The following is a 144,179-nucleotide window of genomic DNA, read 5'->3' on the forward strand; positions in this document are numbered from 1 at the left end:
CATTTGGCGATGGCTTGAATGTAACTTTAATATAAAAAAGCTACGCAATAAATGGTTAAATAATTATAAAAATCTAAATTAATAAAAACATTATGAAATCCCCAACAGGTTTTATAAAATGCATTAATAATAAAAATATTAAATAGAAAAAAATATATACAAAATTGTATATATATTAGAACTGTATTCACTGGTGGCACCTGCTTCACTGTATTAAACCTTTAACACTGTATGTAAATAAAAGACGTGATTTATTTACACCAAGCGAAAACTCCTAGATATGGCTTCTTATTTATTTTATTTATTTCCTCTTGATTTGACCACAGTATTTGTTCATTAACTTATCTATTTATTTACTCCATTAGAAGTAAGCTTTGGTCTTCAATACGTCCATGGCAGGAGTTGTTTAATTTGAGTTCAAAGTTTATGTGTGCCATTTCCTTGTGACTTTAACACAACTGGTGGTGTCTTGTGTTATCTGTATGCTCATGTATGGAATGAGCATGAGAGGAGACTTTAATTAAGACATTCATGAAATAAACAGAGTGCACAAACGGGTTTGAAAAGAGAATAACTCACATTTCACTTTAATACAAAACTTGGAGGTCATATTTGCACTTTTCCATTAATAAGCTGCTTAAATGTTACAGATTAATGCATTCTGCATCACATACAGCAGAGCGACTACAAGAGCTTACAGCAGAGCATAAGAGGGAACAATGTCTGACACACACACACACACACACACACACACACACACACACACACACACACACACACACACTACCATTAGCGATTTATCTAACTATATTGTCTTAATTGTATCTTGAAGAAGAGAGCAACTTGTCTCTTACATGCAAAGTAGCTGCAATAATGAGAAATCCAATCCTTCCGTCTTTGTTAAGCTGCTTATAATTAGCAAGCGATCACATTTCTGATCAATATCTGCACAGACACACACAGACTGTGAAGTTGGCTGTCATCCCAACGTGCAGCACTAAGCACACATGCACACATAGCAGTTGCCTACTTATTCAGGTCAACACTTCAGCATGTGTTTGTGATTATCATGCAGCAGTCATTTTTATAGGAAGAAATACTTAGTTAATTAAATATCTAACATGTGGACGTTCAACTCTGTAGGCTACCCTGTGTTCATTAGGAGATGGTAGATATCTTCACATTTCTGTTTTGGCATCTTATTTGCCTACAATAACATCTAAAAATCACACCTTTATAAAGCCTAAAAAGCTTTGTTTACAACACAAATTATACGTTAATGACACCTGATATGCTATCAGTCCATATTCACTTCACTAAATAACCTTATTCTGACCAGCAGTTATTGTGTCCTCAAAAATATCCCCTTGTGTGTTGAAACACTCAGTAAAGTGCTATAAACAATACAGCATCTTATCGGTACATTTTCATAAAAACATACAACTATATAGCTAGCTCACATTTCCCTGATTTTATATCGCTTCATTAACAGCAGAAAGGCATGTGCATTTACTTAAATGTAAGTAGGGCTGTCCCGAATATTACTTTTTGGGCTTTGGAGCTTCGGTGGTAAGTATTTGAATACAAGGGGGTAGACGGGTAGATGGAAGAGTGGAAATGGGGGACCATCAATCAGTCTACAGACTTTCGCCGGCGGGTGAGCGAGGATTTAGTTTAGCTAACTGTAGTGGCAATCTGACCACAAAAATGCCACTGGAGGGAATTTAAAACCATTTCCAACGCTTGCTGGTTCAAATAATGAGGTCCGCCATCGTCTTAAGGTTAATCCTTTATTTTATAAATGCATTTAAAAACACCTACAAAAAGGCTGACTGTGAAAGATTGGAGACTAGCAGACGAGATCTAAAAACACCACTCGCACACGGCTGAGGTTGAGAAGCCGTGTGGCTTCCCAGATCCTATTTCCTCCATCCCCCTTCATCTGCGATTCCCTTTCTAACCTCTGATTAGCACACATACACACAGGTGCGCAGGTGACGTAGCAAACAAACCATTCACACAAAATTACCACAAACACACACACACACACACACACACACACACACACACACACACACACACACACACACACACACACACATGCAGCAAAATTGACTACAACACTAACGTTAACTTAAGTTTAGTTAACTGCTGTCTGTCTGTCTGTCTGTCAGCCTAGCCAGCCGCTGTGCACTCTGCTGCTGCTGACAGACAGCAGAAACGTTTGGATAATCACATCAAATAAAGTATACATACACACATATATACATATGATTTAAAAGGCCTGGCAGTCATACTTTATCAAGGCTAAGCTGTTATTGTTACAGTTTTCAGGTATTTGCCAAACTCGCTGTAGATTTGTGATATGCCAGTTTTCTCTGGTATAGCTGGAACTCTACTTTTTGGTTGTCATCATCGCAAATTTTGGTCCAATATTTAGTTTCGGTGCGGGTAGTTAGATGATAGCTTAGGCCAGGCGCCAGGATGAAGTGAGGCAGGCCGCGACGTGATGTTTTTACGTCTGTCTGTCTATCAATTCCAGTACCTGGGACAGTGCCGCACCTCAACCTACTCAAAATAACAAACCGCACTCTGCTGAAAATAACGAATTATAATTCATGTTGATGCACACATGAATTACGTAGGATTAGGGTTCCTTATTTCATGGGCTATTCTGGATTGTTGGGGTAATGCATATATCAAAAATAAATAAAAAAGAACAAACCGAAGCATTCGAAAACTGATTTGGATGTTTATTACCACGCCGACGACTCAAGCTTCGAAGCTTCAAATCATTCGGGTCAGCCCTAAATGTAAGCTTATGCGTGAACAAACAGCTGAACATGCACACATTCACAGCAGACACACACGCAGTAAAGGTTTGCAGTAGCTACCAGCTGAAACATAACTTGTCATTATTCAGGTAGTAATAAAAACATAAATAGCAACTGTTCAAGTAAATGTGACTCATTCAACAAGCTGCACTGTTAGATAATAATGAGCATGTGTGTAATAGCAGGAATTCACAGTACATTCAGTGAGGCACATACTGTATACTGCTCTATGTTCCTCTGTTCATTAAAAAGCATCACTGTGTCTCGAGGGCTCCGAGCGGTGAGTCATCCCAGCTTCCTCACCAAGTTTGTCCTCATGCTGTCACTTCCTGGGAGACATTCAGAGAGAGAGAGACGGCATCATATGTGCAGGGTTATAATTTTTTAATGTAACTGCAAATCCTCTATTGAGAAAAGTGAAAATTCAGTTTTTTTTCCCCACCCAAAATATAGGATAATGTAACATGCGTACATTTATGATGTACCCACAGAAAACTATCACGCATCTCTGCAGTTCCCCTCAGCCCTAAACAGGTTTGAAAGCATTTTTTTAGCTTATCGTTTTGGTTTTCCACATGTAAACCGGTTTCAAGTCGCGGCAACCATCCGTTTTTTTGGCAATAACGCTCTGGTTAACTGACGCTGAACACTGCTTGCACAGCAACAAACGGCAGACACAGTTAGCGACTACCTGGCGAACACAGAGCTGGTGGGGACCAAAAACAGAGCTAAAAGGAGGGTGAATGTTAGACTTACATTCATCAAAACCAGGACTCCAAATGAAAGCTGAAATAAAAAAAATCTGCTTATTCAGCTTTGATAAGAATATACTGTATTTCAATTTCTTTTTTGTGGGGCACTTTTCAAAAACCATATTACAATGTTTCACGTGAGGCAATGAATGAACAATAATGACAGCAAATGGTAAAACCTACGCCGCTTTGCTGCAGATTGGTGGGTTTTCGGCGTTATGAAGGAAAATGAGCAGTGATGAAAGAAGTATTCAGATCCTTTACTTAAGTAAAAGTACTAATACCACACTGTAAAAATGCTCTGTTCCAAGTAAAATTCCTGCATTGAAAATGTTACTTAAGTTAAAGTATGTAAGTATCATCAGGAAAATATACTTAAAAGTATTAAAAGTAAAAGTACTCAATGCAGAAAAAATCCTCACAACTTTAGAAACTAGAAACGATCCAAACAGTTCTGGCAATCAACTAAATGTTTAATGGTCTAATCATTTCAGCTGAACATGTAGGCCGTTATATTGTTGGGTAGTATAATTTTTGTATTCTATAAAACTACTATGTGTTGTGTGTGCAGACATCGTAATTTGTAAAGTAACTAAAGCTGTCAGATGAATGTAGTGGAGTAAAAAGTACAATATTTCTCAAGTAGAAAGTGGCATGAAAAGAAAAGACAGTAGTACTTGTACTTCGTTACATTCCACCACGGCATATGTGTATTTACAAAGGGGACAGCTCTTTGTGTCTTTTTCTTTTCTAAGTTTTACCAGTTTAGTTTTCCTTACTCGTTCCGATGTGGTCCGTATGTGTCCAGCATGAGCGTGCTGGCCTGTTCCAGGTTCATCTGGCAGCGCTGCAGAAGCTCCTCACACTCGGCTCTCGACCGCAGGCCCAGCCGAAACAGCTGCTCCACCTGCAACACAGATAGAGAGGAGAGGCCTTTTTAGTGTGGACTGCTATGTGTTTTTATCATTGTAGGATTCTGTGTTATATGTATTTTTTATTGTCCTGATATAATTCTACTTCAAAATGTTTTTGTTTTTTTTCACAGAGATTCATAGAAACATTTGGTGCTTAATCAGTCTGCATACAAAGATGAACTCCATCGACCTCCCCGGCCTCCATCTGTGTTAGCATCGAGTTGTGAGGGAATTTGGAATGTGTTTCTTGTGTATCTCCGGCTCTGTTACGGCTGTTTGTTTGTTTTTAGCTCAGTGACAGTTTGTGTGTCAAGCTTCAAAGCTGTCAAAGATTTGGTCTAGAGCATCACATGAGCAGCCAAACCTTGACATTATTGTCCTGCCTTAACTGCATAACTTTTGTTTTGACTCCCTTGACTCCTTTTTTGGTTATGCTCTGCCATTGGGGCATGTGTAGTGTGAGTTTGGATACTGGAGAATTGAGATCCCGCTTATAATCAGAAAAGTCTTGCCAAAAATCTACTCCCTTTCTGGGGAAAAAAAATTATACCTGCGAAAAAAATGTTTTTTAAACACCATTTCAACAGGTGAAAGAGTGGTTTATTTCTGGGAGATAAAAATGTTATAACCACTGAAGAAACTGAAGAAAACTTTTTTATTTATTTTTTAACTCTGCAGCAAAATGTTATTTCTTTTTTGGTTTTAGGGTACCTGGTAAGAACATCTAATTAACTGATGGAGCTTTTAAGGCTAACAAAATATAAGAATAAAAACAGATTACTGTATGTGTACCTTCAAATGATTTACGGCCTGAGGGATGCTCCAGTTGTGACTCTGCAGAGCTGCCTGACACTCCTCCAGCGTGACTCCGTGTACGGCTCCTTGGACCTGTGATTAAGGTAAGAGAAACACGACTGGACCCATGGATTGTTTCTATTTTAAACAATGCTGCCATATAAGGCAGGGCTCCAGACTAACTTTTTGCCTTGGTCGCACTGGTGCACCAGCACAAAATTTAGGTGCACCCAAATTTTTCCTTGCGTCGCCATTAACACCACCGGTCACGTTTTTATCACGCTCCATATACATTCATATATATATATATATATATATATATATATATATATATATATATATATATATTAGGGCTGTCAATCGATTAATAAAAATTAACTAATTAATTGCACAATTTGCTGTAATTAATTGCGATTAATCGCTTTTTTTAAATTGAGACTGAAGCTTATAATAATGGATATTTAGATGCTAAATCACTTAACTTTGCAAATATGAAGAAAAAAACAAACAAGGAAAGGTTCTGCTAAGTTCAGAATGTTTAATATCTTTCAGAACAACAGCAGCAACAATTTGGCTTATTTAGTCCTGCTGAAGGCTGCTGAAACGGCTACAAACTGTCTGACTTGAGAGCAGATTTTTGTCACCGTCCCCGGCTGCTGTCGCCTGCTCTCGTCTACTTTACAGGCGAGGCGCAGAGTTCAGTCACCGGCAGGGCAGTTGGGACTCACCCGGAAATGGCGAGCGGAATGAGGTGACTAGAGTCTCTCAAAATCTGATGAAAATCTTCTAAACTGACCTTTGTTGATCTGAAATGAAGACAGATTCAGCAACTGCACGGCCTATTTCTCGCTTAAAATGTTTTCAGAAACATGTTTCAGTGAACTATTTTAGTACAATATGAGATCGTATTCTGAACGGCCGCCATGACAGTCTGGCTCTCAATATCCGGAGAAAACAAACCCATGTGACGCGTTCGTCCAATCAGCTGCCTGTTTTCATTACTTGGGCAACAATACAGAGTAGCGCCGCCTGCTGTTATGGAGGCGTATTACGTTTCTCAGCCGCCACATGAAGTAAACAAACACAGCTGCGTTAATTTCGTTAATTTTTTTTTTACGAGTTAAATATTAAAAAATTAACGCAAAAATGAACGCGTTAATTTTGACAGCCCTAATATATATATATATATATATATATATATATATTATGTCAAGAATAAGGAGTTGGTACATTTTTTTTATTTGAAGCACAATTATACTGTACTCAAAGTCTTATAGCGGGTCCGCCCTTGCTGTCAAAAGCCCCTCAGATGACCAACACCTGTAATTTGGCCTTCTTCCCCTTTGGCCTTGGCTAAACCAGCTTGCCACACTCCCTAGCATCAACATTCTCCAAACTGGGCCCCTCCACACTGATTCTTATCAGGTCTTCCACTAGTCCAGGACTAAAAATCATATCTCTGTATTTTTCGGCTGAATGGCGATGCACAATATATATCTCCATCTATAATATATATTTTTGACAAAGTGGGCTAAATGTCCCATTTTAAGTCAAAGCCACTTTTCACAAGCTCTTTTATTAAAACAGATGCGATTAAAATAAAATGCAAAGACAGGGTTTCCTTCCCAATTTGAAAATATACAGCTGCAACACATGTAAATTATCTGAAATAAATAGCCTAGGATATATTTAAAAAATATATGTGCGTAATTTTTATTCTCTGAGAAAGCTCCTTCACTTGTTTTCAACAACAATAACAGACCCGGATAGCCCAGTAGCTCATATAGGGAGAGAGGGGGAGTGCCATGGACTGAAGCGTATGCTACTCACAGAGTGACGGCTGACTCATTATGAATGGGTCCAGCATGGGTCAAATGCGCTTTGGGTCAGCGGCGTGACACACATCTTGTGTATGAAATGACTGTATCGTCCCTGGCTGCGCTGTATTTTTATGAACTATGATAATGTGGCCATGGGTCACATCTCTCGCCCAGGTCCAGCAGGCTCCGTCTCACACGCTATTATTATTATAACAAACTGAACTTAGTTCCATTCAATAACTTCTAATGTGTTTTTCGCCGTGGCGGCCGCAATAACAGAGATTTACCAGCGGAAACACTGGTACCAATACAGGTTTGCCTCTCATACTTAATAGACAGCTGTGTTAATAAAAATTAAAACTGTAGACAAATGTCAGCAGTTTGGACCGGCGGCGCTACGTCTCTCCATGTTGCAGAGGAGTCGTGTGAGTGAATGGGGGGGCGGGGCTGCGTGGAGGAGAGATCTAAACACAGGCACGGCTTTACCAAAGGAATGGGTCATGTAACGCAACATTAAACATATCGATATAAACAACATCACTTCATAGTGGAGAGGCAGCGGATGCGAGGACGTTAGGTGCACCGGTGCGACCTAGGAAAAATCTTAGTCGCCCCCTTACACATTTTGGTCGCACTCTAGAGCCCTGTAAGGATAAGAAATAGTCCCCTGAATGGTACACAATTACGTACAAAGCCTTACAAAAGTAGACAAACTCCAAGCATAAGTATTTACAAAAATATTTATAATGTAAAATATATAAAACATTTATTCCATGACAAAACACTCACTTAACGAATACATTTTGCAATTCATCAAGTGCAACAGATTTGCGTGCATATGGTGACGCAAAAGTGTGTGAAATCCGATGTAGTAAGCACAGTAGGCGGCTAAGTGGTAGTGTGAAGCACTGCCACACAACACCACCAAGTCTGCGCGCTCGCGTAGAACCTTTCTTCTACTTCTTTCCCTAAGTAACCGCGAAACCAAAACATGAAAGCTGACAATTTTGTCTGGACAGACGAGGAGGTGGCACAACAGGGCGTGGGACTGGGAGTCCTGCCAGTCAAATATATAGACCGAATTTCTACAGCAGCATCCTGTACCTGGAGGGACGTCATATCCACACGAGAAAGACGCTATCTGTAAAAGTCAGATATCATCAAAGCTGAAAGCCATCCGGACCAAGTATAGGCAGGCTGTGGATACCCAACGGTGGAGTGGCCATGAGCGAGTAATCACTATATATTTTGATTTATGTAACGAAATATGGGGTGGGTCGCCAGCCACCACAACAATAGCGGCTGCAGACTTACCCTTTAGACGGGAACGTGACGGTGGAGCGTTTTTAAGATTTCCACTCTGGAGGGTGGTTTCACTTTTTTGCGTTATTAAGCCCCAAAAAACGCCATTGCCGTCTAAACAAAAGGCACATTTGATAAAATATTTTTACGTTTTCTCCCGCGAGCGTTCTCGTGTAAATAGGGCCCAACATTCAAACAATCATCCATCTGGAAGTGTAGGAACAAGAGGTCACTTTGAATATAATGAGAATCTGCTGCTTTGTCAGCACAACGTCAATGATCAATACAGGGATTTGTGATTTCAGTCGAAAAGCTGTAATGTTTTCGGTGACTCTTTTGTCTGCGTTTAGCGTTTAAGAAAAGAAGAAAACAATGTGCCAATATTTAAATGAGGAGGAAAAGAGAGGAAAACATTACATTTTTTCTCTCCCTACCTGTGTGACGCTCTGCTCCTGTTGCATGCTGGGAGCTGCACTTCGCCCGTTGTTGTTGTTGTAGGAAGAGTTTGGTTTGGCTCCGCCGGGATGCTGAATCATGGGTTTGACTGCCGCCATATTGGCTGCTCCGTATCTGATAAACAACATGGTGACAGTATTCATAATGAAGTATGAATGAACAAATGTTTTTAACAGATGAAATTTGTTTATCTTTGAATGAAAACTGCACTTTAATTTATACACTGAATCAAAGCTTCTACAACATTACAAGACACATATTTAACAATTCATAAACACATTTATTACCCAATTTATTTAATTCATATATATCTAATAATCTGTGAAGACTCCACAATATCTACTAAATGGACCTTGAGGTGAGGTCAACGGTTGTTTTGAACTTTGAATCTCAGTTTAAAGGTCCAATGGCATGAAAATTTCACTTTATGAGTTTTTTTAACAATTAATTCCCCAGTTCCCCCAGCCTGCCTATGGTCCCCCAGTGGCTAGAAATGGTGATAGGTGTAAACCGAGCCCTGGGTATCCTGCTCTGCCTTTGAGAAAATGAAAGCTCAGATGGGCCGATCTGGAATCTTCCCTTTATGACGTCATAAGATGAAAGATGAAAAAGCATTTAAAGCTACAGACACATAAATGACACATATTAAGGAAAGCTCATTATGGGACTGGGTCCAGTGGCTGTAATTCTGCACCAAGGCTAAATTTCAGGAAACAGACTTCAGATACAGTATTAGGGGACCACTAAGGTCTATATAAAAGAGACTTCAGATACAGTATTAGGGAACCACTAAGGTCTATATAAAAGAGACTTCAGATACAGTATTAGGGGACCACTAAAGCCTATATAAAAGAGACTTCAGATACAGTATTAGGGAACCACTAAGGTCTATATAAAAGAGACTTCAGATACAGTATTAGGGGACCACTAAGGTCTATATAAAAGAGACTTCAGATACAGTATTAGGGGACCACTAAGGCCTATATAAAAGAGACTTCAGATACAGTATTAGGGGACCACTAAGGTCTATATAAAAGAGACTTCAGATACAGTATTAGGGGACCACTAAGGTCTATATAAAAGACTTCAGATACAGTATTAGGGGACCACTAAGGCCTATATAAAAGAGACTTCAGATACAGTATTAGGGGACCACTAAGGTCTATATAAAAGAGACTTCAGATACAGTATTAGGGGACCACTAAGGTCTATATAAAAGAGACTTCAGATACAGTATTAGGGGACCACTAAGGTCTATATAAAAGAGACTTCAGATACAGTATTAGGGGACCACTAAGGCCTATATAAAAGCATCCAAAAAGCAGCATGTCATGTCACCTTTAAGAGAGTTATAAAAAGGTTTATAAAGATTTAAAATGCTTTTAAAAATGACTGTAAATTATAATTAGGAATCTATAAATTAAAGAGAATCTGAATTAAGTGACCTATAATATCAATATTACATTATCATTTCACAATGTCAAACCATTTCACACAAAGACTTTGAGTCCAGTGTTTTACATTCTGGCTACAGTAATACTTTTAATCAGTATCTGCAGTTTCTTTTTCTCAAATTGTTCCATTTTAAAGCTTTAATTTTGTTTCTCCATTAATGTATTATTCCACTTATTTATTAATCTCTTATGGTGTAAAAAGCTGACCATTGTATTGTGAGGGTCACAGGAGGAATAGAAACTGATGGAATCCAAATAAACTCAATGAATTGCAATATATAGAGAAGACAAATATCTACGCCGAAAATATCTTGAAGAGGTGACGTCATTCGAACTGCATTAAACCTGTGTAAAGACAAATGTTCTTTTTTGGCTCAGTGAACAGCACTTCACAAGGAGACAAATCCAGCTGTCAGTCTAACAGCACTTTCTCACTTATTGAGTGATGGCTGCTCTCTCTGGGTGTTATGTGAGCTTTCGTTTTGAAGCCTTGGTAATACCTCAAGATCCGCAGGAAACTGCTAACAAAACAATGGGGAGAAAGCATAATGTGGCAAATATTTCAAGACTCACTTTAAACACTGTCTTTACCAGAGAGAAGTTAGGCTCAGAAACAAGGAAAACTAAAGTTAGACTTTAAAGGAAAACAACCAGTATTTTTCAAATTAGATCTTACTCACCAAACAACTTATAAAGGAGCAAGCAGCACGAGCCTTTTAAAGCTTTCCAATTAAACTTGAATTTTACATAAATTCCTCATCATCAATGTAATGCAATACATACATTCATGTAATTTTTTTTTTAGGTTCTGTAAAACAATTGAACTAAACTAAACATAAAGAGACGAATACTTGAAAATGAAAGTGAACTTAGAAAGTAGTCCCCTGGATAAGCTACAGTAGCTAATAGGAAACTAGTTCCAGGGCAACTTTCTGGATAACCAAACCGTGTTTGATATCAGCAACACACCTTTCCAGAAAAGCTGGTCGCTCCGGCAGCGGGGCGGGAGCAGAGCTCTGAGGGCTGTCAATCAGTGAGGATAGGCCACGCCCCTCACGAGAGGTGAGGGGATCCAGTAAGGAGCTGGAGGAGTAGGAGGAAGCGTGAGCTGCGAGCCGGGAGGAATGTGATGTGGCTTGGGCCAAAGAGGAGTTGGAGGACAGAAGGGGACCCAGGAGCCCGGACGCCCGGCGTGGGGAGACGGAGAGGGGAGGAGGAGGCAGGGCCACAGGGTAGGAGGACAGCGGCGGCACCAGTGGGAGGGGAGAGGAGGAGCGGGAGCCCGGCTGGGAGAAGGCGTGGTCTCTGGGTGGGATCTGAGGAGGCGTGTCTTCCTCGTCGCCCAGGGAGATGGAGCTGGAGCGCGCCTGCGGGCGGGTGGTGCGGCCGGGGGGGTTGTGCTTGGAGGGGCGCATCGGGGGGACAGGGCTGCGGGGGGGCAACACCGGCCGGTCCTCAAAGCAGCAGGCGAAGGAGGAGCTGGAGGTGGGGGAGGGAGGAGGCAGGCAGATCTGTCGATGAGGGCCCAACGGAGCCAGGGGCATAGGGAGGGGGGAGGAGGGGAGGGAGCGGCCTGTCGCCATGGGAACCTGCAGCTTCACCATCACCTACACCCACAAAGACAAGACAGAAATATTGGCATGAGTCTGTTTGTGTTCATCTTCACAGATAGAGAGAAGAAACCGAAACTCCGTGCTCATTATTACTTTCTCCACCTCTCTCTGCAGTTCTTGGAAGATGTCAGCTGACTGTGACTCGCTCCTGCCCGCCATGGCGGCGCTGGGCGAGGCGGCGGTCTCCTCAGTGAATCCCCTGTTGATAGACCGCACCTCGTGGTCCTCGGATTGGTCCTCGAGCTCCGTAGCGACCTCGTCGTAAGCTGGCTGAGGGAGAGGCCAGTCCAGGATGGACGGAGTGTCCTGGGGATGACAATGATGGACATTGGAAAAGCTGAGAAAAAATGATGAATAGAAAGTAGAGTCTCACAAGCAGGGTTAGGCGTCATATAATATAGTAGCGTCTTCCACAACTGCACAGGACATGGAAAGTAGAAAGTAGTAGTAGTAGTAGCAGAAAGTAGTGGAACGCATACTAGTATAAAGGTGATATTTCTATACATATATAAAAATATATAATCTTATTTTATTGCTGTCCACATTTCTGCTGTTCATGAACAGGCCATCCGATAGTTGTTGACATATTTCCGTTTAGATCAAAGTGGTGGACTAACATTGGCATCCATAACAGCGAAAAAGCCCTACCAAAATAATCCCCCCGCCTCTAATATTATACACAATCCTAATACATAGCCACTAAGATGGAAAGTGCATCTCCATATGCTTCACAGAAGGCAAAGATAGACCTTTTTATGTTGTTAACATGTATGAACAAACTCTAGCTTGGACATAGTCAAAGACTAGAAGACGCAAGAGGAAAAATGACTGTGAACCCAAAGAGAACCACTGAAGCATTGATGCAATGTGCACATGATCAATCAATGAGCACAAATCCATCACACTGCGCCCGCCTTGGGCTCTTCCGAGGATAGAAGACATTTCTTGGGCAAAGGCTGGACCACCTCCTTCCGAGAAGGCAAAAGTGCGGTCAGACAGTGCGAAGTGGTCATTGCTCTTTGACCGGAAATAATGTAATGCTGGAGCACAAGTGCTCGAATCTGTGTGTGTTGCCATGCGACAGGAGAATGCAGGTGAAATCACCAGATCTGGGAAAACTTTAAACTTAAATATCTTAAATATATAAATATAGATTTTTCCTTTTATTATTGCTCTGCATGATTATAAAGGATTTCAACCTCCAACTTTTTATATATATGTATATATATATATATATATATATATATATATATATATATATATAGTCCAAAAATAAATGAACAGGCTTTACTATGTTTAACTGCTTGCATATGCCCTTCCATCATTATTGTCATCATCATCATCATCATCATCATCGTCATCGTCATCACCATCATCACATAAGTAAATTTGTAGAGTTGACCCTTCTTAAGTCTTAAAAACTTAGCAAAGTATTCTCACATCCAACTACTTTCAATCTCTATCAGCACCTTCAGTGTGTCCTCGTCCGGCTGCCACGCCTCATTGAGCGGAGATGGCGTGGTCGAGCTGAAGCTGTCGTCAGTGAAGTCGATAAGCGACACCTCGCTTTTGGCCGAGCGCACGCCGGACCCCTCCCACGGTCGGAGCTTCAGCCCCAGGGACACTCCCAGCCTCTTCAGCCCCGACGACGCGCTTGCGGCGTCGTCTTCGTCGTAGTCGTCCATCACGCTGTCGTAGAACGGCTCTGGACACACGCACGCAAACGCCAGAGTCAGGAAAAAGAAACATGTATTTGAAGGACCGATGGTAGACTACAGACAGCATGGGGGAGGAAGAGAAACACTTACTCTTCAGCAGAACGGCAGGTTGGGGCGGCCGAGGAGGAGGTTGCTCTGATAAAGAGAGTTTTAGGCATTTAGTTTATATTCACTTCAAATACTCTGACAGAAGAATGAATTTTCTACATGATCTCCATTGTAAGCTGGTTAAAGAGAATGACATGGTCAAAGTCTGTAAAACAAAAGCCACATATGTCAAGTATATGCAGTGGTGGAAGAAATATTCAGATCCTTTACTAAGTAAAAGTACTGATACAACACTGTGAAAAGTCCTGCATTCAAAACCTTACTTACAGTGCTCATATTATGCTTTTTGGCTTTTTCCCTTTCCTTTATTGTGTTATAAATCTTTTTTGTGCACGTTATAGGTTTACAAAGTGAACAAGCCCAAAGTCCACCCCAAAGAGACTTACCATCTCCAACAGAAAACACTGTTCACAAACTGCTCCAAACAGCTCTATTGTAGTCCAACCTTTATTTCAGACACGAATGTGTGTCACTTTGTAACACATGTTATAATGCTCGCCTAGCTGCTAGCGTGGCACGCCCTCAAACTCTGCTTCTGACTGGCTAGTAGTCCTTACCTAGCTACTACATGTGCGACTCCCAACAAAGATGGAACAGAAGTGAGATGCCTCTCTCTGTAGCTAAAACAGAGAGCTCAACACACAGGGTGAAAAGAGGAGCGGCAGCAATGTGCAGTACAACACAAATATGGTGTTTTTTGAAAATTAAACCATGTAAACCTATTCTGATATAACCTCTCAATACAATTATGAACCTGAAAATGAGCATAATATGAGCACTTTAACTAATAGTATGAAAGTATTATCAGCAAAATGTACTTTTAGTATCAAAACTAAAAGTATTCATTGTGCAGTAAAATGTTACCTGTCAGTCAGAAAAATTATAATTCAAAATCTGGAGATACATGGTTTTCACTAGACTGGAAGGGTATGACAAATTGTAATCTGCAAAGTAACTAAAGCAAATGTAGTGGAGAAGAAGTTACATAAAATGGAAGTACTTAAATAAAGTACAATTACCTCAAATTTGGACTAAAGTACAGTAATTATTTACAATAAAACCACAGAGTGTATGTGTTTGGTGTTTTGGATGAATTTACTTTTGGAACGGTTGGGGAGTTTGGTCGGCCTCGCGGTGCCCGACTCCATCCCAAGGATATCAGGAGGGTCCATGGGGTTCCCCAAATATAGACTGAAAGGGAGCGCACAAGTAAATCAGATTTAAATTAATTAAATTAAAGTCAAGGCTGTGAATTCATTCAGCATTAGTTGAAGAACATGTTTACATAATGGTTAAGTAACAACTGAACCTACTATTTCTTTACCACCTGTCCTTGCTATTTGCTACAGCCCTTAAATCATATTTGTTATAGAGTTGAACACACTGCTGTAATCCCTGCCAGTAAAAAATGTTGATTTGAGCAGTGAGGCTTTTTCTATTCTTGCAGCAGCTGTGACATGCTCTGGATTTCTAATAAAAGCTCAACAAGTACATCATCTGTTGGGGAACTGATGCACTGCTGCACTCCAGTGGAGAGTTACAGTACAAGCAGTGCTACAAAAAGCATATGGTTCAAGCTTCATAGCATAGCATAGCATAGCATAGCATTTAGTGCTAACTGTCTGCAGTTTATTGTCATCCACAAAGGCAAATCTAGATTTACATAATCTAGATCAGTGGTTTAAGATAAGTCTGAGGGGGGTCAAAAGACGATTACGGGAATAAGAAAGTAACAATGGATTACTTTAACACAACATTGTATTAATTGATTTACTATTAATTGAAATGTGGAAAAGTAACACAGATAATCCGCAAATAGCTGTGATCATACGGGTTCAGTATGCAACACACATGTCCGTTTTTCGGAATCAGATTCAGAAAAAAGATTTATTGCCAGGTAAGTAGCACTCACTAGGGATTTGCGTTGGTTAATGGCGCATACACAAAAACGTATTTAAACAATAATATGAAATAAGCAAACAATAAACACAGAAACAAAATAACACTATTTAAGAAGAAATAAAAGAGGCTGTATGGCTTTAGTGCAGGATGTGGAAAAATGTTGACAGATGTGCAAAAAAGTTCAGGATATATATTTCAGTTGATACAGTGTTTTTAGTCAAACATATAGAGGGAGGGAGGTCTGCATTTTTATTTTGTTATAACGGTTCAATAGCGTCTTTTTTTTCCCCGACTAGTGTTCATGAACTGTTCATCATCATTTCCCTTTCTGTGGAGAAAACTTAAATTCAAGGTGCTGTAGGTAGGACTGGGAAGATCCAGGACTTAGCCAAAAAATCAAAAAACTTCTCAGTCCCTCCCTGGTTCTACTGGAACATAGGGTCAATTTCAGCAATTATGACAGAAACTTAGTTTTATAAGTCTTACCTACTGCACCTTTTAATTATTGGGTGTTATTAACCTGTCTATGCGATCAGCGTGTCCCCAGCTCCTGTCAGGGTCTGTGTCTCCATGTCCAGTGTGGATGAAGGAGTGTTTGAGCGGCCGGCTGATGTCGTGGGCGGACAGACCGGCGACTGACGTCACCACGTGGCGTGGGAACTGGCCGACACGCAGCGTCCCCTTGTTCTGACCTCGCCACCAGTAGTGCTCCGCCCTGGAAACACACACACACACACACACACACACACACACACACACACACACACACACACGAAGATAATAAGGAAACTACCTTCTACTCTGTTTACCCTACAACATGTTGACTGCTCTTCTGATTTGAATTATCTTTATCCTCATTTTCAACATCATTTAACAATAATGGGACTTTTTCCTGCAACAAATGATGCTGCAACAAATTGTCTCTAGGGGCTTTTTATTATGCTAACGTGTCTCCTCGCTTTCCTCACCTGCGTCTTAGCTCCTCCCAGCGAGGATCTGAGAAAGAGAGATGCGAAGGAGCCGAAGCTGCTAAATAAGAAATCTCTGGTTGCATAGCGTCAGTCTTAAGTGATGTAGTCTACAGTATATCAACGACGTTTCCCTTCTGGGACTGTTCAGGTGCCACCGGAAATTCTGCCGTATGTCACTCTTTTTAGGCAGGATGTCGTTTACCTTCCGCTTTCTTTGTTGTTGGCATTCTAAACTCCAGACAGCTAGCTAGACTATCTGACCAATCTGAGTTTTCTGTTGCACGACTAAAACAACCTTTGAACGTACACACGTTCCACCAAAACAAGTTCCTTCCCGAGGCTATTTAGCAGAGGCACCGTTGCTCCGTCGGGCGCTTAGCGCTGCCCAAGATGATTGTGATTGGTTTAAAGAATTGACAATAAACCAGCATGTTACTCTCCCATCCCGGAATGCTGTGTGGACTAGCAAGACCCTCCTCCGCAGCTATGTGGAGGAAGGTCTGGCAATGCGAGACTACTTATGAAGTGCTGCTTCAAACTGTGTGCCACATGTGAAGGTGCGGCATTTGTCATCAGGCCACTTCATAAAAAAACTTTTGCATAGGATACACTGGTGTTTCCTCGCTCTAAGCTCCTTCAGAAGTCACCTCGCTCCTAGTTCCTTCTTTAAGGGATTGGAAGATCCTCCATGACGACGGAGGGGGAGCGATTTTCGTGTCACGCGAGTAGAGAGGACGCGAGGAAGCATAAGTTAGCATAATGAAAAGCACCGTGTGTCACATGAATACACAGAAGCCACAATATTGCTATAATGAGCTAGTAACAGGGCAGGAATTACAGTACTTTTCCACAATGCAAGGAATCCAGTGACAACAAAAGATGATTTGTTGTCTTGTAGGAAGGACCTTCATTCTAAGTTAAGTCGCATACAAGCATGACTTTCAAAAATCCATTTAGGAAAAATGCTGCTTCGTGTACAAGAATGAAATGGCATTCTCCCAGGGTACCTGCATGTGTTGTATAACTAACTGACCTTCCCTCTATGATGGTCATGACATCGTTCATTTTAATCTGGAGTTTGTCTTCTTCCTCATAGTCCTGCAGCGCTTTCATATCCGTCGGCATGGTCTGCAGAGCACACACACACACACACACACAGTTTAAGCAAACAGCTACACGAGTCTGAGGATTTATTACCGACATCAGCAGGATCTAAAGAGAAAAACACTTGTGTCATTTTGTATAATGGTGATCTATTTGTTTCCACTTGCTTTCCCTTTATCGTCCTTTGTCTGCCCGGTGCATTCCTTTGGAGCTACCAGAATACATTTGGTGGTAAATAAATTTCTTTGACGTACACAATTTCAAAATTTCTTTTCATCAGTTGGAAAAAACGAAATCTCTTGCAATCTCGACAAATGTTATTAATTTGTTTACAATATTTCCAGGCTTCAACCAGTGAAAGACAGGGTCAGGGAGAGAACAAGATATATTTGTTAGGCATTAAAGTAGGAGAGGAGGACAGCATCCAACAGCGTGATCCTCCTAAGTTTTTGATACTTATTGTTAAGGCAACCTTCCCCCCCCACCCCCGCCATAAATTGCTTTCTAATCTGTGGGAAACAATGTAAGGGATTTCAATTCTTCCACCACGGCCATAATTTTGAGAATGGAATTTCCGTCTAAGATAGGTTTGCAGAGATAAGACACATTTCTGAATCCACCTGATTAGATCAGCTTAACCTTTAAATGTGCTGTACCCCATTAACACTGACACCACAGTAACATTTCTGCTGTCTCTCTTATGGTTTACATGATCTGTTATTCCTCCTTTGCTACCTCGAGCAGGAAGTCTCGGAGGGCGATGAAGGTGGGTCTGTCCTCAGGTTTGGGGCTCCAGCACTGCAGCATGACGTTGTAAATATCCTGAGGACAATCGTCTGGTTTGCACAGCCTTTCGGCGTCCACGTCCACCTTGTGGAGGATCTGCAAACAGACACATAAATAACAGAATGCTGAAGGATCATTAGAACCTGGGGATTTGTTTTTTAAATATAATAATAAGAAGCTGCAGTTGTTTTGTGGGTTAAGCCTTTTCCAGAAAACATCATATGCAAGAATAGATTTTTTTGTATCTAAAAGATGAATTTCTTCCTCCCTGAACTTGTACAGCAAACTAGGAAAGATGTGCGTATGCATAAGCACGCACCTGGCTCCCATTAAGGCCCAGCCACGGCTCCTGTCCGTGGCTGAACATCTCCCACAGAGTGACCCCAAACATCCAGGTGTCAGACGCGTGAGAGAAAGTACGAGACTTCAGAGACTCTGGAGCACACCTGGAGAGGGACACGGAGGAGGACAGAGATACAGAGAAAAAGACAGACAGAGGGGAAAAAAAGTCAGCGGGACAACTGTGGAGGGCAACACCAGAACTGTTTTCAAAATAACACCTCGTTTAGTGCAACCAGGAGTGCTTTTCTCACCACGGGAAAGGGATTTTGTGGCCCTCCTCCATGATGTATTGGTCGGTGTGTGTTGGCAGAGCTCTCATCAGGCCAAAGTCTCCGATCTTCACCGTTTCGTTGGTGGACAGCAGGACGTTGCGGGCCGCCAGGTCCCTGTGGAGGAAACGTCTCTGCTCCAGGTAGGCCATGCCGCACGCCACCTACACACCCACAGAGTCAGAAAGAGACAGTGCTACTGTAGCAGTAATATTTATCCAGAAACAACACATATAATAGTGAAACAATGGCAGGGAACATTTTACTGCAGAATACTTTAACTTTTCATACTTTAGGTAAATGTTACTGATACTGATTTTACTTGACTTGAATGCAGGACTTTTACTTTTATTGGAGTATTTTCACAGTGCCACAGTTTCGTATTGCCAGACCCTCCTCCAAAGCTCGCTGAAGGAGGGTCTGGCTACTCCACATAGCATTCGGGGATGGGAAGAAAACGTGCTCTGGTTTATTGGCATTTCTTTAAACCAATCACAATCGTCTTGGGTGGTGCTAACCACCGGGAAAAGCAGCGGTGCTGGTGCAAAACAGCCTCGGGAAGGAACTTGTTTTGGTGGAACGTGATCTGAGGCGCAGTTAACTATAGTCCTCATAAATCCACCGGAGTTTAAAAGGCCGACACAAAGTGAAATTCGGCATATTTTCCGTCGGCAACGGAGCAATCCCGGAAGTGGAAAGTCAAGGATATAGACCAGTGTGGTATTAATACCTAGTCTGGCTATCACCAGACCAAGCTCACTCTTTTAAGATTGAACATTAGTCTGGGGAGTCTGCTCTGTACTTTCTACTGCACAAGAGGCGTGATCAACGGGCATAGTTCAAATGACTCTGTACGCAATTGGATAGTCCTTCAACCAATCAGACCAACGATCCGGGTGACGTACTTTCATCAGCGGGTTGCTGTACTTCGGTGGCCTACATGTTGAATTCAAACAAAAAGCTGCTTGCTGTCACTTCTCTATTGTCATCGTGTTAAACCCGCCAATAGCGCGCCAGGTGGATAAGCCAGTTTGTGATTGGTCCCCGCAGATTTGTAACGGAAGCAGTTCCTTCTTGTGTGTTTTATCATTTTGGTATTAACTAGGGTAGACATAAACATATATACATAAATGATAGATTTTTTTGGTGTCAGTTGAAAGAAAATTATCAGTAGAAAACCGCACATTAAAAAAAGAATGTAATTCTTTTTTTAGTGTGCCTTTTATATTCAATTCAATGTTCAATTTGTTCAATAAAAGAATGTTGTGATTATTTTTTTTTTATTCAACAAGTAATGGGTTGTAATTTAGAAGAATACTGAAAGCAGCAAAGCTGCAGAACTGAGTACACTTTTATATTGGTTTATTTATTGTTTTATTTAAGTAATATCGTTATCGCGGTATTCAACAACAATTTCGCATATCGCATATTTTCCTCATATGGTGCAGCCCTAGTGTTAACTGACCTGCACAGCGTAGTTACACAGAGAGGAGATGAGGATGTGACCCTGACGCTTTCTCAGACGATCCAACAGGGAACCCAGAGGGGCCAGCTCAACCACCTACACACAAACACACACACGATAGGGAAATAAAACACTGCTTATTATTTCTGTTAGATATAAAACATGTGACTTGGGTGTCTACTTTTGCATGAACATGTCTGAGAACGAGCGTGTTCTTTACCATCTTCATGGGCTGCGTGAGGACGATGCCGTACAGCCGGATGAGGTTAACGTGGCTCAGTGAGTGCATGGCGTTCACCTCTCTGATGAAATCGTCCAGGCCGTCGGAGTCCAACACACCGGCCTTCAGACACTTCACTGCCACTGACAACTAGAGAGGCACAGAGGGGCAGACACTGTTTTAACAACCAGCAGAATAACATGCTGTACCGTAATTCAAAATATTGCCTTTGAGCCCGTTTTGTGAAAATCAATCAATCAATCAATCAATCAATCAATCAATCAATCAGCATTTATTCCTATAGCGCTCTACACCAACCAGCAGGTATCCAAAGTGCTTTACATGAAGTAACATTAGTAAAACATAACATACAGGAAAATCAGAAAGGAATAAAACATACAGTACAATCCGAAAAGAAATCCCTAAAAGCAGAAAAAACGGAGAATGTCACAACACTGCTAAGTATTAAAAGCAATTCTAAATAAATACGTTTTCAGGTTACCGTAGTTTTAAAACGAGCTACGTCTGTTAATAGTGTGGATGTCAGGAGCTAACCTGTTCCAAAGTCACGGTTTGTACCTCGACCTTGGGACTTCTGAGACTGGTTGATTAGATGACAGCAATTGCTTTCACGAAAGGGTTGAAATCTTTTTTAAAAAGTTGAATTTGAGAGCCAACATCAGCCAATCTGAGCTTACACTTCATACATTCTGCACACTCAACAGCAGGTTATGTGTTTCCTTGTAAGTGTTTTTGGTTTTTACTAGAAGGTATCTACATAAGAGTGACATGACACTGTTATGAACACCAGCACTGTCATGAACGTGCCATAAACATTATAAACAAGTCATAAACGTTTATGACATGACGCTTCTTTTAGTAAGTGTCATTCGGTTTTTGTCATGACATGTTATGATTAGGTTTAGGGTTAGGGTTCATGTGTCATGACTGTGTCACGTAGATACCTTTAAGTAAAGTGAGAACGCGTTGTTATACTCTCTACTGTGTCTCTGCGTCTCACCATTCTGCCGTTGGGTCCGGTCCACTCTCCTCTCCGCACCACCCCGAACGTGCCATCTCCCAGCCGCTCAAACAGCTGCAGCTCCGACTCTCTGATCAGGCAGGTGAGCGAGGCCCCCGACTCGCTATAGGCCGGTCCCGCCTCGGATGACGCCCCCTGAGGGAGGGGCTGCTGGGGGTCGCCGTCGGGTCGTTTAACCGGAAACACCTACGGTACGAGCCCAGAAGCAGAAACTGGTGAGCGCAGGTTTAGTATTCTCGTGCTCAGAAAACTGCAAGAGTTTTGATCCGATCTGATTTATGGATCCAAGGGATAACGTGGAAAAGTGAGAACATTTCCAAAATGGTGGATAATAAGCTGTTAAAAGATACAAAAAAAATGGAACAAAATATGTGACGTAAAACTAAACAATATAATCTTAAAACCAAAACTACATCAATGCCAAAAAATATAAATATCACATCACATAAATATATTATAAGTTGGAATTTATTAAGGAGCCACCACAGGGGAAAGTCTGGTGCGTTGTTTGAGACTGTGGCTGGCAAAGCAGCAGTTTATTTAAAATATTAAAATCCCTGCATTCTTAATATACAGTATGTTAATCTGAATAACTACTAAATTAGTACAAGCTTCTGTAGTGTTTTGCTAAAATAAAATAAATAAATTACAAACGTAGTATACTATAAGATCAATTTTACAGGCTGCAACAAAGATGGCTAAACAGCTTGCAAAGTACTGTGCCATATCTGCTATTATTTATACCCTTAAGAACTGAGTATTGTGCTTATTAAGTGATATTGTGAAGACCTGCTGCATGCCACTGGTCCATAAGTTTGCGTATGTATTATTACTGCATCCTTAATATTTGTGTCCCTGTACCACTTTCTTCATGTGGACATAAACAAATGGTTTGTGTGTATGTGTGTTCTTGTTTAACTATATTCGTGGGGTCCAAAAACCGGGAATACATTATACTTGTGGGGTCCGGACAGCTTTGTGGGGCCAAAATGCTGGACCCCACAACTTTAAATGGCTGTTTGAGGGTTAAGACTTGGTTGGAGGATTAGGGATAGAATTAGGTTATGGTTAGGGTGAGGGTAAGGGTTAAGGTTAGGCATTTAGTTGTAATGGTTAAGGTTAGGGTAAGGGGCTAGGGAATGCATTATGTCAATGACGGGTCCCCACAAAGATAGTGCCACGCACTTTGTGTGTGTGCGTGTGTGTGTGTGTGTGGTGTGTGTGTGTGTGTGTACCTTGCTCATCCAGGACTTGCGTTTATAAATGGCTCTTCTCCTTTTGACTGCCTCCCAAAGCCTCCTCTGACCTGCACCGACACAATCACAAAATCACCATTATTTTTTCACACTGACAACTTGGATAAATAAAGGTATAGTAATATTTTATAAAACTCCAATGTGCACTAGATATTCCTTTGTCGTCTGGAGTAAAAATGCGAACAGGTAATAAGAGGACGTACCCGGGCGCCCCATGCCGATCTTCTCCAGGTCTTCATTCTTGACGTAGTCGAAGTGGGAGAGTCGCGTGACGTTGAGCTCGTCGCGCAGCCGCAGGAAGTACTGCTGCAGCTGCACATCTGTCAGCAACTCCAGCAGCCAGTCTGTCCCCTCCTCACACTGCATCTACACACACACACACACACACATTCCCTTTGCGTTACTACATGTGAGGATGCATTGACAAATCCCCATAGGTGCAGTAGGATTCTGATTCAAACTGGGTTCTTAGTATATATTAAAAACATAAAACTAACAAAAAACTGTTCAGTTAGTGAGTGTGATGTTAATGGACACATTGTAATGTGCAGTGGAAATGGAGAAGCTACTCTCAACTACAACATCAATATAAAAAAAATACACTATTTTTATCCGCTAGATCCCCCATAAAACCACAACTTCTTAGTTTTTAACACTTACGTTTTTACATGGATTAAATATATAACATGTTATTTAGTGAGCTTTAGAGGTGCTGGTAGGCAGATTTTCATTTGGACAGAGCCATGCTAGCTGGTTCCCTCGCGTTTTCAGTCTTTATGCTAAGCTAAGCTAACCAACTGCAAGAGAGCAAATAAGCATTTTCTTCTCCCAAAATGTGATACTTTGATATTGAGAGTATTAAAACTACCGCTTTATGATGATCCCTTGGAGCCCAAACTTTTTGTCAACTATTCTTTTACCACCAATCTGGATCACAACATGATGTTACATCATCTATGTAGAGCCCGTTTTAAGAGAAGAATGGGAAGAAGCCGTAATTGTGTTAGCGTTGTGTTATTACCACTTTTGAGGATTTTGTTTGTCTCTGCAGAGACACAACACATTACATAAACAAACCTTTTCGATTAGCATCTCTTAAGATATGAACATTTTACAATACAAAAAAATAAACGGATGCGTATTGCGATACACTACTAATACTAATTACATGTTTAAAAAATGTACTCAGTAACTTAACCCAAGTATCAACCAATATTAAAGTATGGTAACTTGATTACTTTCGGATTACCTCAATACCTAATATGGGTTTAACTCGATTGTACTGTGATGTTGTTCCCCTTTTCTTACAAAATAATAGCAACATTGAGGTTGGGGGGGGGGTGAGAGCTCCACCTAGGGACGTAGTCTAATATAAATATATATATATATATATATATATATATATATATATATATATATATATATATATATATATATATATATATATAATATATATATATATATATTATATATATATATATATATATTAAATTAAAATGTGGAAGGAATTCAAAAGGAAGTCAAAAACACATTTTCTGCATTCTGATAATTTTTTATGCACCAATTTATGTTGGAAATACCTTTATCTATGTGAAGGAAAATACAAGTGACAAATCAAAATACAAAATTATAATGGAATATAAAGCAGTAAGGGGGCTTTTACTTTAGGGACCTGGGCCTGGATCCTAAAGTTGACCCCAAAGTCCCGCTCGTTTGATAAGTGTAAACACATCCATGCCCAAGTCCAGTTGAAAAAGTTATGGGGGGGGGGGGTTGTGTGAAAAAAAATGTTTTTCTTTGCTTGCCAATTACATTGAATTGGGAAAGCCACTTAGCATGTTTTATAACAGTTAATATCTTTCATCATTATGGAAAGATATCTGGAGGAGGGGTGGAGGTTGGGAGGGGGGGAGAACTGCCAGTTTGGATTATTGAGTTGAAACTCCCCCATCCCCCTCGTAAATTACACCTATGGTAACACTGTTCCATGTATTCCGTTACTCCCCAAGCCTGGCACTAATGCTGCAGGAACACACATAACATGAGATTTATGTCCGTTAATCTGTTGCCCCAGTGCATGCTGGGAGGATTCCCAACGCACCTACTTCATCTAACTGCAATAACTATATTAACACTGATCACGCTTTCAACTCTCTCCTCTTTTAGCCTTCAGCCCTAATTAAAAATATGTGTGCACCATTACTCAAGATAACTTCATCCAGGATTAGCAAATCATACTGCTCTCAAAAAGCAAATTAGATTAGATGGAGATAAACCAGATTATTTTAGCCGGATAACGCCACGTTAGCCTGAAGTAGTTGAGCCACATCTGAAGAACAGGGCCCGGCAGGTTGGGGACCACTGGACTGAACGATTCAATTCAAATAAAATGGAGAGTGTGGTCTGTAGTTGCAGCCCAACCATCACCATCAATACAAACACACACACACACACACACACACACACACACACACACACAGTAATTTCAGAGAGAAAAGAAGAATCACTGCATGTCCAACCACAACTTCATATTTTACCATTTGTCCGCCGACACTCTCTCTGCTCCTTCTGTCTCTCTCCTCTTCGTCCTCATCCTCCCCCTCCTCCACTCCTCTGGTGTATGGGAGTCGCCGATACATATAGCTCTCCCCCATACTGTAGCAGCTCCTCTCGTCCTTCGCCTGGCCTCTCTCTCTCTCTCTCTCTCTCTCCTTTTTTTTTCTAGCTGCTATTCAGAGGAGGCGTTAGCTCTGCCGCCGTGCTCCGAGTCTAGCTTGCTAATCTCCTCTCGGCTCCATGACCTTCTCTGCTCAAATCGATAAGCGCATGCACACACACGTTCACAAACACACCGAGAGGCGTTTGACGCCACTCTCTCCAGTCGTATCACCTAAAGCTATCTATAAACTCTCTCCGTCTTCCCTCCCACCGTGTCTTTCTCTCCCTGCTGACTCACAGCTTTCCTGCAGCGTCGGACACCTCCATACTTCCCTTTCTCTCCATCTTTCCTTCTCTCTAGCTCTCCATCTCCTTCTGGCTCCGCAGCCGAGCCCACTGTCTGATGATAAATAATTCAGCGGCTCTAACAAGAGGATGAGAGGGAGAGGGAGACAATGTAGATACAAATAGGTGCACAGATGGATGGGTAAATGGATGAATGGCAGGGCGAAAGAGAAATAAAAGGAGACAGATCCCAGCATGCAGTTTGAGAGAGGCAGACATGCAGATGGTACAGTAGTCATGCTTTACATCTATCCAAATAAGCACAACATTTAACAGAAAATGGAAATATAGGACTTGGTAAATTTAAAATATCAGCTTTGGAAGCTTCAAACTGATTTCAGGAGGATTTTTAAAGAAGTGGTTTCATTCAGTTTTATATCATTGTAAATTGAGTATTTTGGGGGTTTGACAAAACAAGCAATATTAAGACATAACTTTGATAACTGGAAAATGAGGATGCCATTTCCTGCCCTCTTTTAGAATAACAAATTAATTAATTAATTGAAAGAAATAACAGATGGGTGAATAATAAAAAATAATTATGAATAAATTAGTTTTAAGCCTAGATCCATTCTTTAAGACATCAAGAGAAATAAAGTCAGTTGCTGGGTTAAGCTTCTCAAATGTGAGGATTGATCCTTTTCTCAGTTTATGCTGTAAAATGTAAAGATGTCTTTCTCCCCCCTAGCTAACGGTAGGCTAACGTTACCTGCTGCCAAGTGAAGTGTTAACTAGCATCCCGGGCGGCAATGTTTCAGTTCCCTCTAACGTCCGTTTTCGGAGCATCAGAGAGAAACGCAGGCATTTAAGGGCACTTAAGGCACCGAAATCCACGTTGCTATTCTGTCCGGAAGATAACGGTCGTTAAGGCAATGGTGCCGTATTAGCACCGGCTCTCTGACCCCCCAAAATAAAAACTCTTTGGTTCTACACGATTCACGTGGATGACATTTTCCCATTCAAAACAGCGATTTTTCCCGAAAAGTGACTAGTTTGCAGTATGTTAATCAGAATAATCATTAAAAAAATTAAACCATACTGAAAATAATTATTAGTGGCAGCCCTTTATTTAGCCATGCTAAGAATTGCTAGGTGTGTCAGTTGGTCCGCCACTTTGTTTCGGACTGGGATACTGTATCTCAGCATCTAGAGTATAAGATGGATTGCTATGACGAAGTTATCATTGATGAAACTGAGGTCAGTCTCATTTTTATGGGATTTTAGACATGAAGAGGAGTGTCAGGATTACACACGTAATACACATGTTGGGCTTTTTAATATTCTTTTTCGACTAAATGTCTTCAAAATGTGAGTTTTTAGGAAAATAAAGGTTAGAAACATTTAGACCATAATGTGCAGGGATGATATTTTCAGAAAATATTAAATGAATCAATACAATGTGAAATGTTGTGATTTCGAAAAATATATACTTTCACCTCTTTGGTTGGTGCCTTGGTAAACATTTCTCAGAAAGTTCAGACCCATGACGTCAGCATTTCTGAAATCCAGGCTACGACCCTGAACATAAAGACCATGTTTGGGTGCTGACTACAACATCTGTGTGCTATATAAATAAATAAAAATTAAAATAAATCTGTAGTCGTCCACACAGCTGTAGTTAGGAATATTTGTCTGCAGGCTCTTTCCCACATGTCACATCTAAACTGTCCAAATACTTCAAAATCTCCTTTTCATATTCTCTGTATCAACATCGTCTCTAGATTTAGAATGGATAATAGCTTTTACACCTACTACAAGTAGGGGTGGGAATCACCAGGTGCCCCACGATACGATATCATCACGATACTCATGTCACGATACGATATCATCGCAATACTCATGTTGCGATACGATATCATGCCAATACTCATGTCACGATACGATATCATCGTAATACTCTTGTCGCGATACGATGTCATCCCGTACTCATGTCACGATACAATATCATTTCGATGCTCGTGTCACAATACAATATCATCGCGATACGATATCATCGCGATACGATAATATCGCAATAAGATATCATCGCGAAACTCATGTCACGATACGGTATTTAGTGCGTATTTATTATTAAACATGTTGCGATATTCTGCAATATATTGCAATCATTACCTTTTTTCCAACTTCAAATTATGTCCACAAAGCAAAACTTTGTCAACATAAAAAAAAACAAATGTCTCTGGTTTGTTCATCTCACTTCAATTTTCCATCTAGTGGACTGAAGAAGCAATTGATCTTATTATTCCAGTACCAAAAGGTTAAATTCTCCTGTGCAATTTATATAATAAAAGATTGATCTTTGGCGTTGATACAGTATTGCCATGGAAAATATCGCGATACTATGCTGCATCGACTACATATTTTTTTCCATTGTTTAATTACACAGGTTGTTGCAGATTACCAAAGCACATATTTAACACCAAGATGCCCTTTCACAGACAGATTACAGCATTAATTCAGCTCTTGTCGGTATGTTTGGTAAAAGGTTATCATCTCTTGGCAAATACTAAAATGCACAAAAATCAATTTTGCCTGATCCTGTGAGCTTCATTCAAAATAAAATTTCAGAACAGATATGAATGTGACTCTGATGAAAATTCCAGATATGAGGGTGAGGCGTTTGCTTTTAGCTTCTGCTGAGCATTTAGAAACAAGAGTAAAAGACAAAAAATACCACAAATAATGTAATAGTGTAGATTGAGAACGACAAGTGTGAGATACTGAGCTGTCACCGTTGGCAACATTTGGCGGAAAAGACAGGCTAACACATGCCTGTACATTTCACATGTGGTTATGTATACTGTACTGTGTGCATCTGTGGCCTAAATGAGCACAAATTCAGAGCTTTCATCTCTCTGTGTGCACTCATTTTTTTAATCGAGGGCGATGCTCTAAATATAGGGAAGCTAAATTTGGCTTAGGTTCACTGGCTGTCATCTTGGCATCAGACACGAGAGATTCAGTAAGATACACGGATGTTGCCCTGTATGATGGGGACAATAATTTATAGGGCTGCACAATCAATCATGATTTTCACACTATATTCATTATACTTTTTTTTATTTAAATATTTTTCAATGAAAATGAGAGTAATGATACAAAAATGATCATTCCCTCCAATATCTTGAATCATATCGCAATCGCAATATCAGTCAAAATAATCGCAATTAGATATTTTCCTGCAGCCATAATTGATTTACTGTGTGTCTGTATTCTTGGTTTTCCCTGATTCCCTTTCCACTTGCTCTGACCACTGACTAATTACAGTAACCAGTATTTTAGTTTTCAGAGCAGCGTTTCTTGAATCTGGAACATTTACAGCTGAATTAGAACAGATATCTTCAACTGGGGTCCTCAGAGTTGCTTTTTTTTTTAATTTACACAACATTGATGATAGGCTTACTGGCCTATAGGTAAGGTAGCCATCCACAGATACAGTTACGCTTCAGAATTCACTGTTCCACATTTTAACATTAAAACATGATGTATAAATATATGAATATGTCAAAATTTATTTTAATAGCTTAGTATTGTATGCGCCATAAAAAAAAGGTATGTGTAAAAGCTTTAGGCCGCCCTACAACTTATTGTAGGCCCAGTTTAATATGCAACTCAATTTTATTCTATATAGTAAGGGGTCCGTGCTCTGTCTCTTTTCAGCTGAGGGGTCCTTGGCCCAAAAATGTTGAAGACCCCTGAATTAGAGTATAGAGGCAGAGAATAATGTGGAGAGGGAACATTCACCAGCAGCCAACATTCTGATGAATTAGACAGAGGACATAAAAGGGGTAATTTGTTAAAATAAAGCTAAAATAAGACTTTATTAATCCCAGACTGGGGAAATTCCCAAGGTATTCAATTTACAGTTACAATGTATACGACAAAGGCAAAGAGCAAAGTCACATTTGAGAAGCTGGAAACAAATAAAGTTTGGCATTCTTGCTTAGGAAATTACTGAAAAGATTAATAGATTATCAAGATAATGGTTGATTCATTTCCATCAATTGACTAATTGTTGCGTCTCTAATGTTCACACAAAATAGCAGTCACTAAAAGAACAACACTCTCAAAGAAAATACACAACAAGAAAGAGAAGTATATAGTTGTATGCATTCTTCGGCCAGTAGTGATATATTGGTGTATTTATAACATAGAGAAGGAGAACATTCTTAGCATAACATACAAGTTTGAAATGCCAAAATGTAAAGTTCATCTTCTGTTCCTTTTTTTGTAAAGATATTTAGTTCATAGATTTCTCTTTATAAGAAAATTTCCAAATTGCTGGTAAAACAAAGAAAGAAAATGTGTAAGGAAGATTCGGAGCTCAATTTTGTGGCTGCTAAAATGTTTCTTTCTTGCTCTTAGTGCAGAAGAAGCCAGTACAGACAGGCAGCCTTCTCTGCAATAATCTCAGACATTGTGTGTGTTTAACTGGTCTCACCCTGCAGAAGTCTTTTAATGGATCAGGAGTTTAAAGCTGCAGTCAGGAGTGACTGGGGTCACTGCAGGTCACCTGGAGGAGGCCATGGATGGAGAGACCCCACATCTGCGCACATGCGCGCGCGCACACACACACACACACACACACACACAGAGAGCGGGACAGAATTTACTTCCAGAAACATACAAAATATAGAATCTAGAAGTAGTTAAATGAGATAAACTGACACAGAGGCCTAACAGCCCAAACTTAATTGTTTTCACTTAAATTATGAATTCACCCAACGTAAACTAAAAGATCCATGCTCTCTGTAAACAGCAGAGTAATTCACAGCCATAACAGATTAAAAAACAAGTGGTCAAGTCTCAAGTGCTTGACAAGTTATGCCAAATTGGTGTATTCAACTAAACTGCAGGTCGGCAGTTTAGTTGAATGTAGAGCTTGCACACGATGCCTCTTATTTCATTTTTATTTGATTGTTTCTGCTTATATATCTGAATTCAAATAAAAAGTCTTGAGGAGGGGACGTCTAAACTATGTTAAGTCTCAATCACGGTCTGTAGCTACAACCTAGAGCACTGAAGTCATGTGCTCTGTAACTTTCCTAGAAATTTTAGGTTATAGCAATCACTTTGCAGTCTTTTCAAGGTTTTGAGAATACTCAAAACTAATTTATTTCCTGGTCGTGTGCAAAAGACTAGAAACTAAATCTAAACCTTTCCGATCTTAATGTCAGATCTTAAATAATAAAAAATGTAATTTAATTGATTGAAAAAAATCAAATTAAATCCTTTTACAATTTTTTTTTTTTAATGTGTCTGGTTTAAATCTTCTGGGGGTGGAGATGGGACTCTGACATTTCTTAAATTGTGGCTGTAGTCTGATATCAAAATAATTCTTGTTATGAATCTGATTCCAGGTCAGCTCTGGGTGACCTCTCACTGAGAGAGACAAATACATCATTTTTTTATATATTAAAAAAAAAAGTAAATCTCAGTACATAGCAATAATGGAGAGAAGGTGGTCTATTAATCTCTACTGAATAGAGCAGAATAGATTGTAATTGATCAGGCTGCTGCTTCAGTCTGCCAAAGCTGATAAGCCTTTAGTCACGTTAAGTGTCCACCTGCCTGTCTGTCTGTCAGTAAACATCTCTCCATTAGGCTACGGTTTCACTCCTGAACATGATAACTGTCTCTCATTTAATTAAATTTGTATTGTTTTGGTGCAACATGTCTCATCTTCCACATCGAGAGAGCAACAAGCTATCAAAAGAAAAAAGGCAAAAACAACCCCGGGCATACCAACCTGTGAAGACGGGCTTTGCGGGAGACCAGTCCCCCTTCCTCCGGTCAGTCCTCGCTCAGTCCGCCGCTCTCAGCTGCTGCAGCCCGGCGGTAAGCCGCGCTATTTATCGGGGAATCAGTTAAATTCAGCGTATCCGTTATCGGTTATCTCAGTCTCTCTCCTCCGTTAATTCCGGGGACGCTCCTCAATCCGCCTGTCGTGATTTATGAGCGTCACTGTGCGTAACAACGCACAGATAGATCAAAGAGGCGGCTGGCCCGAAAACGATATTACGAATCCCACTATGGCCAAGCCAAGACCCGCCTTTCAATAGCATTTATTGGCCAGGCGTCCATGAGAACGTAAGGTAACGTAAGCCCATTTGTTCAGGTCCTATCTCCTGACCAATCGGCTATCATAACCTTAACCACTCGAGGTGAAATGCCTAACCCCAACCAATCGAGCTGCTTCGTAGGGCGGGTCTCGGCGTGGCCATAGTGGGATGGTAATTTCCATTTCGCGGCCCGAAATCACAAAAATAATTGCATTTCCTGTTTGGATGTTCAGGCTTCGAAATAAAAGCTCAAGGTTTAAAGTCATAAAAGTGTAATTTTAAATTATTTCCACATGTAATAATTTAATAATTATAATACACATATGTTGCACTTTTATTTTTTTGTATTGAATACAATTTAATTCAATGCAATAAATAACTTAAAAACTAGTGTACTGTCTAATATTTATGTAGTAGCTGCAAACACAGTGGGAACACATACGATTTTTGATATTCTAAATTTAGTGCAGCAGGTGACTGAGCCCAGTATTTGTGGACTAAAGTAAAACCACAATTTCTGGTGGAAAAATTGGAAACAATCACAAATCTCAAATCTGTTGGAATCGCTAGGAACAAATTGTGCTTTTAATCTGAAAAGCATCAATGGAAGCATACAAATATGTTGCTTAAATGAAGAACGGCACTCTCATTAACTGCCACTGTTGAAATATTTGGCTAAAGATGCTGGTTAAAGCACTATTTCATAAGCTTCCCCATTCCCTGAGCATTTAAAAAAAAAAAAAAAGGGGAAGAATGCAAACTCTTTTTTTTTGCCCTTGACATTCGCTGCAACCCAAAATACAAACAATGGAACTTTAGACAAGAATAAATAGGAGTCCTCTGCTGTGAATCTCTGTTATTTACCATGACAGACACAGACATAGATTTACTGGATGCTAAGCCAAAAGGGTTTATTACACTTTTCTGCTAAACATGGAGATCACAAAAACATGAATTCATGAACAGGTTTTGAAACACTGCAGTACACACAGTAGGCGGAAAAGCCATTTCCCAACCACCCAACTTGCCCCCCTCTGGATAAAGTAACCTTAATTTAAACACTTGTTAACAGATATAGGAAAGTCAAAACAGGCCATAACAATAGCAAGCTCAACAGAAGTGACACCAGAAAACAAACAAAAGTCTCCAAACACGTAATAACCTAAATTATGAAACGGTAACGTTCCGTTTGCTCTTGAGGGTATGTTAAAACAAAGTGGATTTTAAATGTAGTTACACTGGTTAAATAGGGCTAACTGACTAATAATGTTCTTTAAACAAGTTTACCTTTCTGTACTTACAATTGTATACAGGTTCAATAAGTTGCAATTACAGTTACCTTTGTTGAATATTTATCTATGGTCTCATATTTTTACTGCTGTTTTATGTTCCTCCTTATGCTAAGGCCTGCCAATATTCTAGGAAAACCACTGATTTTACTTGTATAAGAAGAAAATGATTAAACAAAAATATTGTTTAGTATCTAAACCTAACTTATTTTAAAAGTTCATCATATGGTCCAATTCTGTTGAGCTACACCTTATCAAAAGCCATACAGTACCATGCATTGAAGAGGAAATATGTAATTGACACGCATGCAAAGAGAGTTATAGCTTGTGAATTGAATTTATATGTAGGTGCAACATCTATTGAGTCTTTAAAGTCACTAACACAGAGAAAACAGGATTGAAGGTAACAATGCCTACAGACTCTACAGAGGTTTGTTTCTAACTGAATACAGTACATTTTAATATTCTTCTGTGTGTTTGTGTATGGAGTTGCTTGATTAAATGCAAAAATCGGTAATCGAAAAAAAAAAAACCATTGCTGCAGGAAAATCATAGCCTGGTACAGAAATGTGAGCAAAAATGGAGAAGCACACACACACACATAATAAAAAAAAAAAAAAAGACAAAACTAAATATATATGCAAGTATAAAACTCTGGGAAACACTGTCCCCGATAAGTCGTTCCACCCTTCAGTGAAATATGACAGACACTGCTCCCGATAAATACACATGTAAAAACACACAAACACAATCTCACACACATACACAGGTAGGCAAAAACTACCATCACTGCTTGTCATTATGGAAGACACTGCTTCCGATAATGGGTTTTAGTTATGGAAGACACTGCTCCCGATAACTTTATCATATTATAAACTGCTCCGTAAGTCGAACTGTGCAACATAAATGGCTTTCTTGCAAATTATGGAACCAATCAGCTTAGCTGTCGCGCTAAAAAGGGTGATTTGATCATTTTTGTGCATTATTTATTTATTTTTTAGCATTTTATTCTGTCACCAAGCACGGAATAAATCCAGTCTTAACTCAGTTCTGGGCTCGTTGCTATATAAATAAGAATTTCCCAATATCCAAAGAGTTTCAGTTTTTTTCTCTGCTCCTAGACTTGTTTATGACAGACTGGAACAACTTTTTTCTGCCCTTCATTTCTCCATTTTAATGCATTTTAATTAATAACCATTTTGATGACAGAGTGAAGCACCGCTAATGCACGCCGCTTTCTCATGATTTGATGATGTCCCTTTAGAAAATCGCTTCACACAAAATGGAAGAAATGAAGGCCATAAAATAAAATAAAAATCTAACTTTCTCACGGGCTCCATTTTGTCAGCAACAGTTGAGGAGTCATTTCTGTAGCAGATGCTGCCGGAGGATTAGACAGTATAACCGTCATAATTATGGAAGGCACTGCTTCCGATAACGTTGTATAAAAAGACAAACAATAACTTTATAGTGGGCACTGCCACTGATAAATAAAAAAATAAAAAAAGTATAAATAAGGTTTCTCATTGCTTCAAAGGCGAGAGGACAGAGCACAGGCTTTGACTGGTTCCATGTGGAGCCAGGAGGAGAGGAAGCATATTTCGTCAGTAGTATTAATATTTCTTCAAGTATGTGATGTTGGTTCACAGTTAAGAATATGTTTCTATTTCCATCTCCTCCTGGATCTTTGTGGAAGTACAAGCCTGTTTTGTAAAGGGTGGGGTTTAGACCTGTGATTGACAGCTTGTGCTTAAGTGCCGATATTGGAGCTTCTCCCTCTGCCCTACCTCAAACTTCATTTTAAACACACACGACACCCAGGCTTACAACTCCCCCGTCTTCCTTCAGATTTCCTCATCGATGTCCCAGAGGTTTCCCTCCATGGCGTTGGCACATCCTTGCAGGTTCCAGGTGGCCAGGGCCAGCTGGATGTGGAGCTGCTTCATGTCGGCGTTCTCGGCGATGGATGCCAAAGTGTGGGAGCCCCGACCCAGCAGGAGGTGACGGAAGGGAGTCTCAATGGGGGACACGTATGGAGAGAGAAGGCTGTGCTCAACCTAGGCCAAACAAACAACCATATTAGATTTGTTGAAATATGCAGTCTTATAGTTTCTTATAACATCCATCAATCAATCAATCAATCTAAAAAAGTACAGGCCACAATGTGTCTGGTAAGCATTGAAAGCTTGCATGGAATAGTTTTAACTTATTCTTTGACCAGACGTCTGATTTAAATTGTTAATCTTGCCAATTTTGTAAAATGATAATTCATCCATGGGGAAGTGCTGCTATGAACGCCGCTTTTAAGGATTTAATAACAGTTTATACATGCATGCGAGTACACAGCAGAGGTGTCACGGTATGAAACTTACACTCATGATCCGGTCGTTGAGGATCCGACAGGCTTCCTGGTCATTTAAGTCAGTGTTCTGGATGTCAGTCTTGATGCTCGCAGCAGCTCGTTGGAAGGAGCCGCGTGCACGATTCAGCCAGTTGGGATTCACCCCCTTCAGCTGGCCAGACTACCGAGCAAAGAGTAGAATAAACGTCAACACATTTCTAATAACAAACATATTCTGGTGTTTATAGCTAGATGTCAAAAACATACACTACCGGTCAAAAGTTTGGGGTCACTTAGATATTTCCATTCCACTCCATTATAGACAGAATACAAGCTGATCTGAGTGGGTGGCTGATCTTTAATGCAATATCTACATTGCCCATCATCAGCAACCATTCATCCAATGTTCCAAAGGCACATTCTGTTTACTAATCTGATAGCATTTTAAAAAACTAACTGAGAAAACATCGGAGAACCCTTTTGCAATTATGCAAGCACATAATGTCATCTGAAAACTGCTGCTCTGGTTAAACTGATCTCAGCTGGTATTCTGTCTATAATGGAGTGGAACAGAAATTGTGACCACAAACTTTTGACCGGTAGTGTAATTCATAGCCTCATAAAGAAGGGAACCAAATGACAGCATAAAAAAGGTGTGAGACAGACTGACCCCTATATTCCACCAGGCACTCAGGTCAATGCTCGATATTCCACCAGCCGCGCCGCGTCCCAGAAGTGTGAGTGAAGCGGCTCTCCGCTAAAGACACGCGCCAGGTCTATTTTCACACGAGCCGCGGGCCGTTCAGACAGCCAGGCAGGGAATTAAATAGCGAGAGCATGCAGTCAATTTACCAAAATACCCCCCCAAATATCATTTATGTCTCTTTTACAAAACCACGGATGACGAGAGATTCATCTTAGGAGGTGGAAAAACAGACATCACAGATCTTTTTTTTATAAGGACAAAGGCAGAAAAGAAAAGGCATGGAGTTTAACTGTAGTGGAACGTAGATACCATGTTAATAAACACGGGATTGTTCTGTAAAGAACTTGTAGAGACAATATAACCTGCGAGTCGGGCAGGCAAGACGCTCCGCTTCTGGGACGCTCCAGGTGCGGTATGGCGCGTGGCGGAGGATGGAACAAAACCGGAACGCAGCACAGACGTGCCCAGTGGAGAATGGGGGTGGGAGGCTGACCTGTGAGAGCTGGTTGACACGTTTGTAGACTCGGACCACGGCCTTGGTGAGGACGTTGCTGTATCGGCCGACATCCAGGCGGAGCAGGTGGTCGTGGACCAGTCGCAGGGCCATCTGGCCAGCGAACTGTGCTGCCACTGCCACCATTTCACCGGTGTGATGGCTGGTTGCGTAATTGAGGTTATCCCTGTTGTCCAGGTTGGTGCCATAGTAACTGTACGCCTCAGTCTTAAAAACACCAAGATGTAACAAAGAGAATCAAATAGATGTCAGCTAACTGCACAAAAACAAAACAATGTTTATTTTATGTGATGAGCTTGTACCAAAGAATTTTGAAAATGTGTGCACTTCTTTGAGTAAGCTAAGTGATGGGGTCTTCTTTAAAGATGAACAGGATAGGAGATTATTATCTATTGCAACCTTTTTATTCCAATAACACAGATCTTATTTTTACACAAAGAACTGATCTACAATGTATTCTGACTATCTAATCTTTAGTTTACATGCAACGTCATTAACTTAATCTGAGAAACTCATCTTCATTTCTGTTTCCATTATCTTTATATCAACTTGTAGATAAGATATAGCTGACCCAGAAGCAGTAGCACTGCGTTTGTTTGAAGACGACAGCCACCACGTTCATATAAAAGCTCTACTACACCGATCGTCTGAATCACATTATCTCTACTAACAGGAGGGTTATGTACATCCTAACATTCCCATTATTACTTCTTGTGGGTAAATGTAAGAATACAGAATATCAACAGACTATATCAATAGTTTGTTTTATATCAAGACTCACGTTGGGAGAGATGAAGTGGAAAGAGATGGAGGGAATTCCAGAGAAGGCCAGGAATGGATAGGCGGGGTCGTCCATTGACATTGGCCTCAGTCTGCGCACATTGTATATGTAAAGTTATTGTACTGCACACGGCTATTAGTAACAAAAAGATTACTCAAATATTAAAATAATCGATAGCTGCAGCCCTAGTTACCGATTTAAATCAAATGTGCAAATTTTAGACCGTATTTTATTCAAGCAAAAGCTCTGGCTGCTTGGGTTTAGACAAAATTAATACTTGAATATTCTGGCTTATTTTGTTAGACAGAAAAAAAGGCTTTTACAGAAAAATGCATTTAAAATTTCTCAAATGAAGGAATCTGTATTGGGACCGAAAATCGCGTATATAGGCACTAGTATTTTTTTGACTTCTTTGGCGTTCAAATTTCCTGACTGTATTTGAACAGTTTAATTTCTAAGGACTACAAAAAAAAAAAAAAAAAAACCTGTCCTGACAAAGGGATTTAAATAGTTACAATAGGAAAAAAGCTTTTGGCTGGCTGACTGAATGAAAACTTGGCATTACATATTGGTCGTCTACTCACGTTTTGGCCTCCCAGTTACTTCCCACCATATCGTACACAGTGCCAGAACCAAGAGGGCTGTTCACCTGCATGGACAAGGCAAATCAAAAGTTAATACAAACTGGTTTGTACAGAACTGGATCAGGACTAAGTGGGTTGTTGTTGTGCCGTTACCTCTCTCATCGTGGTCTCGAGGAGGCTGTGGAGCAGCGGGCTTGCTGAGGCCATAAAGCTCCCACGACCTTGTGAGGAGATAAATTCAGTCAACTGACAACCACTGGAGAACCAACTTCTCAGTACAGAGATATAGCGTCCTGTACTTACCCATGACCACTCCATCTAGGCTTATGTAGGTGAAAACACGTTTGTCAATAGAGGACATATAACCCTAAAAACAAGACAGACATATTAAAGAACATTTTCTTTTTATTTTTTTTATTTGTAGGTCCAAATCCAAAGTAATTCAGTTCTTCACCTCCAACCACTCGGTGGCGCCAACACTTCCGTACTCTCCGGCGCTCCAGCTCGCAAACACCAGGCTTCTCCTGGGTCTGAACCCATCTGGGAAAAGGAAAACCCATCATTGATGCAGGAGAAGAAACTCTGTGGGGCGGGGGGGGGGGGACTATGCATGGCAGTAAGCATGACTGGTCCACGTACAGTAAAGCATGTCTGTGCTGCCTTATTTGCATATATGCATTTTCCTGTTAATTCTGAACATTTGATAAACAGAAATGTGCATTATGCTTGAGTAAATGTAACCCAATTAATAAAAGGAAAAGAATAATCAGATATAAATGAAAATCACTGTCCGGTACAGCTGGTTGATGAAACTAGTGATGGGACGTTTGACACCGAGGCACCAAAGCTCGTATCACTACCACAAAGCACACTGGTTCGAAAACAGTTGTGGAGCTCGTTTCAAATTGAAATAAGCGCGTGACTGATGACGTCCGACGCTTCGAACGTCACTGAAACTCCGGAAGGGTTTGCCGGATTCATGTCGCGCTGCGTGCTTACCAACGGCCCGGTAGAATTCACTGCAACATCGCTTGCAATTTATTTGATTAGCCTATTAATGGAAATTAGCCTCCTTACATACACCTGTACCTAATTCTACGTAGCGGTAGAAGGTGGCATTGCTGCTGCAGTTTATTTAATCCATATTTCGCCTAATTAAAACATACATACTAGAGCCCGACCGATATATTGGATTATTCTAGGCATTTTCCAAACTATCGGTATCTGCATATATAATGGCCGATAAATGAATATTTAAAAGATCAAATAAAAACGGACGAAACACCCTTCAACCATGTTATGAGTGTTGGCGTTGCATAGTTCGTACCCCAGAGGGCGCTCTACAACGTCCCTGTTGGCAACACTCGTGTTTAACCCATAATCTTAAATTTGTATTTTTATACATTTTATTTATCAGAACTTTAATATATTTTGATGTTCCTCTGTTCTGTTGTGACAATAAAAAAAGGTTCATTTTTACACTGCATTATCATATTATTTTAGTGAGGACTCATAAAGAACTATAAATAACTAATGTTAGGGAAATCCGTTTTGTTGTTACGCATTTCTGAAAAATTCCTCTATGCAAGAAAAATCCTGTAACTTAGATTCTACAACATGTGAGGACACTGTGACTTGTGTATTGAGGGGGTCGCACCATGACTGAGGTTACGCCATAGCTGATTTATGCCTCCTTAATAATGGGACTACAAACCAGGGGTACGGCGGCTGCCGAGATACCACGTGAAGACAAGAACTTGCAAGAACTGCTGCTTGGGTTTTGTCCTACAACTTTCTGATACATGTATATGTATCTAAAGTTAATATGAGACTTCATACTTTAGTCTGACTTAGTCAAATAACGTGGAAATCTAAAGTTTTTATCTTCAATTTTTCTATTTGTGTTTCCAGGGCTGAGCTCCATTTAAGGGAAGTTGACAAAAAATAAAAAATAAATGTGTATTGTGTCTACTGTCTAGCAAGTGTTATATTTGTTACCATTCTCCACCATCTCGTGAACAGCCTTGGCCAGCTCTATCAGTATTGAGGTGCCAACAGCGGCTTTGGCAAAACCTTCACCCCAGGCGTCTCTCTGAGCTCCCAGTACAACGTAGCGATCTGCAGATTCACATACAGACACCGAAACATTACCTGAGATGTACGATGCAAAAAAAGAAAAAAATAATGCCACTGTAGAGGATTAGAGGAGAGAAAGAAGAAGAAAAAAAAAGAAAAAAGTTACCAGGATCAGTGAATCCTTTTATGACTCCAAACACATTGTGGATCTCTGTGTTGACCTTCACGTTGTTCACCTCAACAGTGATGTTCTCGCTGCCTCCCAGGCTGTAAGCCACTGACGGGAGGCTGCCTTTAAAACCGCTGCTTGCATCTGGTTCAGGGCCGCCAATTTTTCTGGAGAGGATAAAAAGGAGTTTTTCTTTACATTTATTAAAGCAATTTATATACAGCATAAGTCAACTTTCAGATGGTTAAAAAAGAAAAAAATACTCTAAAAAGAGAATTACTGCTGAGGCCACAGTTTAGTCTTTGGAGTGAAAGATAATATCACATAGGGAAATCTACAGTATCTGTAGAAACAGGCGGTGAAATGGAGATAAATTAAAACAGAAATACAGAATTTCTTTTTTTTAACATTTTTTGAAAGTAACCCCTGTGTGTGTGTGTGTGTGTGTGTGTGTGTGTGTGTGTGTGTGTGTGTGTGTGTACATACTGTAGGAGAGCTGAAGCCATGTGGGCGGTGATAGTCTGGGCTGGGATTTTAGGGAGGCCGGACGACTGCGTTGGGGGAAACTGGGTGTGGTTGAAGGAGGGGAACCCAGGGGTGTAGGGGTCGCCTGAACCCAAATGGACCTGAATGGGGACACACACAAAATCAAAATCAATTCCCAATACCATGTTTTACCAAGTGGTTTCAAGTAGGGTTGCACGATATTAACAAAATGTGATATTGATTATGAATATTGCGATAGATATTAATTTCAATATTTTGAAACATGTAAAATGCATCATAACAAATTAAACAAGTTTTCTTACAACATAAGGTTTATTTCAACTGACGGTCATATTGGACTGGTCCAACATGAATGAATGTGAATGAATGAATGAATGAATAAATAAATAAATAAATAAATAAATAAATAAATAAATAAGGACCATGTGTACAGAACAGGACATTTTTTACTGGTTGGACAGCATAAAATAAATAAATAAATAGAACAGGATAACTTTTCTTTCACTTCTCTGATTCGTTCCGTTTTGTCTGTATCTATTTCTTCACTTACACTGTCACTCTGTCAAAATATGCACACGCACACGCTGGTACACTCCATAAGGTTTGTCACGTAGTGGACCCGTGTGCTGACGTGCACTAACGTGCAAGTGGCACGGTAACTGGCCAATGAAACATGATCATTATAGCGTTTCAAGCGGGCTCTAAATCAAAACCCAACTAAGCCACACAGCCAACGGACGGGACACAGCGCTCCAATAAATATTGCATACTTATTGAGACACTTTCGAATAATATTGTGCAACGTGATATTGCGACAACGATATTGAGTCGATATATCTTGCACCCCTAGTTTCAAGTGAAGTCTTTACTGGCAACTTGGCTCAATAGCTTTTAACAGCATGCTACAAAACCGGTACGTGCAAACTCACATGTCCGTAGAGTGCTGTGTCCGCTACATGTGTGTAATCTTGAGCGTCAGGGTAGATTAGAACAGCAGAGGCCCCCTTTGTGGCAGCATTATCAACCTGAGAAAATGAAAACAGGAACATGAAGAATTGAGTGAAGTTCCTGAAAAACTTTTCCAAAAACAATGACACAAGGCATACGGTATAAAAAGGCGTCAGATCAGCCGTCACCTGCTCTGCAAAGCTGATCTTTCCAGCTCGGAGCAGCAACACACTGTCTTTCAGCTCAATGTTCTTCTTCTGCAGAACATCCAGATCCTCCTGACGACCGTAGTTGCCATACACCAGCTTGCCCTATGAACACAAGCACAAGCCAGATAGGCCGATATAGTAGACAGCTTACAGCCAAAATCAACAGATCCAGTTGCAGTTACAGTTTATTGGGCCTTTAATTCTTTTAACGGAAGTTCATTTAAACAAGAGACAAACATTTTCAAGTTTTCATGATATAAGTGGGACTGTATCAACTCACCTCAACTTCCCCAGTGGCACTGTAAGCCAGATACCCTGTAGGCTTGAAGACATCTGAACCAAAACTGACACGGTTTGGACGCTTGCTGCAGATAAGAGGACAAAAGCTTGTTACAATAGGTGCATCTCATAACCCTTATTTGATAGCTCTTCGACTCCTTGGTCCTCGGTTGAACCGGAAATTGTTCTGGCCCTCCTCCACGAAGGTCGTCTCAAAAGCTCTTATTTCTGCCCAGAGGAGCGAGCATCGAGGAGCTATCACCGAGGAGCCATGAGCGAGGATACACGAGAGGAGTCTTCCCGGAAGCCGTGCAGCTTAAAAAGAGTCCCTAACTCACTATGTGACACTTCAGAGGAAAGGTCTCATCACCCCCCATTGGTGGGAGGGACTAACACGCGAGGGAGGGACGCAAGTGGAGGAGCCGAGGAGGCAATTTAAGAGTTATCAGATGCACCTAATGTTATCAATTGTGTTTTAGTTTGTTGGCAACACTTTAATTTACAGGGCCCTCTACCGCGCCCCCCACAGGCCAACAAAAAATTTGGACTTGAATTATCTCCCTATCCGAATGCCAAATTGTGACATTTTAAAGAAATATTCCTCAAATCATTTCTTTTTTGAATCAATGAATATATGAACAACAGTAAATAATGTGTCACCAACCTGTCTGGTGTCTGCAGCTGAACGTAGTGGATGTCAGTCCAGGGCTCCATCTCTGCTTTCTTGAATTGGTCAAAGATGCGGTTTGCCTGGTTCCGGTCTTCCTCACTTCCTGCTGAACGACTGGACAGGTGAAACTCACTGCGGAGAAACAAAATCAACTTTGTCTCAGTTCGGGCGTCTGTTTCAGAAAGCAGGTTTAGTGAAAACTCTGAGTTTGTTAACCCTGGGATGAGGGAAACTCTTGAGTTTTCGGTTTCAGAAAGGGGGGTAGATCAAACCTGAGAGAGAGGGGGAACTCCAGCCCGTTTCAGAAAGAGAGCTAACTTAACCTCAGAGTCAGTTACTATGGTAACTGAGCCTGTGAAGCTAACCTGGTCGGGAGCAGGTTTTCTTCTCTCAGTCTCCTCCCTCTGATGCAGCGCTCTTTCATTTCCTCATTCATCCATTCAGCCTGTATCAGGCGCATTTTAGCGCAGTTTGTTATCTGCATTAGAGGACGGACACCTGAACCGAGTCCATCGGTCACATCAGCGCGATAAGGCATTGTACATTTTAAATTTAAAAAAGCTTATTATGTAGGTAAGCGCCTGTGTTAGCGTGCGCTTGTTGCCCCGTGTGCGCTGATGTTGATCTGTTGACATTTCTGAATGCCTTTCTACAGTTGCTTGATAAAAGCGGGCTTTCCACACAAACAAACGTACACGTGTCATTAGTATGAGAAGAGGAGGAAAAAAAAAAAGCCCGTCGGGCTCGGGTCGGGTTCGGTTACTGCTCTGTCGGACGCGACAACTCAGTTTCCCATCTCAGGGTAAATCAACGCAGAGATCAGGGTTGGACTCAGAGTTTGTTAAACCTCCTTCCTGAAACGGGCCCCAGGCTTCTGAAACTACCCTTTCACACATAGCTCAAAACACTTCAGAGGAAAAAAGGCCAGAAGATGACTCATAACACAGACGTTCTTTGTACATGTACATTACAAGAAGAACTCCTTCAAATTAACAGATACTTGAGAAGGCTGACCTCATTTCATGGCATATTGTTAGTTTCCAACTCTGATCTGCAGAACAACAGTGATGGAAAGTTACTAAGTACATTTCCTCAGGTTCTGTAACAATCTGAGCCAGCCAGTCGCAAAAACAACACTTTCAGTGGACGGACAAAGCGCCACCTTTATCAGCTGCGATATTAAAATGATGAATACATAATGCAATCCTATAACATATATTATGAAATGGACCATTTTGCATTGTGAGTACTTTAAGTATATTTTGATGACAATACTTTTGCTCGAGAAAGATTTTGAATGCAGGACTTTTACTTGAAACAGACTACTTTTACACTGTGGTATTGCTACTTTTACTCGGTCATAGATCAAAGCAGTTCCCCGCGATCAGTTTGCAGACTGCTTGGCCATAAAGCATTTTTTCAAAGGGTTTGTATGAACCTAAGATGGCTTTGTTTTTTCCCCCCTATCAAACAGCAAAAGGGTTCAACTTTCCATTAGTAGTGGTACACATAAATAAACAGACAGGATATGGGTCATAGAAACACTTCTAAACATAACACCAGGAGGATATGAATTAGTGTGAAGACTTTTCTGCTCTCTGTGCTCAGTCTTGCTAAACTTTTGAAAATGAAGAAATCATTTCTGATGTTGATACCATGTCCTAGCCTTCTTCACTTTACAAGGGAAAGAAAAAGAGATGAACATTTTTGTTCATATTGCTCAGTTCTGACTTGGGAGTTTTTTTTTTAAATAGATAAATAGTCAGCAAGTGAGAACCATGAAAATGTTACAATTACTGACATCATCATCATCATTATTATTACTACTACAACAGAGGAAGCGGTTACCTAACAATAATCTATGGAGAAGGGATGGGGCTGAATATGTGTATACTTCTTCCCACTACTTTTCCAATCTAAATTAAGTGTTTGTTACACATGTATCTCTATACTTTCTATTTTTTTGTATGGCCTTTGTTTTCTTTTAGATGTTCGAAATAAATTTCAACAAATCAAATTGAATTTCAAACGTTTGGATATTTGAATGTATATGGCAAGTGGTGGGTTTGAGTGCTGGTGGTGGGAGAAATGAAAGACCTCCGTTTGGCTGTGGGTGCTTCTTTGGGTCAACGTCATCTATTAAAGTCATGGAACTTATTATTATTATTATTATTATTTTCTTTTTATTTTCCATTACAAAATCAAACCCATTGTAACCTTCCTCCGTCTCGTTTGTTTCTCAGACTGTCTGCAGTTTTATTAAAAATAAAAAGGTTCTCTGATCCCTCTCATCCAGTTAATTGTATATGTATAATGTATTATTCCTTTCCCTCTAACAGAAAGCTGAAGGCTATTGAGACCAAAACAGTACCTGGCTGGCACAAATCATTACCACTGTGACATCTATTTATTTTTATTGATTGTAACGGGGATCACCAAAGCACTTTTCCTCTTCGGTCCCCCTACAGGTTGGAAGCGGAATTGTCCATTACCGCCGTCTTAATGTCCCATTATGTCTCATTCGAACTACAGATCCGCTAGCAAAATTACAAATCCCACTATGGCCACGCCATGACCCGCCCTACGAAGCAGCACGATTGGTTGGGGTTAGGCATTTGACCTTGAGTGATTAAGGTTAGGATAGCTGTTTGGTCAGGGGATAGGAGCTGAACAAATGGGGTTACGTAATCTTGTGTAAGCATGGACGCCTGGCCAATAAATGCTATTAAAGGGCGGGTCTTGGCGTGGCCATAGTGGGATTCGTAATATCGCGATCCGCTACCCGATCTGGCAAACTTGCATAGTGCAGTTATAGCAGATACAGGGCCGCAAAGCGAATGCAGAAGTGCCGTTCACCCTGTTAATAGTTGATGAACCACCATTTTGGAAACATTATTTTAAAAAATGTACAAAAGAATCTTTGGTGTTGCTTTAAGAAATTGGGAGGTTTGTTTGATTGTCGGGTGTTTGTATGTTGGTGTTCTCTTTTGGCTTCGCCTTCAGTATAACAACATAACAGTGAGTGTGGTTGGAAAAGATCTGCACATGAACAATGTACCTCAGAGTTTTGTCAAATGCGCGGCTGGTGAGTTTCTGTGCGAGGAGTTGGCTCAGCGGAACCTCCGGAGCTGGTACAACAACAGGTGACGTAACAACAGGTGGCGTAGCGGTCGTTCCTTCCGGCTCGGTGCCACAGTTCACCGACTCCACCTGAGTTTCACGGTGACCGAGGTAACCAATCATGTAGCCTGAAGGACAAATAGAGCAATGACCTAATTAAGGCACTTGTACAGAGATATGCAATTCATTTTCCACTTTGTCTCTAAAGTTACAGCTAAATAAGTTGCAACTTATTTGTAGGCCACAGCTAGATTTTGAGTGTGTTACTGGTATAAAATGGAGTACAGTTGTGTAGACTGGTTTTTGAAGTATGCCATTTGTTTGCAGTAATTCTTCCAATCGAACTCTCATTTTTTGAAGCAAAAAAAACCCCCCACAACTTACTGGTACCAGCTTCTAAAATGTAAAAATATTCATTGTTTTCCATAGGGCTGGGCGATATGGAGAAAATCCGATACCACAATATTCTTGACCAAATGCATCGTTATTGCAACGTTATTGTAGGGTGGACAATTGGTGCTTTCACAAAACATTTTTCACAATGAGATTTTAGATAAATAAATCATCAATAATGTGGTAAACCGTGAGTGAAATTAAAAGACAAAAAACAAACAATTGTTTTCCAGCTATATACGGACTGTTTAATGCATGCATGTTAGGGAATCGCCAGAAGCCTCACGATACGATAGCATCACGATACTTTATGTATTGCAATATTCTGCTATATATTGCAACTTATTACCTTTTTTTCCAATTTCAAAACTTTTCCCAATTTCAAGTCATGTCCGCAAAAGGAAACTTTGTCAAAATCTGTTTTATCTAAAAAGATTGTTGTCTCCGTTTGTTCATCTCCCTTCAATTTTATTGCTGCAAAATGGGATTGTCAAGCAGACAAACTGACCAACACATATAATAAAAAAAGGACCAAACTTTTGGATACTTGGAAAATAATGCAATACTATACTGTATTGATTTTTCCCCCACCCCAAGTAATTGTATATCACAATATCTGGATATATGATTTCATCAAGATATGATTCCATTGAAAGAAGTATCATATTGAATTATCGCCCAGCCCTAGGTTTCCACCGTTATATATTGTATATATTGTATCATTTAGATAAAGAAAGAGGGGCATGTTAATGATGAGTGTGGCGTACCGGTGACAAATATCAGCAGAATCCCCAGGGCCACGTAGCAAACAGTACCCCGTTTCTGATGTGGGGGTGCTGGTCTGAAGCTCGGAGATCCCCCGGCCTGCTCCTCGGCCTCTGTGGCGCCATCCGACAGTTTGACCTCAACATGTCTTTCTCCGTCCTCTGCCGGCTGCAGAGTGAACCTGCTGTAGCGCTCACTTTTTATCTAGAGAGGGAGAAGGACAGGAGGAGATAATAGTGAAAACTATGAGAGCCATGTGTTCCATTCTGATCCCACAGCTGCATGGGAGCACGGGTAGCCAAGTGGTTACAAAAGGTCTAACCATATTTTATAATCAGACGATGCAAAATGGAGCAAAACACATTGTCTTATTAACCCGTTTACTGTAGATACAAAATTTGAAAAACCCAGGGTGCAAACTACGGGGGAGCTCGGCTCCCCTTAAGACATGGGCTCCACTGAAAACGTGGGGGGAGGAGGGGGGGGGTCCTCTAAAAATATTTTGACGTGCAATTTCAGTTTTGTGTAATTGCTCAATTTAAACCTAATTCACTTCAATAAAGATAACTATATATGCTATTCTTGTCATGAGCATCAAGATGTGGCGGCGCAAATTCAAAAAATGTTTGGTACATGTTAACTCAAAGATTCGTAGAAAAAAATATAAACCTTGTAGGCTATTCATCGACGTGCAAAGTCCTTGATATCCATTCTGCAGTTAGCATCATATAGCCATGGCAAAAAGAAAACAAGGCAGTTTAATTTTGGATTTACTAAGAAATTGTGGCGCCTGAACCGTTGTTCATGTGAAATCTCAAGGACAGCCTGATGCTTTGTTTATAGACTATATTTGTGGGTGGCTGTTTGACCCATCAATTCCTGTCGATAAAGCATAATAGGGTAAATCCTGTATAGTGCATACACTTGTAGCCGTTATGCATCTTTGTAATTCATTGTAAGTTGCAAGCGCACGACCCTCCTCCCCCCCAGGTGAGAAAAAAAAAGTGGGCTCCCCCAAAGGCCACGGTATAGTTCGAACACTGGAAAAACCTTTTTAAAAAAAAGTGTAAAAGATCAACTTTGAATACAAGTAACAAGCACTCACCATGCTGTTGAACGCAGACCTCACTCGATCCATTGTTGCGGTTGTTTCAAAGAAAAAAAACCTGGGTATAGAAAATATAAAGATTCAGATTGGCAACGTAGAAACACAAATGCGAAGATGGAAAGACCAAAGGAAACAGAGAGGGAGGGAGAGGATGTGTGCAGAGTCTGGTTTTCTAACAGAGTTGCTATTCAGAGGACTATGAAAAGGTTGCTGTAGGTCTGCAGGGAGGAGTGTTTTCTCTGAACATTAAACTGACTGACTCTTATTCACTGAAACCAGCATTAAAAAATGTATATACAGGATTAAGTAGGTTTCTTACTTGCTTTTTTTTGTCATAAGATAAAATGTTTATTTTGAGTTTACTTTGCCACACACACAAAGATAATAAGGAAACTACTTTGTACTCCGTTACACACACACACACACACACACACACACACACACACACACACACACACACACACACACACACACACACACACACACACACACACACACACACACACACACACACACACACACACACACACACACACACACACACACACACACACACACACACACACACACACACACACACACACACACACACACACACACACACACACACACACACACACACACACACACACCCTTCAGGTACTGTCCACATCACAGCAGTGATACCTTTGTTTCATTCATAAACATGTCACACGTAGACTACACTGAGGCGTCGGTCTGAGCTTAATAAGAACGTTGGCACCAACTGACAAAACCACCTGCATGTTTCCATGAAAGCGTTCCTTCCTTATAGGTGGGGACTGACACAATGCACCAAGCTTACTGGTAATTCAAACCACTTCTACATTCCTGAGCTAAAGCAGGAAATGGCTACTGATTCATTATCCAGAGGTAATACATATTTAAAGTATCCAGATTTAATGCAATCATTAACTGATGAAAACATCAAAATGACAAAAGGGGCTTGGGTCCATATTGAAACTGAAAAATCAACTGAAAGTATTACAGCAAAGCCAGAAAAGCTCAGTTATGCCTCTCCAAAAGACTCAAGAGAGCATTTTTTTTGGCGGTTTGCACAGGCTCTAACTACTTCCTTGTTTTATCATAGCCTTACAGACACATCAACCATGCTGATTTTAGCTATATGACAGCCTAAAAGTAACAAGAGTTACAGTGCAGTAATAAACACAATACGTTGGAGGTAATTTAGACGCAGTGTCACCATGGGCCTCAACATTATCTATTCATCTGAGGATTGTTTTCTCAATTAATCAAATTGGACCTATAAAATGTCAGGAAAAAGAAATGAATCGATCATCGAAATGGAAGCACAATAATTTCCTGTCAATCAACAATCATGTCAACTCTAGACACAACTGGTTAATAAGCATATTTTAGAAATCCTCACAAACATTTATGTTGCATGTTTAACTCTCAATATATTTAGTAAATAAGTAAGCTAAAAAGAAAAAAAAAACGCATATTGTGCATGATATTAAACATATTATCAGCGATATTAAACAAGGGGAGCGGTCACATTGAGGTTGCATCACGTCACTCAAGGTTTTTCTCTAGACATATTTTGACACTTTTGCATGTCTGACCAGGTCTTTTTATGAATATATTTGGAAGAGATTATTGTTTTTTTAGGGGAGTGCAAGAATATTCCCTCATCACACTTGCAAACTAGGGACAAATCAAAAACAAGGCTTTCATATTAAAAACAATACATACACATTTTGTCAATTAATTACTGTAATATGAATTTATAAACGAAACATTATGATACAGTCAAAGGACATGCGACACTGAAAATACCTATTTGTGAGTAACGTTAAGCTAGCTAGTTAGCTGCACGTTTGGTCTTTTCGGTTGAGGGAAAGACTCGCGTAAAAGACAATGCAGCTCAACAACTGTCTAACTATATAATATACAAATGAATAAAAGGTCGGTCAATGTCAGTAATCTCACCTTATTGCCGGTCAAAAACTACACGTCCTCTGCTGCGAGTGAGCTGCTAGCTGCTTCCTCCTTCCTCCTCATGAATGTATGAACGTCCTGATAAGGGTCACAGCACTTCCGCCTTGGCCTTGCGTCATCTTGCAATCAGCGCCAATCAGTCACGTACACATTGTTAAAGGTAACACCCACTTTAGTCCGTGTGTGCTGGAGTCCCCATTACACCATGGTAAAGCCCACGAGCAGTACATTTACTCACACTAAGTAGGCCTACTGTATTCAGTATTGAGGTATTTCTACTCCCCTTCCATTTTATGATACCTTATATTTTACTCTACAAGATTCAGAGAGAAATATTGTACTCTTTATTTCACTACATTCATTTGACACATTTTGAAGAATAGGATTTGACATTCAAAACATATAGTGGTGGAAGAAATATTCATATCCTTTACTTAAGTGCTAATACCACACTATAGAAAAGTACTCCACAAGTAAATGTACTGCATTGAAAACCTTATGAAATTAATAAATAGTAGAAGTACTCATTCTGCAGAAAAGAAATATCCCTGTCAGTGTTTTACTACTATATATGATGTTTTTAGATTAAAATTGCTTGTGCATCAATGCTGATGCTGCATATTTTTAAAAAAAGTACCATTCTGTATAATGAATGATTGTATAATGATGATATTTTGTATAGTGTGTGTAGGATTACTGATTTTACTTGAGTAAAGGCTCTGAATAACTCACCCACCACTGCTTATGTACTGCTAACTAGACCAGCCAGTGATGGAAAGTCACCATACATTCATTGAAGTATAGTGTTTTTAAAGAGTAACTTATAACCAGGCTAAAAGGCACATAACTTTCATTTAATTGGATAAACGTGTTTTTGAAGTCTCGTGGATTTAATGAAAAATGACACCACAAGGAAATAAAAAATACAGAAGTTACCTGAAATCATTTGCATAGGAAACTCCAATAACCTGTTAACCTTGACATTGCTGTCTGTGGTGTCCTATAAACACAGATATGCAGTCTGTTCAGTGGGTGGAGTTGCTGACAACAATCAAGAGCTGTTGATGCCTCTGGCTAACCTTCTTATGGCTTTAATTCCTTATGGTAAAATATGTCTAAAATCGATGTTATACTGTGCACTCCTTTTTGACAAACAAGAAAAAACTGTTGACATCAGCACCACCAAGAGTTACGTACATTCAAGTGGGATGTGTTTAAAGTTGTTCTCAGATGTATGATTATAGGTTATAAGTGAAGGAGACATTGCTACAGTACAACTGCTCTTTATCAATAATCCCCTCAGATGGGAAATGATACACCCATAAGACTGTAACTGCAGAAAAGGAGATTTACAGTAATATGGTAATATGACCTTACTCTGCAGTGTCAGCACAGATGGTGTCTCACCAGTAATCTGTCAGTGCAAAGCGCTTCAATGTAGCACCTTAAAATGTGGGAAATGTGGGCAGTCAGTTACTGTAACTAAGGGACTCTATGAACTCTATGTACTGGAAAAAAGATTGAATAGTTACTTCAGACACTTGCCTTTAGTTTGAGTCATAGATTTAAAAAAAAGGTGCAGTTTGTCATATGCAGAGAACAACAATCTGTAACAGGGCTTTACACTGTAGCTGTAGGACCAAATATGTCAGTTTTGAGAAACAGTGAATCTTTATACAGGCTATCTGCAGGTTGTGACAAGTCTTAAGTGTTAATTTATTTTTTGAGGAATCCATTGTTATTTATCCTGGTCCAGGTCACGTTAATTTAATTAACTATATCAATAGGAATTATCGTTTTATACTGCTGGTAATTACTGAAAAATGGGACATAATAATAATTCCACATCATATCGTCACTACTGGTTTACCATATGACCAAGAAACAGTTATTAAATTGCATTCTATGAAGGAATCCTGCAGAAACCAAGTTTATAGTTAGTAGGGATTGAACATTGTCTTTTTAAAGAGCTTTTTCTAACTGCCAACAGTCACCTTTGCTTTATTTCTCACTTTAACTGAACTACAGTTAAATGTATCATATGATGTAAAAAGTATTTTCTGTTGACATGTAAAGCTTGAAATCAGGATTTTGTTAAGAAATTCTATTGCAATTTCTTTCTAAGTCAGGAGAAGAGTCTTAACCGCATAGGCTGTCTGTGGCCACAGAGAGGGTACAGGTAACCAATCGGTTCCATACAATCACTAAAATGACTCAAATGCAACATTTCAGATGCCATCAAAAAACCAATATACTTAAGGGAGGGATGAAGGCGCCAGAAACAGTGTCAGCACTGCTGAGACTTCTCACTGGGTGTTTTCACATGTACAGTAGGTGGCCAAATTGAATTGGGGCTTCAGCACATCATGTAATAGCAACACTGTCCCAGATGGTGTCACCTTAGTGCTTTGTGTTAAAATTACCTCTGATCTCTGGAGACACCAACCTCTATCTCGGGATGAGGAAACAATTAGTCTTTCCTAAGGCCAACTGCACGTACAGCGGCACAGATGGCATCTACCATCTATGTGGGAGAAGATGTGTTACCCTAGATACCATAATACCACATCTTTTACATTTCAGGCATTTTGTTTACATTTCAAAGTGGGCTCTGAAGTGGTTGAATAGGAGGTTCACTCTAATACTCAGGAGCATGGCTGGTAAATGGATTAGTCGGCTGTTGTGAGATCAACCCTGTGACATTTTGGTGACTCCTGAGTCAAAAGTAACAATTATAATATGATAATTCTAAATGCTAAAACCTACTGCAACAGTAGCACAAGTGGAGAAGAGACATAAAGTAAGTGAACACAGTACAAGAAATGTATGTCAAGTTGGCTAACATTAGCCACCATAAGCTACAGGTCATACCCTCATACCATACCAGATATACAGGAATTTTTGGACACACCTTCGTAACAACCAAGTAACCAAGTTTGGACATCCGCCACCTGCTGGCAGCAGAAGAAAAACAATAAGTGGTTTTAGTGAATTAGTTAGCCTGAGTAATTTAGAAATAAATGTAATTCTGTATAATGCAAAAATCCTCAATTGCTGATGTCATTTATTATTATACTCTTTCAAGCCAATATGCTAATATAATAGTTTAAAAATAGTGTTTTAATTGTGCTTTGCTCAAGAGGCATCTACGCAATGTTAAGTGCGCAGTCTGGGAATACAATAATGCGCATGCCCAAAGGTGTCTGACTGTTGCCGAGCTGAATCTGATTGGCTGAAGTATGGTTGTCGTCATTGGCTCCTAATTTTTCCGATGGTAGCTAGTTGGTTACCCCTGAAAAATGTTGATTACCCGGTAACTCTTATCATCTACAGCACACATTTGAAAGTCTGTCATTTGAAGATAAACTTAAAGATAAAACACCTCAGTGCCCACCCGCTGCGGGATATTGTTATAAGACAATCCTCTGGTTAAAAAGAATCCTATTAAACATGGAGCGGTTCTCCAGAACAAAATGACTAACTGCTAACGTTAGCTTGTCAGAGAGGCTTTTTTGTGTGCCTTCTGTGTGTGTTACGGGAGGGATGGCCCCTATGGTAAAGAACCACAGACAGTATATAGGCTAGTAAAGAACACGCTTTTTGAGGATGCTAATCATCTTTCTGACAGGAAGTTGACAGGAAGTGACAAGTTGGCCAAACATAGCTAAATTTTGCATCTGTGCAAAGTAAAGTTAACGTTAGTTGTTGCCCTAACGTTACAATTTTTTTTCCTTCTAAATCCAACCCCAAAACACCACTGGTATCAATCTTCTCATCTAGGTAACTTTATAGTCCTAATTTAACACAACTATTTTTTTAAGGAAAGATTATTTATGAAGATATCAGTTTAATGTGTTGCCTTGTGTGAATGCATGTTACACCTTGATTTTGGGGACACTATTAGGCTACAGCTGAATATGATGGTACATTTGAGGGCTTTTGCACGCTTTCACACCACATTTTTACTGACATTAAACAATATGTAGCCTCTGCTCAATACGCTATAGTCAAGACAGTTAATACAGTTGGCTAGATAGGCTATTGACTTGCAGTATACTGTTCACAAAATGAGGGTCAGGCAAGACGTAGGCTATCATCTGTCTTGCGTCACAGCCTACCTGAGATGCATTCTGGTCATATGAATGCCATTTCTATAAGCTGCTATAGTTTATCGTATCAGATCTTCTTTGTGGTCTGTAGAGCAGCTTGTTCTGTCACTGTATTCCACCCAAGTAACAACTGATTGTGAAAACTAATCTATATCCCCCATCTCTTTTCTCTCTCCACTATTGCAGCATCATTTAATCGCCCTCTATCTGCTGCTGCCAGCACATTCATTCTCCCCTGCACGTTAAATCCAGAAAGGACAACAACACTGCTGTGTGTGTGTGTGTGTGTGTGTGAATATTTTTGTGTGTTCGATAAGGTTTCTGTTTATTAAACATTTTAATGAAGTCTACCTAAAGGCCAGAATCCCTTAACAGTGCAATGTTTGGGGAATGCTGTCAAGACTTTGTTATCGCGAGATTTGGGATACACAGGTGCAAGGCTTTGAGCCTATAAGGTTGCTACCTTCAAAGGCTGTTGGAAATATGACATTCTTAAAAAAAACAAAAAAACTGAAAAAAAAAGTTAGAGAACTAAGAAGATACTGAATTTTCTTGCTCATTTCAACCATTTTAACAATAGAGAGCGGAAGAAACTATGTCATACATGACTTATATTTATAGAAAAGATATCTGTTAGAGCCACAGGAATGTCCACACGTCTTGAGGTCAAGTCTTTGTTAAATTAAAACATCAATTCAATTAACATCAGTTACGGGCATTGTAATATTAAGTCTACTCTCAGTTATATATTTATCTCCTATTTTCTAAAATAAAACCTTAGGTTTTGTAAACTGAGTTATTATTTCAAACCTTTTTAAGAAATCCTTAAGCTGTTTATGACTTTTCCTCCTGTGTTTTGTATCTTGGTTGTGTTAGTATTAATAGATAGATAGATAGATAGATAGATAGATAGATAGATAGATAGATAGATAGATAGATAGATAACAGTAAAAGCCACATGAAGAGTGCTTAATTTTTGTTGTTTTAGGTTGTTTTTAATGTCTGAAATTAATGAAGTGCCCCTCACATAGCTGAAATATTTAATGCCATTTTCAATTATCATAATAATTCGAAACCCACTATTGATCTGGAGGTATTACAATAAGTTATTAAGTTATTTTTCTATACCTACGTCACATTACTGCCATATGTGGTTGTTGTGAAAATACTAATTTAGATGCTTGAATTTACGCGGTGCACCTGAAGGCAACGAGAGAGAGAGAGAGAGAGAGAGAGAGAGAGAGAGAAGGGGCGGGGGGTGTGGGGGGTGTAGAGAGAGAGATTTGTTCATCAGCGCTTTTCCGTTTTCCTCGCTCTGCCTCCTCTGCCGTGTCACCGGAGAGAAAAAGAGGAAGGAATATGGTTTCATCAGACGCTCCTCCCGTTTCAGCGCTGCTGTAGCGGATCTGTACGAGCAGGAGGCTGGGGCTCGGTTCGGCACAAACCTCACACAACCGCCTTTTCCCGTTACCAACCAGCCTGCAGGAGCACACCGGGACACATAAATGGGTAAAATGCAACGCTTTTTTTGCTTCTAATTTAGAGTATGCCCCAAAATAGCCTCCAGCACCTCTGCGCATCTGGATGGGCAGGAATAAACGTCCAGATGCGCGCAGGGTTCAGCCTATCTCCTTCCTTCCTCCTCCTCTCCTGTCCTCTTCTCCCCACCTCATCTTCACTGACGTCGCTTCATACAACGCCGAGCTGTTTGTGACCGCACCGGTTTGGCGTTTCCATGCTTTTTTTAATTTTTTTTTATTCATGATTGGAAAGCTGCGCGTGGGCGTGCGGCTCGGCCGTACGGGTGCGATTTCAGGAAAGCAATGGGTCACATTGATGAGTTGCAGATGTTGACACGTTTACATGCACTCTCTGTCTGTCTGGCCATTGTGTTGCACAGTGTTTGGCTCTCTCCAGCTCCCTGTCTCCGTGGATGAAACAGGCCTGCCTGTGACATTCCATTCCTCTCATCATCGCCATCATGTCCCACAGCCCTGCGCTGCTCCACACGATGAATGCAAATTAATTGATTGCAGATTTGCTGGGCGAGTAATCAGTCAATTAAGTGCATATACAAATTTGCTAATTATTGCACAGATGTAGGTCTGGAGGTGGTACTTTTTCTTTCCGTGCCCTTTAACGGGTAGATCTTTAAAACATTCCTTTGGGCAACTTGCGGATTTGTAAAGTAAAATTAATTTATGATGGATTAAGTGAGCATTATATAATAGTGATGCATAGAGAGTAGCCGGTCTATCCAAAATACTTCCTTTTCTATTCCTTTTGCATGCATACTTTCTATTGGACCTATGTCTCTGCTGCACGTAAACAAACAAACAATGCATAGTCAGCCTCGAGGGAAACACTCACAGCCAGTTACACACAACCGCCAAGGCTGGATGACCAACCGGGGAAAGCAGGCAATTTCCCCATAGGCCTAGACCAGATTCACTGTGTGGTTTAATTAATTGCAAAATTGGCTGTAATATGCACCACTAATTACAGTATTAGCTGAAATGGAATTTACAAGGGCCTTTAAACAGGTCCTTTGCTAAACCTAAAATAAAAAGCGCTGTGTTTTATATCAGTTCCATTGTGTATATCTCTTTGTAAATGTCAAAAATTACAGGATGCAATAACAATGCGAGAAGGACGGTGGTGGTTGGAGTTGTCAGTGGGGATCCCCAAGTGGGTTAATCCATCCATGACATTTATAGAAGAGGAATAAGTTGCCTACTATTGTCTTCATTTATTTATTTAATTTTTTAGCTGTGACAGTGAGCTACTTTATTAGGTACACCTGTGCAATCTTGCAATTAAACAAAACAGCACTGCCATAAATTCTACTCTTACAAAGTTTAATGTTCAGTTTTGGGTGACGGACATTTTTAAATGCAATCATATGTTCATTACTGAGGTCATACAGAAGTTAAAGGTGGCGTTGTACTGCTGGACTACATATTATTTAGTCCTCCCCATTTACAAACATGAGGTGGACATGGTATTAGAAATGTCTCTGAATATAATGCAGTCTAGCAGAACACCAACACTGACAGTAGACTTTATGGCAGATCAGTTGTACTGAACTGCATTAGATTGTACTGGTGTACCTAGTATGTGTATATAGATGCTGTGTAAGACATTCAATAAAGAAAACTTAAATTGAAAGACAGTAAGGCCCTTTTTTATGTTGTTTTATATTGCATTCTTGGATCCATTTTGTCGTTTTTGGTTATTTCTTTGCTTGTTCCTGTCGACTTACAAAATAGAGACAAGACATCAAACTTACAGTTAAAAGCTTTCTTTTCAACGAGCTTTGCCTACAACTGTCCTTCAGAATTGAAGTCAAAGATTTAACAGTTAAACAGGTAGATTTGGCTGTTAAAGGAGCTTAGTTTCTCTGTTGTAATTAATCTTAAGTGAAAGTTTCACTTTTCTCAGCCGGAACCGAAACACTTTCTCTCTCTTTCTTGCTTTTGCTTTTTCTGTGCTGGTGCTGTCACCGTGTCTCTCACATTAAAAACAAAAACAGTAACGCACAAAGTTATTATCTCGGGGTTGTCAAAAGTCATTCTGGGAAATGGGAGTGCTGGGAATTGGAATCAATGCAAGTTGAGGGAGTCAGAAGCAGCAGCTTCCTGCGATGCAACAGAATGATGAGTTGAACAGAGAATAGTTGGAATTTTCCTTTTAGTGTGGGAGAAGTCTGTAATCTGATCCACAGTTGGAGTGGGTGGCTTTGACTTCCAGTGGGCTTCAGTCCAGTGTGAATGCTTTTCAGCGAGAGCATTGAAACATACTCACAGCTAAACACAGGTCTGCTGTAAACCAGTGAAATGTCAGTGTGTCTTTGCAAAGTTCAGTTTGTTTGGATGTGTAGTTACCTCTTATCTAAACTGACTGCAGCTGTTCAGAGGAGGCTAAGGGCCCATGTCAGTTCCTGTATGTCAGTATGTTTCTTGACCACTTGTGTGGGAGTTTTGTTTCGTCTGCAAGCTTTCAGATATTCTGTCTCTTGTCCTCATTTTTAACCTTTTACACACAAGCAATGTACCACCAATATTAAAGGTACAATATGTAACACTGACAGCTAGCGTTTAAAATAGTTACTTCAGTCCAAATTCAAAATTCTGGAGAGAGTTGTCCCCCTCCTACCCAGACTCAAAGTTCACAGAGGTTGCCAGGCTGAGACCCCAGCATCCACAACAATGTTGCTAGAGGTTTTTCTCACATAGCCAGACATTACTTCACAGCACTGCGGAGTAGCTAACGTTAGAGGCTGGCTATATAAAAGCCCGTGCTCACGCGGAGCTCTGTACCCAACTGACAGATACACTTTTTCGGCTTAGAATTACGGTAGGAACCGTTAAAAACCCCACAACCTCGCCGTCCTCTCCACCCGACGGACAAACGCACTTTCTCGGCTTAGAAATACGGTAAGAACCTCTAAAAATACCACTACCTTGTTGTCCTTTTACACCCAACTGAAATACACACTTTATTGGCTTAGATTTAACTCACGGCCCTCTCTTCTTGATTTACAGCCCCCCTTTGTTGGCTTAAAATAACTCATCGTTGTCAGCTACGGCCGCTGAACAGGCTACACGTTGTAAACAGCTGTGGCCTGCTTGCCTGGTCTTCCGGTAACGTTAGCTAACGTTAGCAGTTATGGCGTGGTGGCATGGCGGCGTTAGCCAGGACCAGTCGGGATCACTTTACTTGCTGTGTCTCAATCGTTTTTGCAAGTAACCAACTCGGGTTCTCTAGCTATATAATTCAGTGTGAGTACACAAATGTTGAAATGACATACAATGCCCGTCCCTAGAAGCCGTGATAAATTAGCCTGAAGCTAATGCTTACCTGTTCAGGAGGAAATTAGCCAACTCTGCGTCCTTTTGGGCTCTAAGCTGTCTCCATCTTTCGGATACATCTCCAGTATTTACCCAGGGTTTGTTACTGGTCTCTGGTTACGCAACTGTTAGAAACATGGCAAGTTTTTTTTTAGGTCGGGTAGATTCTATCTCCGTTGATCCCGTTTGTTTGTTTGCTGCTTCCATGGCTGCAAGTAAATATATTAAATATTGCACCTTTAATGTTTAAGTGTATGCAAGTAGGGCTGCAACAAACAATTATTTTCTTAAAAAACGGAATAAGTAGTAAAAATGGCAAAGACAACCTTCCAAAGTGATCAACTTAAATTGCTTCTTTTTTTTTTCGACCAACAGTACAAAAACTAAATTATAAAACTTTTCATAATATTTGATACAAAGTGGTCGATAAATAAGAGCAGATTTATTTTCTTTTATTTAAGCATCAAGTTTCTTTGACAGTTGTAAACGCAGACCTAGTTTTATTAAATTTGATTTTACAAAAAATATAGTCCATAGATTTGTAGACGATATACTTGAAACTAAGCTAGCTGAGGCTACAGTTGGATGGATTGGTCGGAAAGTGGGTAAGTGAGCAAACATTAAGGTGTTTTTGTTTTTGCTTATCACACCTTTTTACAGTGGGGTATAAACCTTCAGACACTACAACAGCTAAAACATTAAGGTTCTGGTAAGGTCCAAACATATTCTGTTTGGTACATATACGTTTGTTAGCAACTCCATTATGCAGCCATCGAGCAAAAAACAATAATTTGAAGTCTTTTTTATGTAACCTGTCTGATGAATGTACACTTAGTTTTGAACTCCACCACCTCAGCTGCTAAATATTCAACAGCTAGTCTCTCACTTTGTCGTTTGGTGCCGTGCAGGTATTGGACAGTGAGTTTATTTGAGCTTTTTATTGCTGAAAACATATACATTGGGGTAGCTAATGAGACTGAACCACATAGCGTAGCATAGCAACATTACATGAGCAGGCCACGAAGTGTGTGGTGTGGTGTTAACATGCAGTCTGTATGTAGACATGCTGTCTAATCATGGGCTTTTTCTGGTATTTGATAAGCATTCTTGTTATCTTCATATTGCACGCCTTGTGATCTTTATATGCAATGCGGTGCTTGTGCATCCCAGGTCAAGAAATGATATGGGCTGTAAGGAAGTAAGTAAAGTTTATTTATATAGCACTTATCACAGACAGAGTCACAAAGTGCTTCACAGGCCAAATAAATAAATAAATACATTATAACAAAATGATAATCATAAAGATCACAAAACATCATAGTAAAACACAAAACCATGATATACATAGTAATAAAGTCAACAATGTGGTTAAACAAACGCCTGACTAAAAAGATGCGTCTTTAGCTGCTTTTTAAAGATGTCAGCAGAGGCTGTATGTAATTACAAGAATCTCAAACTGGATCCTAAATTTAACAGGCAGCCAGCCTGTATGTCCCCTTTGCTGAGGAAGCATGTTTATACCTTTTATACAAGGTTAAGATGGTGTCTACGAGTGACCCCTTTCCTTTTTTGCAAACGTCATGTCACTCAAATGCCAGTAAATATGGATTTATTGGGAGTTAATTTCAGCTGCAGATTTGATGCTAGTAAGTAAGTAAGTAAATAAGTAAGTAAAATTTATTTGTATAGCACCTTTCACAGATAAAAATCAGAAAGTGCTTCACAATAAAATGCAATACAACACAAGAAGTCACAATATGAGCAAATTGAAATACAAATAGAAAATGTAACAAACAACCATAAAAAACCCATCGACTAAGTAAAAGCCTCCTTGAACAATAAGTTGAAGTAAGTAAGTAAAGTTTATTTATAGAGCGCTTTTCACAGATAAAAATCACAAAGTGCTTCACAAGGTACAACCACATTGAAATACATTGGATGAAGAAAACATTTAAAAAGTCAAAGACAAATGAAACCCAGTCAACTAAAAGCTTGTTTACATAGCAGTGTCTTGAGTTGCCTTTTAAAAGAATCAACAGAATCAGCCACAAGGAGGAGCAAGGGCAAGGCGTTCCAGAGTCTGGGGGCTACAGCCTCGAAGGACAGGTCTCCCCGTGTTTTATAGCAAGTCTTTGGGACCATTAAGAGACTTTGGCCTGCTGATTGAAGGGCATGGCCTGGGGAGTATGAACGTAACAAGTCAGCAATGTATTCTGGGGCCTGACCATTTAAAGCTCTAAAAGTTAAAACCAATATTTTAAATTCAATACGAAATTTAATAGGTAACCAATGTAGGGAGGACAAAATGGGATTAATGTGTGTCCTTCTGCCAGATCCTGTTAAAAGCCTTTCCGCAGCATTTTGAACCATTTGAAGACAATTTACAGCAGATTTGTTAAGAAACATAAAAAGAGAGTTACAATAATCTAAACGTGAATAGATAAAAGCATGATAACCATCTCAAGGTCAGAGCCTGTTAAAATTGTCCTCAATTTTGCAATATTTCTTAGATGATAAAAACAATTTCTGACAAGAAGTCTCGAATGGCAGTCCAAAGACATTGAGTGGTCAAACCAGACACCAAGATTTCTGATGCTCGACTGGACACTGGAGCTCAGAGAACCAAGATGTTGGATGATGGATGGAATTTTGTTGTCTTGGGCTACAATCAGGGTTTCAGTCTTTTTCACGTTTAAATGGAGGCAGTTACAAGCAAGCCACGATTTTACACAGGAAATACAGTCCAATAAATCCGTTAGTTTGTGTAACTCAGAGTCATTGAACGAGCAATACAACTGTATGTCATCCGCATAAAAATGGTTTGACACATTGTTAAAGTTGTTCAAAATTTTTCCAAGAGGGGTAATGTACAGTAAGAATAAAAGTGGATGTAGGACAGAGCCCTGAGGAACACCATTTAAGAATGGAGTGGTTTCAGACAGTATACCATTTACATATACAGACGGGCCCAACCACACCAAACTCTTTTTCCAATCTATGTAACAGTATTTTGTGGTCCACTGTATCGAAAGCTGCTGATAAATCCAATAAAACCAATGCTGAGTATCTTCCCGAGTCAGTAGCCATCTGAACATCATTTGACACTCTGAGGAGAGCAGTCTCCGTCAAGTGCATCTTTCTGAAACCTGATTGATACTTATCCAGGAGTTCATTGTTAGTTAGAAAAGCTGTTAGCTGCTCACATACTACTTTCTCCAAGACTTTTGAAAGAAAAGGCAGTTTTGATATTGGCCTATAATTAGAATGCTCCGCTGGATCCAAATTGGGCTTTTTTAAAATCTAAAATCTTTGCATGGGATTAGTTGACAATAAGAAAATATAGAATATCGTCAGAATTATATTTTAAAGTTGAACTATTATTGACTTAGTTATTGCTAATTTGCATATTTAACAAGGACCATAGACAATCATTGACTGTCCCAGAATTAGCTCAATAGCTGAATTTTGTGTTGTTATGATTCAAGTACAGAGAATAAACATTATAGACTGCATCATACAAAATTAAAAACCCTTTCAATTTAAAACATCATAAAAAAACATGACATGGTTAATGGTCATGATAATATTGTCATATCCTTTTGCAGGGCATTACATTGCTTTAAAATGCTCTTTGTGCATTGTGCCTGCGCATCTATTTCACCACGCTGTGTTGTACATCCTATACACAAAAAATGAAGGCCGTTTGTAAAATCATATCCAGTGTGCATATATTGCAAGGCTCAATTTCCACTCTTTCTGCATAGCTTCGCACCAGACTGAGCTCCAATCGAGAGCCTATTTGGCATTAACTTTGTGTTATTGCCTTTGTACTCAGTGATGTGCGTTCTGTGCAGAGCCACAAGCTGTCGTCTTCTTTAGTGGTGTATTTGTTGTTGACTGACGTGGATGGGTGGGTGGATGGCAGTGTGTTGTCCTGTTCTGCCAATCAGATGTACTGTAATGTGGTTTGCAAGACAACTGCCACAAGCTATTAACTCACTGTACATACAACTCCTTACTGAAGAACCTTCCACTTCCACCTCCACTCCAAGCAATAAAGAAAAGTGGTATTTGTGCCACGTCGCTGTCTCATCTGCGGCTAATCTCTTAGTTATCTCAAGCCAGAATCATATCCTTCCCATCTCAGTGCCAGGCCAACTTGGACTACAGTTATCTTTGCTTTTTCTGCTTAATATTGATGTCTTGTGGAAGTCATTCTCTTTCCCCATGATGTAAAGAGCCAGCGATGCCCTGCCCTTCCACTTTAACACAACTGCTTTCACAAGAAATGCGGTATTGTGGTTGATTCTGACAAGTGTCTCTGTTTTGGGTGTTTGTCCATTGGTGCATCGGTGTGTAACGTGACAGACTTTTTTTTGCGTGCGTGAGTCTGTGTGTGTGTAAAAAAACCTATATGTGATATGACACATTCAGCACATTTTTACAAGTATTAGCAGCTGCACGAGCTGCTAATACTTGTAAAGAGTCACAAGGTGTTTTTGTGTGTGTGCGAATGTATGAGTTGGTGTGTGAGATATTATTTTACTAATGTTCCTTCCTGTTTTCTGTTTTACAGAGGCTTGCAAAAGTATTAATACCCCTTGAACTTTTCCACATTTCGTCACGTTACAACTACAAACGTAAATGGATTTTAATGGGATTTTATGTGATAGACCAACACAAAGTGGTGCATAATTGTGACGTGGAAGGAACATGATACATGGTTTTCAAATGATCTATGACTGTATTGTTTTGCTGATGGAATTAGTGCAGTGGAAATGTCCATTATGCTGAATTTACCATTTGAGTTATGACAGCACAGGTAATTCCAACTCCCCCTCGAAGAATTTTCTGTCCTAACGTTTGTGTGTGCTGAGAGTTATGATTTTTTTGAATACCAGCTTTTTTTTTAGGAAATGAAATAACTATCTGAATCAGAGGTGTACCAAAGAAGAATTAAATGCAGTTAACTTTATTTCTGCAGTGTTGCAGACCAGAGTAAATTCCATTGTTGTTGTTGTGTAGGATTGTGTGTTTAATTGTGAATGTGTTTACATATGTGTGTTTGTCTTTCACATTCAGTTTTGAATCAGCGGGGAGCGGGAAATTTCAAATGGGGATGGACCGATTATCGTCCCTGGCCGATTATCAGGCAATTTTTTGGCAGTTTACAGATTATCTTCATCTGCGTTTTATTTGCCTGATAACCGATAAAGTTAATAAATTAAAAAGTGCACTAATTTGGCTATTGCTACAGCTCTGTGTCTGTCCCTCTGCTTCGGTTTCACTCACCACTGAATCTGACTTAATGTCACGCCCACAACACTATCTGACTATCTATTACTGTGTATTAAATAATTGTTTAAAGGGTAACTACATTGGTCCAGTATTAAGCGAGATCGCTGCAGTCAGCAGCAGCGAAACAAGCTACAATGTAAGTTAATAGGGCAATTGTCCTGCTTGTATTTACCTTCACAAAAGTGCTTGTTTTGCCACTGACTCAAATTAATATTCTACGTTTCTGACAACATTATGGTAAGGATCCCTTCAGAGATAGACCTTTAAAACCTCTTTGATATCTTTCAGTTTAACCAGAAACAGCTGTGAAGTCGCTAGCGCTAAACCCACCAGACTCCATCTAAAAAATACTTTCAGAGTGTATAGAGCCAACATATTTTCACATGTAAATCGGTAAACTATGTGTTTATTTCAACCAAAACTAGAGTTGGGATGGTTGGAAAAGTGGAAAGACGACCCAAAACGGTTTTCATAGTTTTATTTTTTTTCTGTTGACTTTAAAATTACTGTTAATTTACATGGAGTCTGGCTGGTTTAGCGAACGCAATTTCAAGGACGTTTTTATGTTTAATAGAAGGATCTTACTCTTTAACAGAAAGTTCGACCTCTTTAGAAATCCTTTCCATAATGTTGTCAGACACTTATTATATTAATCTGAGCTTGTCAGTGTCAAAACGAGCACTTTTGTGAAGGTAAATACAAGCAGGACAATTGCCCTATTAACTTACATTATAGCTTGTTTTGCCACTAGCTTGTTTTATTTTCACTGTATATGCATATCGGTTCCAAATATCGGTTATTGGTTTCATTAAAGGTGAAGTAAGTTAAGACTTATAAAACCAACTTTCTGTCATATCTGCTGATACTGACCCTATGTTCGAATAGAACTACATGAAGCAGGTAATTCCAAAAAAAATCCTTTCTCCCTTGTAGGGGGAGGGGCTTAGGATAGCATTTTAGGCTTTAGCGGAAAGGGGGGAGGGACTGAGAAGTTTGAATTTTTTGGCTAAGTCCTGGATCTTTGCAATCCTACCTACAGTACCTTCAGCTACTAATATTTGGTATCGCTATCGGCCTTGAAAAGCCAGTATCGGTCGATCCCTAATTTCTAAATTACACAAGATCCCCTGGTAATAATAGTCCCGCACGGATAGGGCTAAACTCTCTTTCTTATTCTCTATGTGGCCCAGTGGAGGCCGTGGTGGAGTTCGACTATGAGGCTCAGCAGGATGATGAGTTGAGCCTGACGGTGGGTGACATCATCGTGAACATACGGCGGGACGATGGAGGATGGTGGGAGGGTGAGCTGGACGGACGCAGGGGCCTGTTCCCGGATAACTTTGTCAGGGTGAGTAATTACAATGTCACCCCCCCACACACACACACACACACACCCTCATTTTCTCTCCTCATTCCCAGTCTCTTACACGCTCCATAAAGCCACAAGAGGCCCTCTCTAAATAGCAGCCGAGTAAACACGCAGTACCCAGTGTCACTGCAGTATGGTTTGCTTGGGGTGTTTGTGTGTGTTTTGAAACACTCGCCCTCATTCCCAGGTGCGAGTTTGACATCTTTTTCACATAATGGGAGGTATTAGGGTTGAAATTAGCATTACATTTAGATCAGACTAACATATAAAGTTGGATTTTACTTTAGATTAAGGTTAAGACTAACACTGCCTGAAGTGGGAGTGTGACTGTCGGATTGCCAAATTTCTAAACGTTAACTTAAATTGTTGAACGCAGCCCCCGCTATTCCATTGTCGGAAAGGTCTGTGGGGAGAGGGTTTCAGAAGCTGTTCGACCATCCGACAAGCACTTCTGATAAAGTATAGTACATTCAGAGTCTTGTTGGGTGGTAGTCTGCTTAGCTGGTAGTGGGGAGCAACACTGATAAGGATTTTCTTTATTTTAAAGCTAAAAATGTGTGGTAGACGTCACTTCCCCACATCTCGTTCTATCACCTTCATCCTTGCTTGTGTACCTTTCTTAAACCAAGGTGATTGTGTTTTGATAAAAACGGAAACTGAACCAACCTTACACCTACAATTACAAAATGAGGATGCAAAAACATAAGGCTGTAAAAACTGTGCGTAAACCATGGGTATTTTCTAAGAACCATGAAGCTACAGAGAAGTTCATGTAAATCCAAAACCTTCAATTCATTTAGATATTGTATTCTAAACTCTCAGAGTAAAAATGATTAACAGCTAATTGGACAGTTGATTGAAAGTTTAAGGAAAAAGAAAGAAAAACGTCAGTTGTTCCAGCCTCTTAAATGTGAATATTTGCTGGTTTTCTTTATCTTCTATGATAGTAAACTAAATGTTGCGTTTTGGATAATTGTTTGGTCAAAACAAGACCTTTGAATACATCACATTGGGCTCTGGCAATTTGCACTATTTTCTTATATTTTGTAAACAGACTAATTAAATGATTAATTGATAACATAACCGTCAGATAAAGCCATTATGAAATAATTGTTAGTTTCAGCAGCTCCAATTACAGTTTTTTACAATCACTAATTTCAGAACCCTGATGTCATTTTTCAAAACTCTAGACACAAAACTCAAAACGGTCATCCCTTGTAACACAGACTGTCCAATGTTCCAAACATTGCATTGTGGATTCATATCTTTAAAGAAATATTCCACTTGCACAATCATTGGTTCAAAAAACTAATTGACTGTGAAATACCATTGAAACGTTACTTTAGATCACCAACACACAAGCTACCCATAGTTTCACTGTGTCATTATTCTTACAGTCATTAAATATTGTAGTACAAAATAGGTGATACATGTTTCATTATGGTACTACATGTAACTACATCCCTGTAAAAGTACTGCAGTAGTAGAGAGAGTACTACAGACACAGTGGAATCATTGAACAAAATGTATTGATGAAAAGGAATACAGTACAATCACAACATAGGTTTATTTGAATCAAAGCAAAATAATCAGCTACAAAATAGAAAAGAAAAATACAGTACTGTAGAACATCAAATGCTGTGTTCCTCAACTTGCTTGTAATTTAAAAAGCAAAACAAATGAGTGATTACGGTATGCTACATCGTCATCAACTCTGTCTTGTGGATTTGGCCACAGGTTCTCATCTACATTGCAATTAGCCAAACATCTTGAAAAAAACCTTCGGGCATGGCGAACAATGTGGTACGAGTGTATATGTATATGTATATATACAGTATATATATAAAGTATATATCTCAATCATCAGTAACGAGGTGGCAGAATTGGACAAGCAATTCCAAGGGCCTGCATGCATACAGTGCAGTACTGCCAATACTGTAAATAGTCTCAAAGGTCATAGAAGCAGTGTCTGATAAACAGTAGTACATTACAGTAAAGAATGATGATGAAATATTACATCCATAGATAATGTAGTTTAATTGGTTCATGCTCCACGCTAATTGGTGACAATGAATCTCGTTATCTTGAAACTTTTATGATCTACACGTGGTATATTGTTTGTCTGTTTCCGTACAACTATGCATTAAGAGTAATGCAACAGATACTTATCATTTTGAGCAGTTGTATCAATTGATAGTTAGATGATTATAATGAAATGAACAGACAATCATCTGAAATGTAATGTGTGAGTTGCTTTTTGAAATAGTAGTACTTTGATGTTAAGTTGTGTCATATTGAACAGGTGATCTTTGTTAAATGAACAAATGAGCTTAGGTTTATGTGTATTGTATCCAAGCAATTGAAAAATGTGCATTTTGATCATTGGTTATGAGTTTTGTGTCTAGAGTTTTGAAAAATTACGTCAAGGTTCTGAAATTAGTGCCAAAGGGATTGTAAAAAACTGTAAAGTACTGCAGTAGTAGAAAGAATACTACAGAGCAATGTGGTAAGAGTATATAATATATATAGATATGTATATATATAAATATATATATAGTTATTTGCTGTATTTACCCTTTATTTACAGTATCGAGGTAAGTCGATTGAAATTGAGGCAGCTGATTGGACGAACGCGTCACATGGGTTTGTTTTCTCCGGAAATCCAATGCCAGACTGTCATGGCGGCCGTTCAGAATACGATCTCATATTGTACTAAAATAGTTCACTGAAACATGTTTCTGAAAACATTTTAAGCGAGAAATAGGCCGTGCAGTTGCTGAATCTGTCTTCATTTCAGATCAACAAAGGTCAGTTTAGAAGATTTTCGTCAGATTTTGAGAGACTCTAGTCACCTCATCCTGCTCGCCATTTCCGGGTGAGTCCCGACTGCCCTGCCGCCGACTGAACTCTGCGCCTCGCCTGTAAAGTAGACGAGAGCAGGCGACAGCAGCCGGGGACGGTGACAAAAATCTGCTCTCAAGTCAGACAGTTTGTAGCCGTTTCAGCAGCCTTCAGCAGGACTAAATAAGCCAAATTGTTGCTGCTGTTGTTCTGAAAGATATTAAACATTCTGAACTTAGCAGAACCTTTCCTTGTTTGTTTTTTTCTTCATATTTGCAAAGTTAAGTGATTTAGCATTTAAATATCCATTATTATAAGCTTCAGTCTCAATTTAAAAAAAGCGATTAATCGTGATTAATTACAGCAAATTTTTTTTAATCGATTGACAGCCCTAATATATATATATATATATCATCAGTAACGAGTTGGCACAGTTGGACCAGCAATTCCAAGGGCCTGCATCTATACAGTGCAGTACTGTCAATACAGTAAATAGTCTTGAAGGTGGTACATGGGACCATAGAAACAGTGTCAGATACAGTAAACAGTAGTACATTACAGTAAAGAATGATGATGAAATATGACATCCACAGATCATTAGGGGTGGGGGAAAAAATCGCTACAGCATAGTATCGCGATATTTTTCGTAGCAATACTGTATCGATACACAGATGCCAAGTATCGATCTTTTATGATATATGTGTTGGTCAGTCTGTCCTGCTTGACAATCCCATTTTGCAGCAATACAATTTAAGTGAGATGAACAGACAGAAAAATGTATCTTTTTAGATAAAACAGATGCTGACAAAATTTTCCTTTGGGGACATCATTTGAAATTAGGAAAAAATTGAAGTTGGAAAAAAAGGTAATACATTGCAGTATATATATATAGATACATAAGTATCGTGATGATATTGTATCGTGAGGCCTCTGGTGATTCCCACCCCTACAGATTATTTAGTCTAATTGGTTCATGCTCCACTCTAAATGGTGACAATGAATCTCGTTATCTTGAAACTTTCATGATCTAAACATGGAATATTGTTTGTCTGTTTCCGTACAACTATGCATTAAGAGTAATGCAACAGTTACTTATCATGTTGAGCAGTTCTATCAATTGATAGTTAGATCATTGTAATGAAATGAATAGGCAATCATCTGAAATGTAATGTGTGAATTGCTTTTTGAAATAGTAGTACTTTGATGTTAAGTTATGTCATATTGAACAAATGATCTTAGGTTTATGTGTATTGTATCCAAGCAATTAAAAAGTGTTAGAGTTTTGAAAAATGTGCATTTTGATCATTGGTTGTGAGTTTTGTGTCTAGAGTTCTGAAATTAGTGCCAAAGTGATTGTAAAAAACTGTAATATGTCCCTGGGTGAGTAAGTATCTGTGGGACATCAGGGCAAAATTTCCTATTTTGTACCAGTTTGCTGGTGTCTCAAAGTAAATTAGACATGTAGGTGTGAGGGTCAAGACTCAGCTTCTGGTATGCATAGTGAAACAATGTGGTTGCGGTAATGAGAAGAGGGAAGTAGCTTGTTCACGGTACCATGAGGGGAAGTAGAAGTGCTATAAGCCAAGCACAGAGAGCGTTCACATTTTGATAGTGCCAAAGAAGTCAGTCTTTGTCAGGTTGTTTGCCGTGCAGCCAGGCTATATTTGTGCTGACTGATTGTCACAGCTCAAATTCACTGTCAGGGAGCTGGACAATGGGCCTATGAAGTCCCACTGGCTGTGTGTGTGTGCGTGCGTGCGTGTATGTGTGTGTGTGTGTGTGTGTGTGTGAGATAATGCAGTCATACCAGACTAGTCTGTCACAAGACTGCAGTTATGGGAATCAGTGACATTAAGCTTTGCTGTGTGTGTGTGTGTGTGTGTGTGTGTGTGTGTGTGTGTGTGTGTGTCTGCCTGTCTGTCTGTGTGGGTGTAGGAAGTGGGGGGATGTGGACAGACAGGTTGAAAAGGGGAGAGGAAGTGATGGTATGCAAACAACCTCCCTCTGGTGTAGTTATGGCTAACAACCGGCACCCACTAAGATTATTAAGGTGATTATTCAGTAAAAAACTGTTTGAAAGTTGTTTTGTTTCCAAACTTGAAACCACTCAGAGTTGTTATTTGAGGGACGGCTCAGGTTTACAAACTGCTAACTGCAGACTGGATGTTTAATTTAGCAGAGCCACTGATGTTACGAATATCACAAGACGGCAAAGCTACCAATTCTGGCTCACCGAAAATGCGTTGTGTGCAAAAATGTGTATTTGTCAAAGCCCGGAGCCGTTATCAGCATGTTTATGGGAAGTGCTGTAATCATATGACCTGTGGATTAGACAAGCAGGTGTGGCAAATTGGAAGCACATGCTCTCATTTGACATAAAATGCTAAACATTGTTATTCATGGTGCAGAAGAGCAGCTGGATTTGCCTGGTAGTCACTTTTAATAAGTAAAGTCACTGTGGATGTCTGAAAAGTTGCAAACTTCAGCAGAAAGAATGATAAAGTTGACGATCTTTTAATTTGATAGTGCAACTTAACCACTGTTATAATAGAAATGGGTGGCTCCTAGTTGACCATAACCATACATTTAAAGTTATTTAAATGACTAATTGCTTAGTCTATAAAATACATGTACTAAATGCTCATTGTACTACAAGGTAACGTCTACAAATGTCTTGCCTTGTCCGACTAAAACCCAATGATATTCAGTCACACATAAACACGCGTTAAATATGTTAAAAAGAAATCAGAGAGAAGCAGCAAATCTGCACACTTAAGAGGATGGAACTGGGAATTATTTGCCATTTTTGGTAATCAATTATCAAAATGGCTGCAGATAAATTTTCTGTTTCCAATCTATTGTCTTTGCTCTAACTCAACCAAAATGGCTCACTGTATGTTAAAATGTCTTTATATATAAAAATTTTCAACTTGCGTGAAAGCTTTCTTTCTGTGTCAGATTGACCAGTGAATAGAGTTGCGCAACAACAACGAGGTTTATGAAAAGAAGAGAAATCAAATTTTGCGTCATTTTTACTCTGCGTTTCTTTATTACAAGCGAAGCTCTCTCTGTTTCAGAGTTACAGCTTCTTTTGTGTCGCTCACACAGTGGATGTCCGCTGCTACACTGCATTTTTTTGCATTATCTGTAACTTTGAGAAAGGGTCAGAGGTCTGGTGAGGGGGGATGCACAAAGGGGTGTTTAGCATTAATGCAGTGCTAAGTTAACTACATGCTTACTGTCAGGATTTTACACATTTCACAGACAAAAACAACCAACACTGCAGTGTATATTATGCAGGTGTTTCCTGTTCAGATATGATGAATCACGTTGTCTTCCTCTCCTCTTTTCAGCTGGGTTTCCTTTAACTCTCGGGTACCTCCGTATCCCCACCGGAGGAATTGCAGTAGAGCATGAATGCTATCCAAGTAGTAACAAAGGCCTCCAAGAACAGTACAGTTAGCTTTGTCCTTGATTTGTTTTGCAAAACCATGCAGTCATTATGTCTCATTATATCTCTGGTTCCATACTTAAAAATATATTAATTAAAAAAGCAGCATTATTACAACAAATGGATTTCAGAATTGATGTTCCATTTCTTTTCATTAGGCAGAAAGCCGAACAGCTAGTAAACACCGCCTCTGCTATTCCACTCATAAAACAAGGGAAACTGAAGGCTAGCAAATGGCCACTGTGGGTTTTTGCGTGGGTTGGCTTTTTTTTTTTTTTCTGTGCATGTGAGTTTCTGAATGAATATGTATGTCTCTATATCTGTTTTTGCAGTACACAAAGGCATGCAGAGTTAGGGCTAGAGTCCATCTGCATTATGTCTGCAGAATCAATGTATTCTTTCCTGGTTCTACATTAACACTGCATTAACCTACTTAACAAATGCACAAAATGTCATGGAAAGACAACGGTGTGACTGACCTGACCTCAGTGGACAGAAATCTGCCCGTTTTACCACCTCTCTCTATTTATTTTTTTTTTTTTAACTTTACTGTTTTGGTTCAGTCTCGCAGCTCTCATTGTTTCAGTGAAAACGCTCAAATAAACTGACCATACATGAAACACCATTATTGTTTTTCTCGCCAAGAATAAGATGAGAAGATCAATACCATTCTCATATCTGTACACTAAATGTGAAGCTACAGCCAGGAGATGGTTAGCTTAGCTTAGCATAAAGACTGGATGCAGCGAAAAACCGTTAGCCTGGCTTTGTTCAAAGTAATACAAAAAAAAAAATATATATATATATATATAAATAGAGTTATATATGTTTATAGAGAGGAGAAAGGCAAGAAATGTTATGTTGGCGAATCACTTTTCTCTGTGGTAATGTGTTCACATGTTGTGGTTTAGAGGACAATTTATATCCTTTAACATTTCAATCCCTCATTTCCTGTTGGAACTTCCTGGGTGCACACACACACAGACACACACACACACACACACACACACACACACACACACACACACACACACACACACACACACACACACACACACACACACACACACACACACCACGTGTCAGAATTGAATTGGCCCTGTCCCACCATACAGAGAATGTGGATCTCTTCCCTGTTGAATGCCACATTTGTTTGCATTTTTAAACACAAAAATCATTGTTGCTTTGGCGTCTTGTCCAGTCCCCAAACCTTGTAGCTCCGAAAATGTCTCTTAGCCTCTGCTGTTGTCTAGGAAACGTCTTTGCTTGTTGACATTTTGGGATCTTAGAGGCTCATCGAGGCTTCCACGCCACACCAGGTCATACACAAGCAGCGTGTGTGTGTGAGGGGTTAGGTTGTGTGAGTCAGTATATCAGTATGCTTGACTGAGCTGCGTTCGCCACAGGGCCATGGCTTATGAAACAGTGTCATGATGAATGTGGTGCGGGGATGTGAACCGCCATGTCTAGTTCTTGTGTGTGTGTGTGTGTGTGTGTGTGTGTGAGAACGTCTCCCTGTTGTAACTCCATCTGCTCGCTTGTTGATTCTTCTGTCACTCAGTATTTGTTTGTCCGTCTCACTCCAGTTCTCTTGATCAGTTTCGCATGCTGTCTTGTGATGCTTCGTGCAAGTGAAAGTCATGTGGACGGAGAGGGAAAGGTTGCAGCAGTATAGGAGAAGGTGGTTTGTGTGTCCGTGTTTGTCCCAGCTGTATGAGCTCTGGCTGGTGGTCTGCAGGTAAACAGTGAGGGTCACCTGGGTTGCTGCAGCACAGTGCAGAGCAGAGCTGGGTGGCTCATAAACAGAGATTCAGTTTGACAGACGTTATTTGCATTTGTTGTATACAAAAGGAAGCTACCTTTTTTTTTCATCTTTCCCACCATCCTTCCTCACCTCTTCTTCGTCTTCCTGCTCTAATCATCTCCTGTTCCTCTCTCTTTGTAGGAGATAAAGAAAGAGGCAAAGAGGGATGGAGGGCAGGCAAACATGATCAGACCTGACCTTTCCAATGGAAGGGCCAGCCCTGTGTCTGACCCCAGCATGCGATCGGGCAAGAAAGGTGCTACGCACACACATGCAGACACACACACACACACACACACACACACACACACACACACACACACACACACACACATTCATACAGGTTATTCATTCGGCAGGTCTAAGTCTCAAACATAGATCCTATTAGTGTGAAAAAGGATTCGGGTCAAGCATTCATCGTACACACACTCATTATACACACATATGCATGGGTGGAATGTAACTTAGTACATCTACTCAAGTACTTAATTATCAACTGAAGGTACTTCTACTACTTTTTATGTCACTTTATGCTTCTACTCCAATACATCTCAGAGGGAAATATTGTATATTCGAAATCCACAATCATTTGACATCTTTTGTTACTTTACAAATTAAGATTTTTGATCACAGAAAAATGTGAACATGCACAAATAGCTGAAACGATTAGTTGATTGACTGAAAATAAATTGGTAATTATTTTGATAATCGTTATTTTTCATGTAAAATGACGAATATTTCCTGGTTCCTGTTTCTCAAATGTGAAGATTTACTTCTTCTTTCTGTTTTTATAAAATATCTTCATTATACAGTATGTGTAACTGTATATCTTTGGGTTTTAGTCAGATAGTAACCTGGGAAACTTTAATGAGCATTTTAAATTTTAAATAGTCGGCTTTTAAATTAGCCGACTAGTTAATTAAATAAGACTTTTAATAGTGTAACTGTCACAGTTTCTGCATTGAGTACTTTAACTTGTAATACTTTGAGAACATTTTCCTGATTATACTTAAATACTTTTACTCAAGGATCATTTTCAGTGCCAGACTTTTACTTGTAATGAAGCATTTTAACAATGATATATTAGTACTTTTACATTTTTTTAATAAGGATCTTAATGCTTCCTCCACCACTGCCTATATGCCGCATACACACCCTTCCATTTAACATGAGGAGGAGTGACACCTTGTGGACAGAAAAAGGAGTCGCAGGGCTACAGCTTAATGCCCCAGCTGGTGTAGAATGTGTCAAGTTTAATGAGCAGGCTAATGAGTGTAAGACAAACAACTGCAAGGCCAATGGGAAGTGTTTGGGGTCGGAGATTGTTAGTAAGACTGTTTGCTAACGGAAAGGTCAAAGGTTGGTGTGTCAGTCTTCAGCCATGAGGGCTTTTATTAAGTCAGTAAACACCTGCTCACTCATGGATCAAGTCCATGTCATGGATCAAGTCATGGATTATGGATAAGTGCAGGAGCCAATTATGTCACATGTAAAGCTAAAACATGTTTGTTTGTGTGTGTGTGTGTGTGTGTGTGTGTGTGTGTGTGTGTGTGTGTGTGTGTGTGTGTGTGTGTGCGTGCGTGCGCACGCGCAGTAGAGCAAATCCGTAAGCGGAGGTGTAAAGCGGCGTTCAGCTACGTGCCTCAGCATGAAGATGAGCTAGAGTTGAAAATAGGAGATGTCATTGAGATCATAGCAGAGGTAAGACTGATTACACTTCACTGGACTCATAATGGAGCATTTCATCATAATCATAATAACCATTAGAAAGGCCAGTTGGCAGAAATCGGCCTACCTAAAACACACAAGCTGATGTCTTTTTAACACACATTTATCACTTGTTTTATAATAAGATATGTTGATGTTGATGAATTGAGCACAACTATTTGATAAAAGAAGACAAAGATTTGTTTGTTGTAATTTAGAAACAGACTTTTTCAAACTGATAGGTTTATATATTTGTCATAATTCTTTAATAACCCTTATTTAAGATAAGAGATGAAATAATTAATCAATTAATCTATTAGTTGATTAACAGAAAATTAACCTTAAACCAGAACATAAACACAACTCTTTGGAAAATCAGTGTACATGTAGGTATATGTGTAAATCTTTGTCTGGTTTCTCTGTGTGTAACTGTGTGTAACTTGTGTGTATAACTTGTGTGTGTGTGTGTAACTTGTGTGTGTGTGTTCGTTCAGGTAGAGGAGGGCTGGTGGGAGGGATTTCTAAATGGGAAGAGTGGAATGTTTCCCTCCAATTTCACCAAAGTTATCCAGACGGAGTCGGAAACATCCTCCTTAAACACCTCGCAGGAGGAGCTGCGCAGCTCCCGCACCAGTGAGTGTCATCCAATGAGATGGTGGGAAGGCATAAACCCCCCCCCCCAAAAAAAACATAAGCAACTGGCTCTGTTTGCTATATGAATTGAAAATTGAAAATGATTCTACTTAATGTACTGTACCTTAGCAGGAATGCTGAAGCTAATATGCATTTTCTATTCTGTGTGTATAGGTAAGGACAGCCCAGGCAGTGAAAGTGATGGAGGCGACAGTCGGTCAGAAACGGGCTCAGGAGAAATTCAGCCCAAGAAGGTAATCAATGACATCATTGATGGTATGTGATGGTTTTACTGCATGTTTTCCCCCCCTCTCTCTTCTCTTTCATATCTCAGCTTTCCTATCAAATAAAGGCAGAAATGCCCCCCCCAAAAAAGGGGAAACAAATATTGTTGAGTGTGGTCTAGACCTACTCTATCTGTATAGTGTCTTGAGATCACTCTTATAATTTGATACTATAAATAAAATTGAATTCAAATCTTTTGACTTTAGACTTTACTTTGCACTGCATTTTGTGTCAACAATGAAAGGACACTCTATCTGGTCTTAGGACCATCATTAGATAAGAATTATCCTGCCCAACATCTGAAACTCGTTTAGGTCTACACATTTTTTTTCTTCTTCTTCCCTGTAGCATACACTGTGAGTAACAAGGTCCGATTTAGTTGGAAGCACAAAACTGAAAAACAAAACTACTTTCTGGTGGGAGACAGACTACCAATCATTTTTCACCAAGGACATATGTGCTTACAGCTATAATTGCCAAAATTTCAGAATTCATTTAAAATCCTGAACTTCTATATCAAAGACTTGTAGCCTTGAATGGTGGAAAACAGCAGATGTCGTCAGCTTGGATTCATAGCAGTTACAACAGCGTCTTAGTTTTACAGTGACAATAGAAATATTGAAATGTCCATAGATAACTCATCCCACTCCTGCAGCTGTGCAGCATATTGCACTCTCCACTATCCGTCCGTATGCTCAGTACTTTTCCAAATACAAATTTTGTTTAAATATGTCTCAATACATACCTTCTGCATGTCTTGTTTACATTTGTAAGTACAGTTAATATAGTTGCGTGTAACAAAGGGAAACAGCTGAATAAGTATTAAGAAAATACTGAGTAAACAGCGTGTGTTGGTATAGAGTGGGTTGAGCAAACCATTGTATGGCTGCCCACGTCTCAGATTTGTTCACTGGTGGCTATTTCTGCCAAGGGGGTAAGCTTCACTTCAGAACTCGAACCTCCGATGGCGCCATTTTGTTGCTACAAAGGTATCACCTCCTGTTAGCATTCCACTGACCGACATTTTTTTTTTACATCACTTGACTGTGAATAACTTTACATCTGAAGCGTTTAAAGACTCTATTTGTCCATTGTTTATTTCTAAAGAAACACGACAATGTATAAAAGGCTCCATTACCTTGTACCTCACGTTATGGCTCTGTAGCAGACGTTTTTGTAAAAATAGGCTAACGATTGTGTCATAACCAAGTGACTTACTGTCGCACAGTAGAGGAATTACCGTATAGTACAGGAGAAGCTTGCAGGCAGTTTCGACTTACATTAGCTGTTTAGGTTTAATTACTAATGTTAACTAGCATGTTAGTTAGCAATAATTAGCCTGTGCTTATGTTATCTCCTTACATATACCTACACTCTCCGTCTCTGTAAGATTGAAAATGATTGAGATTTCTCTTGGCACAGCTACCAGAAGACTTACAACTTTCAGACACGTTGCTCACGTCACATTTACGTTGTCTCTGTCAGTTGGAGGCTGCGCAGTAAAGCAAGAGATCACCGGAAAAGTGCCTCTAATAGCCTTCACTGGTCTCCGTCCAGAGCAACAGGGTCTATTGGTCCATTATATATATGTCAATGATTTCTGCTGGTTGGAGAAGAAGTCGACCAATCAGAGCTTAGTAGGCAGATTTTAGAATGTAGATGTCATCTTCCTACATTAGCTAGCGAATTAGCTACATCAACAACTTTAAAGGTGCTCTAAGCGATGTTGGGTGACGTTTGAAGTATTGTCAAACAAGCTCGCCCCTCCCTCCTCCTCATCCCGTCCCCTCCCCCTCCCTTCTGTCACTAACCCCCCAGCCCCCACAACCAAATCCTTCTTGTCGGTTGTTGGCTGGAACACTGTTTGTTATGTTATGTGGTGCAGAGGCCCGTTCCAGAAAGCAGGTTTAGTGAAAACTCTGAGTTGGTTAATCCTGAGATGAGGGAAACTCTGGGTTTTCCGTTTCAGAAAGTGAGGTAACTTAACCTCAGAGTCAGTTACTATGGTAACTGAGCCTGTGAACCTAACCTGGTTAGGAGCAGGTTTTCTTCAAGAAACCTCGAGAGAAAAAAACCTTGAGTTTCTCCCTCTGACAGGGAGGAGACTGAGAGAAACTGAGAAAAAAACCTTGAGTTTCTCTCAGTCTCCTCCCTGTCTAATTTCCTCATTCATTCATTCAGTCTGTATTTGGCGCATTTTAATGCTGTTTGTTATCTACATCACTAAAAAAAACGTATTGGTTTACGTTACGCAGACTATAAAAAGTTTTTTTCTCAAACATGTCATGTCCTTTTGTCGACGATCCCGTTGAAGAAAAAGCTGTATTAATTCACAGAGAGTTGTACGTCGGGAGATGATTGTTTCCCGGCTATAGATGTATTTTCATTTCCACATAACCGATTTGAGAGGTATTTTTTATCACAGTCCATTAGATATGTAGATACCTTATCCGTCCTCATATCACTAACATCCACCATCGTGGACAGGCTTTAACATCCAAGCAGATTCTTTGTGTCGTATTACGTTTTTTGCAAACGGCAGTTTTCTTTATAACAGTGTAGCGGATCATACTGTAATAGTAAAGCCACTGTATGCAGAGCCGTCAGAAAAGTGTGACTCACTCTGAAACGTTTTTTTAAACATTTTTGTAGTGTTCCCTGGACACAAACCAGTGAGAGCCATTCAAAAGAAATACATTGGGGTTAGGAATTAGGATTGCACCTAAATGAAATTATAGGTGTAATACTATGCCAGTTTTCACCAGTAATATTATAAGTTAACTGTGATTAAATATGAAATGAATACACTGTTAATGCTTACGCATTGACTCGAGCAGCAATTTTCTGCCACACCAATTCTCTCTCTTTTGCAGCAGCAGTCTTGCTTTTTTTAACGAAATGCATGTTCAAACTCGCTGTTTGTGCGCATGAGTATTTCCGCCGACCCGTTTGTTTGTGGTTGTTGCCATTGTGAATTGTAGAATCATGGCTCCAGTCATGCTGCCTTTTTATAGCGGTTGTGCACGCGCGTAACCCTGAGTGAACCTACTCTGAGTTGACTGAACCAACTCAAATCAGCTGTTCTGGAACCGAAAACTCAGAGTTTCCCATCTCAGGGTAAATCAACTCAAACAGCAGTTTGTTAAACCTCCTTCCTGGAACAGGCCCCAGGTTGGCGCAGTTTGTTTTTGTTGCCGTTCGTGGAGTCTGGGCTGTCTACAGAGACCGCGTTTTTTACAGTGTGTTCAGGGGACAGGCAGCTAGCGGATAGTGAGGAGATGTTTGCTGTTATGTACAAAAAAATGTTGTAGCCTAAAAAGCACGTGACATCGCTTAGAGCACCTTAAACAACTCTTAAACGGATATATTTATTTTGATCAGTGTTTTTTGCTTCCGCTACCTGCTAAGTCTCACGCTCCTGATTGGTTAGGGCAAAACAAATCAAAATCGACAAGAATCCAACAAGAAACGGGATAACATAATGTCACTGGTGAAAAATAATGCCAATTCAGTCTTAAGTATTAGACTCAAAATATGGCTAAATTCACAGCTTGTGTTGGTCGACAGTGCAGCTAACTGCTATCAGAGCTGGGGACAAATGCGTGTTCAGACATATTTTGGGAACAATAAAAGCACACAGATAGACAGGGGAGAAGTGGATTATGCTGCAGTAATGGGGACTCAACTTCCATTTAAATCCACTGAAACTGCTGACTACAGCCGCTGCCACCCAAGAATCCCTCTGCAAACTTCCAGGCCCCGCAGGGGTCAATGTTGACAGTCAAACCACAGATTTTTGGTGAAGTATTTCTTGATATATGGCGTTAAATGTTGGTGTTTCACCGTGTGTCACCTCACCTCCTTTCAGGTCCGAGGGTTTGGCTTTGGTGACATCTTCAAAGACCAGCCCTTCAGGCTCAGACCCCGCTCTATTGATGTGGACTCAGAGGTGGACAAGGTGACACACACACACACACACACACACACACACACACACACACACACACACACACACACACACACACACACACATTTTTTTATACTGTGATCATTGTATTGTATGAAATGAGTAAAGGAAGTCCTAGCCTTGGCTCCTCCTCTTCCTCTGTTTTAAGTTTCACAGCACAGGATGTGGTTTTATGTTGACACACACACACACACACATATCCTGGGATTTGACAAGCAAAGTGGAAGTGAGCACTCCACAGGGCAGAGAGAGACAGAGAGAGAGAGAGATAGAGAGAGAGAGAGAGAGAGAGAGAGAGGGGAGGGCAGGTTGTACAGTTTTTACTGAGGTTTACATATTCACACACACTAGCTCCTGCTGCTCCTGCTGCTGCCGGCGCTGATGTAGCAAAGCTCCGTGTGTGTGTGTGTTTAACTGGAACCAGAGGAGAGAACGGTAAGGTCAAGTTTTCTCTCTTTCTGTTCTTCTCTTGTTTTCTTCATCTAGTTGATTTTTTAAATTTTAATCCTTTGTCTCTGTTTCTTCTCTTATCTTCAGCTTTGCGGTCTACTTAATGTGCATGTTTCAAATTAAGCAGCATTTCAAGTGGCGTGGTTTAGCCTCAGTGCTGTTAAGTTACTCGGAATGTTTGGTATAGTCGGTGGAGGAAACTAACAGTTATAGCATGCAGAAAAACAGGTTTCTGTAAGGTTGTATAGATTACAAAATAAAGGAACAAATTAAAAAGGCTCGGTTTCTAAGAAGAGTTATATGAACCAAGTCTCACCCTGCCAAAAACACAGTTTTGAGGGTGACCACTAAATACTTTTTCATATATTTGTCATGAAAAAGTATTTAGTGTTTTTTTGGGGGCTTTATTTTGTAATCTAAATAAGAAACCTTTATAGACACCTGCTTTCTGCGTGATGTATCAGCTAACCTCACCAACTACACCGAATCTGAAACTCTCATGTCACCTCCTAAGTAGCTAAACGGCACTGAGGCTAATGGATGAAGAAATTGAGAGACATAGGATAGATAAACTAAATAAATTAAGCGAGTAAAGACATCAAAAACTTGTACGTGAAAAGGCTTTTAAAAGCCCATATTGGTCGCCCTGTAGCTCCTGCAGACATAAAGTGTGTGTGTGTGTGTGTTTGTGTCAAGGATGTTTGTCAGCCGGTCCTGCTGAGCGGGAGGTTGTTATGTTGCTTTATGGTGAGAGTCTCTCTGCTCTAATGAGGCTCTGGAGGAGGTGATAGGAGGGCGTCTCTATCTGGGACGTGCTGGCGGGGGGGCTGAGTCATTGCGAAGCCACGTCAACTTTATAATTAAACTACAGTATTATTGCACGTAGTGATGTTGTTTGCAAGAGTACATTTTATTTTATTCTACTAGCTGATAATTACAATTTGGATTATTTGTGTGCCAGTCGGGGAGCCAGACGGGGAAGTCTTTCAGTGTTTTCCCCAGATTTTTTTTTGTATTTTTTTTTTGCGGTGAGTCAAAGACACTCATTCACAGCCTTGTGATCAGCTGAGTCTTCAATGTCAAACAAAAGTCCATAGTGTAAAGTTTGGGAGGAGCAGTGGATCCCTAAGGCAGGGTCATCCTTCAGGCTTATTTTGTGGTCGGACAAAATAAAGAATTTCTATAAAGACATACTGAAAAAAATGAATAAAGTCATAAACTGTCCAAGTTTTAGTCATGTCTTTGCTAGTTTTTGAGGCGGCTTTTGACAGGAAGTAACTTGAATCATACCAGTAGACTGATCCAGTATGTCATTTATCAGCCTCGGTAGCGGCATCTGTTCTGTTGAAAAGTCTTTGTCTTTGTATTCATTGATGTTGTGGGATGTTTATATATTTCATCTTCTTCTCTCAGCCCTTCAAGAGAGATATCATCACTTTCCTCATAAAGTCACCCTCTGGTTTGAGTTATTGGGCAATTCAAAATATGTTTTTATAGGAAACTGTTGTGGATTTATTTAACTAAAAGAAAAATTCAATTTCTGACAGTAGGCAGAGCAATGGAGGGCTGCACTTAACCCTTGTGTGGTGTTCATATTTTTGTTACACAGCCGATGTTCCCGGGTCTGGTGGACCCACCACATTACTAGGCTTTTAAATCATTACAGCCATAAAAAATGTATGTAAAAATACTTAACAGATGTTTACTTTAGCTCAATTACCAATGATATATACATAATTTCTGGTTCATATTTGCCATTTACCCCTGTGAGATCACATTTATGATCATATGATCATTTTTGTTTTTTGTGAGGAAACAAGGAAATTCAATTATAAAAAAGGTAAAATAATAGCTTTTTTGATCATTATTGGTGCTTATTTCTTAGAACTTAATCAGAACAGGTGGAAGTGCTTGACATTTTGTAACTATGTGTGGGAATAGCAGGTGCAGAAAGACAACATTCCTACACACAGACACCTACACTCAGACACGCACACATACAGACGCATAGACACACACAGAGACGCACAGAGAGAGAGCTATGCTCTGCTGTGCCACGCTACATCCTGTAATGCCCTGCAGTGCCCTGCAGTGCCCTGCTATGACATGAACTACTACGACTACCATTTGTAGTCACTGTTCCATTATCTTTATTAGGACTATTATTTCCACTGTTCATCACACCCCTAACCGGCATCGTCAGACACCGCCCAAGAGCCTGGGTCTGTCAGAGGTTTCTTCCTAAAAGGGAGTTTTTACTCGCCACTGTCGCAACAACCACTGCTAATGCTTGCTCTTCGGGGAATTACTGTAATTGTTGGGGCTTTGTAAACTATAGAGTGTGATCTAGACCTACTCTATCTACTAAGTGTCTCGAGATAACTCTTGTTATGATTTGATACCATAAATAAAATTGAATTGAATTGAATTGACACACACACACACACACACACACACACACACACACACACACACACACACACACACACACACACACAGCAGGCCCAGTTAGGAGGAGGACACAGTTAAGTTTCATAGCACCTACAATTATCACACAATTATTACACTCTGGTCCAGTAGACCCGAATACCTCATATGTAATAGTTATGTGTAGGGGGGGGAGTGGGGGGTGTACCGTGTGCAGTCATTGAAAATAAGTTATTTGTCATATTCTTCACAGAAAATGAGCCAAGGCCAATAAGTTTGTAATTTGAGTTAGAAGAAATAATAAATAGCATAATTTTTCTTTTAGCAAACATTGAAAACGGGTCCCATAGACCCGAACATCTTCCAAGGGTTAATTGTCAAGTCAGTCAGTCAGAAAAAAGCAACTGTTTGGTGTTGTTAATTTAATATTAATAGAGAACAAGGTGATGGTACAAGAAGCAGTGTCATAGTGTATACTGTCTATACTTTGCAGAATGTAAGAAAATATAGCGTTATGCTATTTAATGCCATTCTGGATACAAGAAAGGAGCAGAAAAGTTAAAGCTTCTCTAATAAATGAAGTTTTTAATATCAATGGATGAATTGACTGTGAAAAATGTGAATGGGGTTGCTCAGAGTGACAAATCCAAATAATGATCACCCCTCTCTTCAGCTCTAAAGAGTATTTTCGTGTTTTTTTTAAGCTCATTGTTTTGGTTTCAAGGCCTTTAACTTTACTGCTAAAGGTCCAATGTGTGGGAATTTCTCCCATCTAGCGTTGAGATCATATATTGCAATTAACTCTCTCGCGCCACGCAGTTCAAAGAACGTATTACAGCTACGGTATTCTTCACTCTTTTTTTCTGATGACACCGGTCTCTTACTCTTTTTCAATATCCTTTTTCTTTTTCTGGGAGAAGAAGACTCCTGTTTCTGAAATTTGGATTTTGAATATGTGTGGTCCTCCATGTTTCCTTCTTCAAACTTGGCGGGGGCCGGGAAGCTACAATACCCATTAGCAGCATTAGCAGCACCTGTGAGTTTATCATGTGACAGCGAAAACGCGAAAGGGGGAGCAGTTTATCCTGTATGTCCCTTACCGGCTAACGTATTTCAAAATGGCGCATGAATATGGAGCGTCTACCCCAGTTCATCCAAATGCAAATGTAACATTTCAAGCCAATAGGAATACTTGGAATTGATGGTGGTGGTAAATATTCATGAAAAAGGACAGGTTTCTGAACGGGCAACACAGATTTTGAGAATGAACAACTAAACACGTTACACACTGGACCTTTAAGGTTCATTCTCATCCGCCTTGTTTCGTTAATGCGTGCAATTGTACTTCACCTGCTCAGCACTAAATGGCAGCCAGACAAAGTGTAACTGTTTGCTAACATATCCACCGTAAAAACTGTTGATTTTGTGTTTACAGGTTTGTTTTGTTGCCCCCATGTTAGCATATTTTGTTTAATTTGGGTCTTGCATAGACTCGATACTTTATAGCATGTCATAAAAAAAACTTTCACTTACAAAGTCATAAGTAACACATTAACGTGATGTTCAAATGGACTCACTTGAACACACCAGGCCATACATCATACCTTATCTCGAGCTCGATAATATTTGTTAACACACTTTCCTTGTGAAACCTACAGTTGAGTAACGTTAGACAACTCACTGAATTTGAATTTCCTGCCTCTGGTTACACTTTGGTTTACAATGACGGATGTCAGTACATGCAGCTGTAGGTTTGTGTCAAGTTTCTGCACTAAATAAAAAAAATAGTTCCCTTTCCTTTTTGAAACTAAACTAGGTGAAAGTTTTAAATGCCTAACCGTCTGAGTCCTTCCAAAAATAGTCGTGTTGGTAATGTTATTGGTCAATCCCTGTTGCCTACAAGAGAACCAAAGAAATGTGATGATTGGACATGGAAACGTCTCTGTGATCTTGTAATGATGTATCAATGCTTGTGGTACCACATGGGTCTCATTAGAGAGGGAGGGGGAGAAAGGGAAGGGTGTAGAGAGAGGAGAGAAGCTGGCGGGGGAGGTGGTGTGTTTTTTTTTGTTTTTTTTCTCTCGGCCTGAGCAGAACAGAGCTATGTGTGTGTTCGGGACAGACTGGGTCTTGTGTGTGTGTGTGTGTGTGTGTGTGTGTCTGTGTGTGTATTTTCCTGTGGAAGAGCCACCCTGGTTCCACAAACACTGTCGAGGGATCCACTCCAGCCAGAAAACAACGGCTCCTTTAACAACCTACACCATACACACACACACACACACACACACACACACACACACACACACACACACACACACACACTTCATCGTGAAGTCAGCTCGGTGGTTTTCTAAATCCGATGCCATCTTCTCTAATTAGCTGGTTAGATTGAAGCTGTGGGACAGTGCTGTTCACTGGAGAAAAGTGATTATTTCAGTGTCATTGTTTATTTTTGTCTCTCAGTGTATCATTTTTTTGAAATTTTTTTACACTTTCATTTGAAGGAAGGCATTCACACACCCAACTCTGTGCAAAAATTCTGATTTAATTTAGCAAGCTTTAAGACCTTAAGACAGAGACCTTGTTTAAGGCAAAAACAGGTATTTTTTATTTGTGAAATGGATTAATTTTGACACGATTCTGTTTTGCTAGTTCGGTTGTTTTAATTGGCAATATGTGATTTTAAGTCATGCTAGCAGCACTACTGTAGGAATGGAAATGTTAGTTGGTGTGTTGGTTTACCACTTGGGTTGAGAGTTCCAGCTACCAACTCAACAACAATTGGATGGATTGCCATGACATTTTGAACAGACATTTATCATCACCGGAGGATGACTCCAAGTTATGTGGGTGATCCCCTGACTTTTCCTCTTGTGCTCAGATGAGGTTGACATTTTTGGTTTTAAGTGAGATGTCTCAAAATGTTTTGGATTGCCATACATTTGGTTCAGACATTCATGTTCCCCCTCAGGATGATTTTGCAATGTCTTTGGTGCTCCTTCAACTATTCATCTACCAACACAGTTGGGTCAAAAGAGATTAGTTGATGTATTTCAGATATGACCAACTTACCCTTGACCTTTTTTTTTTATATTTTAGGATTCATGTATATTTTGGATATCTATTTATTGATATTTTATATTTGCACTCCTTCCTACTTTGCATGCAATTTCTACACAACTTCCTTCCAGATGAATAAAGTTCTCTCTTATACTAAGTCCAATATTTTGGTTTACCACCAAAGTACCTCCAGCTGTACTTTAGTTAAGTGCTTATTAGCAAATATTAGCATGCTAATACGCTAAACTAAGATGGTGAATGTAGTAAACAATATACCTCCTAAACATCAGCATGTTAGCACTGTCATTGTTAGCTCAAAGAGCCACACAGAGATTCAATAATTCCTCTTCATCTGTATTTTTGTCATGTTAATGACAAATTTCAAATGTAATGGTAGTGCATGAGAGTCACAAATCAGGGTTATACTTACCTATAAAAGTGGCAATTTTGTTTGTTCTAATTACTGGCCAAACATAAGCAATAATGTTAGGTTGAATTAGTTCCACAATGGAAATTTCAATAGCTGGACATTTTGAATTTATCTAATGTATGAAACAGCAGTTTTTAAAACATGCAATTATTAGGGAGGAATCCATTACATGCGATGCAGAGATGTCAGTTTCTTTGTTCCAATACTAGTGAGTAAACTCTGCTGCCACTATCAAGCCAACCACAGCTGAATCAAACTAGGTCACGGTATATTCTCTAGAGACGTCGGCGAAACGCAACCTGAGAAGCACAGGAAGTCCCAAACCGAGACAGTGGTTACACCAAAAAAACTGCTGTAGATGTACAGTAAGTGCATTTGAGGATGTGTGTAAAATGTAAGGTTCTCTTCCCTCTGTCCTCCACTCAGCTAAACGAGGCGAAAGCAGCAAGCGTTGCCTCGGAAACCATGAAGACTGAACCTGACGGCAAAGCCAGAGGTGAGAAGTTAACAGCTTTACTGTTTTAAAGAGAATTTTAAAAGAGTAAAAATAAGCAGTCTGATGAAGAAACTTGTAAACATTCGACCATTTTCCAAAGCATACCACAGTTATTAGATCACTTCCTACCTTTATTGCAAGCATTTTCCTTTCCTTTCCTTTCCTTTGTCACAGTATTGTAATGTAGTCCTGCCAAGTCAACAATTGGAAAATGCTTCCTTGGGTGCCCAGATAGCTCAGTTGGTAGAACAGGCGCCCATATACAGTATGGAGGTTCACTCCTCGACGCAGCGGGCCAGGGTTCAACTCTGACCTGCGGCCCTTCGCTGCATGTCATTTTCCCCTTTCATGTCTTCAGCTGTCCTCTCAAAAAAGAAAAAGAAAAACATTTCCTTGATGATGTGTTCAGGTGCTTGTGGAAAGCTCCAACATCCAAGTTTTGGGAGTTGGACGCGAGAAGTATTGCATTTAACAAGCTATGGTCAAAATAATTTATATGATCTGCTTTTTTCTAAATAATCTGGTATTTTTCAGTGAAAATGGGTTTCAAAACATCCCTCTCAAAGCAAATCCATGTTGTGCATGTCGTACCTTCGATTGTTGGTGAAAACCTCCTTTCATGTCTTGTTTCTCAGCTGTTGAGTTTTCTTTTTCTTGACTTTATCGTGAATTTGATTGGCAGGGCGGGAGCAATGTAAAGTCCTCTTTCCATATGAAGCACAAAATGAAGATGAGCTGTCACTCAAAGAGGGCGAAATCATCAACATTATCACCAAGGTGTGTGCGTGTGTGTGTGTGTGTGTGTGTGTGTGTGTGTGTGTGTGTGTGTGTGTATTTCTTCGTACTGTATATGTGGGTGTGTCTGCTTTGATTCCTGCACCATTTGGTCAGTTTGATTTGTTTGTGCAGGTATGAAACATTTGCCTGCCTGATCCAGGTGCACATTAAATACACGCAGCAAGCATTTGAAGTGTAGTTCAGACCAAACACGTTGCTGTCTTTTTCCCAGGAGTGTGCCGATGCAGGCTGGTGGAAGGGGGAGATCGGGGGAAGGCAAGGTGTCTTCCCAGATAACTTTGTCAAGCTGCTAGAAGTGGAGAAAGAGGTAACTTTGGCACACATGCATAAACGTCTGGTTACCGTGATATTAGAAGCCTAGAAAGTCTCGAAGACGTGATGCGTTCTCAAAGTGTTTTTGTAATGTTTCTGTATGTTTCCGTGTGTGTGTTTCCAGAGACCGAGGAAACCGCCTCCTCCCAGTGCACCAGGTGTTAAACACAGCACAGGTACAGTAACATCTTATTTCCTTTCCTCTCTTGTATTGTCTACGTTCTGAGAGACAAAGAGCGAGAAACAGAAACCTGTAAAAACTCTGACTTGTAGAGAGAAAGTCGGAGGTCAAGAAGGTTCCACCTGAGCGGCCTGAACATCTGCCACAGAGAGACCAGGATCGAGGTACAGTCTAGACCACTTTGGATGGACGGATCACTAACTAACATGCTTATTATTACTAATACAGCATTTGATTGGCTGGATAGCTTTACAGAATAAAAAGGGCAATTTTTTCCCCTTCATAAAGGGAGCCAAACATGCAGCAGGCTTCTATTGAAACAGAAGCAGTAGGAAAATCCCTTGCTGCATGTTTGTCCTCCGTTGTAAAGCAGAGGAAGAAAGCTTTGATTGAAAAAAATGCCATCAACTTCATTCCTTTGTGTAACAGGAGGCTTTGGGCACTGTGGTTTTGATCTTGACGAATGCCGGCGCCAACTTGTGCGAAACCCAAGCTTCCAGAGTTGTATCATTATATCGTATTACTACAATACAAATAGAATAAACAGGACACAGGCTACGCACACAATATTTGACCCCAGGTAGTCAGGAGTTGCTTGCTTTTCAGAGATTTAGTAGGCTGTGGTGGCAGAAGCACTCCATATTCAGCTAAATATACTTTTGACTTATACGTATATGATCATCAGGTTCAGGTTCAGGTTACTTTATTGGTAACCGTAGATAAACTAGGTTTATAGTCTAAGAGGCAGGACATCCTTAAAACTTTGTAGACCACCACATAACATGCAACACACAAAACATTAAAACATAGAACAGACAGTAGAACATGGATGAAAAACAGTACATGACCACTTTGACTTGTGCAGTTATATGCAGAAATTCTACAGCTAATACCGTACATGACCAAGGTGCTTGTGCGTTGTGTGCAAGTAATTCTACAGTTTGTTTAACAGAGTGATTGCTGCTGGGACAAAACTGTACAACCAGGAACTAGTAGCCTCCGTCCAGAGGGCAGATACTGGAATTCCCTATTCAAAGGGTATAGGCTATCTTCTAAGATGGCCATAGCTATCCGCTGTAGTTGTTTAGTATACAGGGAAGTGGGGTGCAGCTGGGACTCACCAGTCAGCTTATTTGACCATCTTACAATTTGATTTAGGCGATTATTGTGCACATATATGACATTCGATTGTTAATATTGATGCATCAGTGTATATGTAGCATGTAACTATTGTAGCTGGTCGAGGTAGAGCTAGTTTAACTATTTTATATAAAGTTAGTCTGTTTAATCCAATGGTTCTCCAACTAAGGGTCAGGGCCACAAGATAAATCGGAGGAGTCGTGAGATAATTAATGGGAGAGGAAAGAAGCTGTTCGCATACACAAATTAGTTTTGGTTCTTTTGGGGAACTTTTTCTCCATTTGCTTTTTGTGAAATATTAATAATTTGGCCTCAGTTTGGACACAGTTATTTAAATGGGGAAATCCCTCTCTGATTGAACAACTCACCACACAACATCTGAAACTAGTAGACGCTATTTTATTAGTTTATCTTTTATGTTTTAATACACTAGTGACTAGTTACTACAGCTGTCAGATAAACATACTGGAGCAAAAAAGTACAATATTTCCCTCTGAAATGTAGTGGAGTTCAAATAAAAGTAGTGAGTACAAATACTGTACTTAACAATATAATCCTAACTCCAAGAAGTATATTTCACTTTATTTTCTTTTAAACAAGTCTAAAATCCCCCCATTCGGGTGGAATTACAATCTCCTAAATGTTTCGGCAGTTTTTCATCAAATAAATAATTTCTCAATAAGATTATATCTCATGCGTACTCATAAACTAAAAACAAGCTACATAACAATCCTACTGCCACCACTTCGACCTCATCCTTCTGATCCTGTTCTGGTCTCTGTCGCCCTCCAATTTTTTTCTTTGTGTCTTGTATTGTTTTTCCCTTCCCACTCTTGCAGCATTGGGCGACTCCCAACCTTTCTTATTCTTCTTCTTCTTCTTCTTCTTCTTCCTCTTCTTCTGTTTTTTTTCTCCAACAACTTTCTTTTGCTTAGTTTTAGTCCTCTTGGGTCAGATTTAGTTCCTTTACCTTCATCACGTATACTCCTACCTTTATTTTACCTTGTCTGTGTGTGAGTGTTTGAGTCACACGTTCACCTCTACAGGTCTGTATTCATGTTGTACACTATGTCTGTTTTGTTGTGTGTTTTTGTATGATTTTGTTTGTGTGTAGGTGAAGAGATGAAGGTTGGAGACATCCCCAAGCCCTCTATCCCATCTATCATTCCTAAGAAACCCCTCCACCCAAAGACAAGCACCTCCTCTTCCTCCCAACCCCCACGGCGTCCTGAGAGACCACCCACTCTAGCGTCAGTAAACACACACACACACACACACACACACACACACACACACACACACACACACACACACACACACACACACACTTATACGGTAAAAAAATCCCATATACTCCTGAGCATATACAGCCTAATGTTGTTGTATGGTTTACATGCTCAGGTGTGAAAGCCCAAAGTCTGAGGGCGGGGCTTCGACACCAGATTCTGCCCCACATGACACTGGTGAGTTTGACTGACAGGAGCATCGCCCAATGAGATCAAGACATGGTACCTCAGTAACTGTCAGAGCGCTCTCTCTCGCTCTCTCTCTCTCTCTCTCTCTCTCTCTCCTCTCTGTATCATCCTGTGGAACTTTAGCTGTTGATGATCAGGTATGTTTGTGTTTCTAATGTGCATTTGTGCAGATGTGGACCTCGACGCGGTGGTGCCGTCAACAGAGAAGCTGAGTCATCCGACGGCGACACGGCCCAGAGTCAGCGACCGCCGGCCTCGCTCACAGATCATCACACCCGTGAGTGTGTTCATAGTCACCCATCATGAAGGAAATACTGGATTTTTTTTTACTGGATGTACACTATTGTAAAAAGTTATTATTATTATTGTATCACAATCAGTAGTGGAAGAAGTAATCAGATCCTTTACTAAAGTTAAAGTAGCAGTACCACTGTATAGAAATAGTCTATTTCAAGTAAAAGTCCTGCTTTAAAAAGTACAAAAGTATTAACATCAAAATATAAAAGGACTCGTCATGCAGAATACCCCATTTCAGAATAATGTATATTATATTATTAGATTAGAATAATTGATGCATTAATGTGTTCTTCACTTTAATGTTGCAGCTGTGAAGATGGAGCTAATTTTAATTACTTTATGTCCTCTTGGGGAGTTTGTGAATTTTTTAAGTTTTATCTTTATCCATATCTGCAATGTAACTTAAGTTATCAAAAAAATGTAAAGTACAATATTGTCTATAATATATAATAATCTGAAATATAGTGGAGTAGAAGTGTAAGTAGCATAAAATTGGAAATACACAATCAAAGTACAGGTACCTCAAAATTGTACTAAAGTACGTAACTTGTACGTAAATATAAAATTCACAGAGCCCAGAATGGGGCTTTAAATTTGCTTTTGCTATGAAGGTTGTAGTCTTGAAATTGTATTCTCTGTCTGACTAATTGTCGATAAACATAAAGATTTCAATATATTGTAATATTAAATTGAGATGAGCAGCAAACCCTCAAATTTGTGAAGCCAGAAACAACAAATGACCTCGCATTTGTGCTTGATAAACAACTTAAATGATTTATTTTCAGCCCTGAAACAAAGTGTCAATGCTGGTGAAAACCGCTGCAAAAAAAAATATAAATACATATATATATATATATATATATATATATATATATATATATATATATATATATATATATGTATGTAAAAGTTTAATTTCAAAGTTGGATTGAAAGTTCTTTAATGTTTTGTATTCAAATCGCTAAAAACAGTATACTATGAAAATGAGTATGTAGTACAAACTGTATAGTTTGTAGTATGTAGTATGAAACTGGGACACAGCCACATACACATACTACACGTACTGTACCGTACATAATTATCTGGTGTCCATTATATTAGTCCAGTATATTGAGTATTTATAGCATATTATGCACCTTGTGTTGTGTTTTTGAGCAATGTGAAGTGGATGGAGCAGTTCTAATGGATTATGACTGTATTTAAATTACATATTTCTGATATCAGTACTTCAAAAAGCCACATTCTTTGCACTGAATAAATAAGACCATCACTGTCTCTGTTGCAGTCTTCCCTGTCAGGTATCGATCTGGACTCCCCTGCAGTGGAGGACCGGAAGGACAGAGGAAAGGTGGAGCCGGAGTCTGTCTCCTCCAGATCTGCAGAGGGTTCCCTGAGGAAAGGAGCATCCGCAATCCCTGTACGACCACCTTCTTTCACTATTTCTGTCATCCAGCAGAGGGCGCAACGACACATTTTTTTCATGTTTCTGTGCAGTATTAGAACTATATAATTATGTTTTTTTTCTTTCTCCTAAACACTCTACACCATGCTTGCCGACTAATGTGATATTTAAAAGTTTGTTGACAGATGACAACATGTTTTTGTTATAGTAATATTAAGTGTATAATTCATCACTTTCATTAATAATTGAACATCAGTAAGACATGAAGTTATAATTTTAGCCTCAATTTTAGTTTTAAAAAGTGGATGTCTTTCAATTGGCAAAACAATCTCACAACAAGGTCCATTAGTAACTGTTCTGGAGCTTTCAACCATATCACAGTTTTCCTCATCACATGGAGATTGGCCTGAAATTGTAGATGTGACATTTTTTCTCAGCACTTCTCAGAACTTTTGTTCCGTAAACTGCTTAAAAACTCTCACCACAAACAAAGTCATATATTTATGCTGTAATTTGGATTCCTAACTTTCCTGAAAGCTCTTCAGATTCATAAAACTAAAGCACAACTACCAGGTTATTTATTAAATGTAAAAAATATAATGATTCCTAAATTCTTAATATCACTTATCTGTGTTTACATTTATTCTCAGGTATCTGACAGTAAAGTACCACTTCCCGCCAAGCCCTCTCTCCCAAGCGCCAGTCATCGCCCCACATCCCTGTCTTCCTCCTCAGGTCTGAGCCCCTCCCCTGAGCTTCGGCATTCACCTCTGACCCCCCTGACACTGGAGGAACTCAGGAACCAGCTGAGAGACCTGAGGGCTTCTGTAGAACTGCTCAAGAGCCAGCACAGGTACATCACATGCACAGTATATAGCAACCTAGAATCAGTGACAGCTTCTAAATCACTTCTCAAAACATATCTTTAAAAGAAGCTTTTTATAAATGCTAGCACACCATTTTATATCTGTATTATCATTATTGTTACCTTTTTTTTTAAGTCATATATTATTGTTGGGTATTTTATTTCATTTCATTTATCTGTATGCTTTTATTTGCCTCATTGCAGTCCTGAAATGTTTTAATCCTGGTTCAACCACGTAAAGCACTTTGTAACTTTGTGTTTAAAAGCACTGTATAAATATATGATTATTATTATGAGTGTGTGTGCATCTATCAGTGTCATGATGCGTTTGTGTGTATTTGTGTGTATTTCAGGCAGGAAATGAAGCAGTTGACCAAAGCGCTGGATGAAGAGAAGAAGATTCGTCTTAGTTTACAGGTGAGACTCATGAAGAATTTAGATCTTTGGTTATGGAACAAACAAAGCAGGTTTGTAAATAATTGGCAACAATAGCAATATATATCTTAGTATATATTATAAATGTGTATGTACTGTATATATTGGGTTTTGTTACCTTTTTTCAGAAAAAAAGCCCAAGAAGCTTAAACAGCAGTAAAAGTCTGATTTAGCACCCAAGAAATACTTACAAACTAAATAATGCACACACACAAGTTATGAGTGATATCCATTTCATGCACTAGTGATTGATCTAGTATATAGCCAAACGTATGTGGACAATCATGTGGACAATCATGTGGACACCCAAACGAGGTCTATAAAGAAATGTTTTTACACAGTTTGGTGAGGAAGAACTTGACTAGCCAAATATATAAAGAGACCATCCAGTAATTGTCTCAGGTTCAGTTGCCTTGATTGCCATGTGCCCTTGAGCAAGACACCAAGTTGTTCTAGATAAATCCTCCTCCAGATGGCATCAGTATTACTAGATGTCAATAATTCAATTTAATCTATATTATAAAAGCATTATATTATAATCCTTTGATATTGTTTTTTTTTTTTTTTTTTTTTACTTTAACAAGCAATTACAAAATGTTAACCTTGGGCACTGGAAAATTGTGACATTTTATAGACTAAATAATGAATTGATTAATTGAAAAAATAGTCTACAAATTCTCTAGTATCGCTACTGTGATCTCATCCAGAAAGGATTTTCAAAGCAGCAGCTACATGTCCTTGACTGTACAAGAAATGAAATCACAATATGTCTGTGTTTGTTTGACAGATGGAAGTAGAGCACATAAGGAAGAGCCTGTCAAAATGAAGAATGAAGCATCCTCTATCACCACATCGGAGGCCAACATTTGAAAACATTCTCACTGTTGGCTGAGACTATAAAGAATACATTTTGTGCCAAACGATCATCACGATAAACATCAGCAACATTACAGTATCATGGAATCAGCCACCTCCCCCCTCTCTGACGCCGCCTTATTCTGCGTTTACTTCTTTATTTCTCTTGTTAAGTTTACTGCTATCTTGTCGCAGCTTGCTGTGCCACTGGTACGGACTGGCTGTGTTTTGCCACGGTTGCGGAACGATGACACAGAGGCTGCCGTGGCGACCTCGCCGGTACCATTCTGTGTGAAGGAAACTTGGATCTCGTTCCTCCGTAGCCCGGTTTGTTTAGATGGCCTCTGTGCTGGTCTGTGTCCACTCTGCGGCCTTCGCCTCTTATCTGTTTGTGTGTGTGATTGTTTTTGTTTTCCATCCATGTGAGGACTGCAGTTTTAGACCTTCAAATTAGGGACATTTTGTAAGGTGAAGTGGTTTTGGCCGGATCATGACTTCTTCAACGGTTACGATTTGGGTTGATCAAAGTCTACACTCTGAGACACATAATTAGCATTCGGGTTGCATTGTTTGACTCACTGAGCTTGATGTTTCTATGGTACACTTCAGGCAGGGAATTTCCAAGCATCAGCCAGTAACAGCACTGGCATTTGGACATAATTCCTGAACCTTTTATTCTTAGTGGCATATTTTTTTAATTTGCAGTCAAATATCCCACCTGTCAGGAGGCCAAAAATTATAAGCACATCATCATTCTTCACCCAATCAGTTTAATTAAGTCTAACCAACATGACAAGTACTGAAACTATAGGTGCTATTTAAAGGAATAGTTGAACATTTTGGGAACTACGCTTATTCGCTTTATCGCTGGGAGTTTGATGAGAAGATCAATACCTTCTCATGTCTGTACACTAAATATAAAGCTACAGCCAGCAGCTAATAAGCTTAGCTTAGCATACAGACTGGAAACCCTAGGGAAACAGCTAGCCTGGCTCTGTCCAAGGGTAACAGAATCTGCCTATCAGCCCCTCTGAAGCTCACTAATTAGCATGTTATGTCTTATTTAAAAACGTCAATTTGTGGTTGTATGGTGACAAAAAGACTTCAGAAAGTCTCTGCTTCCAACCAAGAAATAAACCTCTTTCACAAAGAGTTTCTGCAATACTACGGCGACTTTGCTTTTTAACACTAAAACGAACAACGGTGGCACAATACTGCTCCAGTGTGTGATTTTAGATCGCATGCCAGCATTTGGCAAGCGAAGAGGCTTGACAGCCTAGTCTCGCTTTGCCTGACCATCGTCCTCAGCTAAGCGAAGGAGGGTCTGGCTAGTCCACACAGCATTCCGAGATGGAAGAAAAACGTGCTCTGGTTTATTGGCATTTCTTTAAACCAATCACAATTGTCTTGGGCGGCGCTAAGCACTGGGAAAAGCTGCGATTCCTCTGCAAAATAGCCTCGGAAAGGAACTTGTTTTGGTGGAACGTGTACGTTAAAAAGTTGTTCTAGTTGTGCAACAGAAAACTCAGATTGGACAGATAGTCTAGCTAGCTGTCTGGATTTACCCTGCAGAGATCTGAGGAGCAGTTAACCATTGTCCTCAGAAATCCACCGGAGTTTAAATTTCCAACACAAAGAAAGCGGAAGGTAACGGACATCTGCCCGAAAAGACATGCATCCGGTGGAATTTCCTGCTCTACCGGAGCAATCCCGGAAGAACATTGAGGATATAAAGGTATAGTATAGGATGTAGAGGATATATAGGCTGTAGTTCCGCCCTGCTGGGTGTCTCTTTCACACAGGCGTTGTTTCGGCTCTGCAACTACCTCTGCTTTTTACAACTCTGTCCACCCTTTCTATCTCCGTACCTTTTATACAGAATGGCGAGGCGGAATAAGAGCGCAACATTCCCGCATCGAACAGGCTGTGTGAAAGGCTGGCTGTAGCTTCATACTTAAACGTACAAACATGAGTGTTATCAATCTATTCATTTAACTCTACGCAAGAAAGCAAAGAAGCAAATTTCCCATGATGTCAAACTGTTTCTTTGACAACATTCAAAACTACCCAGTGATACTTGGCTGCAAATGAATATGAAGAAAAGCACATGTCACTGCATGAACACGCCTACAGTATCTATGATATATATTATGTCAAGAGTATTGCCTTCTGGACCAAAATATAGTATTTTACCTTTTTTTTTTGCTTTTGCACTTTTGCACCACGACTCCAGAGATCCATATGCATCTGATGTTTCTGGTGCTCTTTTGGCAGCAGGTGAAGGGTAAATACAGGGTTTGAGGAATGTAGTCAGTGAATAGGACCTCACAGGTAAAGGAAGATAAAAAATGTGCGTGTGCATGTCTGTGCGTATGTGTGGTAGCATGTACGGCTGTTTGCCTCCCTTCCTTATATGTGCACAGAATCTATGGCAACCCGTCACTGTGGCCTTCCTGTTTCTGACTCCAAATCTTCCTTTCTTTTTCTTTCTTTCTTTCGTATGACAACAAGAAAACAACTACAACTGAATCTACAAGTTGTTTTCTTGAATTGGTCCTTTCTCTCCAGGATAGTGATAAATATATATACTTTTATATTTCAGTGTAATAAAGATGCTATTATGTACTGTACGTGTGCATATTTTGTTTTGTTTTTAAAATACCAAAAATGTTTGAATAGTTTGCTGGTAAAGTGTATAATATACAGTACTGTTTGAAGGAGCATTTTCTTCCATTCCGTTGCTCTTTATGCTGTTCATTCAAGCATTTGGTGCTCCTTTAATAGATAAGTGTTAACTGAAGAGCAATGGATGTGTGTTTGTGACAGATGGAAACTGGATGTGTGAGTAAACAAAAAGAGAAGTGAAAGTCCTTATTCAGCCTTAACAGGCACTGAAATCACCGCAGAATTTCTGCAACAGCATTTATTCATTTGTAACTGTAAAAAAACAACAAAAAAAAACTGAAAAGAATCCCTGAAAATGTGTAGAAGTCACTGTGTCAATCAACTTCACTATTGCAGTTTGTTAGTGGAATCTTTTTGGGGGGCTTAGTTGTAGAAAAAACTGTCACATTTTATATTTTCACAACAATAAAATGTCAGTAGTTGTACAACAACATCAGCTAATAGTGTACATTACAGCAGACCATTTTAAATATATGTTAATGTAACTAATGAACAAAAGTTTAACCAGGGCTGAGAGGCATTAAGACCATCAGCCTGAACACAGCTAATACAATCTAATTAACTTAAAATTATTAAAACATTTAAAGGGGTACTCCAGCAATACAGTATTGCACTTCCACTTCCACAGTGTTTAGGGACTCACAAGAGAGACAGAAGAAGACTGGTCACAAATGAAGTGACAGAGGGTGAGATATCCAGATTTTTAGTCCATTGTGTGGACGCTCCAAAACCACTGGATCCTATGCTTCCCACAATGCAACTTCTTTATCTATTACTTCTCCTGTTTGTGAAGTCTGTGAAAAGTCCACTTCTTTAAACCCCACACTTTTTAATAGTGTATTCACTGTTAAACATTCTAAATCTCAAGCTCAAATCAAGAAAACCCTGATGACATTACTATGACATCATCAAGGTTATTTATTTTTGTTTTTTACTTTAAAAAGCTCCCTCCAGGGCATCAGAAGATAAACAACAGTTTCCACTGGCTGGGTAGTGCTTCTTGTGACTAAGAAACTGAACATCAAAGTCGTATTATAATGGATTTATAGTAAAAATGGATCAAATGACAATGTGAAAGGAGTAACGATGAACCTGCAGCGAATCATCAGCAGAATCTGCAGCTCCTGAGCTGTATTTTGAGTTTCAGCTCATTGTTTAGCTTTCTTTACTGTTTTGGGTCACTCTCACCTCAATACAACTAAAAAAAAAAACACTGTACACTACTGTATCTGCACCAAACAGCAGACAGACAGTTAGAGACTAGCTGGTAAACGTGGCCTAGTGGAGCATTTAGCAGCTAACGAGCCAGATATTTACCTTGGGAGTTGGTAGAGACCATAAACAGCTAAAAGAGAGTGAATACATGACTTACATTCATCAGGTGGACACAAACAATAAATACGACTCCAAATGAATGATGAACAGCCGTTGCAATAGCTGTAAAGAACAAAAACCAGGTTACTTTTTACAAGCCGGGCCAGCTGGATTTGGTCTCCCTTTGTTGATGGATATTCCATCTAATAAGTTTGCTGCATTTGAACTACATGCTGTGAGCTGCTGTTATTGTCCGCATACAGTCTATTTACTTGGAAAATACCACAAAGAGCATTTCATCCTTAGCTATATTAACTTAAAAAGTAGTTAGGTAGTTTAGAATTTGGGTGCCTAATTACTGTAAATAGTCTAAAAACCTGCACACACATAGCATTGTGGTTCCTCTAGGAAGCATAAACAACTTTGCAGAAGTATCCAGAAAGGACATATGGCACTGACCCTATTATGGGAACACTTGTGCCCCCTCCGTCAGAGTGTGATATATTCGCCGCTGGCTGTCAGTACAGAGTACGGCATTACCACGTGCCACCGGTGCAAATCTGATCCAGATTGTATGTAGGGCATGGGTTCCCATAGTCTTTTGGGAAAGTCTGCGCAAAACAATAATACACTTGATCAACAACAATAAATAACTCATGAGGAAAAACTCCTACTAGGCTGTGCTGATTTTATCCGCAGGGTTAACTTAAGGGAGAATATCTTGGCTGCTGTCCCACGGGTATAGAGGAGGGGACCAAAAGGACAACGTTTTATATTTAGACAACCGGAGAGACGGCGATAATATTTCATACTGTGGACAGAGCGGTCCTGATTGTATCCTGCAGTATAAACACGCTCCTCCGTAGTATACTTCAAACTGGACTAAAGAGCCAAAGGAGTAGCCCATAATTTAACTTCTGGATGCATTTTTGTCTCTCCCCCTCTCTCCACATTTCCTCCTCTCTCTCCTTCGCGGATCTAGTCGGATCCAGTCTGGGTGAAGCGGACTTCTTGGTGCGAGATAATCGGCAGATGATGTGAGTTAATAAGGCGAGATGCGGGGTTGACAAACTCAGACGCGCTCCTCTCCAGCGACGGCAGGTGCGCAACAAGTGAGCGTGAGGAGAACGAGACTGGGGGAGACAGACAGAATAAAGGAAGTAACGGGAGGGAGAGGCGGAAAGTAAACGGAGAAGGAAGGAGATAAAGCAGAACCACTTCTGGTTCTCGCTATGGATACGGTGCAGAGCGCACAGGTCACCGACATGGGAGGAGAGCACTCCGCCGGGGTGTGCTTGGTGGAGCGGGAGCGGGGCGAGGTGTCCAGCCCCTGTCCACCGGCCAAGCAACGCTCCCTGCGGGTGGTGTACGTCCTGAACGACGGGCTGAAGTCGGTGATGGCCAGCAGCCCGGAGTCCGGAGCGCTGCAGTGCCTGCAGAGAGCCTGCGACTCAGAGAGCGCGCTGCTCACCACTGTCACCTTCGGACGGCTGGACTTTGGAGAAACATCCGTTCTGGACAGTTTCTACGATGCAGGTGTGTGTTAGTGAAACAGCACGGTGTTGGTCATTTGCAGATTGGGTAATTTGTTTTTAAAAAAAAAGAAGTTGGATGCGCATTAGAAGTTGCACAAAAGGTGTTTATCTGCATGTTGAAATAGTTACTGAAATCAAGTGCTATTGACACAACGGATATGAATAAAGTGTGATTGGGAATTTTTTTGATTTTTACTTAAAACACACACACACACACACACACACACACACACACACACACACACACACACACACACACACACACACACACACACACACACACACACACACATATACATGATACCTTTCTGTATTGCAACCTATTTTGACCAGTAAATCACCTTCTGGGAATGTTCCTTCAATCCTTAACATTATATGTGCAGTAATTCTATTTTGTGATCAATATCATGGTATTTGATAATATATTATAGGCCTATAACTCACTCATCTCACACATCACCATCTTTCACCATTCTAGTGTGTATTAGACGGAATATTTTTGTTTAATTATGGTGTGTTTGAGTGTCAATTTCAGCGCTATTTTAAAAGTGAGAAATGTTTACCTTTATTTATTCAGGGGAGAAAGAGTGACAGTGTGGTGAACAGGACTGTGTGGAAGTTGTTTTTATTATAAAAGAAATCCTCAGTTCCTCATTGGATCACAGCCTTTGCCGGAAACCTGAAGAACTCTATGTGAACTTTATCTAATGCCAACGTTTAAGCAATTTTGGACTTGAATTTAAATGTAGCATTGTAATGAAGCCATGGCATGTTTATGAACAATTTACTGTACATCCGTTACTGTTAGTAGATGTGTACACTACACATGAGGGTACAGATGTGTGTTTTGGAGAGTATAAAAGTGTTTGTGGCTGACGGTGTGGCCAAAATAAATGTTTATTGAAAACATTAGAAGCCACTTCATTATGAAACACATGTGTAATTAATAACATTAATGAAGGCTCAGCACCATTCAGGTTTCCTAGGAAAAAACAGCATGCATTGCACAATGCAAGGTTGGGACTGGTTAAGACAGTGTTTTTCCTGCCCATGTCTGAGAGTCTGCTGTGAGAGACTACTTTGTATACACAGTACAGAACAACATGATGTTAACCTGATATCAAATGCATGCTAGTGTTGTGGCTCAATGACAATCTTGGTTTGTCATACACCACTATAGTCCAGAATCAAATATCTGAGCAACTAGATGGATTGCCGTGGGATTTTTCACAGACATTCATGGTGCCCAGAGGATGAATTGTATTAACTTCATCAGGTCAAAATCAATGACCAAATATCTGCACAACTAAATGACAATCATCAGCCTTAGCTGTAATTTTAATTTTACAGCTAAGGCAGTTAAAACGATGCTAACCGTCAGCATGTTAGCTGTGTCATTGTGAGCAGGGTGAGATTTGTGAAAAAAAAGCGGTGGGGGGGGGTGTTTAAAAAAAATCAAGTCAAAACAAAACATGCAAGCATTTAATCCCCTTTTCAATACCATGGATAAAGTGCCACTCAACCATCATGTCAAGACACTTAAATATGCACAATATACAACGGGAATTTATCTCACTAATCGCTAATCACGCTTGTTCGTTCCTCAGGAATGTTTTAATCCAAACCATGATCTTTTTCTTAAACCTAACTAGTTGTTTTGGTGCCTAATTGTCATCACTGCATGACGCTTACTTTCTCTGGCTAAACTCCACTACCATGGCCCCTGAAAGGGCCGTCATCTGACTGGCGATGCCTGTAGCCGACTCACAGTCACCTATTGGCGGCTAAACAACTGCCGCTGGTAGCCGGCATCCCGGAGCTCTGTAGCGGCTAAATACAACCAGCAGCTGCTGTTTGGATTTTATCCTTCCATATAGCTATAGACTCTTCACGTTACAGCGCTTTACTTTAAAGTTTAAAATACTTCTATTTTAGGTATATAATGGTCTATTGGTGACGTAGCATTGATCACTTTGAGGCGGTGAGGGATACATTTTGTCCCCACCGGGGTTAGAAGTAATTCACCAGAGGCAGGGATGTGTAGACCAGAAAGGCAGAAATCACACCCTGATTGTGAGTTTGTTGGATGCTAATGTTAGTGATTAGTTCAAAAGCACCACTGTGCAGAAGTACTGCCAAAGCATGACTGTAGACTTTCTAATATAGCATATTTAGCTAAAATCTAAATATTCTTTATTAGCACTGCCTTTTCAATCAGCTGACCAGATGTGAACAAATTAAATGTCATTCATGCACACTGTAAGTAGAGTTGTCTACTATTACAATACTTGGTTGTAGATTGCAGGTAAGTATTGCCTCTAGATGAAAGCTGCCGATTAATAAAATGTAGTTCTTCATGTCTGCACACTCGTAGATTTTTGTTTTCTTTATACAGACTCGTATAGCCTACTTTGGCATGCTTGAGGCATCTATGCTGAGTGATGTTTCTCTCCGTTGGAGTCTGCAGATCATAAAAAACTACCAACTCCAGGGAAGAATTCTACATTCACCTACATCCATCTAAAAAGTTTTTCCACGTACAAGGCAATAGAGAAAAACGGTCTTCCAAACTACTCCAGGCAGTAGGATTAGAAACCATCAATAACACATTTTGCAAGCTTGCAAAGGAGCTTTAAATTGTATTTTTGTTGTGTTAAAAACCTAAATGGTTCCTGGAATAACATTTCCAACTTTTATGAAGTCAAGAGGTCAAGAGTCAGCCCCCCCCCCCCAACCCCCTTGTAAAGTTGCAGTGCTTCAAAGTGTCTTGCTCAAGAAATGGATTTAATTTACCTTAAAGTCTGAGAGCTTTGAGACACATTTTGGTGGTGTTGTCAGTGTTGTTGTCACCACCTTTAGGTGCAACCTACTGGTTGTTGACACCTTTGCCGTCTCTTTTCTCTCATTCCAGACATTGCGGTTGTGGACATGAGTGATGTGTTTCGGCAGCCCTCCTTGTTTTACCATCTGGGTGTGAGGGAGAGCTTCGACATGGCCAACAACGTCATCCTGTACCACGACACTGACCCGGACACTGCCCAGTCACTGAAGGTACTCCTGTCGGTGTATTTAGAGTTTGTGGATGCCATTCCTTGGCAGCTCCTTAGAACAAAGTGATCCACTATGTTATTTACAGTACAGTGTGTGTGTGTGTGTGTGTGTGTGTGTGTGTGTGTGTGTGTTTGTGTGCGTGCGTGAGTGCAGTGCTGTTAGGGGAAAACAGCTGTTTGAAGTAGTAACGTAGCACAGTACAACTCAACAGTACAAAAGAATAAATGATCTGTCCAGTCTGTAAATCCGTTCTCACATGCTCTGTTTTTATCTCCTTACAGGACATGGTGGTACAGAAAAACACAGTAAGTTTTTGTGTGTGTGTGTGTGTGTGTGTGTGTGTGTGTGTGTGTGTGTGTGTGTGTGTGTGTGTTTCAGAGTGATTTACTGTCTCGTGCCATTTGTGGAATAAAATTTGTGACAAGTGCCTGTCGTCCTCTCATGTACAAATGCATGCAGGATTTCATATCTACAGTCTCTCTCTCTTTTATTTTACCTTTATTTAACCAGGAAGAGACTCATTGAGATTAAAAATCTCTTTTTTAAGAGTGTCCTCTCTCTCTCTCTCTCTCTCTCACACACACATTCATCTTAGTAACAGAAGTATTGGGTGTCTCTGTATGTGTGTGTATGTGTGTGTGTGTGTGTGTGTGTGTGTGTGTGTGTGTGTGTGTGCGTGCATATGCGTGTGCGTGTGTGTGTGTGTGTGTGTGTGCGTGCATATGCGTGTGCGTGTGTGTGTGTGTGTGTGTGTGTGTGTGTGTGTGTGTGTGTGTGGAGAAGGCCACTCGTCCTCCAGCATTAGGTTTCCCCTGGGTTCAGTTGCCACCAGAGTACAGAGGCTCTGGATTGCACAATAAAGTAGGTACAATGCTGCACCATGGGCATGCTGGGAGATTTTCTCACAGGCTAATAATAACAACAGGCATGGAGGAGAACGTTAAAAACACTGACCTCCCTGATACTGTGTGAATAGAAAATGAAATGCCCTAACAACAGTTTGTAACTCACAAAACCAAAGAAGGATCGAATTAATTTGTATTTCTATCTCTTCTTGGATGAGATTATACAATTTGTGGTTCTATGTCAAGTTCACATATCATACATTTAAAATGGACTGCTCATCCTCTATTCCAAATTGATGCTGAATTTTTATTTTATAAATGTTTTTTGTTGCCCCCCATGAGAACAACAACACTGTCTTTGCATCCACATAACAAGCCTTCATTGATTGCGCACCACCCCCACCCATCCTCCACACAGTTGCTTGTTATTTAGTATTTTATTTTTTACTTATACTTGTGCTGCTGCAATACCTGAATCTACCCTCTGGGGATCAATAAAGGATATTCTTATCTTATGATGCTTCAGTGGTGTACTGATCCTGTGCTCGTACATATCCTCCTCACTAATCAATCTATAATCCCCAATGTCTCCATCCCTTCCTGGACTCCTTCTACACCTGGGATCAGCATCCGGCATGTGTGTGTTTATCTGACATAGCTGTATTTAACTCTGGTACTCACACTCAAATCTGAATGCTCTTTTTTCCTTTGAGAAAAAAATGTTTCCCTTTTCTCCTTCCAGGCATCCAGTGGTAACTACTACTTCATCCCCTACATAGTGACTCCTAACCATGAGTACATGTGCTGTGAGAGTGACGCCCAGCGCAGGGCCAGTGAGTACATGCAGCCCAGCTGGGACAACTTGCTGGGGCCGCTCTGCGTTCCGTTGACTGACCGCTTCACCAGCCTGCTGAAGGACATCCACGTCACATCCAGGTGAGACACATTTAAAACATGATCATACACAAGTTATCTTATCTTATTAAACTCACATACAGGTGGGTAGATGGTATAACCTTAACATGGAGACACTTGGCTCTCTTTTGACTAAATGGACCCACAAATGTATGATTCAAAGAGCACATTGTTTTTACTTTTTCCCAAAAAAGCCGTGGATTTATTTTGATGAGTGAAAACCAGATAAAACATCAATAATACAAAATTATATAAAAAATTTTTTTCTTTGGAACAGGGGTTGCATTTAAAACCACCTACTATACTAGCAGTGCGTAGGCCTACTGAGTTGGCCAAAACATGCAGTATGAAAACCAAAGCAAAATCTGCAGTATGGCAAAACCCCCCGGACTAATTACCCAATGTTCTCTCTCCTTTTTACGGTGTTTCTTATGCAGTGCTTCTTTTAAGGACACCCTGCTAAATGACATTAGGAAGGCCAGAGAGAAGTACCAGGGAGAGGAGCTGGCCAAGGAGCTTTCCCGCATCAAACTCCGAATCGACAACACGGAAGTCCTCACTCAGGACATTGTCATGAACCTGCTGTTTTCTTACAGAGACATACAGGTACATACACACACGTTGAAGAAACAGTGCTAAACACATACATGCATCATATTGAAAACTGAAAGGCAAGAAATAATTTCCACTTATCTGACCACTAGGACTACGATGCTATGGTGAAGCTGGTAGAGACTCTGGAGATGCTGCCGACTTGTGATCTGGCCACGCAGCCCATGATCCAGTTCCACTACGCCTTTGCCCTCAACAGGTAGGCCTACACGGAAACTTGATTTAAAAAAACCCAGGCCTAGAGAAAAATCCATGCATAGTTTGCCAAAGGAAGCTTTTACTGCCAGCTCCAGCTTGTGAGCTGGCTTTTACTGCCAGCTCCAGCTTGTGGTCCCCAAGTCAAGACTTAAGACTCGGGGGGACAGGGCCTTTTCTGTGGTTGGACCTAAACTCTGGCACGTCTAAAGACACACTTTTCTTCTTTGGCTTTTAATTCTGTGTGAGTTATGTGGTCCACTGTGGTGTTTATTCTTTCTTTTATTCTTTCTATATTTTATATATTTTTTATGAATTGTTTGTATGTTCTGAGTCTTCTGTGCAGCACTTTGGAAACTTTGTGTTTGTAAAATGTGCTATAGAAATAAAGTGAATTGGATTGGATTAGATTGCCAAACATTTCGTAATGCAAAAGTCATAATTCCTCTTTTGAATTTTTTATCAATAACATTTAGATTTTTACTTCTACTTTGCAAGGCTTTGGATAGGTGGGGAAACCTGATATCCTGATTTCACAGATAACATGAAATGACCACAACCTCTAAACGCAGAATTACAACGTGCTGGCAAATCATGTTAAAAAATGACGTGCCTGAACTATGCAAACAATTTAGGTTTAGGCAACAAAACTACTTTGTTAGGTTTAGGCAACAAAACCTGGTTAGGTTTAGGATGAGATCATGGTTTGGGTTGAAATAATTGAAATAATTAATTATAAGTTTGTTAAGTAACTCAAGTTACTTACATAAGTTAAAATACGTTAATGTTGGCTTTTGATTTCACACGGGAGACAAACAGCATTCACCTAGGTGAAAGTCCTGTTTGTTCGACCCATCTCTCCTCCCTACAGACATTTAAAGTTTAAGCTAACTGGGGAGGTCACAGCTAGCACTTTGCTAAAGCTTAGCTAAATCTATTGACTTTTATTTTCCTAGCTGTTACTTTAATTGACAGCTATATACCCATTTTGATCAACTTGGTAAATCAGTTTAATATTCCACATAACTAAATAAGGCAGTAGCTAAATCCAATTATCCATCCTTGTTGAAAAAAAGGGCTAACATTTAACTCTGGCTAACGGCAAATCAATTAGCAGTAACTGCCATTTCAGCTTTGGACTCCAGTGGAATTCATGTAATTTTGGTGCTGTCAAGCTATCTTTAAATCACATAATTGAGGATTGTATTAAATTGTGGATTTTATTTTATGTTAATTTATACATCTGTTTGGGTGCAGGAGGAACAGTCCTGGTGACAGGGAGCAGGCTCTCAGAGTGATGCTGCAAGTATTGCAGTCGTGCGAACATCCAGCGCCGGACATGTTCTGTCTCTGCGGACGGATATACAAGGACATCTTCCTGGACTCAGACTGCAAAGATACCAAAAATAGGGTCAACGCTATACAGTGGTATGAACACACACACTCGTTTATGCAGTCTAATGCTGAGAATCCTTAATTTTCTAAAATATACAACCCTAATTATTGATTATTTTTTGTGCAGGTACAGAAAGGGTTTTGAGCTGCAGCCAACTCTCTACTCTGGTATCAACCTGGCTGTCCTGCTCATAGTTTCTGGCCAACAGTTTGAGAGCTCCATTGAACTGAGAAAAATAGGTGAGTGAAACCTGAACATAACACCCCCACCCTTTGATTAATTTATCAAGCCAGCACACAATGCCTAAATCAAGCTAGAAGCACCCAAAAAGAACATTTTTAAATGTGTCAATTGCATTCAATAGGCCATTGTTTACCTCATCTATTGTATCTGTACCAAGCTAAATAGTTAATTGATACAGTAATTGCAAACTTAGCAGCTAGCATCCAAAATAAATGTGAACAAAACAAGCTAGCTAGGCTACAAAGCCTGCTGCATTTAAGTATCCTAATGTACATGCTAAAATGAAGAATGCAGAGATTGCTAGAAAACAATTTTGGTAAAAAAAGAAAAGATATTATATTCTATAAATATTTCACACTTCTGATGTCTTTAGGTGTGAGGTTGAACAGTCTGCTGGGGCGCAAAGGTTCCCTGGAGAAAATGAACAACTACTGGGACGTAGGCCAGTTCTTTACCGTTAGCATGCTAGCTAACGACATCCCTAAAGCTACTCAGGCTGCTGAGAAGCTCTTCAAACTCAAGCCGCCTCTTTGGTAAAGTTTATTCTATGTTGTCAGTACTGTTATGGTGCATTATTACTGCATGTTTGTTATCAGTAAAAAGTATTCCAGAAGAACAGTTCGCGGTGTGAAAAAAAGTACTTTTTATGTTCTAAGCTGATGTCATTATCAAAATAGTTGTGTCTTAACGAGTGTTACATTCTCCAATCCACAATTTGACTCTTATTTGTGTGACGTATTTTTGATTAAAAAGTGGTTCCCATTTCCTTTCAGTGGACTATAAGCACAAAATAAAAATCCAAATAATGACCAACAATTTGAGGAAATTGAGTGTATTTACAGGGGAATAGATATGCTCCTGAAAAAGGTTGCTGGTCCCTTTATTGTTTTGTTCCATTAAACATGCATATTATTTTCCAGTGATTTTTTTCATGTGTATTTTCTTCCAGGTATTTGCGGTCGGTGGTGCAAAATCTGCAGCTGATCCAGAGGTTTAAGAAGCAGACGGTGGAACATTCTCCCCAGCGGGAGAGGCTCAACTTCTGGATGGACATCATCGTCGAGGCCACGCAGGGAACCACCAATCGACTGCGATTTCCAGTACAAACACACATTATGCAAACACTCAGACATATTTGATCTGATATTCAGAGACTCATGATAACGTGTCCGTCAATTTTTCTTTTTCTATTTGTGTTACAGGTGTTGATTCTGGAGCCAACTAAGGTTTACCAGCCGTCCTATGTGTCCATTAACAATGAGGCTGAAGAGAAGAATGTCTCTATTTGGCATGTTTCTCCTCCTGAAATGGTAAGAACATCACCATAACCAAATGACCCTCCTACTCTTTACCACAGCATTTCATTGCATTGCCCCATTGACAATTAACTTAATTAACCCGAGAGGAAGCGCAGAAAACAAACAACTTTGTTTTGCCTTGCTGAGGTGAAAAAGTTGGTGTATTGATAAAAGCTAAATGTGATAACCTGCAATGGAAATAGATTTAAAGAATAAATCAAGACGTAAATGAAGCTCGTACCTTAAACATCCACAGAAGTGACAAAAAATGGTGGCATACGAAAACATCAGATCTGTGTGGAACGAGAGACCATAAGAGACTAATTACATCATCGCATTGTGTCCTTTTCTTTTCAAATGGTTTAATAGCACCTGACTGAAGAATTAGCACAAAAACTATCTATCTTGATGAATCAACATCCTGATATTTGATCAGTAGTGGGTGGAAATGCACATTAATTCGCATTTTCAATTGCAACATTGTTTTTCGAACTTTGGTGAAATTTGCTCTACATTTGGATGGAAACTTAGCTTCTCATATCAAGAAGTAACATCACACATATGTTATCCTTCTGTTCCCTATCCATTTGTAAAATGTTATTTTTTTATTTTGAAAATAAAAAAACTTCATGCCCTTTCATTTCAGAAAGGGATCCATGAGTGGAACTTCACAGCAATGTCCATCAAAGGCATTAGGTATGAATAAGTTAAGCTGGATGTGAATAAAATGAAAAAGTTCCCAAACTGAGCGGTATGTTGGACACGATGCAGCTTTAACACAACATTGTCACTGTTTATTTTGGTTTATTATTACAAGAGGTACAAAGTTAATTTCTGCTCACAAACTAAACTGAACTAAGTTTTCTGTTTACGCATAAAACAATCTTTTTTTGAGCTTTTTATGAGAGATGAGCTACAGTTTGCTGCAATTCAAAACAAATTATGGGACGCCCTAAGTTTTGCTTGTACCTTAAAACGAATGGACTGTCTAAAATAAGTTTTTGTAATTGTGAGAAAAGATGTAAAATTACAATGAAAGACAAGAAAAAAATAATCTAAGCTTTCATCTACTCTAACTCTTCTGTCTGCAGCATCAGTAAGTTTGATGAGCGGTGCTGCTTCCTCTACGTCCATGATAACTCAGACGACTTCCAGATCTACTTCTCCACTGAGGAGCAGTGCGGTCGGTGAGGACACACACCTCTAGATGTGTCTGTGTAGGTGTGTGTGTTTGTCTGCGTTTGTGTTCGTACAGTACGTATGTGCGATGGTACTGCAACATGACCTGATGGCCAAGAGTTGGAAATAATAATGTTAAAACGTTGTGTTAAGGTTCTGTTCCATGGTGAAAGAGATGATATCTGATGGTACGGGGAACGCCGTGGAGCTGGAGGGGGAAGGAGACGGAGATACACTGGAGGTCATCAATATAGACATTATTTTAGAGTACATATATTTGTTTATAACTACAGTTTATAATTACTGAATGTGTGTGTGTGTTTCTGTGTTTTTTACAGTATGAGTATGACACCAATGAGACAGGTGACAGGGTGGTGTTGGGGCGGGGCACCTATGGAGTGGTGTACGCCGGGAGAGACGTCAGCAACCAGGTCCGAATTGCCATCAAAGAGATCCCTGAGAGAGACAGCAGGTAGTTGTGGTTGTGTAACGTAGGAAAGCTTTTTTGCACACCTTTTGTCGGGCAGGTGCGTAGGATATGATCAAAAGTAGCAGATCAGAACCTTAGAGAAAGTCCCGCACACTGACCATTACGCAATCAATAATTTACTTAGAAAAATACAAGGTTTCGGACCTTCCTGAAGGTCTAAGACCGAAACTTTGTATTTTTCTAAATAAATTATTGCTTGGGTACTGGTCAGTGTGCGGGACTTTCTCTAAGGTCTGGTTGTGTAGAAATATGATGACCTGTAGTGACCCCTGGATCGAAACCTACCACGTTCAACATTCACAAAGTTGTAAAAAAATGTGTTTGTTCTAGCAAACTTTATCTGGATAAATAAAGGGGGGAAAAAAAGCAATTTTGGTTCTTTTTCTCTTTGTGTGAATTAGGTACTCCCAGCCCCTTCATGAAGAGATTGCCCTTCACAAGTACCTGAAGCACAGGAACATTGTTCAGTACTTGGGCTCGGTTTCCGAGAACGGATACATCAAGATCTTCATGGAACAAGTGCCTGGAGGTGCGTTTGTACGAGAGAGAGGGAGAGAGAGAGAGAGAGAGAGAGAGAGAGAGAGAGAGAGAGAGAGAGAGAGAGAGAAAGAGATGTTAAAACAATTGCACAGTTACGGTACAGGCCAAAACTTTGGACACACCTTCTCACTCAATGCGTTTTTTTATTTATTTTCATGACCATTTACATTATAGATTCTCACTGAAGGCATCAAATCTATGAATGAACACATATGGAATTATGTACTTAACTGATGAATGTAATAACTGAAAACATGTCTTATATTTTGATTCTTCAAAGTAGCCACCCTTTGCTTTTTTATTAATAAGGGAAAAAATTCCACTAATTAACCCTGAAAAAGCACACCTGTGAAGTGAAAACCATTTCAGGTGACTACCTCATGAAGCTCATTGAGAGAACACCAAGAGTTTGCAGCGCTATCAAAAAAAGTTAAGGGTGGCTACTTTGAAGAATATAAAATATAAGACATGTTTTCAGTTATTTCACACTTTTTTGTTAAGTACATAATTCCATATGTGTTCATTCATAGTTTTGATGCCTTCAGTGAGAATCTACAATGTAAATAGTCATGAAAATAAAGAAACACATTGAATGAGAAGGTGTGTCCAAACTTTTGGCCTGTACTGTACGTGAACTTGTTTGGAAATCCTTAGAAACTTAGAAATGCATTGATAGAACACCAGAACAAATCAAAAATACTGTCTACTTTGTGCTTTACTGATAATTTTATCCTGTGCAGGTAGGTAGATATTCTTGATTCATGATGGCAAAATTGTCTACTTCAGAGATCGATGCTTGTGACCTCTCGGTTACTGAGCGGTCTCTCTAACTGCTTGGTCATCTTCCCATTTCATGATAGGTTTTGGACACTCCTTCTGTTCCTTTCTCCAGGAAGCCTGTCTGTGCTGCTGAGGTCTAAATGGGGTCCGCTGAAGGAGGCGACTATAATCTTCTACACCAGACAGATCCTGGAGGGGCTCCGATACCTGCACGAGAACCAGATCGTCCACCGAGATATCAAGGTACAAGGCAGCACGTCAAAGGAGCTCTTTGTACAATGTTTACACAATATTCCCTTCTTTGCCATTATTACAAAAAGACAATATTCCTGATTAGCTGTTTACATGGATATTAATTTTTAATTATTTTTCGTCAGTGGTAGACTTGTTGGACCGGGCGAACACCGAACCCCCTCTTTCATTCCTTCAACCACCTTCTTGAAAATGTCGCCGTTGCGATATTTGCGCAAATCCAAAAACCTGTCCATATCCAACTTTTTTGCATCTCTCCATCATATCTTTTATTGATTATGTGTATATTAATCTGTATTACGGTATTTGTATACAGTATGTGTAAACCAATAAAATACAAAATACAACTGTTGCAAACTGGGGTAAAAACTCCAATTCAGATGCATATTCCAAATGTGCAATATACATGTCCAAAGACTGCTTCTAAAACTCAAATAATACCAGCATATCACATGTCAGAAAATGCTACATTCAGAAGAAGACCTGTATAAGATTCAGAATATTATCATATTTGGAATAATAGTGGAATGTTAGTGTGCATGTAAACGTACTCACTGTGGTGTGGGGGTGATTTAATAGTAATCTGCTGCTGTTTCTCCATTAGGGTGATAATGTGTTGGTGAACACCTACAGTGGTGTCTTGAAGATCTCAGACTTTGGTACCTCGAAGAGGTTGGCAGGAGTCAACCCCTGCACCGAGACATTCACCGGTAATATCTTGTACACAAAAACATACATATTTTTAACTGGCATGTCCGCAAATCCCCAGGTTACATTTTTAAATTAAAGTTAAAAAGTTCATGTTTTTTTATATGTCATATGCACAACGATGGCAATGAAATTCTTTGTCCTCAGACTCCGTCCAACAACGCTCATACAATATGTCTAAAAAGTACACATGACATAAACAAAAAATAGTGCAGAAGTTAAAATATAGTAATAAAATATAATATAAACTAAAAATAGGGCACTCAGAGAGTGCAGACCTCCAAGACAGCCAAAAGCCCTAATGCTAAAACGATAAACGATAAAAAAAAACTACTCATTCTTTTAACATAAAATGATTTTCAATCAACTAAATCATCAAAAAATAACACTGTATACCACCAGATAAAGCTTTGTTTAATACACAATATTAAGTACTCCAGTAATGTCTTAGAGAGAAAGAAACAAGACAGTAATTCAGTCTGGACTGCATAAATGGAGTCATAGAAATGCTGCAGTCTATGAGTGTAAATATCAACTGACCCTCAAAATGTCAAGAGCCACTATCAGCCTCTATAGAAACACTCAGACATAAGAGCAGAGAGACATTCATTGACCATCTGGCCTTCTCCAGCAGCCAGCGAGGTGTGTAATTAGATTAGCTAATCAAGCAGAGGCAGAAGGGTGTTTACCTTTCATTAGCAGGTGTGTGTATGTGTGTGTGTGTGTGTGTCCTTATCTGTCTCTCCTCTGACTCCATGTTTTTTTTATAGCTCTCTCTGTCTCTCGCAGCATTTAGAGTAGACTAGAAATGCCAAATCTGCTCAGAATTACTGACTGCAGACAAAATACTCAAGGATCAAATGAAATATAATTAACAAATTCTTCTGAACTCAGTTTTTGGGACTAAAATATCTAAAATCTCACGTCTTCATTTATTAAGATTAGCTATGTGTTTAAATTTAAATGTGTTTACATTTTTTTTTCAATATCTCAGCTTCAGCTTGTGAGTCACTAATGCTATATTACTTGATTGCCTTACAGCTGGAACACACCGCAAGCATAAGTGTCGCGTAGATACGTGCCTGATCGTGCACCTGGCCATTCATACCGGTCACGTCTCTCTCTCTCTCTCTCTCTCTCTCTCTCTCTCTCTCTCTCTCTCTCTCTCTCTCTCTCTCTCTCTCGAAAGAGACAGGATGAGTGGGGAAACTGTGGTAATTGAAGCCTATATGTGGCTGTGTGTGTGTGTGTGTCTGTGTGTGTGTGTGTGTGTCTCTCTCTCTCTCTGTCCGTCCGTCGGTCTCTCTCGCCGTGTGCCTGATCGCGTGTCTCGCTGTGAGAAGTCAAGACAGTCAAATTCACCATAAACATGGCTGTTTTATTTTTAAATGTGTCTATTTTGGTAAAATATCCGGCTGCACTGTGGTCTTCCTGTATGTGATATACCTGTCTGGCTTGACACATATGCTATCGTGCAAGAAATAGAGGAGACGCCGAAACTATTATCTGTAAAAAAAATTACTGTTCCAGGTCATCATCTGCATCTGTGTCTTGCAGGTACTCTGCAGTACATGGCTCCAGAAATCATTGATAAGGGCCCTCGAGGGTATGGGGCCCCGGCTGACATCTGGTCCCTGGGATGCACCATTATAGAAATGGCCACTGGAAAGCCTCCCTTTCATGAACTGGGAGAACCACAGGCGGCCATGTTTAAGGTAGGTATTGCCTCTGTGTACATGTATTTCCCTCTACATGAGGTTTTGTAAATGTTGAATAAAGACATAGATATATTTATTATAGAAGCTGTAAGTCTTTTGTTAGGAACACCTACTCTCTCGGCGACTCCTTAAACAAATTTCCAGGTCATGATTCTTTTGTGTAACTGTGGTTTTATGTTACAGGTGGGCATGTTTAAGATCCACCCAGAGATCCCTGAGTCCTTGTCTTTGGAGGCCAAGTCGTTCATCTTGCGCTGCTTTGAGCCGGACCCTCACAAGAGAGCCATCACCTCGGACCTCCTCAAAGACACTTTTGTCAAACACAACGCCAAGGGCAAGAAGAGCAAGATTGCCTTCAAACCATCAGGTAAACACATACACACATGTACAAAAATAAAGCACAGGGAGCATGCTATTCCACTGTTGACAGGCACTGTGTATCCAGTACTAATAAGTACCTAAAGTCTCTCAGATAAACAATTTCTATGGGATGTTCCTAGAGATGGAAAAATAACCTTTTTTTAAAGATTATATCTTGGGCATTTTAGGCCTTTATTTCTATAGGACAGCTTAGACTTGAAAGAGGAGAGAAAGGGGCAATGACATGAATAAAAAGGCCGCAGGCTGGAGTCAAACCTGTGTCGAGGAGTAAACCTCTATGTATGGGTGCCCTCTCAATAACTTAATTAATCCCCAGAAGAGAAACTAATTTGGTCGCCCCTTGCACAGTGACAAATTAAAGAAACACAAGTTACACTCAGCAGACAGCATATGAAAGAAACACTGCCAGAAGAATAGTAAGTAGCTAAGGAGCAGAGGGACTGTACATGTGCTGTCTATCCGCCTCAAATGTAGTTAAGTCAGGAGAGATTAATTGAAAGGTGGGCTTAAGAAATCTCATTTATTTGCACAATAGTAACAAAATAAATGCAAGAACATTGAGACAAACTGAATGTGATCTGGAGTGAGATTCCTGATGAAATAATTTGATGGACCAATGAGACGACTAGTCCTGATGAAAACTGGGGGTGAAAGTGGGTTGGTCCAGTCAGGAACTAAAATTACCATTGACAGAAGCAGAGAAGGTTACAGATTTTAAAGTTTGACAGCAACAACATGATTGGATAATGGAGGTCATGGCTAAAATCTGATTGGTTCAAAGGAAAAGTGTGATTGACTTGGACGTTATGTAGAAAAAAACCCTCTCAAGAATTACATAGATTCCTTCCATTCTTTTCTAAACTGACGTTTTGTGCAGACTACATACACAGCGTTTCGCTGCCGGTGCAGTTGCAGTTTGAGGCCACCGGGAGCAGCAGCAGTGAACACGGCTCCGTGAGCCCAGACTGCGACTCCAAACACGATGTTTTCTTCCAGAAGAAGAAAAGCTCTGGCTCCGAGAACCTGCTCAAACCCACCAACTCCAACTATTTGAGGTGTGTATGTGTGTTTGTGTGCAAGTTAGCTGGGTCAAGTTCTCATATTTCTTAGATATCTTGAATTTGATTTGTCTCAGATCCCACTGCTTTGCAGAATTTGCATCATTAATTATCTTTACTGGCTCCAGCACAGATGTTAACTTAGAAAATTCCACAGTCATGCTTATTCTGAATGCAAAAATATATTACATACTCTGACAATATAAAAACCTACTGCAAATCTTGCTGGGACCGTACAGATCATGTGAGAAGATGGGAATGAGTGTGTGTGTGTGTGTGTGTGTGTGTGTGTGTGTGTGTGTGTGTGTGATCTTTTGGTGGCAGGTGGCTTTATTGTGCCCAGTGTGCTCCGCTGCCTTTTACAACACGGATATAATGAGGTCTAATCAGTTTACAAGCTTCAGCTGGCGGCTGAGCACACACGCACAATCTCACTCACATCTGCACGTGCACAGACATGTGTGTGTGCGTGCATACGTTCACAACCTGCCGCGCTGACTCATGCTGCCGCTGCACTTTCCTGGGCACACATAGTAGCCAGGAGAGACTTGTATCTGTAAATAAAGTGGACGCCGCGTCACGCTGTTGTAAATCAGTTGTGTGCTTTCATGTGTTATTTTATATTGCAGTGAGATCACTTTGTGTGTGCGTGTGTGTGTGTGTGTGTGTGTTGCAGTGTTCCAGATGAGGGTTCAGTGTCGGAGGACCGCAGTGTCCCCCCCTCCCCTGAGGACAGGGACGGCGGTCTGTTCCTGCTGAAGAAGGACAGCGAGAGACGGGCCATTCTGTTCAAGGTCCTCAATGACGACCAGGCAAAAGTCATCTCCAACCTCAAGGAGAATTACATCCAGGTGAGTGTGTGGCAAAGATTCACTGCATCTTTATCCCCACCATGAGCCTCATTCATAAAATAAATACGTTAAACAAACTAAATGAATTAAGTGGTAAACTGATCTGTAAAAAGTCATCTTCCGATGTTCTATGAAGGAATAAAAGCAACACCAATGTTTTACCACAATTGTGTCTTTTTTCAACACACAAAAGTGCATGCAATTGGAATTATTCGAGAGATGTTATAATCTGGAACACTGAACAGACAAGGCCTTTTTTGATGAATGGTTAAAGTTAATGACGGACATTACCTCTTTTGAATCCCTAATTGCAAGGCCAATAATTTCAAAGGGAAGATTTATGAAGTCTGGTCTCATTTTTTAACATAACACATTTTTTAATACAAAATGTGCTACTTTATTTATATTTACATATTATTTATTCTTTGCCTTGTTTTGTATTACATTGTTTATCCATTGGCAAACTTAATAGCAATCTTGAATTACAAAAAAAAAAGTAAATAACAACAAATAGTTAGAGCCATTTCAAGTTGAAGTATATACAAATTGATATATAGAAAAGGTGCTAATTATTAACATTTTAGTGCACTTCTCCATTTAGCTCAGTATTAGGAATGTTTAAGACACTCTGATCAGCTAAGCATAGAGTACAGTTTGGAAACCCAAATAATAGACAGTTAAAACATCTCACAAGAGCAAATCGCCCCCCAAAAATGAAAATAAATAAATTAGATTTATGCAACATGTGGCCATGTTTAAGTACATATGCAGTTTCTGTAGGGTCCCATTAACTAAGGTAGTGATTCTCAAAGTGGTGTCCGGGAACCACCAGGGGTCCTTGAAGAGGTTCCAGGGGGTCCACAACAAAAAGGGGAAAAATGTATTTTCATTATGTTTTCATCCATAAGTAACACAATGACTTATTGTATGACTATTTTGCTCATGCGTTTCATTCACTTTCTATAATAAATCATCTAAAACAGAGGTGTCAAACTCAACTTCCCAGAGGGCCACACTGGAAAAAAAGAATCACATCAAGGGCCAGACATGTACATTTTATTGATGTGCTTTATTTAATCGAAAAAAGTCAAACATCTTTTATTGTATTATTGCATGTCTCATATAGTCTTCTCACTTACAGCTTGGTCGACATAAAGCCCCAAAAAATGTAACTTAGCCATCAAAGAAAAAAACGACACAAATACAACGGGAAAAAACATAAAAAATGTGACAAATTTATCTATCAGGTAGGGGACCCTGGGACAAAGTCTGTGGTCTAATTTGTGTCAGTTTAAGGGTCCTTGATGTGAAAAAGTTTGAGAACCACTGAACTAAGGCATTAATTCAGCTGAGTTTTCTAACCCATCAGTGCACTCCAACTGCACTATTGAGTGTAAAAAAAAAATCCAATCACATGATATTTTCATCTAAAACTTAGCATGTGAGAAAAGGAGCCTGCATTCTCTACCACTGGGTGGCACAAAAGTCATATGTTCCTACAGAAGTCCTACAAATAAGGGCTGTGATGACAAATTCACAATTTAAGATGCTTCAAACTTGTATTATTAGTTGTCCCTGAGAGTTAATAGTTATGCTTCATGTGCAGTGTCTTTTTTGTAATTAAACTTTGCAAACCCATTCAGTTCCATACATCTTTATCACTACATATGAACAATAACGCTCACAGGCTCAGTAAGCTTAAATCCACGCTTGTCTAAATTCTATTGGATTTCTGTACGTAAATGTGTGTGTGTGTGTGTGTGTGTGTGTGTGTGTGTGTGTGTGTGTGTGTGTGTGTGTGTGTGTGTGTGTGTGTGTGTGTGTGTGTGTGTGTGTGTGTGTGTGTATCTGTATGTGTATGTATAGGGCAGTGAAGAGCTCCAGCTGTCCGTCGAACACATCAAGCAGATCATCTGCATCCTTCGAGACTTCATCCATTCCCCAGAGCGGCGTATCATGGCAGCCACCATCTCCAAGCTCAAGCTGGACCTGGACTTTGACTCCACCTCCATTAACCAGATACAGCTGGTGCTCTTTGGATTTCAGGACTCGGTCAGCTCACACATGAACACACAGCTGAGCAAAATGCACGGGAAAATATCCTATACGACACATGCAAACTATTATGAGCATATGTAATTAAAAGCATTGTTGTTGTTTACTACACTACAGGACAAGAGATGTTGGTTGTCGTGTGTGCATTTCTTGGTGTACACAGTTGTGTGTACACCAAGAAATGCAAATCAATCACTATTAAGTGTCAGTATGATGTTTATCCAATAGAGAATCCTTATAACTTATCAAACGTTTTATTTTGGATAACAACGAAAATATTCAAAGATAGGACTTCCTATGAAGTGAACCTAGCAAAAGATCTAACTTCATCCAAAATGATGCAGACAAAATTGTAGGAACATTGTCCTATGTTGTCCAAAAATCTTTTGTGAGGAAAACATTTTTTTTTTATTAGATTTAAAGTGCCCATATTATGAAAAATTCAAATTTTCTGGGATTTGGGGTGTTCTTTTGTGTCTCTGGTGCTTCCACATGCATACAAACTTAGAAAAAACCCATCCATGCTGTTTTGAGTGAGTTACGGGTTTCTGAATGTAACCTGCCTTCAGTCTCCGGGTGAGCTGTTCAAAATCTGCACGGCTTTCTACGTCAGTAGCCGAAACGAGGGGGCTAGCGCTAGCATGCTAGCGGTTAGACCCCTCGTTCTCAATGGCAAAACACTGCTACAACACACACAAGTTCACCATAATCTACAAAAGAACTACTTACATGTCCCTGTTCTGCAGGTATTCCACGCAAAGTTGGAAGTGTGCCCTTGTTTAGAAGAAGTCTCCCGGCTAATCCTGCCTTGTAACTGAGTGAAGTTAGAGAAACAGCTGATGTGATCCTTACCTAGCTACTGCGCATGTGCGAATCCCAACAAAGATGGTAAAGAAATGAGAGGTCTCACTCTGTAGCTAAAATAGAGACCTGAACACACAGGGTGAAAAGAGGAGCTGTTGTGCAGTACAACAAAAATATGGTGTTTTTTGAAAATTAAACCATTCTGGTACAACCTCAAAATACAATTATGAACCTGAAAATGAGCATAATATGGGCGCTTTAAGTCTAACAATAAATTATTAATAAATATATATATATATATATATATATATATATTAGAGATAGATATATATATATATATATATATATATATATGTATGTAAATATCTTTTACCCACTATGTTTAAACTGTAAGTTACATATATGAGTGCATAAATATCAAATTATCTCTCATGAGTGTACAGTATGTGTAATGTTCAGGTCAGTAGTTAGAGAATCATCTTAGGTCTGAATATCTGTCCTTGTTTGTTTGTGTGTGATGTTCTCAGGTGAACAAAGTCCTGAGGAACCATCACATTAAACCCCACTGGATGTTTGCTATGGATAACATCATCCGCCGAGCTGTGCAGGCTGCAATCACCATCCTCATACCAGGTCAGAAGTCTGGCCTTAGCCTTTAGCGCCATCTAGTTGACACCAGCGTGACTTTATGTCCTTCAACTGCATGGTTGCAACAAACAATAATAATGACTATTCATATAATGCTACAAGGAATTAGTTTACACGTGTCTTTGACAGAGCTGCAGACCCACTTCGGCCCAGCGTCAGAGTGTGAGGGAGCGGAGAAGGAAGACGAAGTGGATGAAGAAGAAGTAGAGTTTGGTCCTGTTTTAGCTCCACAAGCTGACGACCCTGTGCCGACCGCTGACCCCACCCACTCTGCGGCCAGCACGCTAAACTCCACCCACTCCAAGGAGCATCAGCGTTCGCATCATCCACTGGGTGCACAGCTGGGGCGGCTCAAACAGGAAACCAACAGGTGCGTGCCAAAACACCCACATACAGACGTAACAACACATTTAGTTAAAGACGTTTCAATAAAACAATTGTCTTATTATTCAGAATAAAAAAAAAAAAGAAGTGGAGGGAGTGCCATTCAAAGATGTCAACACATACTGCACAACACCTGCTGCAGGCACATTGTATGAGTGGGAGTCAAGATGATGAAATTCCACTCATATCCTTCGTGACTAAGGAAGTGGAAAAGTCAAAGAGAATGTGCACACGCAAGCACACACACCCACACACATTCATGCATGCATTGTAACGATTCCAATAGCTGTGGGGCTTTGTGTGATTGATGTTTGTCACACATGATGTTTGTCACAGTGGTGACAAGTATCATCAGGAAAATGTATTTAAAGTATTAAAAGTAAAAGTACTCAATGCAGAAAAGTCCTCACATTTTAGAAACTGGAAACGATCAAAACAGTTCTGTCAATCAACAGTGTTTAATCGGCTAATAGGTTAATTTATAATAAAACATATTTACTAAACTACATGGGTTTTGTGTGCAAAACTCTTACTTTGCAAAGTAACAAGTAACTTAACATGTCAGAGTAATGTAGTGGAGTAAAAAGTACAGTATTTCCCTCTGAAATGTAGCGGAGTAGAAGTAGAAAGTGGCATGAAAAGAAAAGACCAAGCAAAGTACAAGCACCTCAAATTTGTACTTAAGTACAGTACTTAGTACTTAAGACTTAATACTTAGTAAATGTTCTTAGTTACATTCCACCACTGCTAGTATCGATAACAGAGTAGCCTACTTCCTTGTTTACTGCTGTACCTGCAATAATTAAAGTGCGGAGGAGGAAAACGATACTAGGATCGTAAATCTTCACGAAAACATCTATACGTGTTTGATGTGCTTTAGATGAGAAAATAGTTTCTATTTCTGCCTTTCACAGATCCGTTCCGCTCTCTTTCTTTGGTTGCCTGAGTTTGCAATGTCTCTACTGTACAATGAGTAATTCATGTATAAAACATTAGTTCTGGTGCAATACAGCCGGACTGGAATAGGGCCTTTGCACAATGTTCATTACAGAAGTATTTTTGGAGGTATTCTAATTTTTAGAACATTGCTTTCTGTAGGTTGGAGCCTATCATTGTCCTTTGAATTCAAAAGCATTCGTAGCCCAGCATGGTCTTGGCTAACATTCACACACCTGTAGCTCATATGTGTCATGTCGTTTGCCATTAAAGTGTCTGTGTTTTGTTTTGTTTTTTACCTCAGTACCCTGATGAAGGCTTTTAGTTGAAATGCAATAGTGTCAGCAATGCATTATTAAACACTTTTGATTATACTCAGGGAGAAACATTGGACAGAACCAGGCTCTTGGTGGGCGGTTGTCTGCCGGTGCCGGTTGGGGATGTGATGAAGAGTGGCAAATATAGTCACAATAAAGATAATGGAACTATGACTAGAAATAGTAGTTGTTGTAGTAGTTCATGGCGTAGCAGGGCACTGCAGGGTGTAGCTGGACGTAGCTGGACGTAGCAGGGCATTGCAGGGCGTAGCTGGACGTAGCAGGACACTGCACGGTGTAGCAGGGCATAGCAGGGTGCTAACTATAATGGATGTCACTGTTGGCTGTAGGCTGCTGGAGGAGCTGCTGCAAAAGGAGAAAGAGTACCAGCAGGTCCTGAAGGCCACACTGCAGCAGAGAGCACACGACCTGGAGCTGGTCAGACTCAGGCACAGACAACCAGGTAAACACACTGACTGACTGACTGACTGACTGATTGATTGATTGATTGATTGATTGATTGATTATTCTTCTGTTTGTGTTTCTCTTCCTCTCTAACTCCCTGTTTTTATTTTACAGACATTTCCCCTCCCTCCATCTTTCACATCCCAGCAGATCACGAGCCGGACAAGAAGCTCACTGACTGGCTGAAAGAGCAGGGGGCAGACACTGACACCATAGATAAGGTTATCTAGGAGTATCTGTCGGCTTTTTGAAAATCTGTGTATAAGCAGAACTACAGCCCATTATGTTTAGTGTGGTTTTAGACTGACGGCTAATGTGTTTTCTTCTAGTTCGTGCTGGAGGAATACACACTGACCGACATTCTCAATGACATCACCAAAGATGACCTCCAGTGTCTACGTCTACGGTAGCTACTCATATATGTGAATCCTGTTGCATCATATTTTGACAGAAAGAAACATAAAATCAAGCTACTTCTAATTGCAACTGACAGATGTTATTAAAAAATGGGTAGCACTTAAATGCAATTAAATTATATGCACGTTTTTTTTTATTGTTTTTTGGGCATTTTAGGCCTTTATTTATATAGGACAGCTGAAGAAATGAAAGGGGAGAGAGAGGGGGAATGACATGCAGCAAAGGGCCGCAGCTTATCATTACTACAATGTGCTGGTTGACAAGTAGCTAACGTTAATTCTAAAGCTTGGTGGATAACATTATAGGGTTACAACATCGTTCAATATGCTCATAAAGTTATTTTTAGTATGATTGTTTTGACCATGGTTAACAGCACTGGGCTAACCCACGAATGAGTTCACCAGTAACGTTAATGTTAGCTGTATAGATAGACGATTAATCTAATGCTAATTTAGCCAGCTAGCTAACACACCCCGGTCTGTCTGCCTCACTCCCCCAGCGCAGAGAGACTCAGGATGAGAGCTGACAACTGCCCCGGGACATATAACTAGCTATTTACTGTTAGCCCCCAGTCAGCTAGAAGCCAGCCACTTACAGAAATACAGTGTATAAATATATTTCTGTAAAATATTAGTAAAAGGCCTGAAGTCATAGATGACCTCACTCTCTCTGTTCCATCTAGGCTGTGAGAATTTCATCTGGCCTGTAAAGTGATAAAACAAAATTAGGGAGTGTTGAAGCACTCTCCTGGGAAATAATTAACATAGAAACAAATAATCTCATGGCCAGAGGAACAGAGACAACAAAAAGGTTTAGTGATGAATGTGGGTGCAGTGTAGGAAGAAGTTACCAAATGGTAAAATGTCTGAGCCATGGATGACCCCACTCTCCCCTTTCTGAGGCCTGTGTGAGATAAGACTACAAAATGCATGTAGCAGAATACACATCATGAAGCAATATAATAGTAACAAACATCTCTGGCCGAGACAGCCGGAGGACAAAGGTGTATTCATGGCTAGCGCAACCTTCCTTTTACGGTCCTAGGAAATGAGACGTCTGGATTATATCAAACTGATAGCGGCAACGGGACCGTTGCGAAAGGGGGATCTCAAGAGTATAAGAAGCCACAAAAAAGTTAGGACTGGGTCAGACCTGGAGAGACTGTGTTTATGGTAGGGTGAGACAGTCTTGAAGGAGTTCTGAACCATATGTGTGTATGTATATATATATATATATAGTAGTAGTATATGTATTTTGCTTGCAATATTGTCACTAAAGATGACTGACTTCGACTAGAGGACTCCTGAGAGTTATTTCTGGTTTACCATACAAAAAACACAAACTTAAAGGTGCAATCTAAGAGGTGATCTTCTGGAGTCAGATTAACCCTGACCACTGGGGCCGGGCCCGAACCGGCATCAGCACCTACAAAATGTTCACCGGCCAGCACTTAACTCCAGTGCCTGGTGCTTATGACGCTAACGGCAATTTAATGAAGCGTCGGGAAACGGACCATATCAGACCCAGCACTCGAGTCACAACAGCGGCCATCCAAACATTAGCTAGCTAGCTACGTCTCCATTAGGGCTACCGGTGTCCGCTGAAAATCTCCTCCGACAAAAGGTGGGTTAAGCACCAAAACAAAAAGTTAAGATTACAGAAAAGTAAAGGGGAGATAATTCCGGACAGCTGGGAGATGTTCTGCTGCTGCACAATGGCTATCGAACGTCCTCGCCGTCGCAGAGATTCCCCCAGCAATCCCCACCCACACCCGTCTCTCAGCCTCGTTGAGTAGCTAGCTAGCGTTAGAACAAACCCTGTCCGCCCCGGTGTTGAAACCATCCAAAAGGTGACATTGACATGTGAAATATTTTGTGTTTTAGCTGCTGGCTAATGTTAGCTTGCTGGCTCACTAGCTAACTGGTCAGCTAACAATAAAAATTGAATCAAGAAAAACTTAATTATGTTGGGGAAACTGCTATTTTATTAGAATAACATGAATAAACGTTACTAAACGTAACGTGAATAAACTTGAATGGGTACATTTGTCCGTGAATAGATGCATTCTAACCAGCGAAGGTGTTTAATACTCCCATCAGTCCATGCAACTTCCCAACGTCAACAAAAGTCTGTGTTTATCATCCATTGTTTTGGTTGAGAGACCCCTCGTTGCAGAACATTACATATTGTTTGTTTAAGGCATCTTTCATGCTCTTATTGTAGCACACCTTGCAGATTTTTAGCACGGCTATAGACCTGTTGGAGGTTCGTAGGTTTGATTCACAGCGTTAAGAGAGGAAACCACAACATGCTAACTCAACAAGCATGGCAGGTACATTTTAATTAAATTGTTGTGCCATCAGCAATGTTTTGCATACAAGTTCCACGTGTTTTTAGTCCGTTAATCAAAAGACTTTACTGTCTGATGATAACTGAGTAGGCCTATTCGGGATTCAGTCTGATTGCCTTTTTCATGAACCTAATGAAGTCTTTTAGTCAAAAAACAATCAAATAAAATTATCAAGAAAAAGAATAAAATTAAATGTGAAAAAGGTAAATAATCAGCTTTCAAGAGTAGCTGAGGTAGGTCTTCCTCTCTGAAAGATGAATTTTGACGCCATCATACATCAATCTATCTTCTTCCCCTCAGGGGCGGAGTCATCTGCCGCATCTGGCGGGCCATCCAGCGGCACCGAGAGCGAGAGAGGCTGAGGGGTGACGAACGCTCGAAAGAGGATGCATGATGGGATACATGGACTACAACTCTGGAGGACTCTGTTTGCCAGAAAACACGCACACATCTGCACACTACCAGCCTTGCATGGCGCTCCTTTCTATTTCTCTCCACGGTGCCTTTTCTTGTTGTAGTCTGTGTGTCGTACAGTACTGAATCTTTGTTGACTGTACATCTTCACAGTGTCAGACTTGACCAGACCAAATGTGTAATTAAATGTGTATTTGTGCCACAATGTGTTTGTGCTTGAAAATCTTCCGAGAAAAATGCCCAGCATACCGGCGGCCAATTTGTGTGGGCGGAATGGGCTGCACTCTAGTCGCAATTTGTTTTTTTTTGATCGGCCCATAATGAGAAGAGAGATCACATCATTGGCCCACTTGTGTGTCCTTCATATTAAAACTGGCCATTCACATCCTTGGTCTTTGACTGACTGGCCCACAGAGAGGAGAGAGATCACATGATTGGCCCACTGGTTTGTCTCACATCTGAAAACTGGCCAATCATATCCCACTATGGCCCACTTCCATCCTATCATAGGCAGGGAGCACATTTAAGTCCCGCCCCGACCGGCGGCGAAAATAACTCCACCAAGTTCCGGTTCGGTTGACGGTAGCTAGCTAAAAACCAAGATTTAAGGATGTCAAACGATTATTTTATTTTAGCACCCTTTGTCTAACTTTGACCCTGAGTGGTTAAGGTTAGGGTTAGGGGATTGGTCAGGGGATAGGACCTGTACATGTAAGCATGGATGCCTGGCCAATAGTAGTGTGTGAATGCTATTGAAGGGCGGGTCTTGACGTGGCCATAATGGGAAAAAGAATATCGCCTACCGGAGAGGACAAGTTAAGTTAGCTATTAGTAAGCTTATGTTAGATATGTGTTAGAAAGCCAAGGCACTTGCAAATATAAAACTATAGATTTCTGATTTATCCACATTCCACAATAACACAAGTTGCAAATGTTAGCTACTGTGTACAAAATGCAGCTTTAGCTTAACTTACAGACTTGTCACTTTTTTACTATACAATATATCTTGATGACACCCATGCTCTACCCTCAAACTTTAGCCATATTAGCATCAGGAGCCAGGCAGCCTTTTTGACTCAGTGAGTACACTACCATACTCTCTTACTTACCACTCAGCTAAGTAAGAGTAATAGGGGCTGGTATGCGGGGTTCAAAATTAACTTTTTGTCCACCAGCCAAATGGCTATTGAATGTTATAATTTTACTTTTTTTTTGGCTGATGAGTCAAGCAAATCTAGCAGCCACTTGGGGTTCAACATTAGCACCATTTACCAGCCAAATAAAATGATGGTAAATGGTGCTAATGTTGAACCCTGCTTGTATGTACATGTGTACAAGGGGGAGTGCAGGGACTGTTGGTGTCCGGTCGATTCTGGTGGGCTGGTCTGAGTCTCAAAAGTCCAGGGCTGTTTTTTTTTTTTTTTTTTTAACCCCAGTCCAGCCCTGGTAGGTGGTATCAAAACTTCCATAAAAACCTTGCAAACTGCTCCTGAAGCATAATCTGTTCAGTGGTGTTCAATGAAAGTCTCAATATATGAACATCATTTTGACAAAATGTGGTTGCATTGCTTCCATCTTACCCGTCACACATGAGCCTGTTTAACTTGTACATGCATTGCTTTCCTTGTCTTGTGTCTCCATCAGTCTGAAATGCTCTATCCTTCCTCATACTGAGCATACAGATGAACAGCAGACAGTTGATTATGCTGCAGGAGTGGATTGACAAGTTTCTGTAAATGTTTTGATATCAAATCATCCAAGCACAGACACTGCTCTCTGCAAAGAAGCAAAGTCTATCTCCAACTATCTATCTGTAATGTAACATACTTATTCATATAAATTTTTTGCCAATTCCATTCATCACCCCCCAAAAAAAGACAGTTATTCTAATCTATCTGGCAGCCCCTTGTTTTTTAGCCAAATTGCAAATTCATTGTAAAATAAGAAAAAGGCCTTAAACCGGTGTAGTTTCAGGTTGAGTATTTTCCTAATTTACAAGATAGTTATTCCAAAAATGTAAAAAAAAGATGGAATACATAAGCTTATGCACATACTATCTATTTCCCACCGGAATGACAGGAATCTCTGTTATAAGTAAAACATATGAAAAAATAATGTACACCTCATAACTGCCACCACATCACTGCCTTTACATTTGCACACAAGTTAAGATTTCCTTTATATTCTTAACAAAGTAACTATTATTTTCTCTTCTCTGTGTTCCTGTATTTAAATGTTTTTTTTTTTAATTCCAACTGTTATAAGTGCTTGTCTGTTTTATTGATTGCTTTAAAACTGCAATAAACCTGGAAATAATGAAATTGTTGCCCACTTTGTCAATTTAGGCCTAAATAGATGCTTTTGCCATTTGTCGTTTTCATTTTTTGGCCTTTAAAAAAAACTCTTTAGGACAATGCAGAGGCCTTTAAATTGTCTCACAGACATACTGAAGAGACAAAGTAACCTATGTGACCTATGTAACCTATGTAAAGCTACGTGAGATTTAATGTCGGTAGTTTACACAAACCTCAATTCACTGCTGTTCTTTGCTAGATCGTTTACATTGCCTACGTGCCTAAGGGTACTTATCCGTTGACCTTTTACCTGTTTGGAACATGTTTGCCTCCTACCTGCCAATCATTTTCTCTCAACTCTTCGGAATTGTATTGCCTCATTTCATCTGACTGCCTGCCAATTGTTCAAACTGTCAGCCTGTATTTGAATTACCTGTCAAGCCAAACAACTCCAGTGTTGGAATCTATTTTTCTGATGATCCTATAGATTTGTTTTTATGTTCCACCTGGAAACTATGACACCAGTGGGTGTAGTTGGCAAGAGATTAATCTTAAGCTATTAAGTGAATTCAATCAGCATGCTCACTTTTACCAACCCAACAGGTTTACTTTCTTCATACCAAAGAAACTTGGAAAGGGATGAAAAGCTGTCAGTGATTTTGTTATTCTGTTCCGTAGAGAACAGTTTTACATTTGAATACATCATGTTAGGTAGGGAATGAGTCCTTACCCCAAGTGAAGGAGTTCAAGTACCTTGGGGTTTTGTTCGCGAGTGAGGGGACAATGGAGCGGGAGATTGGTCGGAGAATCGGCGCCAGCGGGTGCGGTATTGCATTCAATCTATCGCACCGTTGTGACGAAAAAGAGCTGAGCCAGAAGGCAAAGCTCTCGATCTACCGGTCAGTTTTCGTTCCTACCCTCACCTATGGTCATGAAGGCTGGGTCATGACCGAAAGAACGAGATCCAGGGTACAAGCGGCCGAAATGGGTTTCCTCAGGAGGGTGGCTGGCGTCTCCCTTAGAGATAGGGTGAGAAGCTCAGTCATCCGTGAGGAGCTCGGAGTAGAGCCGCTGCTCCTTTGCGTCGAAAGGAGCCAGTTGAGGTGGTTCGGGCATCTGGTAAGGATGCCCCCTGGGCGCCTCCCTAGGGAGGTGTTCCAGGCACGTCCAGCTGGGAGGAGGCCTCGGGGAAGACCCAGGACTAGGTGGAGGGATTATATCTCCAACCTGGCCTGGGAACGCCTCGGGATCCCCCAGTCGGAGCTGGTTAATGTTGCTCGGGAAAGGGAAGTTTGGGGTCCCCTGCTGGAGCTGCTCCCCCCGCGACCCGACACCGGATAAGCGGACGAAGATGGATGGATGGATGGATACATCATGTTGTAGAGAGATTTTCAGACTGAAGTGAAAGCATTGGCTATAACGAACATCATGTTCGTCTTTTCTGCCGCTTAAAGTAGTTATTAATTCATAACAGTAATATTTAGTATTAACTAGCCTACAGTATGTTGTTGACCCTGCGACCCAAGGCCAGATTCTTATCGCCAGCTGCACTTCGTCAAATTCTGTTCCTGTTCTATTCAAATTATGAAAAGATCTCAAAAAAGGTCTTAGAAAATCAACACATAGTCGGAATCAGATGTGAAAAAGAAGTTTTAATGTGCACGAAAGATAACACTGAAAAACCCTGAGCAAGTCCCGCTAAGCTTGCTAAAGATTTTTTTGTTCTGCTGCGTCTTATATTTTGCCAAGACAGACTATCCCCCAGAAAAACCTTCCAATGACCACCTTCGGACATGCGGTGTAACAATTCAGTTGGCTACCTTTAAGTCTAAGACCCTTCTATGTTGGGGAATTTCCACTTTTTGAAGTCATAGTGCTGATTCAGCTTATTTTTAGCTGAGGATGCTGTCTCTGTGGTTCATGCTTAGGGCATGGGCTCCGCACCAGTCTTTCTCTCTGCGGCTGTGTAGCTTCTACTGAGGCCTGCACGAGGGGGGAAGGTCTATGTGTAGCAGTGAGGAAGGCAGCCGTGGGAAGCACTAGGAGAGAGAAAGTCTGTGACTCCCACCAGGCACACCCATTGATGTCTCCTATCTATGTCACATTGATACACGTTGTATATGTCCCCATAATTCAATTAAAAACCAGATTTATCATATTTTGCCACAACAATGTCAGCACATCTGTGTGCAAGAGTTTTCTTCGTTGTTTGTGTGCATGCTTTTCGCTCTACTAGTGCGTATTATGTTATTAGAACCAGGTAGAAACACCTCAAGGAGCGAAGTTAAACAATAGCCTCCTTTAATCAACATTCATATTCAAGGAAACTTAAACTTTTAAATGAAGACATTTTACTTGAGTATAAGCAATACAGAAATACCAACATGGCATCATGACTTTGCGTGAACATACACGCCACTTTCCTAAAGCCGAATGGCGTACGGTAATAGATGTAAACATATACACCACGTGGCGTCGCCACGTTGCGTGTTATTGTGAGAACGTCAATGTCACGCGTGTAAAAAAAAAAAAGAATAATAAAAAAAAGGTTGGGTTTAGGAAAAGAACATTGGGAAAGGCTTTAGTAACACAAAAAAACAACAAAAACACAAGGGTGACCAACGTCACACAGTTAGGAAAACTATAAACGGTTGGGTTTAGTAAAGAAACATTGGGGAAGGCTTAAAAAACAAACAAAAAAAACAGCTGACAAATGCCACACGTGGAACCCGGTCCCAGCTCTCCTGGGTCAAAGTCCTGTCTTGTACTCATCCACCACCCCAACCAACGTCCGCAGACTTACATCCCTTCATACTACTTGCTATGGTGAAAATTCACACGTAATGTAGGTCAGTGGTGGCCGGACGGCGTTGATAAGCACGCTAAAAAGCGGCTATGCGTCTTGATAACACGGCAAAATGGCATACGAATTGGCGTGTCATACATACGGCACTTTACGAGATCAGTCTGGAAATACACAGATTTGAAACACATAACTCAAAGCTTGACAAGTTTTCATCGTGTTATGCACACTAAAACGTATGATATTATACGAAAACTGGGAGACCTCCGACTGATCACGTGACCTCGGCTACAGAGCTCCATGCTACACAGCAACAGTTGCTGGCTGTTTAAGCCGACTGGAAAGTTTGAGTTACCACTTTCATATCTGTCGATATAAGGCTCGCTAGCAGCCCATTAGCTTAGCTTAGCATAACAAGTGGAAACCAAGGGAAAACGCTGTCCTGGTGCTGTCCAAAGGTACTTGCCTACCAGAACCATCTCTAAAGCTCACTAACTAACACATGATATGTCATTTCTTTAATCTGTACACAAACAGTGTAAAAATGACACGTTCTGGTCAAAGGGACACGTCAAATGTGTTGTCTATAATGCATCATTTACATCGCCTTTGAGTTCACTCTTTCTTATTGTCTTAATTTTGCTACCTTTTGCTGCTTAATAGCCAGCAGTACTCTCTGCAAATGGTAAATTTCCTCATCACCACACCTGTGGCATGTGTGTGATGATGATGTGGCAGAACATGATTCTAATTGTCAGAACTGCTTTAATTTTAAGGTTCCCGAACCTTCCCGCAGATATGTAAACCAACTGTTTAAAGTCTAGCTTTCTGTTCACATATGGCACATATGCAGTTTACAATATTGATACAATTGGTCCTTAGTTGTAGACAGAGACAAGCAAGCAATCTTCTCCTTTCTAGCTGGCAACTGTCAATTTTGGCAGCTGAAATGACGTCAGAAAGAACAGAGTTTAGCAGCTGTTACTAGCTGGAGCTAATTGAGCTAACGTCAGCTACATGAGTTAGTTGAAAACACTGTCTCTGGCTGACTTTTAAATGCTTCTAGTTGACTTGATCTTGTAAACATACATGATGTTGTGGTTAAACTCTGGGGCTAAAGCTAACAAATCCCATGCAAAAAGTCAGCATCCTCGCCAGTGGTTGATTTAGAAGATGTACATATGCAAAGCATTGTTCTTCTTTTGTGGAGCTAATTAGCTGATAAGGCTTTAAGGATAAGGACTAACGATGTGTTGTGTGGCAAACGTAATGCTATCTCAGATAACGCTGGTTGGTTGGAGTGTAAACTAACCCAAAATCCAAGCAGGCCAGAGCTGCTAACGTTACTCCAAAACCGGTCTGCGGAAAGCCTTTCCACTCTCTATTCAGCCCCATTGTACCGAATTTGGTTGCAGTTCCACCAGAGTTCCACTGGGGGTGATCGCAGGTGAGTGCAAAATGAATGGGACTCTATGGCTCTAGACGGCTAAATGTGTCTCTTTCGCCTGATTGTCATTGAGAAATCTCAGATTTGATTGTAGTTTTTGCAAGTTCAACATGGATTACAGGTTGAAAGTTGAATGAACGAATATTTATGTCCTTTCGATTTCTTACAGGTTGAATCGTTGTTGCCCATAACACGCTAGCCTTCTGCTAATGAATGCTGATTGGTGAGTGAAGGACTGATTACGATCGGAGATCCTGCTTGACATCGGCTACAGAGCTCCATGCTCCAGAGCAACAGTTGCTGGCTGTTTAAGCCGACGGGAAAGTTTGAGTTACCACTTTCATATCTGTCGATATAAGGCTCGCTAGCAGCCCATTAGCTTAGCTTAGTATAACAAGTGGAAACCAAGGGAAAAAGCTGTCCTGGCTCTGTCCAAAGTCTACCAGAACCCTCTCTAAAGCTCACTAACTAACACAACTGATATGTTATTTCTTTAATCTGGACACAAACAGAAGTGTAAAAATGACACGTTTTCTATTTGTCAAGTATTTTATTTATCTGGTCAAAGAGACACGTCAAATGTGTTGTCTATAATGCATCATTTACATCGCCTTCGAGTTCACTCTTTCTTATTGTCTTAATTTTGCTACCTTTTGCTGCTTAATAGTCAGCAGTACTCTCTGCAAATGGAAAATGTATTTCCTCATCACCACACCTGTGGCATGTATGGGTGTGTGTGTGTGTGTGTGTGTGTGTGTGATGGCAGAACATGATACAACCAATATGGAAACCACTTGACTAAATGTTGCTCGGGAAAGGGAAGTTTGGGGTCCCCTGCTGGAGCTGCTCCCCCCGCGACCCGACACCGGATAAGCGGACGAAGATGGATGGATGGATGGATGGACTTTACTAAAAACAGTGCTATTAACACAGGATGCCTTTTCCTTCCTTGCACCAAAGACATTCAGTACTCTTCTATATCATTTCATACTGCCTGAAGACATGTGATTATTGAAAGCTGTTTCAATTGTCTTTATCACGGCACTTTTTACTTATGTGATTAGGTTTTTGCGTCATACGTCGGTACTTATATCCAGTCAAGATGGAATAATGGCAGTTGGTAAAGTTACTTTGAATGTGACAGTGCATGTTCGCCTGCATGAGTAACAACAGTAGAAGCAATTACAGGTATACTGCATTGAAATAAAAAGTCAGAAGTTAGAAATGTCGTCACAATAGAGGGAGTCAACCTAGTTGACGTGGGAAATTTGGTCATCTATTGAAAGTTGTTTTAATCATTGTTTTTTTAATTAATGTCTTCATCACATTGCTCTTGAGTTTTCTTTGTTCTCACATCTGTATGTAATTAGGTTTGTGCGTCAAACGTCCATATAGTCAGTCATTATGGGGTAAGTAAGATTGAGATGACTTGTGACAGTGCCAATGTTTGCCTGGATGACAACAGAAGTGTAATGTACTGTCAGCTAAAAGGTCAGAAAACAGCAGTATGACAGCTTCTTATTCTGTTTTACGGGACAAAATATCCTGTTTGTGACCATTTGAGCTTCTTCTATAGGCCAAGAATATGTACACAGAAGTCCCTTTTCAATGAACCCTTTTAAATTAGTGTTATAACATAATGTAAAACTAAAAAACAAAAGAGGTGAATTTGTAATTAATAATATAGGCCTCCATTGTTCTGCAACAGTCCATTCTGTAAAATTAGTAAATTTACTTTTTGTACTTTAAGTATATGTTGATACCATACCTTACTTTTGAAGTAAAATCTTGAATGCATAATCTGAGTTGGCCTACTTCTTCCACCACTGTATTTTACACAATAGTTGATGTCTTTTTCCAGAACAACTTGAATTACGGATGAGCAGATACCTTTCGTAAGTAAGACTCGGTTTGTAACAGAAGACAAATAGTGACAGAGACTGGTTGTCAAAATGTGGTCTGGATCTTCAGATTTTGGCTCTCCTTCTGTGTTGTTGTCTGTGGTTTCTCACTCCCTTATTGCTGCTGGATCACTCAAAACGGGTCAGCCTGCAGCATATTGTGTAGTTTATGGTTTCATAGATTTTTGTGTGTGTGCTTACAGGAAGGTGTCAGGTTGAAAAAAAAAAAACATGCTTTGTTTTTGTAAGCTTGTTGCCATTTTGAATATCTTGGCTATTGTGTGTGCTAATACATCTGCACTTAGATAACCCCACGTGGCTGTTCTAATTGTCAGAACTGCTTTAATTTTAAGGTTCCCTAACTTTCCTGCAGATATGTAAACCAACTGTTTAAAGGAAAACATCACTTAAACTCTAGTATTTCCATTTAATTTAGTTTTATTTATTTTTGTATTTTTTGTATTAACGTATATTACCCACCCATACAAAACTGTAATTGACCCTTATCTCCGTGCCCCCTTGGCTATTCCAGTCTAGCTTTCTGTTCACATTGGGTACATATGCAGTCTACAATAGTTATTGATACAATTGGTCCTTAGTTGTAGATAGAGACAAGCAAGCAACTCTGGGGCTAAAGCTAACAAATCCGAGGCAAAAAGTTAGCATCCTCGCCAGTGGTTGATTTAGAAGATGTACATAAATGCAAAGCACTTTTCTTCTTTTGTGGAGCTAGTTAGCATGATAAGGCTTTAAGGATAAGGACTAATGATGTGTTGTGTGGCAAACGTAATGCTATCTCAGATAACGCTGGTTGGTTGGAGTGTAAACTCACCCAAAATCTAAGCAGGCCAGAGCTGCTAACGTTACTCCAAAGCCGGTCTGCGGAAAGCCTTTCCACTCCCTATTCAGCCCCATTGTACCGAATTTGGTTGCAGTTCCACCAGAGTTCCACTGGGGGTGATCGCAGGTGAGTGCAAAATGAATGGGACTCTATGGAGCTAAAGGGCTAAATTTGTCTCTTTCGCCTGATTGTCGTTGAGAAATCTCAGATTTGATTGTAGTTTTTGAATTACAGGTCAAAAGTTGAATGACCGAGTACTTATGTCCTTTCGATTTCTTACAGGTTGAGTCGTTGTTGCCCATAACACGCTAGCATTCAGCTAATGAATGCTGATTGGTCAGTGAAGGACTGATTACGATCGGAGTTCCTGCTTGACGGCATCCGAAGCAGAACCAGAATGTCAGAGTGAATATTTTGGCGTGTTATTTCAAAACATTAGTAAACCTCTTTCTAGCACGTGTATTGACAGGGAGAGCCTTGCCTGCCAGCTGTGTTGTCGATGCCTTGAGAGAAAAAAGGAAGCGACTCAGAGCTTGCTGTAAAGCAGTATCGCTGGCCGTGTATGTGTATGATGTCATTGACATTTTAAAAGGCTTTTTAGAACAAAAAAGCCACTTTAAAAAAATCTAACACCCAGCAGTGTGTATTTTCTTAGCCTCCCCTTTCAAATGCAACATTCAAATTACTAGATACAAAATGATATCCTGAGAAAAGTGGATTTTGAGGGGTATAGCTCCATAGAGTCCCATTCATTCTGCACTGGCCTGTGACCTATATTGATCAAGAGTGGAACTGCAACCAGTTCAGAAGCCAGAAGTAACGAGAGAGTGGAACTTCTTCCCCTATTTGAAATTCTTTGGTTACTCTAAACTCTGATAGCATTAAGGACCAGTTTCTTCACAGTGGTACATTACTACGTAGTGGATGTTTTAAGTGTGAACAGGGCTTTTTTTTTTACGTAGCTAGTAATCCGACAAACTAGTGTAGCTAGTAAGTTCATGATGTGCTCCTTAACCTTGAACAATTGGTTCCTATACTGTAGGATGCTAGTTAGCCAGACATGGTAATGATTGCAACCTACATTAGAGCACATAAACACATACGCACAATTTTGCGCTTGTGTTTTGGAAAGGCACCACCCTGCAACTCGCTTTAGACGCAGAGTTTTGCTTTTATACAGCCCCATTCACAATGCTTTGACAACTGAAACCTTGACAGGGCTGCTGTGCCTAGTCAAAGATTCGTCTCTGGCCTAGTTATGGTTGCTAAGCTATGACAATCAGTGTTTGAGGGACGGCTTTAAGGAACACATTGGGCGACGTTTTCACTTTATGACACTTGGAAGAGAGACAGAAATAACAAAAAGTTGCATTACTTTTTGGAAGTGAATCAACCCTAGTCATATCACTTTGGAAACTTGGATCATTGTGAGAAAGTCTGGTAAAAATGGAAAGTGATGACTGCAAATTTGAAACAAAGGCTACAAGGACAGCCACGTTCAAGAAAGCATAATTTATACCACATACACGAGAAGAGAAAGGACAAAGCAGGAAACATAATCTTACACTGCATTAATGCTGCACCCTTGGGTGATCCGCTTCTTTTCTTTTTACAATGGAGTTCACAGCATTGACTTTGGAGAAACAACAGCCATGATGCCCTTAACACAAACTGGCACACACAGGTAGAATAGTCATATGATATTTTAATCAAGCCAATTTTTGCAGGCTCCTTCCAATTCTTTAGATAACATCTTGAGGGTTGTTGGCTCATATTTTTGAGGGGTAGTTTGTGGTTAATGTTGCAAGTTGTCAGGGCCTTGCTGTGTTTTGGATGAACAAAATACTAATGAGATAAGAGTGATATGAAATACTGTGTGACAGCCTGCAAGCTTTATTAGAGTCATAAAGAAAGACTACATCTTGTGAGCTCAATTTTCATAACAAGATCCAAGTCTAAAAAATATCCAATAGGAATTCAGCAAAAATAAAGTTTGTGTTGGACCAACCTCAAACCCTAACCTCATGTACACTGTAAGCTACTATTTAGGCTAGATGAGGATAACACTGCATGGGACATTTTTGTAAACAACTTTTTCATGGGCAGTTTTGTAGAAATCTAACATCTCAGAAGAGACTCTGTATTTCAAGCCTGCAAGTTTTTTTTTCACAAAGGGCAAAGTAGCCAACTGTAAACATAACATTGACATATTTATCACCGTATAGAGCGGATATGGCTAATGTGTTAGACCTGCGTTATTATGGATCCCACCTGGTTTCTTGGCAGGACCGGCCCTACGAAGCAGCCCGATTTGGTTGAGGTTAGGCTTTGACCTCGAGTAGTTAAGGTTAGGAGAGCCGATTGGTCGGGGGATAGGACCTGAACAAGTCGGGTTCCGTTAGCTCAGCTGGTTTAAGTCCTATTTATCAGATAGTTCTCACTTGGACCAATTCTATTCACCTTATATATGCTTCTTCAAGGCAATATTATTAGGAAACGCTATATTAACCGGCGACCAACCAGGAGACAGCAATCAGCTCTGCTGAACCAATCCGGTGTTCACACCTGTTCTTCATTACATGTGTACATGTGTACCTGTAACTGATAGTGCAGGGCAAAACAAATTACAAAATATGACCTCAGGGTCATAACAGTCATGTGGATAATACCCAATTATATCCATTGATTAATCCAGATGAAACCAATCAGTTAGTTAAACTTCAATAATGAATTATTGACAAAAACATTATTGTACTTGGCCACAAACCCCTCCAAAGCTCATTATCTAAAGATATACAGTCTACATACACAACAGATTTGTTCGTCCAGTCAAAATGACATTGCATGATAGGGAGCTGTAAATCATTAATTATTATTATTATTATTATTATTATTATTATTATTATTATTATTATTATTATTATTATATTATCACAAGCAAATGGGAGTTGAGCCAATCATGCAGTTGGGTTGAACAACCGAGAAATTGTCTTCAAATTCCTCAGTGGTTTTGTTTTTGTAGTGATCAACGACCCTATTAACGTTCGATAGTTACGTTATTGTAACTCCAGATTCTATGAGTATAGGCGTAGCCCTCTAAGCCACGCTATGGGTTTATCCCTTCGCGCATGCGCAGTCGTGAAGATTTTCTTTCCCGCCCTTGCGTGCCGCATGGGCTTCAGCTACGTCCGCAATTACTGTATAAAAACAGGGCGGACCCGTTGCTCTGCTCCCAACATCAGCTTTTTCTTCAGCTAATGCAATAGGAGCAGGTGGCCCGAATCTTAGAGGGTTACGCCTATACTCATAGAATCTGGAGTTACAATAACGTAACTATCGTTCTATTTTGTATAGGCTTCGCCCTCTAAGCCACGCTGTGGGTTAGGGCGAAGCTGATGTAGTCAATGCCACCTGCGACAGATCCCACAAGTGGAACATAGAGTAACTGTTTTCCCTTACTGTCACTTTATCTCTCATGTGCCGCCATGGCAACGACCTGTTAGCTGGCTGAAAGCCCAAGCCGAGAATGCAGGCGTGCATTATTGATGAGGGAAATACATGATTGATAATTATGGGACGCCCAAGTTCCTCCCAGACACCCAGAGTAGGGGGGAGGGGAGGGGGCAGAAGAAAACATAAAGCGGCACATGTCGTGATTGTATAATAGTGACAAAAACATATACATATGTACATAATATATACAATTATACATACGACGGGGCCTCATTCGTCGTTGTGAGAAGAGAGGACCGAGTGAGTCAGGGAGGGCTCAGACACATCCCACAAATAGAAGCGGATTAAAGGGCATGGAGATGCCCAAGAGGCCGCAGCACAGATTTCGGCCACTGACATGCCTCTGAACAGGGCTGTCGATGTAGACAGAGCCCGTGTAGAATGTGCCCGAATGCCCTGGGAGCCTTTTTAGAGACAGCAACCTGAGAGGGGCTTGTGCCAGGGACTCGAAAGGGGGCTTCCCCAGAGCTCGGAGTACCAGGGTCAGATCCCATTGGGGCGTGAGAGAACGCACGGCAGGTTTCTGCCGTCGGACCCCTTTCAAAAAACGTTTAACTGCGGCCAACATGTCTCATAGTGGTCCCAGTCTATAAAACAGGAGACCCATCTGATGTGAGCAACTACAGACCTATTAGCATTTTACCAGTTGTTTCAAAAATTGCCGAAAAATGTGTTGTTGAACAAATGACCACTCATCTCAACACTAGTCCTTACACACTGCATCCTATGCAATTTGGTTTTAGAGTAAATCATTCCACTGAGACTGCAAATTGCTTCCTCCTGGAGAATATCAAACTTAAACTAGATAAAGGAGGTGTTGTCGGGGCTATATTCCTGGATTTTAAAAAGGCATTTGATACTGTGAATCATCAAATACTAATTTCTAGATTAGCAAATTTTAATTTTTCATCAAACGTGCTAAACTGGATAAAGTCTTATCTTGCAGATAGGGTTCAGTGTGTAAGAGTGGGTAATGAAACATCACCCTTTATGATTAATGAGATGGGTGTGCCCCAGGGTTCAATTTTAGGACCTCTTTTGTTTAGCCTATACGTAAATGACTTGCCATCAATTTGTATAGGGTGTGAAGCTCAGATGTATGCGGATGACAATATAATATACGTCCATGCAATAACCAAAAAAGAAGCAATTCTTAAACTTAATTCAACAATGGAAAATGTAACTACATGGCTTGAAAATTCTCACCTGTGTTTAAATCTATCAAAAACTGTTTGTGTGTTTTTTTCAAAGACACACTCCGTTTCAGATTGTGAGCACAAAGTTTATGTGTCTGGTGAGAATATTCAAGTTGTCTCTCATGTTAAATATCTTGGTATCATCCTTGATTCCAACTTGTCTTTCAAAAAACAAGTGAAAAAAGTTATTGGAATAACTAGATACAATATCGCCAATTTTAGGTATATAAGAAGCTGCCTAACAACTTCAGCAGCAAAATTATACTTGAATTCAATGATTATTCCTCATCTACTATATTGTATGACAAGCTGGACGCAAGCGAACGATACAACCCTTAAGCCTGTTCTTTCTCTGTATAAACAGGCCCTCAAAGTGCTAGACAGAAAACAAAATACTTATCATTATTGTAAAATTCTTAACAAATATGACATCCTCTAAGAATAGAACCACTCGGCCTGTTCTGAGAAGGGACTGTGTAACCCCTTACAGGTGCAGTTCCTTTAGTCAATCGTGCTTTTCTGTTAGAGCTTCTAATAGGTGGAACACTCTACCAAATGAAATAAGAAACTGCACCACCTACCATAATTTCACACAAAGTCTCAAGACCTGGCTCTTGGATAGTCAGACTTGTGAACATTTTTAGTCGCTTAGTATTTTTTATATTAATGTTGTTAGTATTGCTAACCTTCTGCTAATATGTTTAATGTTTCGATATTTTTTCTAGGTATTAAACTTAGCTCGCTTTGCGTTGCTTGAATATGTATGAATAACAAATTTGTATTTTAAAAATTTTTACCATCATATTAACCTGTCCTATATTAACGCATCCCTCACGAGTGATGTAACTTATTTTATCTTTTCGTTATGGCTTGTTATTGTTTTGCATCGTTGAACGCTGTTAGAAGATGGCTTGTGGCCTATGTTTCTTGGCCGTGTTTCGATGCCTGTATAATATCTTGTACTGAATGTGAATGCTGTTTGATGTTTAGATATGCTGGTGCTTTGCTGCTTCTTGTGGCTCTGCATGGCAAACAGGGATAGCTTCTCTGATGCTCTAGCTGTCTGTGTTGTGTCTTGTTGACTTCTGTCTGTATAATTTAACCTGTACTAATGTCTTGCTTCTTCCTTTTGCTCTGGTCTAAAATCATCTGGCCAAAAGGACTGCAGTTGAAAATTAGCCGACTGGCTAACACTGGCACATTTACAGAAATGTTGATTAATGTGTGTTGTCCTTTATAAATAAAGAATAAGAATAAGAATGTTTTCAGTTATTTCACACTTTTTTGTACATAATTCCATATGTACATAATTCCATATGTGTTCATTCATAGTTCTGATGCCTTCAGTGAGAATCTACAATGTAAATAGTCATGAAAATAAAGAAAATGCATTGAATGAGAAGGTGTGTCCAAAGTTTTGGCCTGTACTGTACACGGTAAAAAGCGAGTATGCATCTTGATAACACGCCAATAATGGCATACGAATTGGCGTGTCATACATATGCCATTTCATGGGATCAGTCTGTAACGTTCCTGCAGATTTATCACACACAGTAGGTTAGTCATTTAAACCTGACTCTCTTATGTGTGCAAGAATAGAAAAAACTGCTTCAGCATGCAATATGGCAAGACATTACTCCAACACATAGAGATCAAGTAGATCTGATAAATCAGCAAGAATATGTACTTTAATGTGCAGAAATGCACACATATGGGCCATATCCATATCATTCTGCAATAATTTTAATAATTTTAATTCTAAAAAAAGAAATTACCTGCTGCCTGAACGGCCACGCAAAGAAGAGCCAGCATTAGAATAGAGAGCAGCTTCATTTCACCAGAGACAAGGAGGTGTAGATCCTGCTGAATGATTACGGGAATAGCTGTAAGGGTTAGTTGGTTGAGTATTGTTGTGGATACTCATGGGCTTCACTACCGGGAATAGAGATCTCAGAGGGAGGGCTGAACGGTACTTTTTGCTGTTTGTTTGTGTATTTGGTTACACAGCAGGTATTTTCCGTTTTTATGTTTGTGTGTGGATTGAGCAGATTAAATTTCCTTCACAGCATTCGTGGGAGTGAATACATTTTATTTTGATGCAATAACCGTAATAATTATTTCAAATGGCCAACAAAAAACAAAAACAAAACAAACTCAGACAAACATTTCATATCAGATCTGGTTTTAATAAACTGTAGAGGAAGCTGTGGAGATCAAACTAGGTTTCTTTTTCCAATTTGTTTGTGAGCTGCAATAGTGTTGATTTTCGTAAGATATCATACAAACTTGTTGATGAGAATTGAGAATATGTTGACACATCACATAATTTACAAACTATATCTTCCTAAAGTTATATTAGTAAAAAAATGCTTATTTTCACATAAGGCGGACACAAAACAACATTATCATGCATTTAGAGTTGTGTTTTTGTGACCTGGAGAATATAAGGCCTTTTTTGGCCTCCACAAACTGAGAAAAATATCTGGATCTTTAGCTGCTAAATGCTATGTGGTGCCATGACATTACATTACATTACATTACATGTCATTTAGCTAACAGTTTTATCCAAAGCGACTTCCAATTAAGTGCTTTCAACCTTGAAGGTATGTACTCTGGACAGCAAGAATTGCAAGTACATTAGCTTAAACTGTAAATCCTTTCTTTTTTTTAGTTATCCACGGTACAGTCGGAAGAGATGTGTTTTTAGCCTGTGACGGAAGATGTGTAGGCTTTCGGCCATCCTGATGTCAATAAGGAGCGCCTTCCACCATTTAGGAGCCAGGACAGCAAACAGTCGTGATTTCGTTGACTGATTAGGTGTCCCTTGCTGTGAGGGGGCAGCAAGCAGGTTGGCTGATGCAGAGTGGATGGGTTGGGGTGTAAGGTTTGACCATGTCCTGGATGTAAGCTGGGATTGATCCGTTCTTGGCCCTGTGTGCAAGTACCAGTGTCTTGAAGCGGGTGTGGGCAGAAGCTGGTAACCAGTGAAGGGAGCAGAGTAGCGATCTAGTGTGAGAGTATCACACCCCACACCCAGGTTCACAGCAGTCTGGGTGGGGACTACCACAGAGTTGTCAATTGTTATAGTAAGGTCCTGGGTAGGTTGAATTTCAGATGGCGTGTGAGCATCCAGGAAGAAATGTCAGTCAGACAGGCTGAGATACGTAATGGACAGATGGTAGTGGACAGACATGGTACGAGAACTGAACTGAACATTATAATGTTATTTCCCCTCTGCACTGTTCACTACGGCAGAAGGTTTTTCCCGGTGTGTGTGCAGGTTAGCGCATGCGTGGCACGGGGGTTGTAGTTGTGTGTGGAAGATGGCGGACATATGTGTCCTAGCTAGCTGTACACTTAATAAAAGTCTGAACTGATTCAACATCGTGTTTATTAGGAGTAACATTGGTAGCAGAGGATGGTTGTAAGATGGCAGCTAGTTATAAAGTTCTGCCAAAGTTTGATGAAGCCAGGCCATACGAGTGTTGGAAAAATGAAGTCAATATCTGGACGAGGGTTACCAACCTCGACAAAAAGAAACAAGCCCTTGCTGTTGCCTTGGGGCTTGAGGGGAGAGCCCGTGAAACAGCGATGGAAATACCCGCGGAAGATTTGGACAGTGAAGACGGTATGAAAACCTTGCTTGCTAAGCTGGATGGCGTGTTCCTAAAGGAGGAAAAGGACCGCACATATGAAGCCTATTCTTATTTTGATGGCATAATGAAAGATAGTGCCGCTTCTATGGCGGACTACATAATTGACTTCGAACAGCGATACAACCGGA

At 40.1% G+C, this 144,179-nt stretch overlaps 4 protein-coding genes across 10 annotated transcripts; 2 read left to right on the forward strand and 2 right to left on the reverse strand.

The window, feature by feature from the left end:
• Nucleotides 1-1,952: 1,952 nt before the first annotated feature.
• On the reverse strand, nt 1,953-32,143 carry tnk2a (tyrosine kinase, non-receptor, 2a). Of its 5 annotated transcripts, none has more exons than XM_028569918.1 (22): nt 31,876-32,143; nt 30,568-30,672; nt 26,080-26,205; nt 23,327-23,489; nt 23,103-23,173; nt 21,847-22,053; nt 20,826-20,975; nt 20,606-20,701; nt 19,123-19,304; nt 18,849-18,975; nt 18,479-18,625; nt 17,673-17,767; nt 16,189-16,383; nt 14,866-14,957; nt 13,749-13,793; nt 13,410-13,645; nt 12,043-12,246; nt 11,297-11,934; nt 8,852-8,987; nt 5,293-5,388; nt 4,366-4,493; nt 1,953-3,163 (listed from the first exon to the last, which is right to left on the reverse strand). In XM_028569918.1, the coding sequence occupies exons 4-22, from the start codon at nt 23,487-23,489 to the stop codon at nt 3,157-3,159; spliced, it is 3,015 nt and encodes a 1,004-aa protein (XP_028425719.1). In that variant the 5' UTR covers nt 26,080-26,205; nt 30,568-30,672; nt 31,876-32,143; the 3' UTR covers nt 1,953-3,156. The 5 variants fall into 5 exon arrangements, with proteins under 5 accessions (XP_028425719.1, XP_028425716.1, XP_028425718.1 ...); XM_028569915.1 differs by having other exon boundaries at nt 25,661-26,205; XM_028569917.1 differs by lacking the exon at nt 26,080-26,205.
• Nucleotides 32,144-33,073: 930 nt separating this feature from the next.
• Nucleotides 33,074-50,736, reverse strand: tfr1b (transferrin receptor 1b). Its single transcript, XM_028569543.1, has 19 exons — nt 50,617-50,736; nt 48,645-48,704; nt 47,542-47,743; nt 46,320-46,509; nt 43,256-43,393; nt 42,593-42,677; nt 42,292-42,414; nt 42,085-42,180; nt 41,135-41,274; nt 40,646-40,815; nt 40,402-40,521; nt 38,858-38,943; nt 38,707-38,770; nt 38,557-38,624; nt 38,404-38,468; nt 37,820-37,910; nt 37,018-37,245; nt 35,850-35,999; nt 33,074-35,534 (listed from the first exon to the last, which is right to left on the reverse strand). Exons 2-19 carry the CDS (start codon nt 48,675-48,677, stop codon nt 35,322-35,324), a joined length of 2,262 nt encoding a protein of 753 aa, XP_028425344.1. The 5' UTR covers nt 48,678-48,704; nt 50,617-50,736; the 3' UTR covers nt 33,074-35,321.
• Nucleotides 50,737-56,033: 5,297 nt separating this feature from the next.
• sh3kbp1 (SH3-domain kinase binding protein 1) lies at nt 56,034-95,664 on the forward strand. 2 transcript variants are annotated; one of them, XM_028570031.1, is made up of 19 exons: nt 56,034-56,245; nt 66,075-66,232; nt 74,491-74,605; nt 75,944-76,050; nt 76,551-76,689; nt 76,864-76,943; nt 80,843-80,932; nt 87,735-87,804; nt 88,487-88,581; nt 88,814-88,909; nt 89,039-89,090; nt 89,188-89,259; nt 91,350-91,485; nt 91,637-91,698; nt 91,881-91,987; nt 93,293-93,424; nt 94,060-94,262; nt 94,628-94,691; nt 95,497-95,664. In XM_028570031.1, exons 1-19 carry the CDS (start codon nt 56,242-56,244, stop codon nt 95,533-95,535), a joined length of 1,821 nt encoding a protein of 606 aa, XP_028425832.1. In that variant the 5' UTR covers nt 56,034-56,241; the 3' UTR covers nt 95,536-95,664. The 2 variants fall into 2 exon arrangements, with proteins under 2 accessions (XP_028425832.1, XP_028425833.1); XM_028570032.1 differs by having other exon boundaries at nt 75,947-76,050.
• Nucleotides 95,665-100,333: 4,669 nt separating this feature from the next.
• map3k15 (mitogen-activated protein kinase kinase kinase 15) lies at nt 100,334-128,721 on the forward strand. 2 transcript variants are annotated; one of them, XM_028570029.1, is made up of 30 exons: nt 100,334-101,099; nt 104,010-104,149; nt 104,431-104,454; nt 104,930-105,010; nt 105,737-105,930; nt 106,347-106,515; nt 106,614-106,720; nt 107,974-108,144; nt 108,239-108,351; nt 108,729-108,888; nt 109,305-109,455; nt 109,558-109,665; nt 110,300-110,349; nt 110,745-110,840; nt 110,986-111,073; nt 111,171-111,304; nt 111,724-111,851; nt 112,755-112,885; nt 113,499-113,604; nt 115,160-115,317; nt 115,504-115,687; nt 116,579-116,756; nt 117,436-117,610; nt 119,477-119,662; nt 120,997-121,102; nt 121,247-121,487; nt 123,105-123,217; nt 123,334-123,440; nt 123,549-123,625; nt 126,287-128,721. In XM_028570029.1, exons 1-30 carry the CDS (start codon nt 100,796-100,798, stop codon nt 126,378-126,380), a joined length of 4,074 nt encoding a protein of 1,357 aa, XP_028425830.1. In that variant the 5' UTR covers nt 100,334-100,795; the 3' UTR covers nt 126,381-128,721. The 2 variants fall into 2 exon arrangements, with proteins under 2 accessions (XP_028425830.1, XP_028425831.1); XM_028570030.1 differs by lacking the exon at nt 104,930-105,010.
• Nucleotides 128,722-144,179: the final 15,458 nt, after the last annotated feature.

Source organism: Perca flavescens, chromosome 22, assembly GCF_004354835.1.
Source record: "Perca flavescens isolate YP-PL-M2 chromosome 22, PFLA_1.0, whole genome shotgun sequence".
Lineage (NCBI taxonomy): Eukaryota > Metazoa > Chordata > Actinopteri > Perciformes > Percidae > Perca > Perca flavescens.

What these genes read in the sequence shown, in the direction of transcription:
- tnk2a (XM_028569915.1), bottom strand. Translation starts at nt 25,777, where the DNA reads ATGGGGGAGAGCTATATGTATCGGCGACTCCCATACACCAGAGGAGTG. An exon ending in CACAAAATCCCTTTCCCGTG is followed by an intron (nt 18,976 to 19,122) that starts GTGAGAAAAGCA and finishes GTCCCTCTCCAG; the next exon opens with GTGTGCTCCAGAGTCTCTGA. An exon ending in CACGCTGATCGCATAGACAG is followed by an intron (nt 14,958 to 16,188) that starts GTTAATAACACC and finishes GCTCCCTTTCAG; the next exon opens with TCTATATTTGGGGAACCCCA.
- tfr1b (XM_028569543.1), bottom strand. Translation starts at nt 48,677, where the DNA reads ATGGATCGAGTGAGGTCTGCGTTCAACAGCATG. An exon ending in TCACGAGATGGTGGAGAATG is followed by an intron (nt 38,944 to 40,401) that starts GTAACAAATATA and finishes TCCTTTTCCCAG; the next exon opens with ATGGGTTCAGACCCAGGAGA. An exon ending in GCGCCACCGAGTGGTTGGAG is followed by an intron (nt 38,771 to 38,857) that starts GTGAAGAACTGA and finishes TCTTGTTTTTAG; the next exon opens with GGTTATATGTCCTCTATTGA.
- sh3kbp1 (XM_028570031.1), top strand. An exon ending in TGGACTCAGAGGTGGACAAG is followed by an intron (nt 80,933 to 87,734) that starts GTGACACACACA and finishes TCCTCCACTCAG; the next exon opens with CTAAACGAGGCGAAAGCAGC. An exon ending in AGATTCGTCTTAGTTTACAG is followed by an intron (nt 94,692 to 95,496) that starts GTGAGACTCATG and finishes TTTGTTTGACAG; the next exon opens with ATGGAAGTAGAGCACATAAG.
- map3k15 (XM_028570029.1), top strand. Translation starts at nt 100,796, where the DNA reads ATGGATACGGTGCAGAGCGCACAGGTCACCGACATGGGAGGAGAGCAC. An exon ending in ACACTGCCCAGTCACTGAAG is followed by an intron (nt 104,150 to 104,430) that starts GTACTCCTGTCG and finishes ATCTCCTTACAG; the next exon opens with GACATGGTGGTACAGAAAAA. An exon ending in AAACTCAAGCCGCCTCTTTG is followed by an intron (nt 108,889 to 109,304) that starts GTAAAGTTTATT and finishes ATTTTCTTCCAG; the next exon opens with GTATTTGCGGTCGGTGGTGC.